This window comes from Tetrapisispora phaffii, chromosome 14, assembly GCF_000236905.1.
Source record: "Tetrapisispora phaffii CBS 4417 chromosome 14, complete genome".
Lineage (NCBI taxonomy): Eukaryota > Fungi > Ascomycota > Saccharomycetes > Saccharomycetales > Saccharomycetaceae > Tetrapisispora > Tetrapisispora phaffii.
This window is the reverse complement of record NC_016533.1, coordinates 109,658-247,053: the sequence shown is the minus strand read 5'-3', so window position 1 is coordinate 247,053 and position 137,396 is coordinate 109,658. Positions and strand designations below refer to the sequence as shown.

At 34.6% G+C, this 137,396-nt stretch overlaps 64 protein-coding genes and 5 non-coding genes across 69 annotated transcripts in view; 30 read left to right on the top strand and 39 right to left on the bottom strand.

Moving 5' to 3' along the window:
• Positions 1-529: 529 nt before the first annotated feature.
• NSA1 (ribosome biosynthesis protein NSA1) lies at positions 530-1,867 on the top strand (the record flags this gene model as incomplete). Its single annotated transcript, XM_003688283.1, has 1 exon — positions 530-1,867. The coding sequence occupies one exon, from the start codon at positions 530-532 to the stop codon at positions 1,865-1,867; it is 1,338 nt and encodes a 445-aa protein (XP_003688331.1).
• A 511-nt stretch (positions 1,868-2,378) lies between these two features.
• On the top strand, positions 2,379-5,696 carry VHC1 (Vhc1p; the record flags this gene model as incomplete). Its single annotated transcript, XM_003688282.1, has 1 exon — positions 2,379-5,696. The coding sequence occupies one exon, from the start codon at positions 2,379-2,381 to the stop codon at positions 5,694-5,696; it is 3,318 nt and encodes a 1,105-aa protein (XP_003688330.1).
• A 69-nt stretch (positions 5,697-5,765) lies between these two features.
• On the bottom strand, positions 5,766-7,043 carry ABD1 (mRNA (guanine-N7)-methyltransferase; the record flags this gene model as incomplete). The annotated part of the gene is made up of 1 exon (XM_003688281.1): positions 5,766-7,043. The coding sequence occupies one exon, from the start codon at positions 7,041-7,043 to the stop codon at positions 5,766-5,768; it is 1,278 nt and encodes a 425-aa protein (XP_003688329.1).
• A 357-nt stretch (positions 7,044-7,400) lies between these two features.
• PRP5 (DEAD-box RNA helicase PRP5) lies at positions 7,401-10,034 on the top strand (the record flags this gene model as incomplete). The annotated part of the gene is made up of 1 exon (XM_003688280.1): positions 7,401-10,034. One exon carries the CDS (start codon positions 7,401-7,403, stop codon positions 10,032-10,034), a length of 2,634 nt encoding a protein of 877 aa, XP_003688328.1.
• A 349-nt stretch (positions 10,035-10,383) lies between these two features.
• On the bottom strand, positions 10,384-12,531 carry TPHA0N01120 (uncharacterized protein; the record flags this gene model as incomplete). Its single annotated transcript, XM_003688279.1, has 1 exon — positions 10,384-12,531. One exon carries the CDS (start codon positions 12,529-12,531, stop codon positions 10,384-10,386), a length of 2,148 nt encoding a protein of 715 aa, XP_003688327.1.
• A 540-nt stretch (positions 12,532-13,071) lies between these two features.
• On the bottom strand, positions 13,072-14,163 carry ERT1 (Ert1p; the record flags this gene model as incomplete). The annotated part of the gene is made up of 1 exon (XM_003688278.1): positions 13,072-14,163. One exon carries the CDS (start codon positions 14,161-14,163, stop codon positions 13,072-13,074), a length of 1,092 nt encoding a protein of 363 aa, XP_003688326.1.
• Positions 14,164-14,552: 389 nt separating this feature from the next.
• THI2 (Thi2p) lies at positions 14,553-15,746 on the bottom strand (the record flags this gene model as incomplete). Its single annotated transcript, XM_003688277.1, has 1 exon — positions 14,553-15,746. One exon carries the CDS (start codon positions 15,744-15,746, stop codon positions 14,553-14,555), a length of 1,194 nt encoding a protein of 397 aa, XP_003688325.1.
• Positions 15,747-17,779: 2,033 nt separating this feature from the next.
• VVS1 (Vvs1p) lies at positions 17,780-19,243 on the bottom strand (the record flags this gene model as incomplete). Its single annotated transcript, XM_003688276.1, has 1 exon — positions 17,780-19,243. One exon carries the CDS (start codon positions 19,241-19,243, stop codon positions 17,780-17,782), a length of 1,464 nt encoding a protein of 487 aa, XP_003688324.1.
• Positions 19,244-19,722: 479 nt separating this feature from the next.
• ALG7 (UDP-N-acetylglucosamine--dolichyl-phosphate N-acetylglucosaminephosphotransferase) lies at positions 19,723-21,072 on the bottom strand (the record flags this gene model as incomplete). The annotated part of the gene is made up of 1 exon (XM_003688275.1): positions 19,723-21,072. One exon carries the CDS (start codon positions 21,070-21,072, stop codon positions 19,723-19,725), a length of 1,350 nt encoding a protein of 449 aa, XP_003688323.1.
• A 456-nt stretch (positions 21,073-21,528) lies between these two features.
• SEH1 (Seh1p) lies at positions 21,529-22,590 on the top strand (the record flags this gene model as incomplete). The annotated part of the gene is made up of 1 exon (XM_003688274.1): positions 21,529-22,590. The coding sequence occupies one exon, from the start codon at positions 21,529-21,531 to the stop codon at positions 22,588-22,590; it is 1,062 nt and encodes a 353-aa protein (XP_003688322.1).
• A 385-nt stretch (positions 22,591-22,975) lies between these two features.
• Positions 22,976-23,500, top strand: TPHA0N01060 (glutathione peroxidase; the record flags this gene model as incomplete). Its single annotated transcript, XM_003688273.1, has 1 exon — positions 22,976-23,500. One exon carries the CDS (start codon positions 22,976-22,978, stop codon positions 23,498-23,500), a length of 525 nt encoding a protein of 174 aa, XP_003688321.1.
• Positions 23,501-24,007: 507 nt separating this feature from the next.
• On the top strand, positions 24,008-24,820 carry USE1 (SNAP receptor USE1; the record flags this gene model as incomplete). Its single annotated transcript, XM_003688272.1, has 1 exon — positions 24,008-24,820. The coding sequence occupies one exon, from the start codon at positions 24,008-24,010 to the stop codon at positions 24,818-24,820; it is 813 nt and encodes a 270-aa protein (XP_003688320.1).
• A 130-nt stretch (positions 24,821-24,950) lies between these two features.
• On the bottom strand, positions 24,951-26,411 carry ENP1 (snoRNA-binding rRNA-processing protein ENP1; the record flags this gene model as incomplete). Its single annotated transcript, XM_003688271.1, has 1 exon — positions 24,951-26,411. The coding sequence occupies one exon, from the start codon at positions 26,409-26,411 to the stop codon at positions 24,951-24,953; it is 1,461 nt and encodes a 486-aa protein (XP_003688319.1).
• A 418-nt stretch (positions 26,412-26,829) lies between these two features.
• Positions 26,830-27,447, bottom strand: RPC25 (DNA-directed RNA polymerase III subunit RPC25; the record flags this gene model as incomplete). Its single annotated transcript, XM_003688270.1, has 1 exon — positions 26,830-27,447. One exon carries the CDS (start codon positions 27,445-27,447, stop codon positions 26,830-26,832), a length of 618 nt encoding a protein of 205 aa, XP_003688318.1.
• A 466-nt stretch (positions 27,448-27,913) lies between these two features.
• On the top strand, positions 27,914-29,359 carry LTV1 (ribosome biogenesis protein LTV1; the record flags this gene model as incomplete). The annotated part of the gene is made up of 1 exon (XM_003688269.1): positions 27,914-29,359. One exon carries the CDS (start codon positions 27,914-27,916, stop codon positions 29,357-29,359), a length of 1,446 nt encoding a protein of 481 aa, XP_003688317.1.
• A 418-nt stretch (positions 29,360-29,777) lies between these two features.
• On the top strand, positions 29,778-30,413 carry MRP8 (Mrp8p; the record flags this gene model as incomplete). Its single annotated transcript, XM_003688268.1, has 1 exon — positions 29,778-30,413. The coding sequence occupies one exon, from the start codon at positions 29,778-29,780 to the stop codon at positions 30,411-30,413; it is 636 nt and encodes a 211-aa protein (XP_003688316.1).
• Positions 30,414-30,643: 230 nt separating this feature from the next.
• On the bottom strand, positions 30,644-32,680 carry NOP9 (RNA-binding RNA processing protein NOP9; the record flags this gene model as incomplete). The annotated part of the gene is made up of 1 exon (XM_003688267.1): positions 30,644-32,680. The coding sequence occupies one exon, from the start codon at positions 32,678-32,680 to the stop codon at positions 30,644-30,646; it is 2,037 nt and encodes a 678-aa protein (XP_003688315.1).
• Positions 32,681-33,126: 446 nt separating this feature from the next.
• Positions 33,127-34,836, bottom strand: CCT8 (chaperonin-containing T-complex subunit CCT8; the record flags this gene model as incomplete). The annotated part of the gene is made up of 1 exon (XM_003688266.1): positions 33,127-34,836. One exon carries the CDS (start codon positions 34,834-34,836, stop codon positions 33,127-33,129), a length of 1,710 nt encoding a protein of 569 aa, XP_003688314.1.
• Positions 34,837-35,189: 353 nt separating this feature from the next.
• TPHA0Ntrna7M lies at positions 35,190-35,262 on the top strand. Its single transcript has one exon. It is a non-coding gene; the product is annotated as a tRNA-Met (tRNA).
• A 382-nt stretch (positions 35,263-35,644) lies between these two features.
• On the top strand, positions 35,645-38,134 carry VPS53 (Vps53p; the record flags this gene model as incomplete). The annotated part of the gene is made up of 1 exon (XM_003688265.1): positions 35,645-38,134. The coding sequence occupies one exon, from the start codon at positions 35,645-35,647 to the stop codon at positions 38,132-38,134; it is 2,490 nt and encodes an 829-aa protein (XP_003688313.1).
• Positions 38,135-38,323: 189 nt separating this feature from the next.
• On the bottom strand, positions 38,324-38,932 carry MAD2 (spindle checkpoint protein MAD2; the record flags this gene model as incomplete). The annotated part of the gene is made up of 1 exon (XM_003688264.1): positions 38,324-38,932. One exon carries the CDS (start codon positions 38,930-38,932, stop codon positions 38,324-38,326), a length of 609 nt encoding a protein of 202 aa, XP_003688312.1.
• Positions 38,933-39,214: 282 nt separating this feature from the next.
• Positions 39,215-40,285, top strand: BET4 (Rab geranylgeranyltransferase BET4; the record flags this gene model as incomplete). The annotated part of the gene is made up of 2 exons (XM_003688263.1): positions 39,215-39,217; positions 39,308-40,285. The coding sequence occupies 2 exons, from the start codon at positions 39,215-39,217 to the stop codon at positions 40,283-40,285; spliced, it is 981 nt and encodes a 326-aa protein (XP_003688311.1).
• Positions 40,286-40,415: 130 nt separating this feature from the next.
• On the bottom strand, positions 40,416-41,399 carry CTK2 (Ctk2p; the record flags this gene model as incomplete). Its single annotated transcript, XM_003688262.1, has 1 exon — positions 40,416-41,399. One exon carries the CDS (start codon positions 41,397-41,399, stop codon positions 40,416-40,418), a length of 984 nt encoding a protein of 327 aa, XP_003688310.1.
• Positions 41,400-41,968: 569 nt separating this feature from the next.
• On the bottom strand, positions 41,969-44,284 carry HCA4 (RNA-dependent ATPase HCA4; the record flags this gene model as incomplete). Its single annotated transcript, XM_003688261.1, has 1 exon — positions 41,969-44,284. The coding sequence occupies one exon, from the start codon at positions 44,282-44,284 to the stop codon at positions 41,969-41,971; it is 2,316 nt and encodes a 771-aa protein (XP_003688309.1).
• Positions 44,285-44,746: 462 nt separating this feature from the next.
• On the top strand, positions 44,747-45,367 carry PML1 (Pml1p; the record flags this gene model as incomplete). Its single annotated transcript, XM_003688260.1, has 1 exon — positions 44,747-45,367. One exon carries the CDS (start codon positions 44,747-44,749, stop codon positions 45,365-45,367), a length of 621 nt encoding a protein of 206 aa, XP_003688308.1.
• Positions 45,368-45,647: 280 nt separating this feature from the next.
• KAR2 (Hsp70 family ATPase KAR2) lies at positions 45,648-47,693 on the bottom strand (the record flags this gene model as incomplete). Its single annotated transcript, XM_003688259.1, has 1 exon — positions 45,648-47,693. One exon carries the CDS (start codon positions 47,691-47,693, stop codon positions 45,648-45,650), a length of 2,046 nt encoding a protein of 681 aa, XP_003688307.1.
• A 428-nt stretch (positions 47,694-48,121) lies between these two features.
• On the bottom strand, positions 48,122-49,651 carry SNX4 (Snx4p; the record flags this gene model as incomplete). The annotated part of the gene is made up of 1 exon (XM_003688258.1): positions 48,122-49,651. One exon carries the CDS (start codon positions 49,649-49,651, stop codon positions 48,122-48,124), a length of 1,530 nt encoding a protein of 509 aa, XP_003688306.1.
• A 348-nt stretch (positions 49,652-49,999) lies between these two features.
• BRE2 (Bre2p) lies at positions 50,000-51,484 on the bottom strand (the record flags this gene model as incomplete). The annotated part of the gene is made up of 1 exon (XM_003688257.1): positions 50,000-51,484. The coding sequence occupies one exon, from the start codon at positions 51,482-51,484 to the stop codon at positions 50,000-50,002; it is 1,485 nt and encodes a 494-aa protein (XP_003688305.1).
• Positions 51,485-51,982: 498 nt separating this feature from the next.
• On the top strand, positions 51,983-52,064 carry TPHA0Ntrna14S. The gene has a single exon. It is a non-coding gene; the product is annotated as a tRNA-Ser (tRNA).
• A 220-nt stretch (positions 52,065-52,284) lies between these two features.
• On the top strand, positions 52,285-52,728 carry TPHA0N00890 (uncharacterized protein; the record flags this gene model as incomplete). Its single annotated transcript, XM_003688256.1, has 1 exon — positions 52,285-52,728. One exon carries the CDS (start codon positions 52,285-52,287, stop codon positions 52,726-52,728), a length of 444 nt encoding a protein of 147 aa, XP_003688304.1.
• Positions 52,729-52,875: 147 nt separating this feature from the next.
• RLP24 (ATPase-activating ribosome biosynthesis protein) lies at positions 52,876-53,448 on the bottom strand (the record flags this gene model as incomplete). The annotated part of the gene is made up of 1 exon (XM_003688255.1): positions 52,876-53,448. The coding sequence occupies one exon, from the start codon at positions 53,446-53,448 to the stop codon at positions 52,876-52,878; it is 573 nt and encodes a 190-aa protein (XP_003688303.1).
• Positions 53,449-53,868: 420 nt separating this feature from the next.
• PAM18 (Pam18p) lies at positions 53,869-54,312 on the top strand (the record flags this gene model as incomplete). The annotated part of the gene is made up of 1 exon (XM_003688254.1): positions 53,869-54,312. One exon carries the CDS (start codon positions 53,869-53,871, stop codon positions 54,310-54,312), a length of 444 nt encoding a protein of 147 aa, XP_003688302.1.
• Positions 54,313-54,375: 63 nt separating this feature from the next.
• Positions 54,376-55,437, bottom strand: NSE1 (Smc5-Smc6 complex subunit NSE1; the record flags this gene model as incomplete). Its single annotated transcript, XM_003688253.1, has 1 exon — positions 54,376-55,437. The coding sequence occupies one exon, from the start codon at positions 55,435-55,437 to the stop codon at positions 54,376-54,378; it is 1,062 nt and encodes a 353-aa protein (XP_003688301.1).
• A 593-nt stretch (positions 55,438-56,030) lies between these two features.
• SSK1 (mitogen-activated protein kinase kinase kinase SSK1) lies at positions 56,031-58,043 on the top strand (the record flags this gene model as incomplete). The annotated part of the gene is made up of 1 exon (XM_003688252.1): positions 56,031-58,043. One exon carries the CDS (start codon positions 56,031-56,033, stop codon positions 58,041-58,043), a length of 2,013 nt encoding a protein of 670 aa, XP_003688300.1.
• A 266-nt stretch (positions 58,044-58,309) lies between these two features.
• On the bottom strand, positions 58,310-59,191 carry CMS1 (Cms1p; the record flags this gene model as incomplete). The annotated part of the gene is made up of 1 exon (XM_003688251.1): positions 58,310-59,191. The coding sequence occupies one exon, from the start codon at positions 59,189-59,191 to the stop codon at positions 58,310-58,312; it is 882 nt and encodes a 293-aa protein (XP_003688299.1).
• A 438-nt stretch (positions 59,192-59,629) lies between these two features.
• THI73 (Thi73p) lies at positions 59,630-61,306 on the bottom strand (the record flags this gene model as incomplete). Its single annotated transcript, XM_003688250.1, has 1 exon — positions 59,630-61,306. One exon carries the CDS (start codon positions 61,304-61,306, stop codon positions 59,630-59,632), a length of 1,677 nt encoding a protein of 558 aa, XP_003688298.1.
• Positions 61,307-63,294: 1,988 nt separating this feature from the next.
• Positions 63,295-65,676, top strand: SAG1 (Sag1p; the record flags this gene model as incomplete). Its single annotated transcript, XM_003688249.1, has 1 exon — positions 63,295-65,676. The coding sequence occupies one exon, from the start codon at positions 63,295-63,297 to the stop codon at positions 65,674-65,676; it is 2,382 nt and encodes a 793-aa protein (XP_003688297.1).
• Positions 65,677-66,116: 440 nt separating this feature from the next.
• MRX12 (Mrx12p) lies at positions 66,117-67,703 on the top strand (the record flags this gene model as incomplete). The annotated part of the gene is made up of 1 exon (XM_003688248.1): positions 66,117-67,703. The coding sequence occupies one exon, from the start codon at positions 66,117-66,119 to the stop codon at positions 67,701-67,703; it is 1,587 nt and encodes a 528-aa protein (XP_003688296.1).
• A 181-nt stretch (positions 67,704-67,884) lies between these two features.
• On the bottom strand, positions 67,885-68,793 carry TPHA0N00800 (uncharacterized protein; the record flags this gene model as incomplete). Its single annotated transcript, XM_003688247.1, has 1 exon — positions 67,885-68,793. The coding sequence occupies one exon, from the start codon at positions 68,791-68,793 to the stop codon at positions 67,885-67,887; it is 909 nt and encodes a 302-aa protein (XP_003688295.1).
• Positions 68,794-69,311: 518 nt separating this feature from the next.
• NOC3 (Noc3p) lies at positions 69,312-71,327 on the top strand (the record flags this gene model as incomplete). Its single annotated transcript, XM_003688246.1, has 1 exon — positions 69,312-71,327. The coding sequence occupies one exon, from the start codon at positions 69,312-69,314 to the stop codon at positions 71,325-71,327; it is 2,016 nt and encodes a 671-aa protein (XP_003688294.1).
• Positions 71,328-71,493: 166 nt separating this feature from the next.
• Positions 71,494-73,266, bottom strand: MPP10 (rRNA-processing protein MPP10; the record flags this gene model as incomplete). The annotated part of the gene is made up of 1 exon (XM_003688245.1): positions 71,494-73,266. One exon carries the CDS (start codon positions 73,264-73,266, stop codon positions 71,494-71,496), a length of 1,773 nt encoding a protein of 590 aa, XP_003688293.1.
• Positions 73,267-73,907: 641 nt separating this feature from the next.
• On the bottom strand, positions 73,908-75,866 carry AVT1 (Avt1p; the record flags this gene model as incomplete). Its single annotated transcript, XM_003688244.1, has 1 exon — positions 73,908-75,866. One exon carries the CDS (start codon positions 75,864-75,866, stop codon positions 73,908-73,910), a length of 1,959 nt encoding a protein of 652 aa, XP_003688292.1.
• An 888-nt stretch (positions 75,867-76,754) lies between these two features.
• Positions 76,755-79,451, top strand: TPHA0N00760 (uncharacterized protein; the record flags this gene model as incomplete). Its single annotated transcript, XM_003688243.1, has 1 exon — positions 76,755-79,451. One exon carries the CDS (start codon positions 76,755-76,757, stop codon positions 79,449-79,451), a length of 2,697 nt encoding a protein of 898 aa, XP_003688291.1.
• A 458-nt stretch (positions 79,452-79,909) lies between these two features.
• RTT109 (H3 histone acetyltransferase RTT109) lies at positions 79,910-81,193 on the bottom strand (the record flags this gene model as incomplete). Its single annotated transcript, XM_003688242.1, has 1 exon — positions 79,910-81,193. The coding sequence occupies one exon, from the start codon at positions 81,191-81,193 to the stop codon at positions 79,910-79,912; it is 1,284 nt and encodes a 427-aa protein (XP_003688290.1).
• Positions 81,194-81,653: 460 nt separating this feature from the next.
• PRE3 (proteasome core particle subunit beta 1) lies at positions 81,654-82,304 on the bottom strand (the record flags this gene model as incomplete). Its single annotated transcript, XM_003688241.1, has 1 exon — positions 81,654-82,304. One exon carries the CDS (start codon positions 82,302-82,304, stop codon positions 81,654-81,656), a length of 651 nt encoding a protein of 216 aa, XP_003688289.1.
• A 509-nt stretch (positions 82,305-82,813) lies between these two features.
• On the top strand, positions 82,814-84,217 carry OST1 (dolichyl-diphosphooligosaccharide--protein glycotransferase subunit OST1; the record flags this gene model as incomplete). The annotated part of the gene is made up of 1 exon (XM_003688240.1): positions 82,814-84,217. The coding sequence occupies one exon, from the start codon at positions 82,814-82,816 to the stop codon at positions 84,215-84,217; it is 1,404 nt and encodes a 467-aa protein (XP_003688288.1).
• A 107-nt stretch (positions 84,218-84,324) lies between these two features.
• ORC3 (origin recognition complex subunit 3) lies at positions 84,325-86,262 on the bottom strand (the record flags this gene model as incomplete). Its single annotated transcript, XM_003688239.1, has 1 exon — positions 84,325-86,262. The coding sequence occupies one exon, from the start codon at positions 86,260-86,262 to the stop codon at positions 84,325-84,327; it is 1,938 nt and encodes a 645-aa protein (XP_003688287.1).
• Positions 86,263-86,807: 545 nt separating this feature from the next.
• Positions 86,808-87,161, bottom strand: COX16 (Cox16p; the record flags this gene model as incomplete). Its single annotated transcript, XM_003688238.1, has 1 exon — positions 86,808-87,161. The coding sequence occupies one exon, from the start codon at positions 87,159-87,161 to the stop codon at positions 86,808-86,810; it is 354 nt and encodes a 117-aa protein (XP_003688286.1).
• A 439-nt stretch (positions 87,162-87,600) lies between these two features.
• DRS1 (putative ATP-dependent RNA helicase) lies at positions 87,601-89,868 on the bottom strand (the record flags this gene model as incomplete). The annotated part of the gene is made up of 1 exon (XM_003688237.1): positions 87,601-89,868. The coding sequence occupies one exon, from the start codon at positions 89,866-89,868 to the stop codon at positions 87,601-87,603; it is 2,268 nt and encodes a 755-aa protein (XP_003688285.1).
• Positions 89,869-90,405: 537 nt separating this feature from the next.
• SYS1 (Sys1p) lies at positions 90,406-90,990 on the top strand (the record flags this gene model as incomplete). Its single annotated transcript, XM_003688236.1, has 1 exon — positions 90,406-90,990. The coding sequence occupies one exon, from the start codon at positions 90,406-90,408 to the stop codon at positions 90,988-90,990; it is 585 nt and encodes a 194-aa protein (XP_003688284.1).
• Positions 90,991-91,227: 237 nt separating this feature from the next.
• Positions 91,228-97,161, bottom strand: CYR1 (adenylate cyclase; the record flags this gene model as incomplete). Its single annotated transcript, XM_003688235.1, has 1 exon — positions 91,228-97,161. One exon carries the CDS (start codon positions 97,159-97,161, stop codon positions 91,228-91,230), a length of 5,934 nt encoding a protein of 1,977 aa, XP_003688283.1.
• A 1,205-nt stretch (positions 97,162-98,366) lies between these two features.
• On the top strand, positions 98,367-99,725 carry TPHA0N00670 (HAD family hydrolase; the record flags this gene model as incomplete). The annotated part of the gene is made up of 1 exon (XM_003688234.1): positions 98,367-99,725. One exon carries the CDS (start codon positions 98,367-98,369, stop codon positions 99,723-99,725), a length of 1,359 nt encoding a protein of 452 aa, XP_003688282.1.
• A 166-nt stretch (positions 99,726-99,891) lies between these two features.
• Positions 99,892-101,454, bottom strand: TPHA0N00660 (uncharacterized protein; the record flags this gene model as incomplete). The annotated part of the gene is made up of 1 exon (XM_003688233.1): positions 99,892-101,454. The coding sequence occupies one exon, from the start codon at positions 101,452-101,454 to the stop codon at positions 99,892-99,894; it is 1,563 nt and encodes a 520-aa protein (XP_003688281.1).
• A 759-nt stretch (positions 101,455-102,213) lies between these two features.
• PUF3 (mRNA-binding protein PUF3) lies at positions 102,214-105,087 on the top strand (the record flags this gene model as incomplete). The annotated part of the gene is made up of 1 exon (XM_003688232.1): positions 102,214-105,087. The coding sequence occupies one exon, from the start codon at positions 102,214-102,216 to the stop codon at positions 105,085-105,087; it is 2,874 nt and encodes a 957-aa protein (XP_003688280.1).
• Positions 105,088-105,493: 406 nt separating this feature from the next.
• Positions 105,494-105,814, bottom strand: EMC6 (Emc6p; the record flags this gene model as incomplete). Its single annotated transcript, XM_003688231.1, has 1 exon — positions 105,494-105,814. One exon carries the CDS (start codon positions 105,812-105,814, stop codon positions 105,494-105,496), a length of 321 nt encoding a protein of 106 aa, XP_003688279.1.
• A 435-nt stretch (positions 105,815-106,249) lies between these two features.
• On the top strand, positions 106,250-107,377 carry HGH1 (Hgh1p; the record flags this gene model as incomplete). Its single annotated transcript, XM_003688230.1, has 1 exon — positions 106,250-107,377. One exon carries the CDS (start codon positions 106,250-106,252, stop codon positions 107,375-107,377), a length of 1,128 nt encoding a protein of 375 aa, XP_003688278.1.
• A 265-nt stretch (positions 107,378-107,642) lies between these two features.
• TFG1 (transcription factor IIF subunit TFG1) lies at positions 107,643-109,946 on the bottom strand (the record flags this gene model as incomplete). Its single annotated transcript, XM_003688229.1, has 1 exon — positions 107,643-109,946. One exon carries the CDS (start codon positions 109,944-109,946, stop codon positions 107,643-107,645), a length of 2,304 nt encoding a protein of 767 aa, XP_003688277.1.
• Positions 109,947-111,288: 1,342 nt separating this feature from the next.
• Positions 111,289-112,491, top strand: TYS1 (tyrosine--tRNA ligase TYS1; the record flags this gene model as incomplete). The annotated part of the gene is made up of 1 exon (XM_003688228.1): positions 111,289-112,491. One exon carries the CDS (start codon positions 111,289-111,291, stop codon positions 112,489-112,491), a length of 1,203 nt encoding a protein of 400 aa, XP_003688276.1.
• Positions 112,492-112,662: 171 nt separating this feature from the next.
• UBR2 (putative ubiquitin-protein ligase UBR2) lies at positions 112,663-118,329 on the bottom strand (the record flags this gene model as incomplete). The annotated part of the gene is made up of 1 exon (XM_003688227.1): positions 112,663-118,329. One exon carries the CDS (start codon positions 118,327-118,329, stop codon positions 112,663-112,665), a length of 5,667 nt encoding a protein of 1,888 aa, XP_003688275.1.
• Positions 118,330-118,920: 591 nt separating this feature from the next.
• Positions 118,921-119,226, bottom strand: TIM13 (protein translocase subunit TIM13; the record flags this gene model as incomplete). The annotated part of the gene is made up of 1 exon (XM_003688226.1): positions 118,921-119,226. The coding sequence occupies one exon, from the start codon at positions 119,224-119,226 to the stop codon at positions 118,921-118,923; it is 306 nt and encodes a 101-aa protein (XP_003688274.1).
• A 1,970-nt stretch (positions 119,227-121,196) lies between these two features.
• Positions 121,197-122,882, top strand: RRN7 (Rrn7p; the record flags this gene model as incomplete). Its single annotated transcript, XM_003688225.1, has 1 exon — positions 121,197-122,882. The coding sequence occupies one exon, from the start codon at positions 121,197-121,199 to the stop codon at positions 122,880-122,882; it is 1,686 nt and encodes a 561-aa protein (XP_003688273.1).
• Positions 122,883-123,033: 151 nt separating this feature from the next.
• Positions 123,034-123,706, bottom strand: APS3 (Aps3p; the record flags this gene model as incomplete). The annotated part of the gene is made up of 2 exons (XM_003688224.1): positions 123,034-123,590; positions 123,685-123,706. 2 exons carry the CDS (start codon positions 123,704-123,706, stop codon positions 123,034-123,036), a joined length of 579 nt encoding a protein of 192 aa, XP_003688272.1.
• A 161-nt stretch (positions 123,707-123,867) lies between these two features.
• TPHA0Ntrna13G lies at positions 123,868-123,938 on the bottom strand. Its single transcript has one exon. It is a non-coding gene; the product is annotated as a tRNA-Gly (tRNA).
• Positions 123,939-125,718: 1,780 nt separating this feature from the next.
• TPHA0Ntrna7P lies at positions 125,719-125,829 on the top strand. The gene is made up of 2 exons: positions 125,719-125,755; positions 125,793-125,829. It is a non-coding gene; the product is annotated as a tRNA-Pro (tRNA).
• A 608-nt stretch (positions 125,830-126,437) lies between these two features.
• TPHA0N00560 (uncharacterized protein) lies at positions 126,438-127,634 on the bottom strand (the record flags this gene model as incomplete). Its single annotated transcript, XM_003688223.1, has 1 exon — positions 126,438-127,634. The coding sequence occupies one exon, from the start codon at positions 127,632-127,634 to the stop codon at positions 126,438-126,440; it is 1,197 nt and encodes a 398-aa protein (XP_003688271.1).
• Positions 127,635-128,399: 765 nt separating this feature from the next.
• Positions 128,400-129,482, bottom strand: TPHA0N00550 (uncharacterized protein; the record flags this gene model as incomplete). Its single annotated transcript, XM_003688222.1, has 1 exon — positions 128,400-129,482. The coding sequence occupies one exon, from the start codon at positions 129,480-129,482 to the stop codon at positions 128,400-128,402; it is 1,083 nt and encodes a 360-aa protein (XP_003688270.1).
• Positions 129,483-130,098: 616 nt separating this feature from the next.
• TPHA0Ntrna12L lies at positions 130,099-130,217 on the bottom strand. Its single transcript has 2 exons — positions 130,179-130,217; positions 130,099-130,143 (listed from the first exon to the last, which is right to left on the bottom strand). It is a non-coding gene; the product is annotated as a tRNA-Leu (tRNA).
• Positions 130,218-131,408: 1,191 nt separating this feature from the next.
• On the top strand, positions 131,409-133,265 carry TPHA0N00545 (uncharacterized protein; the record flags this gene model as incomplete). Its single annotated transcript, XM_003688221.1, has 1 exon — positions 131,409-133,265. One exon carries the CDS (start codon positions 131,409-131,411, stop codon positions 133,263-133,265), a length of 1,857 nt encoding a protein of 618 aa, XP_003688269.1.
• A 2,008-nt stretch (positions 133,266-135,273) lies between these two features.
• The window catches only part of MYO2 (myosin 2), a gene marked incomplete at both ends in the record, with an annotated part of 4,731 nt that continues 2,608 nt past the window's right edge, over positions 135,274-137,396 (top strand). Inside the window, one exon of the mRNA XM_003688220.1 lies at positions 135,274-137,396. This exon is cut by the window's right edge and continues 2,608 nt beyond it. Within this exon, the coding sequence (XP_003688268.1) occupies positions 135,274-137,396 (2,123 nt within the window).

Here is a 137,396-nt window from a genome sequence, read left to right as displayed (position 1 = left end):
ATACATACATACGTACATATACACACTCATATATATCTTTATATCTATGTAGTTTGAAAAGTAATGTATATATATATATTTCACACCATTGAGCCAATACGAGCTACGATCACCAAAGGAAATAGTGATAAAACAAGTGTTCATCCATGACATTATCAATATGAACAACTGAGAACCATACAAGTACGATTGAATTTATAGCATGTATATAAATCTGTAAGATATCTCTTGGATCATTGCACTTTCCATCAAAGCATTCCATTTCTTAACTATGTGTCTCCCGCTTAAAGGATTGAAATTTCAATGCAAAAAATTTTTTCACCTCATCTCATCTCATCTGCAATACAAGAAGATTAAAACAATTATAATCGTTGGTAAAGTATTGGTTATGCACTACAAATTGAATTGATGTCAAGGTAGCCAGGTTAATCCATCGAATCCGTTGTTTGTGTTTGTTTTAATTGTGTTCATTACTAAAGAATTGAGCGATAACAAGTGAGGCTTGTTCATATAATTACGATAAAAAACGATGAGATTGTTAGTTAGTTGTATTGATAATGGTTCCTTGAAGGAAATTGTATGCAATCAGAACACTGATACTTCTGTCCAGACAGGATTACAACCTCTGCATGTGGAGATGCATCTGGCCCAGGGATTAGGGAGTTACGTCGAAAAGATGTGTTTGGTTTCTCCGAAGATCATATTACTTGCAAGAGCAAATGGTGCTATTGAATTAGTTCAGATAGAAACTGTTGCTAAATATAACGACGAAGATAAAAAGAATAGTTCATTGCCTTTACCAGAATTCGAGGTATCGAGTTTTGAAGTAGTTGATAAGTTGGATGGGTTTACTGACAATAGTAGAATAGAACACTTATTCAAAAATTCAAAGAAGAGAACTAGGGTAAATGATGGATTTGTTACGTTATCACCAATGCCTCACTCTGTGGATACGTTTTTTGTTGCAACAAAGTCTGGTTTGATTCATGTCATTAAAGTCGACGAGAAGACAAATAAATTATCGAAGGTATCTTCTTTAGAGGTCAAGGCTCCATTAGAGTTTGCACAATTGTATGATTTAGATATTAATTCTGATAGAATTGTCTTTGGGTATGGTGGTGAGGAAAATATAGTGAAACTTGTGGAGTTGGAGAAAGATTTCTCTAGTTTGAAAGAAATATGGGAAGCTAAAAATGTAAAGAATGACAGACTTGATATGCGAGTCCCTGTTTGGCCTGTTGGTTTGAAGTTTCTATTGCCTTATAATGGCAAAGATAAAGATTCCACCAAGCTAAATTATCAATTCATTATCATAACAAGATACTCGCATTTAGGTAAATATAGAACACAACATGGCCGTAAGCCAATGGAGTATATTGATTTATTACCAAACCGTGAACCACTTACTTCACTAAAATTGATATATGAGAACGTTACAGAACAAGGAAATGCAGAGACTGAAGATTTCAATGATATCGAGGTCGTGACAACCGATACAAAGAAAGATGTCATGAAGTTTGATCATTCTGGTAGATTACTATGCAAATTTGGTAAACAAGACATAGTCGGTGCCTCCAAATTCATTGACGTTGACGACCAAAAATATCTACTGCAAGGTGGGTTTGACAGATATCTAAGAATATTCGATCTTCAATCAAATAAAAGAACAGTCAAGATTTACGTTGGAAGCAAAATTCAAAGTGTTCTTGTTCTTGATGACGAAGAAGTTGAAATACCAGATGATCCAAATAGTCCAGAATATGCTAAAAAGATGAGAAAGCTAAAACGTGAACAACAAACAAAAGAAGATAACGAAGAAGAGTTATGGGATTCATTGGATAAAAGATCAAAGAAGCAGAAAAAATGATAAACTATCTTCATCATGATTGATCTTGAAAACAGATATACTGTCCTACCACCAGCAGTGACAGTTTCAAATATATTTTTTACTCTTATTATATAGAATTGAATAAAAAAGAAAACAAGCATTTGTAATAGGAACAATAAATACTTGCATATGTAATATATAAATCAAAATAATACTCACTTCCATGCTAATTGTACTCACTTCTTACATACTGTTCTTAACAATGGCATCAATACGCAAGGTGTTTGACTCTTTAAACACCCATCGCGCTTCCAACCTCCATCACAATAATAACAACACCTTTAAAGATTGAAGTTCGATTCTATTACTAACTATTTATGAACTAGGATTTGTTCTTTAAGAGAAGCTAAGGTGTCTTTTAGGGAAGAACTAGTTCTGTTTGACTGGAGTGTTACAATATTACTCTATCGAGATCAATTAATTTAATTAGCACTCCCTTCAACTAGGGTTTACAGCATTAACATTTCGATATATTTGTTTCTGTTTCCCCATGTCTAGTAAATTTTACAATATACCAGGGTCTCATGTGCCTAGTGGGAATACCTGTTCCAATGAGTTAACATCATTACTACCTACTAGGAAAGCTAGCATAACTTATTTCAATTATACATCAACTCCTGCTGGTCAGAAAGTGTCATCAAAATATGATCCAAATAATCCAAATAAGGATAAACTAGGAACTTATGATGGTGTTTTTATTCCTACAACTCTGAATGTTTTATCTATTTTAATGTTTTTAAGATTTGGCTTTGTATTGGGCCAACTTGGTATAATTTGCACTTTAGGGTTATTACTATTAAGTTATTTAATTAATTTACTGACAACGTTGAGTATTTCTGCAATTTCTACAAATGGTACTATTAGAGGTGGAGGTGCTTATTATATGATTTCAAGGTGTTTAGGGCCAGAGTTTGGTGGCTCCATAGGTTTAGTATTTTTCTTGGGACAAGTGTTCAATAGTGCAATGAATGCTGTTGGTATCTCTGAACCGCTATTATACAATTTTGGGATTTTTGATGATTCTTCAAAGCATGCTGCATTATTTGAATTGTTACCAGTTGGAAAATGGAATGAATTTATTTACTCATCTACTATACTTTTCCTATGTATTACAATTGCATTAGTGGGATCACAAACAGTTTCTAGAGCTGGTAACTTTTTATTCTTTATTCTAATGAGTTCAATCATTTCTATTCCATTATCATTGATCTTTAAATCTCCATTTAAGGATGTTATCTCATACTCAGGTCCAAGTTGGGACACCTTCAAAGAAAATTTATACCCACATTTGACTAAAGGCGCTGCTGGTTCGATGGCCAAAGGCAAAGAAACATTTAACGATCTATTTGGTGTCTTTTTCCCTGCAACTGCTGGTATTTTTGCAGGGGCTGGTATGTCCAGTGAATTAAGAAAACCTTCCAAGTCAATTCCCAAAGGCACTTTATGGGGACTTTTGTTTACATTTTTATGCTATGCTGTAGTTGTTTTATCTATGGGTTGCTCAATTCCAAGAAAATCATTGTATGAGGATGTTCAAATTATCCAATCAGTTAGTGCTTTACAATCAATAATATTTTTAGGTGAAATGGCAACATCAATCTTTTCCATTACTGTTGGTATGCTGGGTGCTGCATATGTTTTAGAAGCCATCGCCAGAGATAGTATTTTCCCAGGTTTGTCTTTTTTTTGCAAGAATCAAATTTATTCTTTACTGTTTACATGGTTATTAACCCAACTCTGTTTATTTTCCGATGTCAATAAAATAGCAACTTTAATTACAATGACCTTTTTAATGACTTTCGTCGTAATGAATTTAGCATGCTTTTTATTGAGAATTTCTTCTGCACCAAACTTTAGACCATCTTTCAAATATTTTGACAAATATACTGCATTAACTGGCACCATAATATCTTCTGTGGCCATGTTTATAGTAGATGGTATGTCTGCATCTGCGGTTATTCTGGCAATGATTCTTATTTTTGTTTTCATCCATTATGTGTGTCCACCTAAATCTTGGGGTGACGTATCACAAACCTTAATTTATCATCAAGTAAGAAAATATCTACTGAGGTTACGTCAAGATAATATTAAGTATTGGAGACCTCAAATACTACTTTTTGTCGATAACCCAAGAACTAGTTGGAACTTAATAAAATTCTGTAATCATTTGAAGAAAGGTGGTTTATATGTTTTAGGGCATGTAACAATAACAAATGATTTCCAAAACCAGTTCAAAGAAGTTAGGAAACAGCAGGACGCCTGGGTCGAAATTAGAGATATGACAAATATAAAGGCATTTGTCCAAATTGGCACGGGTCCTAACCTACCTTGGAGCATCAGAAATGTATTCATGGGGTGTGGTTTAGGTGGAATGAAACCTAATATAACAATAATAGGTTTTTTTGATTTAGAAAGTTATTACGGTACTGACACTAATAGCATTTCTACTCTGGCAAATATAATTAACCAAGATGTCAATATTAGTAATACATTGCCAACTGATGACTGTAAAAATGAAAATAAAGTTACAGTTCAACAGTGGGTTGAAATTATCGAGGATTTAACCTTAATGAAATCTAATATTGCTATAGCTCGTGGATTTGGAGGGTTACAATTTCCAAGTGATCTTTCAACGTTAAATCAATCGGACAAGTCCAAAAAATACATTGATTTGTACCCCATCCAAATGTTGGCCAAAATGACTCTAAAAAGGGAAGATTTATCTCTTCTAACAACAAATTTTGACACATATACGCTGATTTTACAATTAGGTGCGATATTGGTCACTGTACCCCAGTGGAAGAAAACACATGTCCTTAGAGTCATATTATTTGTTGAAACAGAATCTGAGAGATTGGATGAATTGGATAGAATGAATAAACTGTTAGAGGTACTTCGAATTGATGCAAAAGTATTAATCGTTGCATTAGATCAATTTAGAGTTTATAATACGATTGTTAAGGGTAATCCTATTATGTTTGACTATGTATCAAAGATATTAAAAGATGATCCGTGGTGGAATGACTTAGTAGAATCAAGGAATACATTAAAACCACTAAGACGATTTTCTACTTCCGATTCAATTGATATCAAAAATAATACAGGGAAAGCAAAGAAATACAAAACTGCCCAGTTACAACAGTTAGGGATCTCACTTACTATGTCCTCCAATATGCCTCACAATTACAACGGGAATGATTATCTGGCTACTGAATCCGATGAAGATGAAACCGATTTATCATTAACTGGATCAAACAGTTCATTGTTACCACAAGACCAAAGGTTAAAATATGAATTATTCCGTAGATCACATTACAATAACGGCAAAAAACCATCTTCCATTAAGGGTATTCAATCTACCTTAAATGCATCATCCATTGTGAACCCAGTATTTTCTAGTAACGCATTACCTAGGACAAAAATTATAGAAGAAGGTTCTGGTGATAAACCGACAATTATTCCAGTAGAAAATGATGCGAAGCCAGTTCGAAGTGAAAGTCCGAAACAAGTCGAATTGAATAATATTACTTCTGTCATCTCTAATGGTAGTTTGGTACGGGCAATGCAAAAACTTACTTTTAATGACCTTCCCTGCGCTGCTCAATACTTGATCTTAAATGATCTAATGGTTCAATTATCATCAAATTCTGATCTGATATTCTCAACACTACCATTGCCAGCATTGCAAACTCATAAAGACCATGGAGAAAGTCTTCAGTACGTACGTGATCTAGATTTATGGTTAGAAGGTTTACCACCAACTATGTTAATTAATTCACAGACTATGACCGTGACAACAGCTTTATAATTATTCATTAATATACTAATAGTATATACTATTCAATATTTAGATATTCAATACGTTTCAAAATTACATTCATTCCATGTTTACATCTCTCACCTTTCTAAAGGCAAAAACTGTGTAGAAATATGCGGCAGCTTCCTTTTCAGCACCTTCAATACCAAATCTTCCATCTGATCTTTGCAAACCTTCTCTCATTTTAGGAGAGAATCTGTGCATCCAATTGGGTATTTCATCGACAAAAAATTTATTGAAAGGAGATTGCAATTCTAATTCCATCCCGTATTCATCCGCCAAACTTCTTAAAGTCTCAAAAGGTACCACATACTCAGGCACATTATCAATAGCATCTTCCAACCAAAACGTATACAACTGACCATACGGTGATGGAAACTCGTTATCATTCTTTTGATATTCATTGTTTGCGAATGTGACTTTGTAAATGGAGTTTCCCCAAGAAGGCTTTTCCACATCTTTACTTATTTTATTCAGTTTATAACGAATAAACTCTGAATCAGGGATAGTTCCAAAAAAACAACCTCCAATAGCTAATGATTTAGTAATATTAAGCATTGTGCATCTGGCTTTTTCCTCAGTTTCAAAAGCATAATGTAAGCAAAACTGCGCTGAAACAACATCACAAGGGAACCTACATTGAGGAAATGGTTCAAGTAATTCTCCTAGTGAAACACCGAAACAGTCACCAGTTATCAATATAACTTGATAATCCAAATTTTTCATAGTTTTATATCTTCTTTGTGCTTCTTCAATGGATGCATTTGATATATCAATACCTATGAATTGAGAAATGCTTGCTTGACCATATTTTCTCAAATCACCACCTTTACCACAACCAAGCTCCAGTACAACATTATGTTGTTTCGTAAATTTATCAATTAGCATAAACTTAATTGCATTATTGAAATTACGAAGTTTAATAATAGGTGATAGGTTTCTCTTCGATCTATTAGCAATATACGTCCTCTCATTATAATGGTTAATAACTAATTGATCAACATTTTTTTCCTTTTGACTTGCCAATTCAATCTCATGTCTCTTAAGCTGTTCCTCACGTAATTGCTGAGTTCTAGCCCTCTTTCTTCTTTCTTCTTCATCGTATCTCTGATGTCTTCTTTGGTGGTTTCCCCTATTGTTTTTAGTAGCTTGTTCTTGATAAGAATCTTGAAAGTTCTCACGATTCCTCCCATATTCTTTAGTAGCCTCATGATGAGATTTATCAACCGTACCCTGATTAGCAACAGATTCAGTTACAATATCATCTGTAACACTACCATACTGCTTGTCATAGTCCTCTTGGGACATCCACACTGGTTTATCAGGTCTGGCGGACATTGTATCTCCTAAGTTTAAAGTTGCCTTTATAATTCAATGATAAGTTGAGCAACTTGTCAATAGCATACAGTATGACAAGCCACACGTTTGCGATAATTAAATAATCAACTTAGGTTCTTAAATATTTACATTTCTTTAAATATTGAATTCACAATGTCATAAGGTTTGAAAAATGTGGTACTTGAAAAAAAAATGTTGAAATTTCGAGATGAGATGATTCAACTTCCATAACTTAGTCAAAAGACTTTTAAGTAACTATAGTTCGTTAACAAGTATTCCTATCTTCCCAGAAGTGGTTACATATATAGATCACTAGAGATAGTTGGGAATTCATATCTTGAGCAGTCCAGTTTTTTTATGCGTTATTGTCTTCTGGAATACATAATAATGACTGACACCCCGTATGTACATGAAACTAATACTGAGAAGGAGAGGCTTTTCGAAGAACGAAGAGCCAAACTAGCTAAATGGAGGAAGAAGAAGGATGATGATCACGGTGGCTATGACAAGCCAGTTAAAGAGGCATCTGAGAACGCAACTTCAATGAACAAAGATATTAACCTAACTGAGACAGAGGCAAAACTTTTAGAGAGGCAACTGAAACTACAAGAATGGAAGAAGAAGAAACGGGAAAGAGATCAGTTGAGATTAAAAGAATCAGAACAATCTGTTGGGGAGACGAAATTAAAGAAAGCTAAAAAGCCTAAAAGAAGGAAGATCCAATTTGACGATAGTGATGAAGAGGATAGTGATAAGCAGCTTCCTCTTTATATGCCAGGATCCTCTGAAGTAACAAAAACTAATGAAATTTCAAAAAATATAAATAAGTCTTCTAATGACACGGAGGATGTCGATCCATTGGAAAGTTTTATGAATTCTATTAATACTTCAAAGAATTCTAACGGTACATTAACCGGATCGTTAATTGATGATAATGATACTCTGGATAACGTACTAGTTGAGAACGGCAGTGATGATGATAATGAAGCCTTATTACGATACAAGAAGGTAGCTAAATTAAAAGCTAGTAAAATAGTTCAGCATATGAACTTTAAAAAGGAAGATCTTGTACCTTTTCCAAAATCATTTTATGTAGAACCAGAAGCAGTGCATGAGATGTCGAATGAAGCTGTTGACGAATTAAGATTAAATTTGGGCAATATCAAAATTTCTGGGAAAAATTGCCCAAGACCAATAACTAGATGGTCTCAACTCGGTATTTCATCAGATGTTATGTATTTATTAACAAAAACTTTGCAATATGATACTCCAACTCCAATTCAATCACAAGCTATACCAGCCATAATGACAGGTAGAGATGTAATTGGTATTTCAAAGACCGGATCTGGTAAAACAATATCGTATGCTTTACCTTTAATACGACATGTCAAAGCTCAAAGACCTCTATCAAACTCAGAAACTGGCCCATTAGGATTAATAATAGCCCCAACACGAGAACTGGCAATTCAAATTAATGAAGAAATCCAGAAGTTCATAAAGAGTGATCCTTCAATAAGATCAATATGTTGTACAGGAGGTTCTGAACTAAAAAATCAAATCTATGAATTTAAGAGAGGCATCGAGATAGTCGTAGCTACGCCAGGTAGATTTATTGATCTTTTGACTTTGAATACTGGTAAGTTGTTAAATACTAAAAGAATCACTTCTGTGATATTAGATGAGGCAGATAGATTATTTGATATGGGGTTTGAACCTCAAGTTACTCAGATAATGAAAACTATTAGACCTGATAAGCAGTGTGTATTGTTTAGTGCCACATTCCCTATTAAATTACAAGCTTTCGTTAAGCGTGTGCTGCATAATCCATTAACTATTACCATCGACTCAAAAACAATGGTAAATGAAAATGTCCACCAAGCATTTGAAATACTAAATAATGATAGTGAAAAATTCTTCAAGCTAATTGAGATTCTTGATAATTTCGTCGAGAAAAGAGAATCATCTCAAAGTAAAGGATCAGAGCAAGTAGAAGATGAAATTATCGATAAAAAAATTATCATATTTGTATCAAGTCAACAAACTTGTGATGCCGTTGCAGCTAACTTAGAAAAGTATGACTATGATGTTTTTTCAATACATGCAGGAAGGTCATATCAAGAAAGAGTATCAAACTTAGAGAAGTTTAAGAAAACAAAGAATAGCATTCTATTATGTACTGAAGTTCTTTCAAGAGGTTTAAACGTTCCTGAAGTTTCATTAGTTATAATATATAATGCAGTCAACAAATTTTCTCAATATGTTCATACCACTGGAAGGACTGCTCGTGGTACAAGAAGAGGTAATGCAATTACTTTATTGTTGTCTGATGAACTTGATGCTGCATATATATTGAAAAAGGCCATGAGAGATGAGGAACTGGCAGAAAATAGCCCAGAAAAGATTTCGATATTAGATGAAATGGTAAACAAGTTTGAAGTTGGATTGAAAAGTGGTAAGTTCACTATTTCAAAGGGTCTTGGTGGTAAAGGATTGGATAATTTAGACGCACAAAGGAATAAAAATAACAACAAAGAGAAAGAAGATTTTAAACGTATTTCTAAGGGAACAGTGAATAACGATATTGACGGTGGGACTGTGGATATGGATGACGTCAGTAATGATGTCGTTGCTGATATTGAAGTTCCAAAATTAAAATATGAAATCATTAGAAATGATAATGCCGATAAAGCTTCAACATTCAGTGCACATGTCTATATCAATGACCTCCCCAAATTAATTAGATGGGAAGTCTCAAAAAACACTACCTTATCTAATGTAAAACGTGAGACAGGTTGCAGCATAACGAGTAGAGGACAATATTATCCTGATAATAAAAACCCTAAGTCAGATAAAGACCCACCTAAATTATTTTTACTTATTGAGGGAAAAGAAGAGAAGGATATTATTTTTAGTATTGATTTATTAGAAGGAAGAGTCAAAGAGGGTTTACGTAAAGTTGAAATACAAACCTTGAAGAGTACTAAATATTAATTAACATCAATTGTAAAATTACATATATATAAGAGAAAACTATATAATAAAAAATATGTGTCTTTATAAATGATATGATATATAAAAGAGTGATGTCAAAAAATTGACAAACTGTTTTATGCTTGTTGTAGATATTGCGGTAATGTCTTGAAAGAATATAAATACATAAGAACGTTTTGATGACTTCTAAATCAGGTTGTTTAAGCCGTTCCATTTGTTCCGTAAAACTAATCATATCACATGAACATTTATTCAGTTCTATCATTAACGTTTAGTTAAAACAAAATAAATCTTAATAACATTGATCCTTTTAACATAGTCCAAGTTGCATGCTCCACTTTTTCTATTATCAATTTATCTGCTTAGATTTCAGATGATTTAATTGAGGAATAGAGATCGCCCTAGCATCTAAATTTTGTAATTTGCTTAATGATGCTTGTAGGACAGGATAATGTGCCGCAGTACCAGATGTTAATCTTGATAATTGTCTAGCGTCACGACAGAATATGGAATAGCACTTGACTATTTGCAAATATAATTCAATTCTACTACCTTCAAATTGAAAACCTTCAGAAGTAAGTTTAGTTGGAACTTGAACATCATCATTATGAAATTCATCAAACGCACCAGAAGCGTTAGCAGCTTGTAAAGCTGGATGTGAAAAGTCCAACTCTTCAGAATTATTTACAGATGAAATTGAGTTGTTCTGCGCTGGTGTAGATGTTCTTGTTTGTTCGTTTTTTATTGTTGTTGATTTGACTGCAACGTTGTCGACGTTCTGTTGAGTCCAGGTGATAGTTGCATCCCTTAATGCTGCCCAATCGGCATTTGCAATGAAAGAAGAACCAATTTCATCTGTTTTTTCGATCATTGAGGTCCATCTTTTTAAAATTTCTTCATTAGTTGTGTTGTCGACGGAACCCATTGATTTAAGCAAAATTCTGTATGCAACAATAGTTTTTGGAATATGATATAGAGCATAAGCTTTATCAATATAGTCAATAACACTTCTATCTCTCCAGATAGAACATTTGGTTAAAATAATATTAAAGAATGGTTCATCAATTTGTTTTATATTATTATAGGTTAGAATAACGTTTTGTAATCTTTGGAAACCTTCCATTTTATTGTTTGCAAAATATTTGAAGAAGATATCAAAAAAAGTATCGTTTAAAGAGGATGAAATTCCATGGTTAATATTCTTGCCATAGTGAACGACTGATCTGTACCAAATTTCATAAACTTTATCGAAGTCATTTGTTAACTCCCAGATATTTTTCAAAAATAATTTAACGTATGAAACTTGCAAATCAATCTTATATGGCATCTCATTATTCAATGCCTTGTAAAAAAATGCCGATGCTACATTTAGATCTTTGCATTCACCAATGAATGATAAATGAGTCTCTATTAAGTAACCATATTTTGATTCACTGGACTCTTCACATAATTCTTCAAAAAGTTTCAAAGCGATCTCGTTTTCACCTGCCGATAATGCAGCTCTAATCATACCAACAGATAAATTTGGATGAAAAAAATTGATAATTGAGGATGATTTTTCGTATAAAGATTGAATTTCATTAAATGGTACACCATTGTCATATAATAATGGTAGTATAACACCAACAACTCTTGGGTTTAAAAATGTGTTTGCTAATTCTTTATTTTTGTTTTCATCAAGTGCAGATCTCCAAATTTCAACCGTTTCTTCAAATAACAATAACTCTTTAAATGCAGTTACCAAATGCATAGCACCGTATTCATTTACTTTACTTTTACCTTCCAATATATATTTTGAAATATCTCTCAACGATTGGCAAAGATAATTTGTCATTTCTTTATGGAATGATTGAGAATCATAATCTGGTTTTTTGTTCATTCTAGTTAATTGATTTCTGTTTGCTCTTAAACCATTATGTAATAAATGTATTAGTTTTGAAACTCTGGCAGAATTCATTTCAGGTGCATTATTGTTTGTTAAATCATAGTATAACTTCATGGCTTTATTAATGGAGTCCCAAAATAATGGATTCGCGTTTGGATCAGGATGAGCAGTCCCAACGTTCATGGATTTCCTTCTTGGTGTCTGAGACATATACAAAGTTTGGGAAACACATTCATCGAATGCAATCACTTGATTATACCATGGTGAATCCACACTGACATAGTTGATCTTTGAAGAATTTTTGTTTCTATTATTATTATTATTATTATTATTATTATTACGGTTATTGGTATGAGAATTTGCAGTGCCAGTCCTAGAGCGGTTGCCGCCGGTGGCATTCAGCTGGTTTCGCAAATGCCTTACCCTATCGGTAGCATCATTGACCTTTGAGTTTCCGGTATTCAAGTATTTTGAACTAGGGCCATTCAAATCTTCTTGTCTCTCTAACGAAATAGAACCATTGAAACGAATGGAATGGTTAATAGAATTCCTTGTGGAGGCAGAGACTATTCTCCCCTTGATGATCTGCGACTGTTGAGCTAATCTAAACATAATGTACTCTCAGTTTTCGTCTCCCAAATCTCAGAAATACTTTTCTTTTTCTTAAACTGGATCTTAGCTTGTATATAGCTGCTTGAGAAGTAAATAATGACTTCACGATTTTTCTTTCTAATTTATACCGTTATGATCCTCAAGAAACGCCTGCTCTGTAGTAGTCCGACAATATTATCGAATCACTCTCCTTTAAATATCAAAACAGTTTTATAAATAGTACCATTAGTAAAGAGTACAATATATTTGCCCCCCCAAATAGTCCTGTCTATTTATACAATTTTTGAAAAAGGAAAGTGGAGCGCCTTCTTTTGCCGCCAGGTTTCTGCCGTTGTAAGTGATCACACCATTAAAGGTCGGGTAAGCGCAACATAAGGGCTTCTCAGCTGGAAAGGCCCAAGTTCAATGGTTTTAAGTGCCTATGAGATGTAAGATGCTTGTGTATTATCATTTAATTTCTAATATTTAAGTCTATAAAATGCATGTCAAGTCATATATGGTAAGAGGAGCCCCCCTGTTCTTGTTTTTGGTATATTATTTCTATAACAGAGGCATGAAGTTGGCAACAATCATTAGAGGAAGCCCTGTAAAATCTTCTCTCAGCGTCCAGATGCAGTTGCAATTCATCTTTGCCTCTTTTACGCTGGTAAGAATTTTGCAATTGTACATCACTTCAGACCCTTTGTATTCCTTGTATGCAATCTTTGAAAATGTTTTGAAGTAATCTACCACGCTGTCATCGTCCAATATTTCTACAATAAATGTCATCTTCCCCAATAATTGTTGTCGTTTCCACCCTGTGAGGATCTCAAACTCTTCGTTGATGAACGATATCTGTCCGTTCCTCCTCCAGATGCATGTAGGTGTTCCGGACTTGAAGATCATCTTACTGTACTCAAGTAGCGTTCTCTGGTATCCTTGCTCCATGAAGATTAGATCTTGCTCGGTCAGTTCTATAGAACATTCAAAGAAGATCGGTCTGAACTCACTCAATTCTTTACTGATCTGGATCAATTTGTCACGAGGGAGCCTCTTGCTCAAATAATTGAATAAATGGTGGAACCCCGGGGTGTGTGAAAGAGGTCTGTTCACGAGTTCATAGATATCAATACTTCGTCGATACCGTAACGAATGTTCCCAGAGTGGATTATCGTAATATCTGACTGGTCCATCGACGCTTTCTTCACATTTCAAACTCAATGAGATATCATGACCATCGGATTCCGTATTAATGTTGTCTAGTATATCGGGGAATGTGAACTTCTTGGCTGTCAACTCATATTGGTTCGTTTTATCATCCCTTAGAAAATTGGAATTGACCGTTTTGTTTCTGTATGGAACTAACGGTATATGATTAGAGAATAAATCAATTCCACTGCTTACAATCTCATTGGTTCTTTCACCTAACGCACTTTCAAAATAGGTTGGGACCGGCACTGGAAGCAATATTTGCTTTTCATTTATCCCATGCATATACTTGCTTTTTTTACGAGGTTTATCAATACATGTATCGTCGACACCCCTCATGACACAACGACTACAAGGTCGTTTTTCTTCACATGATGCATGTGCTTTAGAGCAATTTAAACATGCGGTCTTTGAACGCTTTCTTCTTGCACCTTCTGTCATCATCCACGTAACTTAACTCATCATAGAGACACACTATATCTCTTTATATTTTTCCCAACACCACCTTGATTCCTAGCCACAATGACCAAATAAAAATAAAACATGAACCCAAATTACTTTAACCTTTTATATGATGTCGACTTTTGACCCGCGTCAAGCCTCTTGTGGTAGCGTGGTCACTAATGTTGACAACGACACTAATTATCAACTAAGATATCATTTGTTTTAAATGACTATATAGATTTATCAAGATAGATGTTTGAATAGATGCATGTATTTTATAAATGTATTGATATGTAGGGGTGTCTAAGTTTATTACTCATACCTGTGGAACGAAATTGTCCAGTGTGCAGCATAAGCCTAGATTTAATCAATGTGAAAATTTTGATAATCTAAGATCGCAGGTTCTGGCTGTATGCTATGCTGTACTGTGTTTGTAGTTTTGTCTCCCAGTAGTGCATCTGCTCCCAGGAATGTGAGGCATCTTTGAATGAAACCATTTCTTGGAAAACTTTGTCACACCAGCACTGGGTGATACGTTCTGTTACCTGTACTAATAATCGGTTTAGAAGGCTATCGCCATTTAGTGATTGGTTCTTTAATATGTTATAGCAGCGGTCGAGCACCTTCAAATTACTTGTAATTTTAGTTGTCAAGTTGATTAAGGGATAATGATACGGTTCTATTTTATTTGGTAAGTATTGTAATATCCATTTTTCGCACATTACTGATATCAACATCACCTCACTTGGACATCTTATAAGAAGCAGCATCAGAATCACAGGACTCAAATTGTATGTGTCCTTTAAATAGTGATCAAGGTTTTGGATTAGCTCCTTTTGGTTCAACTTGAGCAACTGGAAATATATTTTTGATAGTTTCTTATTGGAAAGCAGCGCCCTTTTAATGTACGACGTGGATGCCATTATTAATATGTTTTTGTTATCTTGTGTGGTATCTTCGAATTGGTCAGCAATCCATGCTGGTACACACTTATCAATGAAATTGATAATGATTTTAGTATCCACATTTGAAGGAGTTTTTTTCGTCACTGAATGTTTGACAATACCATTCGATTTCTTATAGTTGTTTGAAAATACATGAAATGGTCCTTGGTGACCAGAGACATAGCCATCAAGTTCGGAAATGTTCTCTAATTTAAATAACATGTCATCCAAAATTGCTTCCACCGTATCTTGTCTATAATCTCTACCTTCTACAGGTCCATAGACTGAGGGAACAGCATTGTCATAAATTTTCAAACGACGAATACTTATAGTGAACTTCTTATTCTTATATGTTTTAACATGATCAGCCATATTTTTGTCATTTGATATTATGTTTGAGTTATAATATTGTTCAACTGTGTCTGTTTCTTTGATATTATCGCTATGTTCCATTTGACTATTCGTATCCAATTTGTACATATTATTTTCTAACCAAATCAATTTAACGTCGTAAGAACAATGATTCCCATGTTGAATGCATAATGTGCATTGTGGCCGCTGTTCATTACATTTCTTCTTCTTAAATCTACAAGCCCAGCAACCTGTAAACTTTCTTGTATTTGTATTTTTGACTAGCATGCTATATTTAATGACACTTGAGTGAGTTTTGATAGTCGCATATACTCTGTGAATATTTGAATCACAGTAAACTTCAAACCATTAAACAGTCACAGAACAGCACAATAGTCTTTTAAGTCTTGATAGGAGATAAATGAACAAGATTCTCAATTCTTATATATATTGATTACGCAGAAGCAACATCAATAAGAAGCAACAATTAACGGAAATTCCTACAACCCACATGCAGGAGGGCCAAGATTTATGCCTAGATATTATAAAAATACATGCATGGATATGAGATTTAGTGGTAATGAAAGAAATATTAAGTGATATAGATAATGTTTTTTCAAAAACCATTTCTACCTAGTATATAATATACAAAAGCAAGCAGTGATACAGTATATGTATGTATTCAGAAAGCTAGGACCTCTCGTGGTTGAGACTTATAATCCTGCATCCCCAAGTAGCTTAAACATGAACGTTCTGCAGCATATACAATTGTTGCAAATATGTTACATTTCTGTTATTTTTTAGACGCAGCAGAAGTAATCTGATCCAGAGTAGCCAACAAGTATGTAGACAAAGTCTGGTCGTGATCTTTTCTAGTTAGGAAACAAAGTCATCAAAAGTACATACACAAGATGCGTTTGTTATTCCAGAGATGGGTGAATGAATCTGGTAACATCACCAAAAGTACAGAAAGAAAAAATTTTTGAGAAGAGAGAAACAGAGTGTGTGTACGTACATGTATGTCCATCTTCTCCATGCATAACTTCGAAAAAACGTGGACTATATCAAAACAGAAAAACACACAGGTATCTACTAGGCCTTGCGAAGAGTCAGGTGGATGTTTGCATGAGGTTTTTAAGGCCTGTCATTGGGTTTGGCTGTTCAGATGTAAACAGAAAAGCGTTCCTACTACATGCAGCTTTAAAAATATATATCTTACAATTGCGCTGTTTCAAATACTGTTTCTCAAAGTTCATTAACACTAGCCCACCAGTTTGGTTCAAAAACAGAACAGAGAACTGCGGTAAAACACACCGAACATAGAATGGGCGACATACACATTGCTGAGACTGCCCGCTAGTGCATTATTACCTCGGTAAAGTGCTGCTGGTTCTTTGTTTCAAAAGAACCGTATTCCTAGTAATCCATAAACTTCTAGCTCCTTGAGGCTCTTTCTCCATGTGTAATTCTCTCACTGTGCATCTGTCGGCGTTACTCTCCAGCTTCCCACTAGCAGATATGAATCTGAGAGGGAATTGGTTCTCCTAGGCTCTCCCCAGCCCTGCCGAGCGCTTCTACCATTCTACTGCCCAGGTCTCCCGATGCCCTCATGGTATTCCTAGCAGTCCAGCCCAGCTCAGCAAAGGACTTTGCCCACCTTTGTAACTGACTCTGTCCTTCCAGAGAGCAGCAACGATTCCGACACTGACGAGGGTTTGGGTTTTCCATCACGTTTCCTGCGGAGATCTCTGTGCACTTTTCGAAAAATTAAAAATTCAATTTCGAAAAGTCGAGTTCCTGTTGCTTATATAACAGATTAATAACCATCGGTGTATTCTTTCTGGGACCAGAACAGCCAGGATAAGGATGCTGTTGGTTTAGGTGTCGAGTTTTGGGTGTCGAGGGGTTCATTGGACTAAGGGATTTTGAAGATGTTCTAGTGTGTCTGCATGATACAGGGAATCTTGTTGTAGCGATGCGACGACACCATAGCACTGTTGAAGGGTAATTGTGTGCAAGCGCAGTAAGGCTCACCGTCTGCGTCCGGAGGGATACGCAATACGCACTGTTTTGCTTGTTAGTAGGTGAATAGCATTGTAATGGACACTTGGTGAGGTTGTGGGAAATGTGGAATTGCAATAGTTTGTTCTTGTAGTTGAGGTGAACGAAAAACGAAGAAAAAGAAAAAGAAAAAAGACACATGAAATAAAATATAAATATATTATAACAAAGTAAAATCAATCGAAGAACATGAGAGCCTTTCTCTATTATCTTCACAGAGGTTCGCTCCCATTATCCAGTTAGCGGCCATTTTTGAATATTTAGTAATTCGACCATACTTGAGAATAATTGGACTTGCCCTTCGTTTCTGGGACTCTCTTGTAGATATAGTAAGTGAAATATAGCGCAAATAGTGAGAACAATGTGTAAACATACCCTCCGAATAGATCATGAAGGAATGGGAAGCAGAAAGCGATTATGAAAACTGCGATCCAGTTCGAGATCGTACCATAACTTTGAGCAGTCACTGAGTCTGTTGCATTGGATAATTCTGAGATTATTAAAAATGGAATAGGTCCAGCTCCGATGGCAAATGCAGCAATATACGCAAATAATGAGATTATCAACAAAGAAACGAGTTTATGAGTGATACTCACACTTATGAAAAATGAGGTTATCGCCATTATCGATACCGATAGTAATAGCAAAGGTTTACGCCCCTTTTTATCAACTATAGCAGAAGAAGCTATGGTGACAGCTAAATTCATTAATGAAATTCCAAAGTTTATGGAAATAGCCCAGTTTGGAGCTATATTGTTAACAACTTTGACACCATAGAAGATGATCGAGTTGATACCTACAAATTGTTGTCCCATTAGTAGCATTGTAATAACAGTACGTGGCTTAGAGTATTTTTTCTTCGAAATGTATTCCCATAATGTTGGAGAACGACGATCGTGATGGCCATCTAGAGGGTCTGCTGTTGAATCTGCACTGTCATTAGGTTCCAATTCATTTTGGATTTCTTCAATTTCTCTAACAACCACTTCTCTATCTTGACGTAACTTTAACAAGACAAGTTCAGCTCCAAAAACGTCGTCATTAAGACACAACCATTTTGGAGATTCATTAATCTTGAGAACGAGAGCTAAATTCAACAAACCTAGGACAATGCCTACAAAGAGAATCCATCTCCAGTCATATGAGTTTGCATAAAACAACGCAACAAATTGTGTCACCAAGATACCACAATTGACGGATACTTGATTCATCGAACCCATCAACCCTTTCAAACGCAATGGAGTGATTTCGTTAATAAATAGAGGAACGTTGACCATAATAACACCACTAGCAAACCCACTTAAGGTTCTTCCTAGAACTAAAGAACCGTATTTATTGCTGGCAAAAAGTATCCAGGAACTAACGACATTCAATAAATTACCTAGAATAAGTGATTTCTTTCTGCCGTATTTGTTTGAAATAACTCTTGCAAAATAAGAACCTGCTAATCCTCCCACACTGAACATCGAGATCACAGTACCCAATTGAGTGCTATCCAATGGAATACACTGTTCTAAATTGTGTCTACCTAACCAGGTATCAGAATATGGAATTTCATCAAATTTATCACTAAACTCAGAACATGACAAAAATTGTTGAGGAGCGTTCAATTCAGCAAGATGATACCCAAATTGCATTGACCCCAAACATATTACGGCAATAGTAAAAATAAAATGATTAGCAATCAATCGAGACTTCGAATAAGGCATTACAGGTTCATCCATGTTTACCACTATCACTCAGCTAAAAATTCCTTTTATTAATCTATACTTTTAAATATTTATCAATCGTAAAATATCACTTGAAATTGCAAATAAAAAGCTGGAAAAGGGAATAACTTAGCAACTTATTGACAAATAACTCCAATAATCAACTTTAAAACACTTGAACTGTTGTCTTTTTGTCCTTATATCATTCATTTAACTGCATTTTTAGTTATAAACAGTTGTTCTTTCTTATATTGAACGGCCCCATTCCTTTTCAATTTAAGGTCCCTTCATCGATCAAATAGACCACTTATGGTATTAACGAGAACGATAGGTCAAAAGGCTGCTCAAAGACTGGTCTTAATGGGTTATAAGATCAATAGAAACGTAGTGCTTACATTAATTTAGATTATGTAGTTTTGTTATTTAGTGTTTTTATTTATTTCGTCCTGATATGTGTGGGAAGGGAAAGACAGAGAGAGGGAGATGAGCTCTTCTCAATTCGATGTGATAGGATGCAAGTTGTCAGTTCCGAAGAGGATAGTTCCGATTATGTGTCTTATACCAACTGACAACAGTCCAGTTATGAACTGGATGGCTAGGATATTGTTACATAATTTGTCTTCTCGCATTGGACCTAACCACACGAGGGTTAAGTTTATTATTGTCATGTTTGAACATGATTTTATGATTGTTTTGTTATCTTTTGTTTCGAATTCTAAATCAATCAACTTGCAGAAGTGTAGGAAATATAGGACTGGGACGAAGACTTTCTTTGGTGGGTTTTCGATTAGGTCCGCTCTTGAAGGGTACAGTTTTCCATCTTTTTCGTTTAATTTTGGTAGTCTATGTCTTGGACAGAACACTAAACCGAACAGTTGTGGACAGGAGTATATGAAGTTGACGATCTGTGGGATAAATAGTAATAGCATTGTCTTGGAAAAATGGCCCAGTATACCTACCACTGCAAACACCATACCGGCAAAATAACAATATGTGTCGCCGACAAAGACTCTAGCAGGCCAGCGGTTCCATTTGAACAAAGCTAACGAGACCCCAATGAATGGTGTGATTAAGATGATCGATAATCTGTGAGCCTCGTGCGAGACTTCTGGTCCAATAGATAAATATAAAATGTCATTCAGCAATGCAATGACACCCAGCACGATACTTTGGCCCACTTCTAACCCATTGACACCGGCTAAGATGTTAATTGAATTTGGACAGAAAATACTCATTGACGCCATGTACAGGTAGTAAATCGAACCTAAGTCTATATTGGTCTTTCCATTCAACCATTTTCTCATGAATTTAGGAATTAGCACATAAGTGACACCAAAATCAACATAGTATACAACTAGAAGTGGGATTGCAGCCACGGCAGGCAGTAGAAACTTATGTCTCCAACGTAAGTCGAACAAATCATCAGCTATACCAATCAAAGTGGTGGTCTCCAAACAGAGCAGACCACTTAGGAATTCTGAAAGCTTGTTATGTAGAAACAAACCTCCGTTGACATTCTCAGTTTGTGACAAGTCTCTGTGTCCTCCACCCACAGTAGTGACCATTTCTTTAAAGAAAATGAAAGGAATACAAAACATCATAATAAAGATGTATACAGTAGATGCCACTGCACCAATAGTCTCAGGTATAACAGGCTGGGTTGGTTTATTCAAATCCTTACCAAACAATCCAATCTTTACAAAAGAAGGACTCACTCTTGGTATCAAAAAATCAGTAACCACATAACCGATAACACTGAACCCAACCGAAGCTAAAATGGAGGAGTACAGTTTCGAGCAATATAACAGACCCAGTGCACCCAGCAGTAGAAAGTAAGTCGCCATCTTATATCTTCCAATCTTTGTCTCTTGGAACACTTCTCGACTCTTAAACAGTCAATAAATTACAGATTCAGTCGACCACGTTTGAGCCAATAAAAATCTATAAATAAAGCCAAAAAAGAACTTTGTAGTCGTCTTAGTATTTCACAACACTTATATGTCAGTTCATGCCCTCTCTAAATGGTTATAAACACTCCAATTGGCATTCTCTTTAAGACTATTCTCGAAACCAAAACCTTTAAAATTGTGTTTCCAACTGAAATTTCATTGCCGTTAACAAACAAACTTGAAGGAACTGAATGATTAAGTTAATGTCATGGAAATGAAAGGACTACTTCAGTTAAAAAGAGGTTAATGGCAGTCGTTCTATGTTGTGAGTAGCATTTCCAAGACCTCATATAACTAGTTCCGTTGGAACCGTACTCTATTGTTGTTAGTGTTGTTAATATTTGATCAATTATGAGGCCTTTTGATAGTGGTCACGAAGATCTGGTCCATGACGTTGCATACGACTTCTATGGAAGACATCTAGCCACTTGCTCGTCCGATCAACATATCAAGGTGTTCAGACTGGATAAGGAAACCAACGATTGGGTTTTAAGTGATTCTTGGAAGGCTCATGACAGTAGCATTGTGGCTGTAGATTGGGCAAACCCTGAGTATGGCCGTTTGATTGTCAGTGCCTCCTATGACAAGACTATCAAGATATGGGAAGAAGATCCCGATCAAGAAGAGTGTTCTGGCCGTCGTTGGACCAAACTATGTACTTTGAATGACTCCAAAGGCTCTATTTACAGTGTTAAATTTGCTCCATCGCATCTAGGTTTAAGATTGGCTAGTATTGGTAACGATGGTATCATACGTATATATGAGTCATTGGACCCTGCAGACTTGAGATCCTGGAGTCTCACCACAACAGTGAAAGTGCTGAGCGTAGCGCCAGCTAGTCATTTGCAAAGTGACTTCTGTCTGTCATGGTGTCCTTCTAAATTTCAAAGTGAGAAACTAGCAGTATGCGTATTGGACCAAGGAATGATCTATCAACGTAACCCAGCCGACAGCAAGTTGCAAGTAGTTGGAAAACTGGCTGGACACACGGGCCTGATCCGTAGTGTCAGTTGGGCCCCATCTATTGGACGTAATTATCAACTAGTAGCCACGGGATGCAAGGATGGCAAAGTACGTATATACAAAATCACAGAGCCGGAACTAGATGCGTCAGACTCGTCAACATCGGAACCGCTGACTAGAGAGGACACTCCGATCTCCACGAACTCTGGTTCAGCTGCACTGAGAGCCAGCACCACATCTGTCACAACACCAAAAAGCACGTTGCCTGCATTGAAAATCGAACTCATCAGCGAACATGAAGACCACAACGGTGAAGAAGTATGGTCTGTCTCATGGAACTTAACAGGAACCATCCTAAGCAGTGCAGGTGGAGACGGCAAAGTCAGACTCTGGAAGTCCACTTACTCAAACGATTTCAGATGTATGAGCATAATCTCAGCACAACAGTAAAAACCGAAAACATATATAACCAACATAAAAAGATAAGTAAATAAATAAAACTCCAGTTACATCTGTACTTGCACCATGTACCAACACTCGTGAACCATTCGATCGACCGTCTTATAATCCCACACCCTCTGTATCGAAACCTAGCCATTGTTACTTGAACTTAGTAAGCATCGCCATCTCGGAATATGCCAATTGTGAAGTGCTAACACACAATGGTTAGATGAGACTGGTGGTTACTTATATAAAAGGATGGAGGAGTGGGTGGGCAGGTTGCTGGCTGATGGAGTGCAATAGATTAGTAGAGGCAGACCAGTCTTATCAGCATTGTGACGAGCCGCTTGAGTTGTTGAGTGAATATTTTACTTTGAGTAGAAGAGTTTGAATAATGACTACAGATCAAGTTGAAGTGGACTTCTATGGGTTCAAACCATTAGATTCGGAAGGGAAACCCTTTGATTTTGAACAGTTACGTGGGAAAGTGGTTCTGATTGTGAATGTTGCTTCACATTGTGGGTTTACTCCGCAGTACAAAGATTTAGAATATCTGCATCGTAAATATAATCGAAAAGGTTTGGTGATTCTTGGATTCCCATGCAATCAATTTGGCCATCAAGAACCAGGCTCGAATTATGAGATAAGCAAATTCTGTACGTTGAATTTCGGTATCACGTTCCCTATACTGAACAAGATTAATGTCAATGGAGTTTACTCAGATCCTCTTTATAAATATCTAAAAGAGAGAAAGTTGGACTCGGCAGGATTGAAAGGTATCAAATGGAACTTTGAGAAGTTTCTAGTTAGTTCTGAGGGTGAAGTGTATGGAAGATATTCATCTTTGATGTCACCTCTTGAGCTGGAATCCGATATCTCTACACTGATAGAACAAAATCAAACTGCACACGCCACATAGTATGCTCCAGAAGAGCATTTTAAATATAAAAAGACACTCAATAAGACAAACCATTAAACAATGATTCATTTACACCTTGTCTCATTTGGAGATATATAATATACCATTCCACACCGAGAAGTAAGTATCAGTATAATGATATATATATAGTGCAAATATATGTAATATAAAACATAAGACACACTCTCTCGTCTTCTGATCCTGAAGTTTAAGCATAACAACAATAAATTCGATAGGAGCCTCACTTATGTATCTAATGTGTCGTTGTATACCTTCTATCGATGTTCAATTTCGATAACAACTTATTTAAACCATTGTAACAGAACCGTTATTTAAAGTCGTTCTGTTTTTCCAAATAGTCACCTATCTTCTAATAAACTATAAAATTATCAATAAATCATCGATATTGTACTTGGAACTCATTGGTGGACTACACATATAGTGAATATCACCATTGCAAAAGGAGTGTTGCATACAGAGTTTGCTTTTGAATCAGTTTAATTCGCTATGAGTGATAAAATTCAAGAGAGGTTGGTAAACATTGCTTCTGAATTAGACGAACGAATGGAGTCTCAAGAAGACCCATTCTTGATGTATCTGTTGAATAACAAGCAAGATAAGAACATCAGCTTTCTGAGGAGGTCCAAATTGAAAGGTGATGCCATTGTGAACTCAGAGTTGCTTAAGAGTTGGCAATTGAAATTCAGTAAGCTAGAATATGCATCGAAATCGAATAAGTATAAGTATTTGAACAAATTGCAGAAAGAATACAACAAATTACAGGAGGAATCCAAAAGACGTAGGCTGACAGTAGACTTCGACTCCAATGAAGCTGTTGACACAGTGAGGGACATTGCTGAAGACAAGATAGAGAGTATTGCTGATGAAGGAGATGGGTTTACCTCTAGCATTGAACAAGAAGATGAAGGACTTGTTCAGTTAAGGAAAAGGCTATTGGGTGGGTTGAACGATGGAGATGGTACAAATGCAGCAGAAAGCTACAACAAGACTGTTGAAAACCAAATAGAAGAAAACGAAGGTTTGCAAAATGGCTTGATTGAAGACATGACAAAATTAGTCTCAAGCTTGAAAGAAGGTGCCACTGCATTTCAAAATGCTCTTGATGAGGATAAGAATGTACTAGGTGCTGCCGAAATTGGTATGCAGGTGGCATCAAAGAGTTTGACAAATGTTAGCGGTAAATTAAAATCCTATGATAGAAAGAAATTGGGCTATTTATTTTATGTCTGTGTATCAATATTCATGGTACTGGGTCTATTTACAACGTTTATTATTATTAAACTATTTCCTGCATTATAAAGTACACAGTTCCTTTGGTAGGGAATCGTGCCATACATATATATAATTATTGATGTGAGTTTATATGATTCTTCAATTATATATCTTTTTGCAATATATATGGTACATTATATTATTTATAAATATTTACCTAATTGACGTCAATCATCAGATCATCGTTAGTTGGTTCTGTTACGAATTCTCTGGAGTGTCCAGCAAGCAATTCCCTTCTGATTTCAGGTCCTATTTCTTTGTGACCTCTTTGACGAATAGTTTCCATTAGGAAATCTCTTTGATCTTCAGTGATATCATTCTTATAACGTTGGGCAAACAATAAAAAGGCCTTGTGCCATACAACTGGCAATGTTCTTATTGCATCTTCCCCATTACTTCCATCATCTAATATTCTAAATCTCATGAAGTAGTAAACACATTCATCTACAGTTTGGTATGGTAAAGCGTATTTCTTCTCCAGTAAAACTTTAATAAACACTGTGGTAGCTGGCGAGAATGGTAATTTCAACAAATAACTTAATGCAGCGGATGAGTGTAACGCTGGTATAGAGATTTTGGCCAAAACACTACCAGCAATGGTGGCTTCACGGATATTACAACCACCTTCTACGAGTGGGAATAGGAACCCTTTAAAAAATGCACTTGGTTTATATAAAGATTTCTTAATAGCACGGTAGACATGATAGTTCAAACTATGATCTTCTGAGTCTTCGATGTTTGTACGGAATCTTTCCAATAGGATGATATTGATAAATTTTTGAGCTTCTTTAGCTTGCATATTGGAAACAAATAGTTTTGTTGCTTCATATACCACATGAGGGGACCATTCGTCCGGATTTGTCACATACAGCACATCTTGCCAGTTTCTCAATGATGGAATAACCTTGAATAGTTTTGGCAGCTTACCGTGGGTCCAAGTCCTCAAAATCGTACCAATAGTGGTGTAAGCTCTAATAACCTTTTCTGGTAATGCAACACCTTCTCCACTTCTCAAACCGGAAACATTTCTGTTCTCGAAACCAGAATCTTGTTCAGATCCTTTTTGAAAGTCCACTTGCTCTTCTTTTTGCCTGATAGAGGCCATGATCTTGTCTGCTAAATTGTAAGCACCACCATCGGAGGTAAAGTCCTCAGATTTCTTGAAATATTGCTCAAACATTGCAGCGTCTTCTTCATCGATCTCGATCACTTCTTCTTCGTCTGCACCCTCTGCACCGTCGTAATCTTCTGGCTCGAAGTCGGATATATCTTCATTGTTATAGTCCTCCTCATCCTCATCATCGTCGTCGTCAGCGTAATTCAAATGTTTGAACCTAGCTTTTGCATTAGCAGCATCTCTAGCGACAACACCTTCTTCTTCCTTGATCTCATCTTGTTGTTCCTTAGCAAGCTGTAAAATCTTCCTCGAGGCTCTAGCATCAATAAAAGCTTCCCCTTCTCCATTCTCATCATCTCCATCATCCACACCATCTTTGCGTGCACCCTTCTTCCCTTTCTTCTTTTGACGACTATTCAAGATACCTTCTGCAGAATCAATATCTTTTAACAACGGATCGTGTCTTTGCTTACCAGCTCTAGAAGAAGTAGCTCTACCCATCTCGAAGTCTAAAAATCTAAAAACTGGGAAATTGACTAGCCTGGCAATGCTCTTATATGAGAATCACTCCTCTCTGACCAAGCACAAAACAACCGTTCGAACTAATACATTTCATTTATACATCTACATCTTTTATCTAATGTTAGCTTAGCTTTTTCAGCTCATCGCTAAAAATTTTTCAAAAGTCATCGATTCTTAACTATGTGAACATAGTCAATAAAAGGCTACAAGGCAAGACAAACGTATACAGATTTGTGTGTTTAGTTTCAATGATGCTTCTGCTATCTATATATATTTGGTAGTTGCAGACAGTGTTTATATATGTATAAGTGTATATATATATGCTTTTTGATTTCCTTTTATTTTAATTTTTGTGCAAATTATGTGTATATGCGTGCATGGATGTGCCTGTTGATCACTATTCCCACCAGCTTACTAGTCCCATGCCATCTGTTTGACAGCTCCCCAGGATTGCGTATGAGGGAAGCTTTTCAGTAGTTTCAAGCTCGCCATTTTCCTTGGCTTTTTCTTCTTGATCTCTCTCCTTCGGCGATTTGGGTTTGACGTCGATGAACACTTCTTGCTCGACCCTGAACCTAATCTTTTCGTTGATGTCAAAGTACAACTCTGTGTCTTCGTCCATAGGCCATACCCATGCATTCTCATTCACTGAGAAATGACACCCTTCAAACAGCATGTTCTTTGGAATGAATATATCTTCAAACATGCCTGATAACGACACCTTGATCCCGTCCACCGTGCATTTCGTGATCCATCCAGTGACAATTTCCCCAATGAATGGTTTGAATATCAACGCACGAAACCTCACATTAATGTACGAGGACCCGTCCCCAGGCCTCAGCTGTCCTTCATCGACTTCCAACACATCGTAAACCGCCACGCAAAGCCCTAGATGGGCAATGATCTTATTGGCATACTTGCCGTTCAATTGATGAGTGATGGCAGTAACGTTATCCAGATTGAATTGCTCAGGAAGCACCCTCACCAAGTCGCTCATTAACGATAAAATAAACATTTTCACAAATTGTTATAGTCTCACTGTGTTTCCACAAAACACTCAATTCCTCCTCGAATCACGACAAGTTCATCAACTCGTCCCACTGATGGCAACCCTTATATCATGTCAACAAGGTGCATAGATATATAGACCAATACGTTCTAGTCATCAGTACATATATACACACTGATCAGTTGTTACAGAGTGTCACCATAATGGAATAACCTTTATAGCGGTGAGGGCCCCGCTCGTGTGACGTGACTGAAAAATTTTGCGATGAGATGAGCTCTGTTCTGGAGGTGATGAGGTTGATTGAACTGGTTGAAACGGCTGTGTTTCCAGGTGGTTTGCTGATTGTATTAGTTGATTCGACGGGTATATAAGGTTCTCCATTGGGTGCTGTGTTGACATTGATGGTTTTCCAGTTTTTAAACAAGAGAGAAAGAGATAGAGACAAGCGCTGGTGAATTGAGAAGAAGTAAAAATGTCTAAAAAATTCGATAAGAAGAGTTCACAGAGATACGTTGTGGTGCATAGACCCCATGATGACCCCCATTTCTACGACGAGGATGCTAGTAAGCATATTCTGGTTCCTGTTACAAACCCAAATGAGAGACATGGCAAAGGCAAAGGTGTTGACGTATCTGCTTTGCCCAGTTTGATGGGAGCTTCTAAGAAGAAACCGTCCGTTGACCTTGCAAATGACCATGTTGGCGAGGCTGCGTTGTATGGTATCACTTTCGATGATTCCAAGTACGATTACACGCAGCATTTGAAACCTATTGGTCTAGACCCTGCAAACTCAGTGTTTATTCCCTCTAAGGACGAGGCGAAAGAAGTCCCTAAGAAGAACATCGAGGATCTGTTTGTGGAACCCAGTTATAGATCGACGAGTGACGTTGCTCCCGTCGCTGTGTTCCAAAGAGGCGTGGCCACTCAGGAGTACTTGAAACATCAGGAGGATGCGGCGAACGAGATCAGCGGGTTCAGACCAGACCTGGACCCGTCTTTAAGAGAGATCTTGGAAGCATTGGATGACGAAGCATATGTGGTCAATGAGGATGTCGACGTCACAGAAGCTATCAAGAAGAAAGGTGCAGATGCCAAGAAACTGGAACAACAGCTGGCGGTCGAACAAGACGACGACTTCTTTTCAGAACTATTGGCAGGTGGCGAAGCTGAAGACGAGGAAGATGTCGCCAACGAATGGGATATTGATGCAGAAATGAACGCGTATGAGGATGAGCACTACCAGGCAGAGTTAGCCCAGTTCGACGATATCAACAACTTGGAGGACTTGCAAGAAATGCACTACCAGGCAGATGTGATGAGGTTCCAAAAGGATCGCAAGCACAATGAAGACCTGTCCGGCGATGAGCTCTCCCAGGATGACCTGGAAAGCGTAGATCCCCAGGATGAAGTGGAAGAAGAAGATGGAGACTTCGTTGGAGCTCTGCCAGATTTCTCTAAAACCAAAAAAGTATCGGGTAGCAAGAAGAGAAAAGACCGTCACAAAAAGGGTGCCATGTCAGACATCTCTGGGTTCTCCATGAGTTCCAGTGCCATTGCCCGTACAGAAGTGATGACTGTGTTGGACGACCACTACGATACCATTATCACCGGTTACGATAACTACGAAGAAGAGCAAGAACTCGATGAAGAAGAAACAACCCAACCATTCGATATGGAGGCCGAGCGTGGAGATTTCGAGTCCATGTTGGATGATTTCCTAGACAACTACGAGCTAGATAACAGTGGCCGTAAACTGGTCAAGAAGAGTGCCGAAAGAGACCGTCTGAAAGAGGCTGCTGACGAAGTCAGCAAGGGTAAGCTGTCGATGAGAAGAAAACGTGAACAGAAAAAGAACCAGAATCAAAAACCAAACGGTCTCGCCGGCTTGTCCAATAGCTTAAACGGTTTACATTTATGAATCGTAACACTTCTGCAAATACACATTTACATATATATAGATAGATAGATAGCTATATATCCCTCAGCACTGCCTCGTACACTGGAGGCCACAAATAGTAATACCTAGGCATCAGTAATAACCAACAATTGTCCTTCTCCATTTTGCGTCGCCAATCACGTGATGCCCGTATATAAATTTTAAGAGGCTTTAAAGGAGCATGCAACAAGTGATAACCACACTATAAGGTCAAAAGGTAGAGACCTATTCTATAACAGATATTGTTCTTTTAGTTGATTTTTGTGGACTTCCAAACATTGTGAGTGGTTGTAAAGTTATAAGAGAATTGACTGTTTCAACTGGTTATGAACTGCAAGTGCAACAAAGAACTTTACAAGGGAAATTTTAAGAAATATTAATCTGAATTATATCAATAGAAATGTCTGGTGAATTAGAACATTTAAAGAAAGAGGTTGCTAAATTGAATGAGATTGTTAAGAGGCAGAGTATGTTGATCTCCAGAACTGGTCAGAACGTGTTAGAGATGCAAGTCTCGAAACAAAAGCACGATGTCTCGAAGTTTGGCTCATCCAAGGGGGGTTCTAAGGGATACTCAGACTCTGATCTGGCCACTAATGAAGACTTGATTCAACTGGTAGGAGAATTGCAAGGGCAGCTGGACAACATGGAAGATAGATCGATCAGGAGAATCATTAACTCCACTAAAACCGCTCCTGATGATATTGTGGCCCCTATTCCAAACGCCGATTCAGATATTTTGGATGCCAAAGATGGTTTATATCCATCCACTGTCAAAGAATTTGAAGATCTAACTGATTTGAAACTGTTCAAGATTGCAAAGTTCTATGAATTGATCCCACCATCCGCAAAGGAAGAAGAAGAATTCGAAAAATACCTTGAAGGTAAAGTAGAAAATTTCCACATTAATGATATCCCTGATGAGGAATTACAAAAACAATTGTTTAATTATAAGAAGGATCAATTGGATGATCTTTTTAACGATTTAGCAAGGTATTTGGGTTTACGCTCTAGGAGAAATAATGATACATGGTAATCTACTAGTTGTCACAGAGTGTTTTGGAAAAGCTGTCAAAAATAATTAAATATGTATTCAAATATAAAGAAGATAACTTGTTCAGCCGTATTAGCCGGGATATAGTCCCTCCTCATAAATGTGTACAAGTTTTGATTTCCATACATCTATAATAACAATATACAACTCTGTATAAATTAAATATTTTTAAAAATAGTTTACTATTCGACAAATTTCAAATGTCTAACCCCTTACTTTCTGGATCTTTTATATGATGAGTCGTTCTCTCTATTGTTTTCATATGGACGTTTGTTGAAATTATTTCTGTTGTTGTTGCCCTTGAATCCGTTTCCTTTAGGTGTAGGTTGCAAAGGTTTGGAATTTGGGAATAATTCTTCATCTTGCTCTCTAACAATACTTTTCCAATCAAATCTTCTTCTCACAAATAATTCTAAGCTCCAGTTTTTCCACACTTGTCTACCATAGGTACTGTTCTTAACCTTTTCAGATTCAGCTACTAACGCATTTGCAATACGTTCTTTGTATAGTGCCAATTTGGCAGTGAATTCCCATAACTTGTCCATAACATGAGAACCGTAAGCATTACATGACATGTTAACAACATCTTTACAGAGAACGTTTAAGAGCAGTTTTCTCTTGATTATTTCAACTTTTTTTGTAACTAAAATTGATTCCACAACATGTGAAAAAACACCATGGTAACACATTTGTAATAATCTTTCAGCAGGTAATGCCAACATACTATCTACAGTTATATCAAGGAATTTATCATCATATATTATTAACTCTTCTAAAAATAATGATCTTCTTCTTTCTTCTGAAGTTGGCCAGTCATCTTTAGTGTTACCTAAAGTGGACGAGCTTAGCATCAAACAACTTTCTAATATATTTCTGTTTTCTGAATCTTTAGAATAAAATTTCTTCACAAGTTGTTCGATTATTTCTTCCTTTAAATAATGGCCATTCTTATTACTTGCATCGATAATAGCGGTACCAAAATCCATATTTGAATTTAATAGCATGCTTAATTCAGGAACAATTATATCCAAAATTTCTTTGACTTCTTTTGGCTTTAACGTTTTTAAAAGAGCTTGAACAACAAATGCACCTGTAGCGTCTCTTTTGGCTAATTTACCAATACGTTCTTTAATGTAAATATTGTATAATCTCTCAACGTATTTGGTCTTACCAAGACCTATAACGGTTTCAAAGAAGTGAGAACCGACAGCATCAGATAACAAGTATTCAATAAATGATTCTTCTTTTGGGTCTGCCTTGTCATCGGTATTAAAAATTAATCTCCAGAAAGAACGGTCTCTGTCAAAGATACCTTCAATTTGAATAAGTAATTGTATAACAGAAGAGGCAACTTTGTCAATGCATAATTCTCTAAATGATGTTCTAACAGAAGGATTGATTTCTTTACGACTTGGGGCATTGTTGGTATAGTCTTTATACAGTGAAGATAATATTTGACCTAACTCGGCTTTAAAAGAACCAGGAGTTTGGTAAACTTTGTTGAAGTCTTCATTATCTTTAATATCGATCATCTTACGTGCAATTTTTGATCTCCTAGAACGTAAAATGGAATTGTTTTTAGTAGAGCTTGGTAATGTTTTGGATGATAGAATTAATAATAATAATCTGAAAGAATGGGAAGCGTATTGGTTACAAATCATTTCTTTAAAATGAGGTTTCAACTCATTTATCATAAATAAAAACATATTTTCCATAGAACCATATTCACCAGAGTCATCTTGATTGTCATCGAAACTTGGAGTTACTAGTTCTTTTTCAACTAAAGCAGCACTTCTTACAAATAAAGTTTCTAGAACATGAGAAGCATATTTATGACAAGATAGATTATAGAAAAATCCATTAAATGTCTTAAAAATACTTTTCAATTGAGCATCGTCACTTTCCAGGATAACTCTTTCCATTAACTTTGAACAAATTTGAGAAGTAACTAATTTTAATTCTTTACCTTTAGCTTCTTGTAACACATTTGAGACCATATGACTTTTCTCTTCTGGAGATTCAAAAGCATCTAACGCCAGAGTAGATTCAATTTGTTTGAAGTATTCCAATTCTTCTCTATCCAAAACACCAAAAAACATCTGAGGATCAGCTGGACTACCATCTGTTTGCTCATCTTTATATTCTTCATAGTCACGAGTGGATATAGTACTCTTAGATTCTTTACTTGAAGGATCAAATTGATCTTTTTGTTGTTGCTGAATCAACTTTCTACCTCTTGGTTTTGCCATTTCGATTGTTTGTTTTTGTTTTGCTAATGCCAAGATATAAGAGAAGAACTTCGGAAAACGGCAAAGTCATTTATGTAATCATTGTAACATTTACCCAACGACTATCAAGAACTAATGAAAGAATGTCTTAATCATCTCATCTCATCTCATCGCTAAAATTTATTTCAAAATTTTATGGTCACTTTTCACGAATATGAAGATATGTTCAATGACAGTGTAAGTTAACTAAACATGATCCTGTAATGTATTGATGGTCTTGTCAACAACCATGAAACTTGATCATGCCTAACTTCTATACCCATCCTAGTTCCACTTTTCTGATGTTTTTACCTGGAGTTACTGTTATTCAATTTATAGTTTTGTATTTTTATATTACATTAATAGGTAATGATTAAGTACGGTATAAGCAATACGTATGTATGTATTTATCTATATATAAATTATTTTTAATCATCTTGATCCCAGTTGCCTGGCTTTGGACGGCTTGGAGGGGCTGGACCACCTGCTCTCTTTGCCATAATAATTTGATCGATGGACAGCACTGTGTTGGCAGCTTCTGTGGCAACGTTAATGGCAAATTTCTTAGCTGCTAGTGCATCGTAAATGCCTTCTTCTCTAATGTCTGTTACGCCATCTGCTGATTCGCCGTCTAACTGGACACCTTTACATAAATGGTCGATATCATTATGTTCTTCGTCGTTTGTAACGTTGTGTGCAGAATATAAGTTTGGTAGTACTTCGTTCACATCAAGACCGGCAGTCTCAGCCAAAGTACGTGGAATGACTTCGAATGCTAGTGCAAATTGTTTTATAGCTAACTGTAATAAACCTGGGGTTCTCTCACCGTATTTTGTAATTCTTGAAACCAATTCGATTTCAGTGGCACCGGCACCTGGTAATAACTTACCACCATCTGGTTTCATCAAACCTTTAATGACAGCAACACCGTCGTCGATAGCTCTTTCGATATCGTCTAAGTTATTTTGTGTAGCACCTCTTAAGATAATTGTGGCAGTTCTAGTAATTTCACCTGATTCTTGTTGGAAAATAGTAACTCTGTCACCACCAATTTCCATAGTCTTGACTGTCTCAATAATACCAATTTCTTCTGGAGTTGGAGCACCCAGTCTTGGTAATGGAGTAGCCCCACAAACTCTACATATTCTTCTCAGTTCGAATTTACTTGGCACCTTCAAGACCAAAATATTGTATCTATTCAAATAGTGTAAAGCTAATTCACCGACACCTGCACCTGCAACAACACAAGTGACGCCCATATCGGCGATTTCTTTCATCATGTTGTCGATCTGTTTTTCTTCATCTTTTGAGAAATTCAACATTTCCTCCGCATTGTGTAATAGAACGGTGCCTTTTGTCTCTGTGTTTGCAATATCTAGGGGACAAGTGAAAACAGCGACTTTGTGCTTGATACCGGCTGGTAAAGACTTCAGATGACCCTCAGGTTCGCGGTTGAATACCATACCTTTGATGACAGTTGAGTTGTTCAAAGAACCACCCATAATCTTGACCACTCTGACGGAATCAACATTGAAAAAAGGAATTTGGCCACTTGGAACATTCTTTGGAAGAACATGAGCCACAGCATCGGCGACCAAATCACTTAGTAAGTCTTCGGAGCCGTACTGCTTTGAGGCGATGACTGGTTTCAGAATTTTCTTCAACTCTAGTTTATCGTTCCTATCCTCGATTTCATTAACCACCATTGAATCTAGCTCTTTGAAAGTAAAGTTCTTAGCCATATTATAACCCTGGATGATTTCAATTGGAGATAGACCTAGAGAGATCAGTTTTTCAGCAACGTTCAACAACTCAGCAGCAAGAACCATGACGAGATTAGTACAATCACCCATATCAATTTTCTGTTGTTCAGTAGCCATAACCAACACCCTGACAGCAGGATGGATAATATCTAGTTCTCTTAACATGGTGGCAGCGTCGTTAGTAATAATGATTTTGCCCAAATGATTAATAATAACCTTATTTCTACCACACGGACCAATGGAACTCAAACACATCTGGTGAATCTCTCTGATGGCAGCAATAGACTTGTTGATCTGACCATCGGCATTGGAATAACTGTTGTAACCTTGCTTGAACAGCCCAGCGTTTGGATTCTGAGGTAACTTCAAAGACATAGTAAAAAACGTTCGCTTGCGGTTCTGGTACGATTTGATAAACAAAAGAGACACACAAACTCACACACATAACACTCCAGCAACAACCAAACCTACAAGAACCTCACAGATCCCCGTCTTATAGGCCTTCCCAGTCGTTCACATCTTCGACAATTTCCAGTGTTCCAGTGTTCAGTGTTCCATTATTCAATGAGGTCCAAATTCTGTAAACAGTTTTCCAATCTCAAACAAATTTTCAAGAAATCGCCACTAAAAAGTGCCACGTGACCTGCCCAGAGCAACTGGTAGCAGATCACGTGCCTGGCCAGGGCGTGCTGGTGCTGCATCGCGGGCCGAAAACTGGTAAATTTGCGGCTTCAGTAGCTCAGTCGGAAGAGCGTCAGTCTCATAATCTGAAGGTCGAGAGTTCGAACCTCCCCTGGAGCAGCCAATTTTTTTGCTTTTTGGCTATGATGTGCTAATGTATCTGCAACACACCAAAAGACCCACCTTCTGACCCCACCGCATACTCTCACGACCGAATACGATGGGGTCCCTGGGATGCCATTGGGCATTAAAAGAAACACCACTTTAGCCACAGTCACTTTCTTTGCTTTGGGCCATTCGTCTTGCACATAGTTAAGCGACTACATATAAAAAGTGGAAACTTCGTAACTCAAAACAACTCACAACTAGTTTACCCATAAGCACAGTTGTAATCCAAGATAGTGTGCTAGGTAACGCAACTGCATAGGGATAATTGTAACTGGCTGTCCTAAGTGTGTTGTTGCAGCAGTAGATTTTGGGTTTGGGCTCTCGTTAAACACAGATGATTTCAAATACTTTGAATTATAATCCCATTGAGGATATAACGAATATATTGGTTCATAGAGAGGCGTTGGACAATATTGACGAGTTGATTAACACCACAGCGAGTTACAGAGCTTCTTTGATGGATGGCAGCAGCAATGCTGACCCTTTGAGTGCTGAAAGTGCTGCCAGTCCCCATAGTGGACCCCCAGTGCTCGACATTGTCAGTATATTCAATGAGTTTGAAGGGACAAAAGTATTCGCAAAGAAATCACAGGACACCATATCGAATCTGATCAAAGATATCTCCCATTTGGATAATGCAAAGAAGAATATCACTCATTCAATGACTTTTTTACAGCATCTTAAAATACTCATGCAAAGTTACACAGTTTGTTCAATGTGTTTGAAAAATAAATCTTTTGATTTGGAGATGTCTTCGAATTATAAAATCATGTGCTCTTTGGCTGATAGTACTTTCGATAATTATAAATCGGTCGATGAAATTGTGAACTTGTTAAGATTGGTGAAAGTACTGAAAGCAGATATATCCACTGAAATCATCAATGTCTACAAGAAAATATTGGCAAAAAATCCAGGTGCGAAAGATGATTCCTCTAGAATATCCAATAACTTATCTACAGATTTGAAGCAATGTATCTACGAAATATTAGAGACTGATAATGCAACAAAGTCAAAATTAATGGATTTCTGTATCGACAAGTTGTTATACGAAATTAAGGAAATCTTCCAATTGGATGATGAAGCAGGTTCTTTGGATAATTTGCCAAGACGTTACATCTTCTTTAAAAAGATTTTGAACAACTACAAGGAAAACTTAAGTGAATATTTCCCAGATGATTGGGAAATCCAACTCAAGTTGACTGGAACATTCTACTCATGGATATCTACTGACTTGAAAGTCCTGTTGAAAAAGGAGTTTAATGATGCCAATCCATCGATCGATTTATTCATGACTGTTCTGCAGGATACTTTGGAGTTTGAAAGATACATTGACTTAAGATTCTCCAGAAAAGTCAAAGTTAAAAAGATCTCAACTGCTTTCGAACCATATTCGTCTCTATGGATTAAAAACCAAGATAAATTAATGGATGAAAAATTCTTAACATATTTAAGTGAAAATAAGATTCCGGACAATTTGAATAATCAATCACTAGTGATTCAATCTAGTGCTGATCTATTTAGAACATACCGTTCCATCCTCTCACAATCGTTCGAGTTAATGGGAAATGGATCTAACGGTGAAGGAAATAACACAATGAATGATCACATTTTAAAATCATTAGCTATTTTTTTTTCTAAATGGTTGAATGAATACTCAAAGAAACTTTTAACCCCATTGATTTTGCCAGAAAGAGAAGAAATCAAAAATAAAGAGGAAGCAATTAAATACACATTATTAATGATTAATACTACAGATTATTGTTCAAGAACAATTAGTCAATTGGAAGAAAAGTTGTTAGAATTTTCACAAAATAAAAATGAGATTTCAAATATATTTGTTCCTATTAAAAATGTTTATGGTAATTTATTAGCTTCAGGTAATAATACTTTACTAACTAGAATATTACCTTTGGATTTGGTATATGTCTGGAGAGAATTCAACAACACGAATTGGTCAAATATATTGGTAGAAGATTATAGTAGATATATGATCACTTTGAAAAATACGTTGACAACAACTGAAGCTACTTCCACTAATACTGACGATATCGAGTCCTCGGCTCCTGAAAAGACTAAACAAACTACTATTGAATTGATATTAAAATATTTCAATAGAGATGTATATAGTTGGAATTTTCTGGATAGATTAATTGATTCAATAACCAACAGTTTTATTGGATGTATAATTAAGCTTCTACAACCTCAACCTCCATTCATTCAAGGAAACACTATTATAAAAAGAAAACTTGATTCCAGGAAAGTTGTGCTCATTGGTGAACAACTTTTATTAGATTCTCAATTGTTAAAAGATATTTTTAATAATTTAGTTTTAAATATGGAAACTGATTCATTGCAGAATACATCATCTAAAAGAGTGAAAAAGCATATAAATAATAATATAGATCAGATATTAAGTTTTGTCAAACTGATTATGGTACCAATGAATTCTCCAGAAGATTATTGTGATAATTATAATAGATTAACCAATAAAAACACAAATCCAATTGTCTGGGCCTTTTTATTTTGCATAAAGGGAATTGAATGGGATTTGAATGTTTGGAAATCATACTGGAAAGTTTTTACTTTAGACGTAAATGAAAGAGATTCTCAAGAAATCATTGAGGAGAGGGGTGATAAATCTAAGACTGCAACCAAGACACCAGCAAATAACTCTGAATTTATATTTACTTGGCAGCCTGCATTGTTGTCTAATTTCCAAAATAATCTTTACAGAATTGAAGATGAAAAATGGCTTGTTTTTATAAAACAACAAATGAAAATACCAGCTCCAAAGAGATCAATTGCAAGCAGGCACGTTAGGTAGAACATTTAAGAATATATATTATTGTAAATAGTATATTTGCCAAATGAGAGCATTATATGGTTAAGATAAGAATATTCAGGATTGTAAATATATTATTATATATTGCATGCAATGCAGTATATGATTTATGCTATTTTTTTTACATTAATGAGCATCCATGAGATAGATATGCTAAACTATCTGTTTGGATTATTGTTGGTACTTATAACTCACTTGAGCACCAATTTTATGCATCTCTGTGTTAAAACTTCGAAATTCCACCATTTCGCCATCTTCTATCTCTTTACTGCTAGAATCCGACCATTCTAAAGGTACAATTGCATCTGCATCTGTATAAGCTAATACATTGAATGTATAGTTGCCTTCATTTTCTAACTCTGGTAAAAATGTCACACTTGCTGTAATTTGCCTTATGAGAGCTCTAATTTGCTTTTGCGTTTCTTCTTGCGATATTGGAGTAACTTCTTCCGTTATACTTTCTTGTGGCTCTTTGCTTATATGAGTGACGTTAAAGGCCCATCTTTCAACAGTATCCCCTTCATCTCTATCCACTACACATAGCACTAGTTTATTGCATTTACCACTTAATAACCATTTATGAACCTGTGATAGAATCTTTCTAATATATTGTTTTAATTCATCATCATGAGTCCTCATTAGTGTTAAATCATATTTCTTGACTGTTGTAAAATCTTCTGCAGGATAGATTCCTCTTTGGTACAAAATAGAGTTGATGCTATACTCAAAGAATTCAGATATGGTTCTCGTTGAACCTTTTAAATCAATACCCTTTGACATATCGATGGACTCTTTACCTAATCCAACTTGGCGATACCTTCGAATTCTAAACTAGCTATCAAGTTCAAATTGAATGGTGACTGTCTCGACGTTCAAGTCTCACTAATAAATCCCATAATCAATTAATCTTTATCCAAAATATTTTGGTATTTGATTTCAAATATGAACATAAAAAAACAAATCTAGATATTATAAAAGTCGCACTCTTTGAAATGAGTAAAGGTAAAGGTTTTGGTGTTACATAGAGAGCCAATAACACAGTGCCAGATCGATTGTTAAACTATGGTATGTATTTAAATAACTATTTTTGTTTTTGTTTTAGTGTTTACTCATAAACTGTTCTACTAACAACTATGTATTTTATTTGAATTATAGCATGGTGTGAAAAGAAGACAATGGAATCAAGAGCTTCTTGAACAAAAGAAGTTGAATGATGCTAAGAATATTAATAATTACAGGCGGCTGACTTCCACTATCCTTGGGTTAAAGGAGAAGAAAGAGTATTCATTGGATAACTTGCAGAAAAGTAAAGAACTATTGAAGATAAATCCTGAATTCAATGCTGTTTGGAATTTTAGAAGAGATTCTATCATTGCCCTAAAGGAACAACTCGAAGCAAAATTTTGGGAAGAGGAGTTGGATTTTGTTATGGCAGAATTAAAGATATATCCTAAGGTCTATTGGATTTGGGGTCATCGAGTCTGGGTGTTGAATAATTATCCAGGTTCCCCGGTTTCGATTTGGAAGAGGGAATTATTGATTGTCAGTAAACTATTAGAACTTGATGCTAGGAATTATCACGGGTGGCATTATAGAAGGATTGTGATCTCTAGCATTGAGAATAGAACTGGCGAGAGTATGGACAAAGAAGAATTTGAGTATTCATCAAATAAAATTAATAATAACATTTCAAATTTCTCTGCATGGCATCAAAGAGCAAATATGATACCAGCTATGTTTGCCAACAATGAGATAGAAGATAAGAAAAAGTTTATTGATGACGAACTGAAATATATTACGAATGCGATGTATACAGATGCTGAAGATCAATCCGTATGGATATATATCAAATGGTTTTTGAATAGTGATATTGTCTCTAATACTTATACTACGGAAGAATATGTTAAAATGATAGACGATGTAAAGCAAAATATCCTCATCATTAATCAAGATGATCTCGATTTCTCAGGGAAGGAAAACGCCTGGTGTTTAAAGATGTTGATAGTTATAGAAGAAATTTCTAAAAGATTCGGTAGTCAAGAAGAATGTAGGACGCAAGAGTATGTTAAAAAACTAATTGAAATTGATCCTCTCAGAAAAAATAGGTACTTACATTTACGAAACAAAACCTAGTCTAAATATCATTATGTAATAATTAGCTATGACAATGAAGGCTGGAAATGAAGACCTATATTCGTAACTATATAATGGCTTGTGCGTACATACATACATAAATATATTTGTCATTCAATCGTTGTGAGATTCAAAGTTTAAATCGCTTCTCACCTAATGCAGTTTTTTCATCAGAGATAAACTGAGGTAATAAGACATACCTTCTTTCTATTTGAGTGAAATCTCTAGCTGTTGTCAGATATTTGTCAGATTTCCTTATTTGTTCTCCTAGTTCTTTCAATCCCCTATCGTTTCCAGCATTTTTCTTCAATTCTATAAAACTATCCAAGTTAACTGACGGCAGAATGTGTGTTGGTAAATTGTCTTTCAAACTACAATTATCAAATGCATTAATATAATAATTTACAATGGCAAAATATGCTTCATTCACTGAATCAATTTCTGTTTTGAATTCATTAAAGTTATTCATATTTTTCATGTCATTTTTACCCAGTAACTCACATGTTATTTTTAGTATACCTAATGCAATTGCATGTTGAGGTACTATGAGTAAAATATTTAATCTAATAGCATCGTAAGCTATTATCCATGCCAAATAGCATATGTCATGATTTAATTTTAAAGCTTTTCCTAGTTTTACAATATATTCATCAATATGCACACGGCTATTAATTCTATAATCAAACCCACATGTCTCCAAAATGCTTAACTCAATTTGAAATAACCTCTTCTTAAAGCTTTCGATTGCATCCTGTTTATAATTATTCATATTTCTTAACTTAAAGGACATGATACATAGTTCATTTGCCTTCTTGAACGTTTCTACTTGTTTGCAACTCAGTAATAGACAACTAGTGGCCACTGTATGACATAGTTCACTCTCAAACTTATTAAATATATAGTATCTTTGATAGTAGTACATCGCTGTCTCTAACGTTTTCCTAGGGAACTGGAAATGGACACATAGTTCACTTAGAAAGCCAAAGATCACATTTTTCCTTTGCAAATACGTACGCACATCTGAGACAGTATTATTCTGTGCTTCTTGAAGTTCTAGTCTTGTTAGGTATGGCCTTGACAGAGATAATTGGCTTTCAAATTTTGTCGCCATCATGGAATAGCAATTGCAGGTATATTTTATGCTTATGCAACTCGAGATCTGGGAAGTCTATTTGTATCAATGCTGGAATTCCTCACCGTAGCAGGACTAAAGAAATCCTCTCGAGGCAATGATGCCCATAAATATTAACATGTTGGACCTTTAAAACTAACAAATAAATCTATAAAACTCATCATCAATCTGCTCATAACCTACTTATCACGAAAAAATTTCGAAGCTCTTTCATCAAAAGTGAAAAATCCATCACGTGATCTGGGTCACCGTTTCAAAGACCATGTCATCGATATTTTAAGACACGTTACTGAGTGAGCAACGATCATTATAACCTCAATGAGTCTGTTAACTTGTGTCAAGCATCATTGCATCTATGTTGCTTATATTTTACCTCTCTTTTAGTGGTTTCTTGAGGCCACTTTGACAGGCTCTTCTCAAACGTCGACTGAGATTAAAATTTTAGTACAAAAATCTGTATTATTGTATATATTTTATATATCTATACGTCTATTCATATGTATATATACCTCTGCGTGTGCATGCTTCTTAAATTACTTTGATAATGCAAATTAGTCGATCAACCTTGCTGTCAACGACTCTAAATCTTCTAGTGTTTCAGGTTCCTCTATTTCAATAACGCCGTTGTTGTTAATATTATCGTCTTCATCACTTGAATCGTCATTGTTTTTGCTGTATCGAGACTTCTTTCTTTCTGGCTCTCCTTCCTCCGCAGAGCTATAGTCGTTGCCCATATCATCACTTAAGTTGCCTGTGCCTAGATATGCAACTGGCTCTTCTTCATCACTACCAAATTCTTCATCATATGCGGCTTCCATTTCTTTCTTCATGTTTTCTAGTCTTTTTCTCTTCTTTTCCTGTTTCTTTTCTTTAGCTACTTGTTTATCTTCTATATCCACTTCCTTCAATATCTTTTGTTCTTTATCAATAAACTCTTGTTTTTGAGTTTCAGCACTACCAGCCTTTTCAAAATCTTCCTCACCTTGTAGTTCATAAACAGGATGGGCCTCACCATCATCATCGAATATAACTTTGGTAGCATTGCCCTTTGTGGATAATGAAGCCTTCTTTGACAAAGCTCTCTTTTGTCCTCTCTTTGAAGAATGCAATAATAATTCTGGTAGTTCCTCCTCCTTCAAGTCATGGTCTGTACGCTTTATGGTCATGAAGTCATCATCTTCGTCTTCATTAGCTTGTGATTTAGTGATATTCAAATAATGTTCACTTAACACTGTTTGATTCTTACGTTCAAACATCTTATCGTATTTCGTTCTAACTCCGTCTTGTTTATCTTTCTTCTCTATTTCACCGTCATCATTGGTCTTCGACAATGATAATAAGGATCTGGAAGCATTTTTCAACAGTTTTGATTGCTGTACAGACTTCATACCCTTCATCTTAATCTTTGGAGCACCAGGTAATCCTAAAGAGGCTGCAAACTCTTCAGTTGGAATTTCATCGAATTTGAAAACTTCTTTATCCTTTTGGATGTATATGGAACGAATATAGGAAATAAATGCTTTTTGTCCCAGGTACTTCAATTCGGGGTCTATAAAAAGTAACGATTGCAATTGAGCCTTAATTGATCTCTTCTTTGATTGTTTAATGTTTAATTTGCTTGGTTCTATCTTTCTCATTTGCAGTCTCTTCAAGAAAGCATCTTGTTCTTGAGGAGTAAGCATGATCAAAGACTTACCTTGTTTACCATAACGGGCAGATCTACCTACTCTGTGGATGTACGTGTCAACATCCTCAGGACAATCTAATTGAACAACCCAATCCACAGATGGGAAATCAATGCCTCTTGCAACGACATCAGTAGCAAACAAACAAACTTGTTGTGCTCTGCTAAACTTATCTAATGTTTCAGTTCTTGCTCTTTGCTTTTGTCTACCATGCAAATGCATCAAAGAAATACCAGGTTGCATTTTTCTAAACGTCTCGTAAACGAAATGGACTTGTTTTGAACTTGATAAAAATACAATCATTTTCGACTTCAAATGAGATTTAATGAAACTAAATAAAATATCCAATTTGTCTGGTAATTCGACAGTGATGTAGGATTGTTGCAACGTTTCTGGAGTACTTGCCGCAGTGCCATTTTTCTCATTTATAACCTCTTGTGTGCCGACAGTTTTGTAGTCAGTTAACGATAATCTTGCCAGATCAGTTAGGGATTGGGATTGCGTGGCTGAGAACAACAGGGTTTGTCTTGTAGGTGGCAAATTGCTAACGATTGCATCGAGTGTCTTTTGGAAACCCATATCCAAACATCTATCAGCCTCATCCAATACCAGCATTTGTAAGTTCGATGTACTCAAACCAACAGCTTGGTCCATATGCTGTAAAATTCTGCCTGGGGTCCCAATCAAGATATTGATCTTTGATATTCTTGCCGATTCGAACTTCACATCTTTACCACCGATAACCAAACCAGCAGAAAAAGAAGTATGTGTACCAATTTTAGTCAGAACTTCGTACGTCTGCATTGCCAGTTCTCTTGTTGGTGAAATAATCAAAGCCCCTAGACCATCGAATTCAGACCACTTTTCACGGTACAGTTTCTCCAGCACAGGGATCAAGAAAGCCAGAGTCTTACCGGACCCAGTCTTCGCAGCACCCAATATATCATGGCCTTTCAAGGAGATAGGAATGGAATCTCTCTGGATCTCAGTGACCTTCACGAACGAAGCCTCATTCAAACCTTTAACAGTGGCAGAACTCAGCGGCAGATCCTTAAAGAACTTAGCCTTGCTAACCTTTGGATCATACTCCTCGATTTTATTTTGCAACTCTTTCAAATACGCCTCCTCCTTCTGACGCTGATCTTTACGTTGAACTGTCGTCAATTTCTGCTTTCTAGCCATTGTTTAATTACTATATCTGAATCTAATTAGCAGTTGTCTTGTTGTACAGAAAATATCTGAAACCAAATCAAAATAAAAAAAATCACAACTCTCGACGTGCTATCCACCGTCTTCTGAATAACCCAACCAACGTGTTATGAGCTCTTATATAAGCAACACCATCCATCAAGACAACCTTTCATTGTTTAATAACGTATCTTGAACTTGTTTGAACCTTTGCGATGAGCATCGCATTTTGCAAATTTTGAAAATTTTTTAGAATCAGCGATGAGATGCCCTCTTTCGTTATTTGCGATGGTCAACCAAGGTTCAACGAACCATGCAACGTAGAGACAAGACAAGAACCGTCCTGTAAGGTGGTATCTCAAGTGTATAAATCGATGAAGGATATGTTCCCATATATGCTAAAGTATGTGGCTGTTCTGTGGAAGGCTAAGGTGTGCTTGAGTGATTTGGTGAAAGATGCGAAGAGATCAAGGAACGTTTTGTGGGTTTGCGAGAGACAATGATAGAAAGAGGGTCAAAGTAAGTAGGTTTGAAGGGTTTAAAAAGAAAATACTGCCTATATTTGAACCTTCTGGACTATTGGAACTGGAGTCTAATAGTAGAGATGGTGTGCAGTTGAAACATGTTGAACCCGACGATGCTGTTGTTCTTGATGAATTTTGGAAGAAGCATCATGTTGAACTGAAGGACCAATATATCGAGAAGTTGATTATATACAGGAAAGGAAGTAAGGATGCGGCGGCTGAGTACGATTTGAGTGAAAAGAGTAGTTTTACGGTTGGAAGAGATATGAAAACAGATGCCAATGAGGAGGGAGACGATGATGATGAAGTTGTTGTTGCAGATATCGGTGTGCGGGAAGAGACATGTTCAAAGCAGCATTGCGTGATACAGCATCGTCTCGTGAGCGGAATTGTTAAATGTTATGTGATGGATTTAGAATCCTCGAATGGGACAGTGTTGAATGGGATACCGTTGCCCTCAGCAAGGTACATTGAATTAAAGAGTGGGGACGTGATTACTCTATCGGAACATGATGAAGATGTCGATTATGAGTTGGTCTATGTACGCAGTTGATGTTCAGGGTGTGTATCTTTTGAATTGCATTGGGGAGATGAGGGGAACAGTTTATATTTGAGATTACTGTGTGATTGTTTTATAAGAGGGCATTTGATTACTTGATGTTTTATAATTTTTTATTCAAATTACATAATAATGACGTCTATTTACCTGCTTGTCATTCGGTCATGAGCAACAAATATGATTAGTATATATATATAATGAGTATTCCTTTTTCTTGGTACATTGGTGGTTAAATGTGAGAGAAGTATGAGAGACCTTGGTAATTCGATTAGAATTACAATTCATCATGTTCGAAGTAGTCACCGTCGTCTTCCTCGTCGTCATCGAATTCATCAGCATATTCATCGGAAGCAGCACCGCCAGCACCAGCACCTTGGTATAATTTAGAGGTGATTGGGTAAGCAATCTTGGATAGGGCTTCGTACTTTTCGTCGAATTCTTCAGCCATTGCGGAATCGAAGTTATCATCTAACCAATCTAAAGCGTCACTGACGGCATCTAGAATGGTTTCTTTGTCTTCTTCGGAAATCTTGTCGGCTAAATCACCTTCAACAGTGTTCTTCAAGTTGTGAGCGTAATTTTCTAATTTATTTCTAGATTCGATCTTCTCCTTGATGACAGCATCTTCGGAAGCAAACTTTTCAGCATCGTCCACCATTCTGTCAATATCTTCCTTTGATAGTCTACCTTCATCGTTTGAGATGGTGATGGATTCACTCTTACCGGTACCTTTATCGGTGGCGGTAACTTGTAGGATACCATTAGCATCTAAGGCAAAAGTGACTTCAATTTGTGGAACACCTCTTGGAGCAGGTGGGATACCAGTCAATTCGAATCTGCCTAACAAGTTATTGTCCTTGCACATAGCTCTCTCACCTTCGAAAATTTGGATGGTGACAGTTGGTTGGTTATCAGCAGCAGTAGTGAAAATTTGAGATTTCTTGGTTGGAATAGCAGTATTTCTCTTGATTAATGGAGTCATGACACCACCAGCGGTTTCGATACCTAACGTTAAAGCATTAACATCTAATAAGACAATGTCGTCAACACCTTCTTCACCAGATAAGATACCAGCTTGAACAGCAGCACCGAAGGCAACAGCTTCATCTGGGTTGATACCCTTTGATGCTTTCTTGCCGTTAAAGAAGGATTCTAATAATTGTTGAACCTTTGGAATTCTTGTGGAACCACCGACCAAGACAATGTCATCAATATCTTTCTTGTCCAAACCTGCATCAGCCAAAACTTTTTCAACTGGTTTCAAAGTCTTTTTGAATAGATCAATGTTCATTTCTTCGAATTTAGCTCTAGTTAAAGTTTCACTTAAGTCAATACCATCAACGAAGGAGTCGATTTCAATTCTAGTAGACATCTGAGATGAAAGAGCTCTTTTAGCCTTCTCGGCTTCTCTCTTCAACTTAGCCAAAGCCTTACTGTTGTCGGAGACGTCAATACCATGCTTCTTCTTGAAGGATTTGATCAATTGTCTAACGATCTTATAATCGAAATCTTCACCACCCAAATGAGTGTCACCAGCGGTAGCTTGAACCTCGAAGACACCATTTTCGATAGATAATAAAGAGACATCGAAAGTACCACCACCTAAATCGTAGACAATAATTTGATGCTCGTCATTAGTCTTGTCTAGACCGTAAGCAATAGCTGCGGCAGTTGGTTCGTTAACGATTCTCAAGACGTTCAAACCGGCAATAGTACCGGCATCCTTCGTGGCCTGTCTTTGGGCATCGTTGAAATAAGCAGGAACGGTGACGACAGCGTGAGTCACTTTAGTGCCCAGATAATCTTCGGCAATCTGTTTCATTTTACCTAAGATCATACCGGAAACTTCCTCTGCAGTGAATATTTTTTTTTCGCCTTTAACAGAAACCTGCACAACAGGTTTACCGCCTTGGTTGATGACATCGAATGGCAGATGTTTAATATCTTTTTGGACCGATCTGTCATCGAACTTCATACCGATCAGTCTCTTGATGTCGAAGATGGTGTTGGCTGGATTGGCAGCGACCTGGTTCTTGGCGGCATCACCAATTAGTCTTTCGGAGTCCGTAAAAGCCACATAAGAAGGCGTGATTCTGTTACCTTGCTCGTTAGCCAAAATCTCAGTCTTACCGTTTTTCATGACAGCAACACAAGAATAAGTAGTACCCAAATCAATACCAATAACAGTACCGTAATTGTTGGAGTCATCACCTTTGACAAGGAAATTGCCACTGTTAACAGGTAGCACCAACAATAGCAGCGTATACAAAATAACAGTCAATGGCACAAACCATTGCTTACCGACCTTGTTTACAAACATGATTGATACCGAGATATGTCGTAATATTTACAATTATGCTTCTTTAACCTAATATAGAATAACCAATCTGTTACCACAACAAGTACAGAGACCGACAAACCGAGGTTTAAGTAAAAGAAGTTACAACCGTTCAAACCTTACCGTTTATATAATGGTAAATTTATTTCTGGTCGGCTAAATTTGCCACTTGTTCATAAAGCGCAATTTGGGGGACGCCTGCGTTGTCGTGATGTACGAGCAGAGACGCCGTGGACCGCCGTCGTCGTCCTTCTGGAAGCTGCTGGAACGTGCGGGTAACAGCGGCGGGTAACAGCAACGACGACAGCGGCAGAGACGTCAGAGACGTCAGAGACGGACGGGGGAGGTCGGTCCGATGGTGACACAAAAGCAGCTCAGCAGACAGGCCCATCGGCGGTGTGGAGGTGGGGTTAGGAGTGGCTTTGCAAGGAGCTGTTGATGGTGGACCATGTCTTGTGCATATCCTCGTAGAACTGGAGGTTGTGGTCGACCAGGTTGTTCAATGATTGTCGCAGTTCATTGTTTTTGATCTTCTCGAATAGCTTGATCTCTTCAAGGCATTCGGCTTCGAATTCTTCGGTGACGATTTTGCTGGTGCGCACCTCCGCCGTCAGACTCTCGATTTTTGTCTCGAGGCTCTTCAGCTTGTCACGTTTGATTTGTTCTTGGTTGAATCCCGCTATCTCTTCTAGTTTGTTCGTGATGAAATTGTTCGTTGTCGACAGTAGGTACTTGCTCCTTGTTTTGGTAGTGGAGCCGCGGTGGCTGGCGTGGGCGTCCTCGTCGTCGGTGGTGGTAGAGATGGCGGCGGCGGCACCGCCGCCGCCGCCACTGCCATTGGTGTGACCACCAATGGCGCCAGCCATGTCGCCACCACCGGATCCGTGCGAATACGTCCGTAGCAACGTGTCGCGCTCGTGCAAGGATTTAGATAAGTACTCGCTGAGCTCCTCGTAGTCGATTTGTTTTTGGTCTTTCAGTTTGATCAGCGACTTCAAACTGTTGATGTATTGCTCGAGGTTGCGCATGTCAGTTAGAAACTCGAAGGAGTAAAACTTGTTCAAATCGTTCAGACTGTACGACAACTTGATCACACCGCTGTTGAAGGTCTTGATCTTCTCGGGCAGTGAGTTGCCCTCTGGCTCCTCCCCTGTCATCACCTCTTGCAAGTCCTTGAAGTTCGAGTGAACTTTGAAATAGTCGTCGATTATCAGCTCATTTTTCTTCACTATCTTCGAAAACGTCTTGTCGATCTTGGAAATGTTGCTCTCGAACTTCTCAGTGTTCTTCTTGATCTCAACGAACATTTCATTCTGGCTGTGTACAGACTTGAACGCATTCATGATCACTTCAGTCATCTCCTCCTTGTTGTTATTATGGATCACGTTGGAAAACGTTCCATTCAGTTTCTTCTTGTACACTTCCCAGTCACTGCTAATCAAGAAAAACTCTAGCATATTGGACTGGCTCAGCATCGGGTGTTTGGAAATCCTTCTCAGGAAGTTTTGAAGACTATGGCATCTCTTCTGCGTAAAACTGTTACTGAAGCGATCGCCGGCGATGTATTGGAATATCTTCTTGTTAGGTAGAGGAGGTATAATGCATGTAGGATAGTCGTTCAGTAAGACATGGTAAAGCAGCTCAAAGTCACTGAACCGTCTGTGGACAACAACTAATACCTCCTCTGCTCCTCCTTCTTCCTCATCACCGCCAGATGATTGATGGTTCCTGATATATGATGGTCTATTCGTTTTTGTGGACACCTGGTACGTGACATATGACGAAGAACCATTATCGGGACTCCGTTTCTGTGGATCTGAAACAATTATATCCAACATGTACTTCGACTCTTCCCTATTTCCCTTCACAATGATCTCCCCATCACGCTTCTCTCCATCACGGCTCTCTCCAGCACTGGTTTCATTTCCAGAATTAGACATTATTTTTTTTCTTAATAAAAACGCCGTTTATAATCTTCTTGTTCTTTTGATAGTACTAGCACCTGGAGGTTATTCTACTATCTCACCTATAACCTTGTAACCCCCCTCTTTATATACCATTCCAAATAAAATATTGATCTTCATCTTCCCAGTTTCCCTAATTCCTTTATACTTCACAGTGCGAATCCATTGGGTTTCGATGTGTAGTGCGGGTAACGACAGCATCTAAGGGCAAGCAACGCCCAACTGTAAGTACAAGCCTGTTTGAGCAGCTGCATTGAATGAATGAATGGATGGTATATATATTGACTATTTCACATGTATTCTATGTAGAGTATATAAGTGATATCAACGGCTTGCTGTTTCTTCCACCTCATCGATTATATCCCATACTATATCCTCGGCGACTTGTTCCATGAACAGTGTGTCCAGAGTATTCACGTCGGTTTCTTTTAATGTGTCATAGTACTTCAGATCTTCTTTATGCGTGACTATCTTTGCGGTACCTCCATTGAAGCAGCTCACTGTCGGGTAGTACCCAAGACTGTTGTTGTTGACGTACTTATTTCTCAGTATCAGACCTTTCTTCTTGTTGACTGCTTTGTTGACGTTCTCAATAGTATCATAGTTTCTGGTGTCGTTCTCGTTTACTACCTCTCCGTTCTTCCAGTATCCAAAATAAAACTTCTCATTGTACTGTAACTCGCTGAATGGTGGTAGGAATGGTTTTAGATCTTTGAACGCATCTCCGAGAGGTTTGCCATTCAAATACACTCCCAACGATGAGTTTTCCAATGCATATTCTTCGCTAGCATGTTCGTCTGTTTCATTTGATGCATAGTATTCAGGTTTTATGGTCTTCACGTAATCGGTTGATTCGAAAAAAAGTTGGTTTTTATATCTGATTGGGATTTTATCTCTGATCACATTGGAGTGATCAATATCTTCCAATAGAGCTTTCTCAAAATCGTTGAACGTTGGGGCAGCTTTTGCCTTCTTTCTTTGTGTAGAACCGCTTTCATTTTCCATGTTTTTTTCGTTTGTATGACCATTAGATTCTTTAATCAATTTCTCTATTTTTCTAGCAGTGTACTCTTGTGCCTGTTTGATCTGTGTCTCCACAGGTGGCAGTTTCAATAAAAATCCAATTCTATCTCCTGCTTTCAGCTCCTTTGTTTGCGCTAGAACTTGCATTATTTTTCCCTCATGGATCGATTCAAACGAGATATCTCTGACACCGTACCCGTAACAATCCGTACCAATTGGTGACTCCAGGCTGGCTTCTCTCCTCGAGACACCAAACCGCAAATGAGAAGTCATGTTAATCAGGTCTCTCTTGTGTCGTTTATGTTGTTTCTTATTTGCATCGCTCAGGTCTGGAGAAACAGTATCCTCAGCTCCTCCCAACAACGCTTCATCTAGCCCACCTTTGCACACTTCCACTTCCCAGTAGCAAACACCTTCCTTAATGCAAACATCGGCTCTGCTGGTTCTCCAACCTTCTCCTTCACCCACACTCACTGTATCGTTGGAATTCGATCTTAAACAAATGACGTTCGATCGGTCCATCATGTTAAAGCCTGCTTTCTTAAACGGATACTCCGTACAAGCATACCCCAGTTCAGTGAACAACGTATTGGGAGCACACGTCCTATATACAAAATGACGTTTGTTCAATGGTACATCCTCTGGTCTAACGAATTGCACCGCTTCCCCATCGATTTCATAAGTGTGCATCTTGTCGAAAACTGGCCAGTTCGGTTTAGCTGTGGAGTTGTTGTCATTGTAAACAAAGTCTGTCTCCTTCTGGTACGGTATGATGCCTAACTTCATCCTCAGTGCTCACTCTCCCGTTGAACTGACTTGTATAGTTCTATATGTGTCAATGCACACTGGCTTATATAGTTTGCTGCTGTTGTCTTATAATAGTTTTTTAAATTCAAAGCATGCGATGAGCATGCAATTGTTGTGGTGACCATGAGATAGATGGATGAGCGAAAGGTCATTGGGCATGTTCATGTGCACCGGACGGTTGCAGCTTTGGTAACCACTTTAGTTTAGGTCAGAGTACTTTGTTTTTATGTTTTTGCTGGGAACTGCCTGTCCTGATGATCAAAACTATACCGTAACCGTACCGTTAATACTACCTGGTGGATTTCTTTATGGCTCAGTCTTTTGCAAACCGGTGAGCTTCAATGAATTGAACTTGGCTGTTCCAAGTAAAGATCTCACTGAGGCATTGAGGCATTCTACTCTCACAAGCTATTGATGTCATTCGTCCAAATCGGTCAGTGTTTTAGCTCCTGTAACGTCCAACACTGCAATTCTAACGGCAACTTGGCCGAGTGGTTAAGGCGAAAGATTAGAAATCTTTTGGGCTCTGCCCGCGCAGGTTCAAATCCTGCAGTTGTCGAATTTTCTTTTTACTTTTGATGAGGTCTTAAAGCACTTTTTGTAAACACTAAACACCAACATCGAACACACCCCCTCCACTCCCCAACTGAACTTGCCTTCCCTTGGTCTACTTTATATCTAGACACGATCGTATGGTTATCCCATATAAGCGTCCATTGGTTGCCCCAGCCAAGCGTGCTTGCATCAGAGAGTGCACTATAGCTGTTGGTTTGATCTCAATGGATTCGATATACTATGATCTCAAGAAACTACAGAGGTTGGTGAGTGATTTGACTGACACTGGGAGCTGGTTTCCCTCTGTACGTGTGCGGGCATTTGCTCAAGTGGTCGATTTCCGTGCTGGTACTGATGGGAGTTTCAGTCAAATTTGTTTGAACACATTACCTGATTTTGGGCAGGGGTGCACATTGATATTGGATGTCAGTGAACCGGTGTTCGAGAATAGGTTTGGTTCTGCAGAAGACAATGCAGTGAGACTGTTTGATCCTGTGGACGTGCGAGCATCGATCTGGTGCAAGAAAGACGTTGATGAATCTATGATTTGTACTCTTGAGGTGTTGGACATCTGTTCCATCTCGACACAAGAGATTGATACGTTTAAACAGTTTTTGCATAGTACTGAAGGTGGAGAGTTCATGTCATTGTCACAAATGAATAAGTAATTATAGGTAATATATGTATATATATTATGATTTTATATAGTGTACAAAATGATTATATTGCTCGGTTGAAATAGAACGGAACGATTCGGTTATGATTTAGTCCTGATTTCGATTGTATTCCCTTGTATATATAGTCTGCAAAAATGCTTAGAATGCGATCTTCTTTGAATTTCTCTTCTTGTTCTTCAACAAGATCTTTTGCTTTTCTCTTTGTTCTTCCTCCTCTTCCTCTGAATCGACTTCCATCTCTTCTTCCTCCTCTTCTTCGCTTGCTTGTTCCTTGGCTAACTTAGTTGCGATTTCAACTTCTCTGAGTCTCAGCAATTCAGGGTTGGACTCCACCAGCTTCATATCTCTCTGGAAGTCTCTCTCCTTGTTGCCCTTCATTCTATTCTTGTAGAAGGCTCTTTCACGCTTCTGTCTGATCTCTTCTATTCTGGCCATGGCCTTCAAAGTGGTGGCCACTAGTTCTCTATTGTACCTAACAGGCACATTTCTCCTCTGTGCAAAAGTCAAAGTCGAATCCACAGCCAACTCCTTGCCGGCAGCTTTTCTGAAAGCTTTCGTCCATTTCAACTTACGTGGATTACGACGCTGTTTGAAATTCTTATGACACTTGGAACGACAGAATCTGAATTCCTTAGCATCATTACGGACAAACATGATCCCATGACCTGGATACACAGGAGATGAACAGAAGTGACATTGGTAGATTCTCATCGTGAACTTATTTTACTCGACTGTCGTGCGCTGGGGGGCAGGTCTCTAATCAATCAGATACTTGGCTATAACAACAAACACCAAACAAGAGAGCCTCTATTCGAAATACTATAGAATCCTACTTATATATTGCAAATATGTCCAACAACCTCACTACTTTGTAGAGTCGAAGTTATGTAAAAGTGAGATGAGATGAAAATTTTTTTGTTTTTTGCAGAGGCGATGAGATTCTGAACTTCAAAAATTGGAAGTTCAGATGATAACAACGATAAATGAGAAAGGAAAGCTGATGATAGTTCAGATAATTGGTGTTTTTGGGTGTCTGCACATGCATATTTATACGTTGGGAGACATGTATGCATGCCTTAGAGTGTGTCTCGTTTGATGGACAAGAGCATTAAAAAGCGTTAGTGAGTCCTTATGTCGCAGAATTCTGGTGAAGATAGGGTTAATGGGCCCCAGTTGGACATGGGTGTCCACGGTCAGGGGAAGAAGTCTGGGATGGATTTGTATTTTGATAGGATGGTTACCTACATGGGCGATCATCCTGTAATTAGTAGTGTTGGTGGGTTTTTTGCTGTTTACATGCTTGCCGGGGCTTACAAGTCCGTACGAGTGAGAATTAATGGAGGTAAGCATGGTTCTGGACAATTCTTAAAAGGTGGTTTCGATCCAAAGATGAATATGGGAGAAGCTTTGCAGATCTTGAATCTCAAGGAATCCAACTTAAATAAGAAGACTCTGAAAGACGTGCATAGGAAGATCATGTTGGCTAATCATCCCGATAAAGGTGGCTCGCCTTATGTTGCTACAAAGATCAATGAAGCAAAAGATTTCATCGAGAAGAAAGGTGTAAGGAAATAAGGGATGTTTCAATCTTGCTTGTAAATAATAGTGGCATGTATCTGTGTATGTACTCTGTGTATACTATAATATGTACGTTAAATTTTCTAGGAGGTTGTTCCCACAAGTTTCGCATTGCTGGCTTATATGTGTTATGTAATGGTGAAAGCAATCGATATGCCAAGAATTGCATTTAGCAGTCGTCGGCTTGTCTGGCGCCAAGGAAGTGTTGTCATTGCACAATATCCCTTGCAGCACTATTTGCTTGCAAACGGAGCACAGCTGTAACTCATATGTATCCCTGAGGTATTCTTGTAATTCAAATGCACCTTTCAGATCAAGTCCATAGCGACCATTACGAGTCCTATAAAACCATTTGTCGGCGCATAAAGTATTCAGAAACACCTGAGTCTCAGTGGAGGTCATCACCATGTTGCTGGCAGCCTCGGTGGAACCGATTTGGTAACTAATATACGAAGTCCACATCGGAACATTGACTTCCTCCTCTGTGTCGCCTCCTCTATCCCGCTCGTATCTCGACAACATATTCTTTATCTCTTTGAATACAGGGTTCGCACGCACTGTGGTGTCCACCTCCCGTGGTCGTGTGGAGTTGTTCACCATCATCTTGATCAACCTCTTCATGCATTCGATTTCTTTCACAGTATACGTAGTCGCCAGTTCTGTCTCTTTGTCCGATTCTAGATTCACATATACGTAATACTTGTTACTCGCCTGTACCTGGCTAGCAAACTCCAGTATGACATCCTTCGACAGAGTGTCTTCGTCCGAATCATCATTGATTGCAAGCAGCAATTTCTCGATATCGTCTTTCGTGTAGCTCGACACTTCATCTTTACCCAGTGGATGGCTCACTTTGCAGATTTTGAATTTTAATTTATCTAGCTTGACATTCACCAGGTCAATGATCGCATCCAACTCTGCGTTCAATTCGACCATATTCAATCTATAGAAATCATCCGATGAACTGCCATCAGTCAAATGCAATCTCATTAAGGCAAGCAACATAAATGACTCGTTACAGATACCTTGGCAGAATAACAAATACTGTAAAAGATACCTCCCCAATTCATCTCTCACCAATTCAACACCTCGTGAACGATTTTCCATGCCAACGTCGCTCATACTACTATAAACCTCTGGTGCAGTATAATCAAAACCGAATCTGTTCTTACTTTCGCTATCTCTCTTTCTGTCCCCTAGTTCATGGTCTTTGATAAAGAAAATAATACGGACAGAAGCACCAGATCTCACACAGCTTCACCACACAATTCAGATCTCACTTATGTGATTAATTAACTGTCCTTTTGACTAATGAACTTGTTCAATCATCAATATATCATCATACAAGCTCAAATGTTTGACCTTCTGCCTCATCGCAATCCACGAACTGCGTTTCGCTCAACTTTCAAGAAACTTCAAACATGAAATTGGGCATTAAGAGGCACGAATAACTATTAAAAGATGAATATGTAGTTCTAATTGTATTATAACCACCATCAGGCTCCTGTCAACAAGATTTAATACCCGTGTGTTGCATTGAGAGCCTTCCATATTTCTTTTAAGGTTTCTATTTAGATAGAACCGAGGCATTGCTAGAACAGTTTATTTTACATTATAGTGAAAAGATTATTTGAAAGGAAAGTTCCCAATTCCACGTTTAGATAGAACAATTGCCTAGTGGTTTGTGGTTTGTTTGTGGTTTTTAGATATACAGCATGCAAAGTGATATTGTTGAGAGACGTAAGCCGCTTTCACCTTTATTTTTGGATACAATACCTTTTAATTCTGTTATGGGCTGGAAAATTTGGGTTAAATTGGATGATAGGAGAAATCAAAATATTTATAGTCAACCTACCGCAATTGTATTTTCAGATTCCGATACAATTGATGATCTGAAGACTAAGATTCTGCTCAAATTGAGTAGTTTGGAATGGGCTTCCTGTAATGATAATACTACGTTTTCGTTAGGGGTTATTGATTTTGACTTTAAATCTAACATAGGGGATACTTTATCGCCGTTACCAAAAAATAACTTGGGACCTAAAATTATCACTGCTGGCAATGGTGATTCTTCTGCAGGTTATAGTAAGTTTCTCACTCCTTTAGAGCTGAAAAAACAAAATGACGCTGGGAAATCGGAAAATATAATACAACTTAATGATTCCACCTGTAATAATCGAGATAAGTTCAGCGACGTTTTTTCGAGTAATGCTCGATTATCTCCATCTTCCATAATAGCAAGTTCTTCGAACTTGAATCTGCATAATCTACAACATCGTTCGAATAATCTATCCCAATACATGGAGAGATCATTCACATCTCCCGAAACAGTGGAAAAACGGTTGAAATTCACTACTGAGTTAATAGATGAAAATCTTTACGGCATTATATTTTCACCAGATGAAATGGTGAGAAACGTTTACACAGGACTTTTCGGCCCTCTTGGTTCACAAAGTGTTGCAGAACCCTTACTGATATTTCATAATTCCGACATACAACAATTGGAAAATGAGGGTACATCTAAAGAGCAATCAGCACAAGTAAACGTAGATCCGAAAAAGTTTAATGAACAGAATTACCCAACAGCTGCTGGAGAAAATATCGATAATGGATATCTGCAATCACTAATCGTAGAAGATAAACTGAATACCGATCTTTATAATGAAAATCCGTATAATGTGGATAAAGATGGACAGTATGAAATAATACCAAATTATGACGAAAATGGCAATAATTTAACTACGCCGACACAAGAACAAGAACAGCTCGAGAATGGTTATCCTACTCGGGGTGTCTTATTGTTACCAGAAAACTTTCAAGATATAGAGGATACAGAATTCATCAAAGCACATACAAGAGACAAGTCAGGGACTTCGGATTCTACAATTAATAAAGCAACTAATGACATGGTTCAGTCAGAACAAGATATTATATCCAACAATATTGAGAATGTTTATGAAACCAATGAAAATATAAATCAACAACCTGGGGATCAAACTTTGAAAAATCGAACCAATTCATCTTCAAATTTTAAAGATCCATCTTTTAACTCATTAAGTTATTCAACTGATAAGATGATTTCACCTATTGAATTTAAATTCAACAGTGAAAAAGTTTTTCCAAATATTACTGTGTTGATCGTGGAAGATAACGTTATCAATCAAACCATTCTTGCTTCATTCCTGAGAAAACATAAGATTTCTTATAGAATTGCAAAAAATGGTCGTGAAGCAGTTGAAAAATGGAAAGAAGGTGGTATACATCTAATCTTCATGGATTTGCAATTGCCAGTAATGTCAGGTATCGATGCAGCAAAGGAAATTAGGGAATGTGAAAAGCTAAAAGGAATTGGAATACGAAACCCAATGGCATCGTCTTCATCATTGTCAATTGTAGAATCAGTGGAAAAACCTGTTCTAGGGGCACCAGTAATTATGGTTGCATTCACTGCTTCGAACTCTCTTACGGATAAAAGAGAGGCATTGGTATCAGGTTGTAACGATTATTTGACAAAACCGGTCAATTTACATTGGTTAAGCAAAAAAATTACTGAATGGGGCTGCATGCAAGCCTTGATCGACTTTGATAATTGGAAACAAGGACAACGTAGAATGACAGATAGGGTCATAGTAAAACAAACTCCCAAGTTAACTACTAGAAGGAATTCTGAGAATACAGTATCAAGGAGCGGCTCCATTAAAAGCACTTCTAGAACCACTACAAGCTAAGATAAGTAAGATTGAGGTAAATTTAAGTTGAAATAAATTAATATTACCCAAAGAAAGGTTTTTATGGACTTTGAATGAAGTCGCAAATAATTATACACACTTGGACTTTTATTTGCATTACTATATATGGACGTATTTACTAGAGAGAGATTAAGTACTGAACTTATAGATAACATATATGGTTGGTTATATAATATTCTGTTTTAACATTTTGCATTTTAATAATTATTCTAATAGACGGTATAATCTAAACGTAGGTTCTATAATTAATATAGTAGTATCTTGACAGAACTCTTCTTATCTAAAATAGTTTTTAACACTTTGATCAATAGTGCCGAATTTTCTGAAGACAATAACGAATTGTTCTTTGCATCTAAGTATGATGCATCTAGAATTATATCCAATTTATCTTTACCTTGGAAAAATAGATCAGTTGTTTCCAATAATTTATCCATTCTAGTTGGTGTAGCAATAAAATATTTCGTATTCTTAAATCTTTTATTTTTTCCTTCAAATACCTCGTTGACAGTTTGTACATCTTCTTTAAGTTTGTTCTTAGCAAATAATTTTATACAATTGTTATCAGAATTTAAACTTCTTGACACATCAGCTACTCTCATATTAGACATGGAAAATATAATTGCTTTGGGAGATTTTGAGAATTGAGCCATAAAGTCTGGGAAGTTAGCCAAATCACGATCATTCTCGAATTTTTCAGTAGTAATGAAATTACTCTTGTTGATATATAGTTCTTCTAACTCTAGAGCACTCAAATCAGGGTTTTTCTCTCTAATGATTTTAGTAAAATAGTCAGCAATTCCGCTAGTATCAGATTTTGGGAGTTGTTTCTTAAAATTTACTTCATATGCTTGCTCCTCTTTCCTCTTTTGATGCAATTTAGAATTTTTCAGTTTCTTTTGTCTCCTCGATAGATGTTCTTCATCGTTTGATGGAATTTCTTCAGTATCTTTAGCAATTTCTGTTATGTCATCTTCTTCTACCTTTCTCTTTGTTGATACCTCAGTGGCTTCTTCAACATCACTAGCTCCGTCAACATCGTTGAGTAGGTTATCTACTTGTTGAGCATCATTAGAATCAGACTCGAGGTCGTAAACTAATCCATCGTCTAAGTCATCAGCGTTTGACATCTTTTGGTTTGTGTTGTTTTTTGTGTTGGGTATTATCAAACTTATTGGCTGCCTTCTCTAAAATTTGTAATAACAAAGGTATATCAACAAAAAACAATAATATATCAAATATGATACTAAGTCTTTGATGAATGACCCTTCAATGAATGTGTTTTAACTAGAATATCAGGTTCTAGTAACAAGCTTTTAAAACTCTCATCATTTGAAAGTTGCGATGAGCTTTAAAAAATTTTATGGTGACAAAAGTTTCACAGGCGACCTTAATTAAAGAAAACCGTCATCTCTTTAAACCTATGGACAAGTTTGAAATGTCACAATATTGAAATATATAAGTGATCGTTGATATGTTATTTTAATTGTACGTTTATATATTAGTCTGTATATATATTAATTAAGGATGTGCCACAGTCGGCTGCTTTATTTGATGTGAAAGAATATTTAATAAATGTATCTAAAACTTCTATTTTGGATATCTGTAAGATCTAAGAACTCATATTTAGGTTTTGGACCACCTTCTTGCTCTTTATCTCTCTTTTCATTCTCTTTTTTACAGAGGTATCCAATAAAAAATTGTAGGGGAATGCATACACATTGGGTTACTAGTAATGCAATTTTTGCTGGTGTATAATGTGGGTAATCACTAACTCTGAACATTTGTGGTGCAACAATACATGCAACGTTATAGACTATTAATGTAGCTGCGTTTCTGAATATCCTCTTGCAGTAACCAGAAGTGTTCCAAGTGTTCCAAATGTATATGTTTGTGATTGTACAAGATCCACTGTAGACCAAGTACAATCCAAGTAAGTTACCTACTTTGTTTGAAAGAGGTAAGGATAACATTACAATACAACCAACAATTGCAGGCACATACATCGATGCAGTAATTAGAGTAATGTTTCCCCAACGTGCCAACATTTGTGTCGTTATGATGATGATCAATGCAACAATAGCACCGATTGGTAATTGCAGAAGAGCTGTGACATAATTATCAAATCCAAATGTACCTGTGATAGTGACGGAGAATGTACCAATGGCACCAGTAGATATTTGGGAACAGCCTGTCAGCAATAACATTGGCCATGTCAATTTGTCGTGAAAGAATAACTCTTTAACTTGATCAAGTTTGAATTTTTTGTTTTCTAGACCAGTTTGATTGCTTCTAATGTGTTCGATCACTTCGACTTTTTCGTTTTGATCCAAGAACCATGCATTAGTGATGTTATCTGGTAAATAGAAATAAGTCAAGATACCAAAAGCTATAGTCACTAAGCCGACAACTAAAAACATTATTTGCCATGAATAGAATTCTGTACCATGATAATGCTGGAAACCAAAAGAAATTAAGCCACCAATCACATAACCAGTGCCTGCTTGAGTAGCCCAGTAACCTATTCTTGCACTTTGTTCAGACTTTGTGTAGTACATACCGCTGATTGCTATACAACCTGCAGCACTAGAAGATTCAAACATGCCTAATAGTAGACGTACAATCATCAGTGAGGCATAAGTTTTGCATGCAGAATGACATGCAAGAACTATACCCCAACATAAAATAAACGAACTCAGAATTTTAGATAATGGATATTTTTGGAATAAGTATGTAGTAAATGGTTCCATGAAAATATAGCCAGCACCAAAAATCGTACCTAAATTTGAGAAGTCGTCGCCTTTCAAATTCTTTTTAATACCCATAGCAGCAGCATAATTTAATAAGACTTTATCCAAGAACATAAGGAAGTAAGTACAACATAGAAAAGTCAGTATAACGAGATCTAGTTTCCTCATTGTCTTTTTGGACAGATCTTTTGAACCTTTCAACACCACATGTCCCTCTGTTAAATCTATCTCCGATTGGTCCTCTAGATCAGCAGCATCCTTCTCATCACTACCAGCAGAATTACCTTTAATACCAGCATCTTGTAGAAACTTCAATGCAACATCAACCTCTGTATCTGAGAATTTGGAAGACACCTGAGTAGTGGAGACCTCGAAATTATGTTTAGCCAAACTGTCACTTGAATTGCAATCATCAAAACTTTCAGAATTCACAGCAGCAACCTCCTTTGAGGAATCACTAATAGCATCTGTTTTCTCGTAATCCACTTCAGACATATCACGAATATTTGCGTTACTATATACCTCTCTCTCTCTCAAAAGCAAACCTGAACACTTTTCACCACACCAAACTTAAGATAAAAAAAAGAATAGTTAAGGCTGGAAGGTGACAACCAAGTTTCAGCTTCCCTCAATTGATACTTATATATGAATTTGGTTAAATAGGTTTTACGAGAACCACCCATCCAGCATCAACTAGTTACTATTTTAAATAGCTTCAAGACATGCAATTAAAGTAACATCTAGAATATAACGCGATACAAGTATCTAAAAGTCTATATGTGACTCAAAATAGAAAGTCAGCCCTATAAGTTCAATTCACCGGAATGAACTGATTCACAGAATGTTTAAAGGCTTTCCCTTTGTCTTTCTCCCAATCGCAATCAAACCATAAATATTCGAATATGTCTTTTAACCAAATATTCAAACTAAAATCGATGAGATGAGATGAGTAGATTTCGAAATTGTGTTTTTTGTACCGTTCGATGAAAGATTTCTCGGCCGAGAGAGCAAAACTGAGCGAAAATGGTGCGAACAATGTAAATAATTACCTCAAGATCTCTGGATCTGGAGTATCAGCATCATATCGGTTTCGAGGATGGGCAGTTTGGTGATATCTGGCTAAAGGTAGTTGTATCTCATTCAGTTAAAAAACGACAATGGCTCGATGGTGCAAGAAGTGGAGTGCTTGTGGTGTGTATGGGTGTGCAAACGCACCAGTGCTATACTGCTTTCTTAACTATGCTTTGTGGATACAACTAGTATATATATATATATACTAGTCATGTTCAAGTTGTTGTTTCTTGTGTATCCCATTACTGTCCACATTAGGTAACTGTTTGATGTCGTTAGATTTGCAAGCATTTATGGTTTACATTAGAACACCCTCTCGAATCGTTTTCTATGCTGGTGGCACTATGTTTACATTTGTATTTCATTGGTGAAACGGGAGATAGAGGTCATTGGAAACATATTTACAGAATGATTAGACCGGAAACATGTTCCAAGTGAACGATGGCTTCGTGCTATTTTAAACGTCAATAGAGGTATGGGAATTTTGAGGTTTCAGATCCCATAACATATCTCTTGCGAGTAATAGCATTTGTCCACACCGGACATGTAAGGACACTCCTAGTTCTGGTTGAACAGATCTCTGAACTTGATGGTCCTATACCTCTCTTGAGGATCTCAGTATAGGTGTTCCGTTTGTATTGCTGTCTTATTAATAATGGCTTCTTCTACTAAAGTGTAAATGTCGTACAACTCTGCTCGACTACGACGCTAATGCGCGAAGCTCTTGATTCATTGGTGGCCGAATCAGGAAAGCGATGAGTTGCCAGTTGACACAGGTGGAAGTAGTTACTATAATTAAAGATACAAACCAAGTGTCACAAATTATTACATGGTTGATACAACTGCAGTTGGGGTTCCCTGGTTTTGTTGGTGGTTATACCTATGGGTAGGAGTGTTTTACCAAAAAAGTTTAATGATATCCAAATTTGGAACGAAACTGTTCAATGTTAAAATTTTTCGAAAGCAAAGTTCTAATAAGATGTGGTGTCAATGGAGGTAGAGAATATATGTTACTTTGCTGGTATTGATACTTCTCGATACCTCACAATTGAATTCATTATTTGAGAATTACCTCTTCTGGTGATCAGATGTTCCATTATGTTAAAAATTACATCAATTACAGGATACAATAGTAAAATAGATGCATAGGTTTTGAAAAAAAACCTCATAAACCAAAGACCCATTGCAATGGTTAAATAATTACTATTAATGTATCAACCTCAAACTTCTCCATCTCAAATAGAAAAAAGAAAATTTAGATATGTATATAAATGGGCCATCTATTGGAGATATCTCAATTAAAAAATAAGTTATCAAATAGCTTAATTGGAAAGCCGTTATTATATTATTCTATCCTAGAGTAATAACTACAAAATAAATTATATTCATTCATTTCAAATTTGAAAAGAACAATGACGGCTAAATATTTTAAGTTTCTACTGTCTTTATTTCTACTGTCGGTTGCCTTCGCTGCTGAATTAACAAACGTCACATATTCCGGGCTTGAATTTACTCCAGAAACATCAGATCACACGCCTAACAATGGGTGGGTTGCTTCCTTCAACTTCGATTTAGATTCAGCAACAATAGTGGAACCTGGTGACTATTTTGACCTTAAGTTCCCTTATATTTATCGTGTTAAATTCAATGGCCAATCAACTGAATTGCCTATTACGCTTCAAGATGGTACTGAAGTGTTTACATGTAACGTTTTACAACAAGGTGCATCTCAATATTTGGAATCTATTGTGAGGTGTACGTCAAAAGTCGCTTTATCTGATCAAGAAACATTATCTGGGTCTATCTCATTTTCTGTAAGTTTTAATGCTGGTGGTTCTGCATCAGAAGTTGATATAGAAGGTGCACAATATTTTAAAAGTGGTACTAATGAAGTTACTGCTTTAGGTGGTATTACAGCAGAAATTTCATTCAATGCTGTTGATTTCAACTATGATTTATATTATGCTATTCGTTCGATTCCAAGCGAAAGTTTTGGAAGTTACTATCTGTCTATGGTATGCCCTAATGGTTATCTACTTGGGGGTACTCAAGATATAAATTACGATTTTGGAAATGATGGATTCACGTTAGACTGCGCTACGCCAGAAGTCTTTTTATCGGATAACTTTAATGATTTTTGGTTCTTAAAGGCTTATGAGAGCGCTGACGCCAATGTCATATGTATGGGTAATGATTTAAACATAGAGATGAGTCAAGCAGATGCAGGTTACGGTTTATGGATAGATGCCCAGCAATCCTTTCCAAGCGATGCTACTGCTGTTACACATTTCGTTAGCGCTAAATATAGTTGTACAGATACACTTGCCAGTACCAAATATACCAATAAAATTCAAACAACTATTGTGTACGAAATTTATGGAGGTACTGCAAATGCTGTTGCTTTGTTAGATACTATCGACATACCCGTTACAGTGACATCGTCGACTACCACTGGCTGGACTGGCACCTACACCACCACTTACTCTACCGAGACTACTGTCACCACTGGCACCGATGGTTTAACTACCACTGAAATCATCTACCATGTTGAAACCCCATCGACCATCATCACATCCACCACCACCACTGGCTGGACTGGCACCTACACCACCACCTACTCTACCGAGACAACAGTCACCACTGGCACTGATGGCTTAACTACCACTGAAATCATCTACCATGTTGAAACCCCATCGACCATCATCACATCCACCACCACCACTGGCTGGACTGGCACCTACACCACCACCTACTCTACCGAGACAACAGTCACCACTGGCACTGATGGCTTAACTACCACTGAAATCATCTACCATGTTGAAACCCCATCGACCATCATCACATCCACCACCACCACTGGCTGGACTGGCACCTACACCACCACATACTCTACCGAGACTACTGTCACCACTGGCACTGATGGCTTAACTACCACTGAAATCATCTACCATGTTGAAACCCCATCGACCATCATCACATCCACCACCACCACCACCACTGGCTGGACTGGCACCTACACCACCACCTACTCTACCGAGACAACAGTCACCACTGGCACTGATGGCTTAATTACCACTGAAATCATCTACCATGTTGAAACCCCATCGACCATCATCACATCCACCACCACCACCACCACTGGCTGGACTGGCACCTACACCACCACCTACTCTACCGAGACAACAGTCACCACTGGCACTGATGGCTTAATTACCACTGAAATCATCTACCATGTTGAAACCCCATCTAATACTTATGATAAAAACTTACCACCTGCTTTGGCTTCTACGACTACCTCAACATTACACAATTTGGTATTCTTAACCACAACGTTTTGTCCTGAGAGTTCCAGTGACAGTCTTTCTTTCGGCAATAAATTTAACTCTGGTAACATCGGTAATAGTAGTAATAAAGTGACCAACTTGACCACCTCTGCTACCTCCACTGTTTCTACAATCTCAACCATTTCTACTGCTTCAACTATTTCTACCAGTTCAACAGCCACCACTACTTCTATGACCTCTTCTTCAACTATTTCAAATATTTTGGTCACTAAAAACACCTCAACCCTTTCAATTGAAACATATGTTCCACATATTACAACACAAACATTGTATACACAGGAATCTTCAGAAACTAGCCTGGTCACTTCTTACCCTTCATTAGAAGTATATTCCGAATCATCGACGACAACAAGCTATTCCCTTTCTATTTTCGAAGATATGGCTTTACAAACTAAGACAAATCTAGGTTCAATAGTCATTGCATTACTGTCCTTCTTGTTATTAGTTTAAACATTTACATCTAAAATTAAAGGCAATCTTTGCTTCGCTAATTCAGCAGAACCGTAGATATATTTTAAGTTCGTCACTTGCTCATATCAATATCGTCATTATTCTCACCATTACAAAACGAGATTATAATAGCTTTTATATCAGCTACATTTTATTAATTTACATAGACACTATAATACCAAACTCTTTTTAATATAAAAACTTTTAGATTATTTTAATTAATGTGATTAACTTTTGAGTCGCCAATGTTTTCTTTTAGAAAAATCGATGCTTTCATGGCTCGCTGACATCTGAAAAAAAATATTGACTAAGCTATCTTAGTCATAACTATAGATTATAAATTTCTATATAGAAGATAAGCATTATTCTTTTATAGAGATCGGATAAAAAAGCATTCATGTAAGGCTAACAGTGTCTGGGGACACTAGGGTAATAAGAATATGTTGCGTTTCAAAAGAACGTTTTCAATTGGGTTCCCTATATTAGGACCTACATTGAAAGCAGAATTGTTAAAAGTAATAAATCATGATCAGTTGCTTCCAATAAGGAACCAGATTACTCAAGAACTTTTAAAAGGCGAAGATTCTGATATCAATTCAGAATTATTGAAGTTGATCGGTAAGTCTGAGGTTTCTTTACAGAAAAAAATTGAGATGAATAATTATTTAATTGAAAAGTTAACCAAATTCGATTATAGTATTGCTACAAGACATTCGAAGAATGTGATTTATCACAAAATGAAGTTTAGCAACAATGCATTTATTGAAATGTTGAAGTATAACCCTGGAAGAAATGTTAATTCATGGCAATTATTTTTAGAAAACCGTAACTCTATTAAAGTGAACGATGAAATTATTTTAAACATATTAAGAAAAGTTATTTACTTTGATCAAGCAGATCTTGATGATTCAAAGACTAATATGAATGAGCAAGATCTCGCTAGAAGTGTTGTATTGATTAATATGCTTAAGGATAAATCTTTAATAGACGAAGATACGACAAAAAGATTAGGCGAGCAGATAGTGTTGAATGACATGAGCTTTGTTTTGTCATTTTTGAAAGGTATTAATATTCCAATTCATACAGTTTTGGAAAATTTAGACCTTACAAAAATTACTGGTTATAATTTAATTGGAATATTCGAATTTTATAATTTTAACATAATAAAAGAGCATCCAGAATTACTTGAAGCTATTCTTTCATTGTTAGGTAAAAATGATACAGTAATCCCTCCAAATGATTTGGTTCAAAAAATAAAGGATTTTGAAACAGAGCTTATGAATCCTGTAAATAAAAATTTAATTGGTGAAAATATAAGTTTTGCATGTCCAAAATCATATGCTACATCAGATTATTTTAAAAAAATTTATCACGATATCGTGGAGGCAGGTGTTGACAAAACAAATATTCAAATAGCAGTTGAACTGCTAAGGATAGTTGGACGCTATAAAAATGATATCGAACATGCAACAACTTTGTTAAAAAAATATATGGAAAATATAAGAGATTTCAAGGATTATAACGAAAAGATGGAAACTGAATTATTCCATCAGATGTTTTTAAATAATGCATACTTAGCTTTGAATAACCCCGATAAAATGGATCAATGTATGCAAAATATGTTACATTACTCAAAAAAAATAACTTCTAAGGATCATGTCTCTACAGAAATGACAGATGTCCAGAAAAGCGTGTTACTTTTGGTCTATTCTAAAGTTGATCCATCGAAGGCATTGAATTACTTCAATGACAATATTGAAACTACTTCTAAGGAACAAAATTCGATTACTAATATATCACCAAGTGCAAGACTAATAGAATCCTTTATACTTGTGCAACTTGCAGAGAAAGATATTCATTTAGCTAGAGTGATTTTTGAAAGAGCACATATAGAAGGAATTATAAAGACAGCATCTGAAAAAAAAATGATAAAGAAAATACTATCAGAATATGGGGAAGCTATGGAAAATGGTAATGTTGATCTTATGGTTAAGCATATTATTAATGAATTAATCAGAAAGTATTAGATTTAATCTCAAAAGAATATGCATGTGTGTGAACAAAACTGCCATAGTTTTGGTACTTATTTTGTATATTTATATGTATGTAACCATCCCATCATATAATTATGCCTTTTTTCTATTTCTTAACCTTAAATTTTATTGTAGAAAAATGTGAATACATGCTCTTACGAGACGTTACGTTTTGCTATTTTTTTTCAGAATGTCGTATCTTTGTTTTAATAGCTGGTGTTTCACTTCGAAATACATTCATAATAAGTCTATCAGCTTGGTTCGTATTAGAGTTATCTTTATCTGTTGCAACGTTTTCCTTCGTCAAGCTTTCTTCGTTGAACGTCTCTTTTTCATTAACTGTTGAATATATTTTAAGCATATCGATATTCATATTTTTTGTCTTAAATAAAAATTGATCACCTAATTGATTACGCAAGTTGTCATTTTTAAAAGGAATATTTGTTCCATGAAAGGTTATATTTTGATTAATTTCATCTAAACTCCTAGCATGGGAAACCTTTATCGATTTAGAATTGCTGCTAAAATGGGGAGCTGTATTTACTGATTTGTAGTCATAAATGTTACTATTATTGAAAATATGTTTCTTAGCAATTGAAAATTGATTCGTTATAAAAATATCATTAGGCTGTGTCGAAATTTTATTATTTGAATGATGTTTTTTCAGTTTTTTCTGTAATTTATCATAGTTTGAAGTCAAATTTAAATTCAAGTCTATAGACTGAATCCCATCTAATTCCATTATAGGCGTCTTATTATTTTTATTTACGTGCTCATTCTCATAATTGTTAGAGTATTTAAATTTATAGGACTTTGCACTTTTCTGTGCACTATGCTTAGTGTTCAAATGTTTCATTTCCGGTTTATCCTCCTTATCGATGAAACGAATAGTATTTTTATAAGTAATTGTATGATCGGACCTTAAAAGTGTTGGTATCTTATCCGACTTTGAAATCATCATATCCTTTACAAATTTTGACTCGTGAGTACCATTCCATTTTTCAAAATTATTACTAGAATAGTAAAGGTTATTATTATTAGGTGATTTTTTACCATATTCACTATTCATCATTATATTTTTCATTATTGACTCATTCTGATTGCTTCCTTGTAATTTTTTATTAATCTAGTTAAGTTTCTAAAGCTTCAACAGAGCGTAATCCTTTTGACAAAAATAATCTTCTTGTTAAATTTTACTCATTTCCTCAATAGATACTAAATGATTTTATGAATACAATTGATAATTGTAAAATATAATGAACATTCTATTCATCCATTTATCATCATGATGGCTAACAAAACATGATATCCTTAGATAAACTTCCCTTCGCCGCGAGCTTAATTTCTGAAAAGTTTCAAAAAATGAAACTTTTCAGAAAAAATGAATATTGAAAAATTTTAGAGCTCATCTCATCTCAACTCATCTCATCTTAACTTAAGTTTATGGATTATTCTTATAGATATAGAAATCTATGAGATATTCTATAATAGTTAGTTAAGGTCTTAAACTTCTATTTGTAACATTAGATATTTTGTCGTTTTAGAAGTTTTTTAATTATTTACAAATTCATTTAGAATACCATACAAAATCTAGGTAGAACCATGGCTAGACAGAAGAGAACTAAATTTGCTATTCAGGAGAGAACTGCTAAAAGAAGGAAGGAGGAAGATAATATTTTAGAGCATGGTTCTTTCTTCAATGGGGAATATCACTCTTTGAGTGACGACGGTGAGCATGATTCTGTAAAAGACAGATGGGATGATGAAGAACAAGATTACGAATTAGCACCGAGAAAACTTAACGGTTACGATGAAAGAGATATGGTTGAAGGATTGCCTATAAAAGTTGATGGTAAAGTGGAAAGAAGATTGCATCAATCCAGAACTGTTAAGAAGGTGAAGGAAGATGAAAGTGAAAGTGAGATTGAAGAAGATCAAAAAGATGAGTTTGATAATATCAATGATTCAGATTACAAGAAAGAAGAGGAGGAGGAGGAATATGATACAGAAGAAAAAATTATCTTATTACAAGAAGAGATTGCAGAATTAGTAAGTAAAGTGATGGAAGAACCAGAAGAAAACGTAGCTGCATTAAAACGTCTTTACACAATGACAACATCTAAAAACCCAAATACTTGCAAGTTTTCAATGTTAGCATTAGTCACTGTATTTAACAGTATTATCCCTGGTTATAGAATTAGGCCTTTAACTGAAACAGAAAAGAAGGAAAAAGTCACCAAGGATGTTGCCAAATTAAGAAACTTTGAACAGAATTTAGTTATAATTTACAAAAGATATTTAGAAAATTTGGAACAGTTAGCAAAAATACCAAATAACTCTGATAGTTTTATTAAGACAAATCTAGGTAATTTGGCCATAAGTGCATTAAACAATTTAATATCCACTGCATCGAACTTTAATTTTAGAGCTCATTTTTTGACTATTCTAATTCGTAGAATATGTAAACCAAATTTGAAAAATGATCCAATGGCTGTTGAAACTATTAAAAATTTAGAATCATTATTAGATGATGACACTGAAGGTAACATATCTTTAGACGTTGTTAGAATTTTCAGCAAAACGATAAAAGTTAGAAAATATAATATTGAAGAATCAGCTTTAAATATTCTATTATCTTTGGATGTCTTACAAGATTACGATCCAAACACTAAAGATGATGATGCTATCAATCAGAACTATACAAAGCTTAAGAAGAAGGATAGAGTTCATTTATCAAAGAAGCAAAGAAAAGCTAGAAAGGAATTAAAACAAATCGAAGAAGAGATGAGAAAAGCTGAAGAAACAGTTTCTGCAGAAGAAAGGGAGAAAAATCAAGCAGAAATATTAAAGCTGGTATTAGCCATGTATTTGAATATATTAAGAGAAGCTTCTCATACTTTAGTCGGTTCGGTGTTGGAAGGTTTGGCCAAGTTTGGTAACATGGCCAATTTTGATTTGTTAGGTGACTTTTTAGAAGTTATGAAAGAACTTATTTCAGACTTATTAGCAGAAGATTTATCACCACCAAGTCTAAGAAAAATATTGCTTTGTATTGTCAGTGCATTTTCATTAATTAGAAATCATAACCAAATGAAAATTAGCATGGATTTATCAAAATTCATTGATGCTCTATATACAATTTTGCCAATACTGTCTATGGACTCTGATATTGAATTATCTTATAAATCCTTAAGATTATCAGACCCTTTAAATAACGAAATTCTGAAACCTACAGTTAATGTTTCAACTAAAGCTGAGTTATTACTAAGAGCATTAGACCATGTTTTTTTCAAATCAAGATCTGGTACAAGACAAAGAGCTGCAGCTTTTACAAAAAGAGTATACATGTGTTTATTACACACTCCAGAAAGAACTTCAATCGCTTTATTGAAATTTATTGACAAACTGATGAATAAGTATCCTGATATCGCTGGTTTATATTCTACAGAAGATAGAATTGGTAATGGTAAATTTTATATGGAAATGAACTCGCTTTCTAGAAGTAACCCAGAAGCTGCTACCATTTGGGAAAATACGTTACTGACAAAGCACTTTAACCCAAGTGTAGTAAAAGGTGTACGTTCTATTGCCAAGCGTTCGGTAGAAGCAAATAAATAAGTTTAATTAATATCATCTAAATACATAATTATACTATATTTATATTAATTAATAGATTAATTGTAAGTACAATATATATATATTAGGATATTGAATAATATTATGGTGTAAAACAAAGTTAGTTACTTAAGTTTAGTTACTTATTTGACTATTGATTTAATGCTATCTATAATTTCAGGTTTTGGTTAGATTGGCCTGAGGATTTTACGTTACCTCTAACGTCATGATGCTCACCCTTCTTGTTAATAACGGTAATATTCTTTGCTTTAGATAAGGTTTCAATAACACTATCCTTTTTACTTTGCTTCTTTTTCTTCTGGTCTCCATTTGACAGAGCTTTTGATCTCTTACGCTTAGCAGCTCTACGTAATCTTGTTTTATCTTCTCTTGTCAATTCATCTCTGGACATAACGGTACCATTATTTAATCTGATTTCATTGGCATTGTCTGATTTCCCAGGTTTATATATTTCTTGTGGTGCCAAAGTTGATGCATTAGACATTGTTAAAGGTTGGGCATCTTCCATGGCTATAGCAGCAGTCTCTACTCTAACTTCAAATTTCTGTTTAATAGGTTTTGGAATGAAATGAGCAGAAGATAGCGCATCAAGTTTAAAGAAAAGATCGTTAAACAATTCTGTTATCTCGTTATGTGATTTTTGCATTTCTTCAGAAATTTCATCATCAGCTTTGATACCTTGCGCATCAGCTTCATATATTTCAGCTAAGGATTTAGAAGATTTTGTGTCACTTAATTCGAATTCAGGTCTTCTTGGCTTCAATGACATGTCGGTAATTATACGTCTCTGTAGGTCATCGAATTCACCCACTTGAATTCTTTTTCTAATCATATCTTCCAACGTTTCTGTAACTTCACTTGTTATCACTGGAACAGGTTTGGCAGTTCTATCAAATTCTAAGTCTTCGGTTAACAGAGCATCTTCTGGACGGTTTTGAGCATTTACTTCACCCTTTAGTGTCCACTTCTTTTCAGCTACTGCTTCATCTTCTAAAACTAAAATTTGTTTCTGAATCTCTAACTGTTGCTTTTCGAACGTTGAGAGCTTTTCTTCATTGTCATCAACTTCTTCTTCTTCTTCCTCAGCAAATAAATCTAACTTGGCTGCATCGACAGCTTCCTCATAGTCACTCTCGTTAAATATCATGTCATCTTCAGCTTCCTTTCCTGCTTTCCTCTTATTCTTATTATGAGTTGGCTTTCCCTTTTGATTTGGCTTATCAAAGAAATCATCATAGTAAATGGCTTCTTCTTCTTCTTCGGATGGAATATCACCAAAATAATCTATATCTTCTTCGTCCTCGCCTTCTTCGAGTTCAGCATCTAGATTATTCTCAGCATTTAAAGTTTGTCTATTGAATTCTTCTAAATTGAAAAATCTGTCATTTAAGCCATGACTTTCAGCTTCAAATTCTTCTGAATCCTCTTTATCGCTTTTAATATCATTCATTTCTTTGTTGGTATTGGTTTTATCTTCAGTAACATCGACAGCCCCCTTAACTTTGACATCTTCTTCTTTCTCTTCTTCTTCTTCTTCTTCTTCTTCTTCTTCTTCTTTTTCATCATCATCATCATCATCATCATCATCATTATCTTCATCTTGAATACTTTGTTCTAAATCATCTTCGGAGCTGCTAATTGGATCATCTTTTAAGTTGATGATATCCTTTAATTCCTGGATTCTTTCCATCAAATCACCTTCAACTTTGTCCAAAACCAATTTTGTTTGCCACCAAACTTGGTTGGCATCTAGACCTTCAATAACGACTTCATCGATGTCAGATTTAGCAGAGGCGTTTTCAGATTTATAGAGCTGGATAACATTATCTAAATAAGACTTGACTAACGGTAATGGTGCACTTGCATGTTTTGAAAATATGTCAGTAGGTTCTTCTTTAATTGTATCAATAAAGTCGGTCATTTTACAGAACAATAATTTTTATATTTTTAAAACGTCCACTTCACTTTTGATCTATAACTTCTCCAGTTGATATAGCAGTACAGGTTCTAAATTATATATATATTAGATATTTACTTAAATGTCTGAAACAGTCAAATTTTAGTTGTAGTTGGGTGTGTCTTAACGCAATGATTGAATAAAAATTATCATCTTGATTTGATTGTACATAATGAAAAGCTCATCTCTCATTTTATCTCATCGCATCTCATCTGAATTTTCCAATAAAAAATTTTTTCAATTTCGCATTATAAGACCTCTTGACATTTTACAATTTATATTATCACGAGCGCAGTGAGGGTTACCAGTTAGTAAATGACACAAAGGATATCATGACTACTAATTGTTATTGTAAATTACTACTTATTTTAAAATATAATCTTGAATGAATTCTAACTATTTATATATTTAAGGTTCAAATAAAGCCATCATGTAATATTTAATAAATTCTAATACACGATAATTGATTTAACTACGTACAGGTATTTTTCAATGCACCACATTTGATGAGTGTTACTGAAAGATAAAATAAAACGAAAAAAAAAAGAATAAACTTGAATATAAGTTTTTGGTATAATGTTTGATAATTCCTATTCCTATTTTTATTATGACATGATTGCAGCGCCAATACCAAAGGAACCAAAAATGATACTTACTACTATAGTAATCTTGCATGCTATTCTTTCCCATGGTCTAATGGTATTCTTGCAGATTCTTAAGTAAAATAAACAAGGTAAAATTAAACAAATTGTAAAACATAAACCTGCTCCCAAGAATGCAATTAATTTGTCAAATTTTGGGAATAAAATAGCGATAATGACAAATAGGACATTAATGAAAATTCTGTTTCCAAATTTTTGTAATTTAGCAAAATATAATCTCCTACCTTTATAGTCAGATTCTACATTTTGCACACCAAAAGCAAAATCTAATATTGAAATAATGGGTCTTGCATTCAAAGGTGTCTTTGCAATAGGAATAATTGCCATTAATGCTGATAATAATAAATAAACTGAATTTGGATAACCATTTTGAAGCATAATATTTGTAGTAATTTCACCAAGAACTAAATCACCAAACATTAAAAACCCAATGATTGCAGTGCCAAAATCAGTAATAAAAGTAATTTTATAAGTTGTCTTTAAACAGTCTTTAAATTTTTCAGGATGTCTCATATCAGTTTTTAAATTTGGGAAAACTGCGTGACCACCCCAACAAGCACTAAGCAACCCAATAGATAAACATAAATTTTGAAAGTTTTCAGGCCATAAATTAGTTGGCATGGGGTCAACTAAGGAACCTGGTTGATCGTGTTTCAAAATACCACATATGATTAAAGTGACAAGAGTACCGATAGTCGCCAAAATACCCAATAATGAGATATTTGATAGAATACTTAATGGCAAAAATACTGGTGGAGTAACAATGAAAAATCCAATAATTTTGAAAAATGTCACTGAATATCTTGGGAACAGAGCATTCAAAGAATCACCAAATAAAATAATTAAAGAAACACCGCAACCTAAGAGATCAGTTGTAAAAAGGCATGAAATTAATAAACGTCCTTTTGATCCAAACGCAGCATAACCTAAATCAGCATATGACATCAACGTCGGATCTGTGTCTAAACATCTAGATAGTAATTCAGCACTACAAAAAGTACCCGTTGCAAAAACTGTTAGTAATGTTAAGCCAAAAATCCAGCCAGCATGCCTTAAGCCTAGTGGCAAAGCTAATAAACCTAATCCTATTAAAACATTAATAGAATTAAAGATAGTTTGTGGAGCTGTTGATTGACCCGCAAGAACATGTATGACTTTACCGTCTTTATCTTGGACTTGTCTAACGATCATTGCATCGTTATTAGTAGTAGTATCATTTTCTAATTCATTTAGATTATTTGTAGTCCTAATAGAGTTTGCAATTGATATGGAATGACGTAATAAAGAATGTTGACTAGTTTGTCTTGATATACTCCCATAATCTACAGAATTATTTATATCTGAATGGTTGAATGTATCGTCAACATTAGTAACATTAGGTCTCGCAGATATACCATTTAAATTTGAATTATTTGCAACATTTCTCAAATTTACCTTATTTAATGTAGATGATAATCTTCTACCTAATTTTGATGGAGCTAAAGTGACTGGATCATATAATTGATCGTTTGAATCTTTGAAAAAAGATCTTTCAACATTATGATGCATATCAATTGTTTTAAAGGAGTGAGCTCTATTTAGTGAACTTGCAAATCTACCAATGGAATTAACACCTTTGAAAGAACCTATAGGGTAATCTAATATAGATTTCCTTCTCTGTTTGCTTAAATTACCGTTATTCTCTATATCATTTCTATCTTGTGACGGATTAGCAGCTGAATTGATTGATGAAGAAGAAGAAAATACAGAGGTTGAATCATTTAATAAAAGTTCACTATCATTTCTCCTTGAATCATTAGTAACATTTCTGTTTACTGGAATCGAAATATATTGAACGTTTGATCTTGGACTAATTTCAGTTCTTGTCAAATCAGAATCTGTATTTCTATTTTTATTAGACATTTATCAAAAACGAATGTAATTCACTTCGTTTAGCTAGTGTAAAGTTAACACAATTAGAATATTGTTCGGTTACTGATATATATATGTCTATATCTATGTCTATATCTATATCCATCTATAACTGTTAAAACTAGATCATATCAAAAATGATCCTTATAACTTTTGATGTGTATGCTGATTTCAAATAAAACCGAACAAATGATGAAGAAAAACTAAGTAAAAGCGATTATATAAATAGAACAACCGATCTCTCTTTAGTGTTAGAGTTTATAATTTTAAAAAGTTGTTCGATATTTGATCTTGAGAGAGGTCAATATTATTGGTATTAATATATTTTTAGGATTGCATTATTATTAAGAAGATGATTTAAATATAATTGAATCATAGCAAATAATCAGAGATTGAATTACTTTATTTTTTTATTTAAATTAACATTTTGTTTGAGTCAACAAGACTTTAACACCAAAACGTTAAATCTTCGTTGAAACCAGAAACAGTTTTTTTTAGATGAATTGTTTTGATCATTCTTCAATAATATAAACTTATTAAAAACTATAAGAAGCAGTTATACAAGTATTCTTTAAATATTGTATACTCTTCTTTAATTAAAATCTAATTGTTCAATAGTATCGCAAATTACGAGTTTAATCATCTTATAGTGGTTGCTCTTGTAAGCTGATTCCATCATCTTTAACTGGAGGCCCTTCCTAAGAGCGATTTTGAAAATTTGATATCCAAAAAATATTAAAATTAAGGATATATATATTTATATATAAAATCAGTTTGAATTAATTGTTTGTATTTAATATACAAATGTAAACAAGCATAAGGTGAGGGAGATTAATATATGTGCTAATTAAATTTTAATAATAAAAAATCATAAAATAGATGACGAAACACTTTGGTTCAAAATTAGTAAATTATATCCTCATATTTCTCTTTTTGCTATCGACTGCTGTAACATCAACAACTAATGATGGATCAGAATTGTCTTTTACTACTGTCATAGATATATTATCACAGAATGCTGAATTTTCAACATTTCTGCTATTAATTCAAAAAACTGGTAACGTGCCATATCTTAATGATATAAGTGATTTTACTTTATTTGCTCCAATAAATTCTGCTTTTACAGATTTACAAATTAATTACATTGAGCAGTTAAATGATAAATCAAATACTGTAGACGTTTTAAAAGAAAAATTAAATTTCGATATTGAAAATTATTTGTTGCATAATTTTCTTTTGAATACAAATAATTTAGATAAAAAAAATAACAATATTTTCAAATATATTAACGTATTCGATAATTTAAACTATTCAAATAAATTTCCATATTTATTCAAGAAAAATGCTAATGAGGAACCTGCTTACAGTATTAATGATATTAAAATTGTAGACCAAAACCTAAAACCAAATTTTCAAAATGCAATTATTCAAGGTATCACAAGTACCATAAATATACCACTTAATGTAACAGAAACTATAGAGGGGTTAAAGGAAAAAAATGTGGATAAAGAAAAATCTTTAAAAAGTTTTGAATATGATTCAATGTTACAATTTTTCCAACAAAAAATAGATGAACCAAAATTATTGAATATTATCGAAAATAATACCTTGCTAATTCCCAGTGATAAAAATTTTTTAAAGACTTTCAACTCAATCGAAACTAATTACTTACTTGATAAATTTCAGAAATTATCTAATAACTCGAAATTGAATTCAATGATAAAGAAAAATTGGTTGAGTGATAGAGAAATGTTTATTAAGAATTTAGTCCTAAGGGGAATAATTGGAGGAAATAATTTATATTCAAGGTTAAAAGAATTTAAAAACTCACATCATTTGACTGAAAATCTGAATCATGCAAAATTTAACCTCACTAGTAATGAATATGGTTCGATTATTAATATTAATAATTCATCGTCTTATAAATCAAATATATTGTTTAATAATGGTATTTTGCATACGTATAATGACCTAGATTTTATTGGTGATAATGTTACTTTCAATACCGAGAAATATTTACATGGTTTGAATAAAACTGAATTTGTTGAAGAATTATACCTAAGAAATTTACAGCATCTCATATTAGATGAAAATAATAACAATAACATGACAATTTTTATTCCAGAATCCAATATGTTTGGTTTTACAAAATCAAGTATACTTTATCATTTTTCTGAAAATGCAATATGGCTAGAGGAAGAGTTTAATGAGTCCAATTCTTTTTTGAATACAATTTTATTTAATTCATCCTTCTGCTCATCAAATAAGAAATTAGGATCAAATTGTCAAAGATTTAAAATATCAAAAAGTGAAAGAGGCTATTATATTAATGAAAGATATAGAATACTACATTCAAAGCCGTACCAGATAGGAAATCATTTGATATACATTATATCAAATGATTTACAATTACCTGGTGATTTTATATTATCAATTAATCCATTTTATCGTTGTTCAACATCATTAAAATTTTTACGAGAATTAGATTTATTAGAATTTGATACTAATAAAAAAGGATACTCAGTGCTTTTACCATGTTTTGATGCCTGGGATAAATTTGAATTAAATTTCGACTATATAAATGATAATATCACAGCTCAGGAATTAGTTATGAAAAATCTAATAGTGAATGATCTGATTTATAGTGATAGTAGGAATGAAACGGTTTATAATTCTACAAATATTTTAGGAGAAGATATATCCATTAGTGTATCAAATTCTCCAAAGGATTTGAATATAAATCTAAACTTTTCAAGTTTTGAAAGATCAATCAATGTGGAAAAAAATATGGATATATTTTTTAACCAAGGGGTTATTCATCCTATCGATGACATCTATTTGCCCTCCTCGATAGAAATATCAGTCAGAGATTTGATAAAATTAACCAAGACCAGTGAGTTTATTGAATATCTTGATAAATTTAAGGAAAAAATTCCTATGTTGATTAACGGGACATCATTTTCGTTGCTAGTACCGACCTCAGCAAGCTTAGAATTTAATGGCATCTTTGCAAATTATACTAAGTTAGAAGATTTTTTAAATCTGCATATAATCAATGGAAATTCTACTCAGAACATCTTGAATTGTGATGGTGAAATTAGTACATCATATGGTGTTAATTTACTCTGCGAAAAGGTTTCACCAAAGGATTATATTTTGAAAATACAGAATGATGATGATAATGTTATTCGGATCATAAAGAAAGGATGCTCAACTTCAGACAGCAACTCATGTGTATTTTTGGTCGATCGTCCCATCTCATTGAGCCGGCTAAATAGGAACAAATACCATTTATCTCTTCCTGCCGTTGCAATAGGCTTAGGGATCGTTGTAGGCGTCTTCTTCATATTATCGTTACTTGGCTGTATAATAGTTATAGTTATGGGCAAGAACAATAGAGGACCGGAGATTTATAGTAATGTACCTGATGTTGAAGCAGATGTTGATGAACCATTGTTAGGAAGGAACGATTTATCAAATCTAGACAGTGCGAACCATGGAACAATTTCCAACAACCATAATACAGCTAATGTATCCCCCCCACCAATTCATATAATTCCACAAAGACATATGTAACATTTATCTAATAGTTATACAGGTTATATAAAAAAAGTAAAGAATTCATTTGCATTAAAATTTAACGAAATGAAAAAATATGTTCGGAAAACTTATAAATGCTAACAAAAAGCGCATGTGATTATATTTTAAATTATTTATTTTAAATTAATTATTTTCTAATTACTTTAATTTTTAAGTTTTTCTTAATTAAAATACAAATATAATACTATATTTTTATTATAAATATAGATATTTAAAAATAATGTATAGATCCGAAAGTATTTAAATGGTTGAAATATATTATTTAATTGTCACAGAGCGGTAATGAAGGTATAGTGTTCTCATAATTCATGCTTCCAATTATATATTTGTTATATAGAATGGCTTTAATTATAAATTATTTGTGTCTCAAGTAGCGGACATTGCATTTGAGACATTGCTTGACAAAAACATTCCGTGGATTTATTTGACTGCAATCATTTTGCTCGTCTGGGTTGCAAAGTTGTTATTGTGAATTTCTGAACTGAAGGTTTGATTTTGGGTTTAAATTGGTAAGTTCCTGAAACAGTTAAAAGATCTTTATGCATTCTAGATACAACATATTCTTTTATATTTGAGTACGATTCCAGAGCACCTTCTTCTGTATCAAATTCTTCACCGGTAATATATGATTTTAGATGTTTGAAGCTGCTTTTGGAAGGTGTCTTTATAATTTCACCATCCATAGGAATATTTTTTGATATTGATCTTAAATGACCTGAAATACCTATAACAGATACTGTAATCCCTGCTTTGAATTCTTGACGCTCTTGAAGCTCTATCCAAAAGGTCTCCATATCAGTTTTATAAATTCTGTTTTCTTCAACTAATTGATGCAGGAAACGTGATTTTGGATCATCTGGAAATAAGGGAATATTGAAAACAGCTAACGAATTTGCAGATCCGCCAAAAATATCACCTATATTCCAACTTGAATACTTTAAATTTCTAAAATATTTTCGTATTCTAACATTTTCTTCTCCTGGAATATTTAATTTAGCCTCCGTTCCACTTTCATATTCTTCAATCAACAAGTCGTCCATAATTGAGATCCACCATAAAAGAAGACCTTCGCCTGTTAAAACATGTTTTTTGGCATTTTTAGATGAATCTGCAAACAAGTATTGATCTGCTGGTCTTGTGAATAAACAAATCTTTGTCACAATATTTTGTTCACATTTAAGGTGTAAAAAAAGATCATTTGGAGGATAGAGTTGTTTCTGGTGTGCACTTTTTCTTTTAGATAATAATTTTAATGCCTTTACAGTTGAAGTACTTTTCGATATATAATTGGAAAATTTTCCTACATAGTTCCTCTTTAAAGGTTTTACTTTTTGCAAATAATAATTTGGATCAATTGATAGCAAATAGTGAATAATTGATTTAGTGATTAATTTAATATTTATTCTTTTATTATTATACCCAGTGGTGTCTGCCTTTGAAATAAATATCAACCTTTCTGCATCTAGTACGTCATTATTTGTATCTAATTTAGCTTTCTTGATTAAAGTAATATAAACATAAATTTCTAGGCCAAACACTGTCTTCGAGTTTTGAAATAGTGTAAAAAAATGTTGAGTCTTAACAGTTATTAATTCGTTATCTTGACCTAGCTTTTTAGTTACGATTGGATAATTTTCAGTGGGTACACTTTGCAAATGTAATACTTCAAATCTATCATCAGAAGGTAAACAATCTGAGAGTATTTTTTCTAATCTCATCTCTTTAATAAAGGTAAACTTGGTTACTCAATCTAAAACGAATAGTGAGCTGCCCAAAAACAAATTGAAATTGGCAAATAACTAAACTTAATAGGCAATTAATTACGATTATACTTTTATAACTTAGCTAACTGAGAACAATTGAGTTGTATAGGACCATTCATATTATATATTTTGTAAAATATTTATTGAAAGAGAGCTTAAAATAACATTAGTTCTTATGAACGTTACGCGAAATTTATTTAACTTCTATTGTAATATAGTAGTATATCTTCGAATTGCAATTGATGTTATCAATAGCTTTAAGAATATGGTAATACACAAAAAATGATGTACGTTACATAAATATCTGGCATGCTATTCACCTACTTAAATATATAATTTAATATAAATTAAAGTTATGTGTATACATGTATGCTTTAAACCATTAAATGTGATGTCGATTTTTTCCGATTTCCGTCTATAGATTCTCATATTCATCTGGGTAGAATATCAGACGTTCAACACCATCTTTGGTCAGAACTACCATTCTAATTACACCACCAGATGAACCGTCCCATTTGATTGCTTGGGATAAAGAATGTTTCATGAAATTTACAGTTTCATCTTTTGTCATGTCATCTTTGAAGTTCTTATCACAATAACCGTAAATGAATGCGGAGCCAGAACCAGCTATAGCGTACTTTTGCTTATGTAAAGAGCCACCTAGTGGAATACTGTATACTTCACCTTTATTTTCCTTATCATCAAACCCAGCAACAATTATACCTGCACTTAGATTATCTTTATTATCGTAACACATTGTTTTGAAGATCGAAGCAGCAACTTTTGTAGAAGGTTCACCGAATTGGGCAGTATATAACTCCAATTGGTATTGAACAATATCAGCAACAGCTTGAGTGTCTGCAGCAGAACCTGATCTACAACACCATATTTTGTCCTGAACCCTGGTCAACTTGTCAGTAACACGATTTGCAATGTAAGAACCGGTAGTGGTACGAGAATCAGCCCCCAGAATGACACCATCTTTAAAAGTAACAGCCATAATTGAGGTACCCAAACTAACCTCACCTTTTTTGAGTCTATTTATGTCAACTTGAATTCCGTTCATCTTGCGTGTGTATGCATGAGTTCTTCTATCTCTATAGTGGACCAAAATCAAAAAAATAATAATCTACCACACCTCAATAATATTCACTGCAGTCTACAGAGCTTCAACAACTCCATATAAATTGTTAGACTGACTCTCGTATATATATATGCATTATTTAAACTTGGGATAAGTTAACTACTGGTATAAGGTTTTGCCACAACTATTAAATCTTATAAAGTTATCATTGTAACGGCGGGTAACTGAGTTCTAACAAATTTGAAATTTCAAAATTAACGAACTCTCATTTCTTTAGAAACCACAATCATGCCAATTTCAATAATCAATTAATTGATTACTTGATTAAATGATTAATGAACATGATATTAAGAGATTTAGACAACTGTCAAGTCAATTGAGTCGTTGCAAAGCCAAACAGTGAAACAAAGGATCTCTTTGAAAGCCAGGAATAACTGATACAAGAATTGGCATAGTTTACCTAATCTTCCTTAGTTTTATTCGAATTAAAAATGATGAAACTGAGTATTTTATGGCTTACCCTTTTAGCTTTTTTGCTAGCTCAGGTTACTGCAGAAGGATTTGAAGTCCCACAAGTTTGGGAAAATCTTAATTTCACAAGACAAGTCGATGTCAGCAGGGTATACGGAAGAGAAAAAATCCTTTTAGATGTTAAGAATGTTGGTAAGGAGGATGCTACTGAGTATTTTATGGCATTACCAATTGATTTGCTGAACAAGATTTCAGTGGTTACATCTATCATCAAAGATAGGGAAACGTTCCCAGATACTTTGTTAACTAAAAATATTACTATTTTGGATGATGGTTCTAAGATCGGTTATGTCAAAATGGTATTACCTGAACCTGCCGCTGCAAAAGAAGAAATTTCCATTATTGTCACTTTAGAGTACAATGCTCGTGGTGTTCCATACCCAGAGAGTATTGGTCTAAATGAAGAACAACATTTATTACTAACCACAAACAAACTACCCTTATCTGCTTATTTGACAAAGGAATCCACTTTATTATTCATCGGCAGTTCTTCATTCGAAGAAATTAATGGCCCTTCTGATGAATCTTTAAAGGGCGAAGAAGGTGAAAACAGTATTTCTTTTGGTCCATTTAAAAACACCAAAGCTTACACAAATGATAACAAAGTAAAGCTAAAATATTTACATAATGTTCCATTAAATGTTGTCACTACATTGAAGAGAGATCTTTGGATTTCTCATTGGGGTTCCGTTGTACAATTCCAAGAATATTACGAATTAACAAACCGTGCTGCTAAATTGAATAAAGGATTCTCAAGATTAGAACATATGAAACAGATGCAACAAACATTAAATGGCCATTACAGAGGTATTCTTGATAACATATTACCAACAGGTGCTACCGATCACTATTATACTGATTTAGTCGGTATGGTTTCAACTTCTCAAATTAAAGGTGCTCATTTTTATTTAAAGCCAAGATATCCAATTTATGGTGGTTGGAAATACAACTATACCATTGGTTGGACTAATGAGTTATCTGACTTTGTTCACTCAATTGACAACAATTCTTTTATCCTTTCTGCACCTTTGCTAAATGGTCCAGTTGACACTGCCTATGACACAGTAGAATTATCTCTGTATTTACCAGAGGGTGCTATTGTTGAAGAAATTGACTCTCCATTACCATATGAAAAAGTAAGTATTGATACTGAAAAATCTTACTTTGATTTAAATAAAGGTCATGTAAAAGTGACTTTTACTTTCAACAATTTAATTGATGAATTACGTGGCGGTAAAGTCCTAATTAAATACCAATACGATAATGTTGCATTTTATAAAAAGCCATTATCAATCGCTACTTACATTTTTGTTGCATTATTGAGTATTTTTACTTTAAACCAAATAAACATAAGAGTCAATTAAATTAATAAGTTAACTATACTATTACAACTTTGTCAATTATTTTTTATAAAATGTATACATACATATATAAAAATAGAATCTCCTATTAAAATTCATTTATATTTAAACTAAACACCTCTCCAGACAGCTTTTTCAATTGTATCATAACTTTTTTGATTTGGTGCCCTTATGAAACCCATTTGATCTAATTCAAACACACCTTGCATAAATAATATCAATGTAATCTTATCTATTAAATCTTCTTCATCCGCTTCATGCTTATTTACAATAGAAGCCAGTGCGGTGTTCGTGCTTGAAATGATTTTTGTATAGTTTAATAATGCATCTTTTGGAATATGCTCTTTAAACGCAGTATAAAAATCGAACACATTAATTTGTGGGTCTGCTTCTCTGTATAATACAAATAATCTACCTAAGATCGGTCCAATGGTGTATGCTAATTTATCTTCTTCCTTTACTTCTCCTTCACTAAATATATTGGCCGAAGGTAATATACGTTCCCAATTCAATAAATTATCTTCCATATTTGATTTATAACTTGGGAATAATGCTTGAGATAATAAACTACTATTATTATCTAAAGTAAATAATTCTTGAAAGATTGTATCAATAGATTCGAATTTTAATTTTTCGATGTGTTCATGACAAGATGGCCATCTTTTTAAATATGTCTCAAGGTTGCCACTTAATAAATTATCATAAAGTTCAATAAGGTTGAAGTTCGTAATGGTTTGTTCATTTTTCAAGAAATCTGCTACAAATATAGCATGTTTATTTATTGGGTTTTCCCTAACCAAAAACTCAACAAAAAAATCACCAAGTGCATTTTCTTTATTTGTCATTAAATTTTCTACCTCTTCTAATGTTGTACTTTGTTCAAGTAGACCTTCAATGAAAAACATAAATGTTGGACATCTTCTTAGTAATCGTAAGTATGAATCGTCAAGCACATCGACGTTAGCTGGATCGATGAAGATAGAAAATGGGTTCTCAAAAAAATACGTCATTAATGCGTAGTCTAGTATTTTGATTAACAGTTCTAGATTGTGGTTCGCATTATTTGCCATCTTCTCCAAAATGAATTTTACAAATCCATGTGATAAATTCAATTTACCATCAACTGTATCCAAGAAACTTTGGAAAATAAGGTTCACATATTTGAAACCACTATTCCTAGATACATCTAAACTGTGTAAATTCTTTTTCAGAGTCCTGATTGTACTCTGTTTTAAATTTTTTTCAATGTTTGATAAATTTGTGTTAACATTGAACACCAAACTGACGGAAACATGCTCATATTTCAATGCAGATTTTAGTAAGACCACAAAATCATTTAAAGTAACAAAATTTATGGAATCAACATCTTTAAAGTTGAATACTAGATTTAAGTTTTTGCCAAAAATATCTTTAAAATTTTCGACCAAAGCCAAGTCATAAGAAACGTCACTTGTTCCTTCTGAATCGTTATCATCTCCATCCTCAATGTTTATAAAATCTGATTTTTGATTATCATTCTCTTCTTCTTTCAACGAAAGCTCTTCGTCTTCTATGTCTTCTGTTTTAATATCTTTACAACTTTGTTTTTGAGCATCAGCAATAACAATCAATTTAAACATTGATCTTTTCAACATCATTCTCACATTTGGAGATTCCTTTGGAGTTAACTCTATTAATGCATTTAAAGTATCATTTGATTCCTTTGGTAACTCAATTTTCGTACTACTATCTGAACCTAATAGAAATAAAGTCTTGAAAGTATCCTTTCTGTCCTTTTCCGTATCATTGAATAGGATATTATAAATTTCCGTCTTTAAGTCAGTTTCAATACTTGCAATAATATCTCCAACCTGTGAATGGAAATGGGAATACAACTGATTGAATAATTCAATTCTCCTATTAACATTATCATCCAATTCATTACCATCTAATAACTTAACAAAATAAGAAGAGTTTAAATTTGCTTTGTCATCAACTTTTCTCTTTTTCAGTGGAGGAGTATATGTGTAATGCCCTCTCTGAACCTCAGCAAACTTACTCGTATTCATAGTCAATTTGCTAAACCCAGATAAAGTTACTTGTCTTCTTAATGTCTTGATGACAAGTGAAATATTTGATAGTATAATTTACCAGTTGAAATGTACCGATTTCGAGCAAAATATTATCTTTTTAACTGGTACTACACTTTAATCCAGTCGACACTCAACAGTATACAATTTATTAATGCTTTATACTTAATATTTGAACTATATACAGATATATATTAAAACTTTAAACAACTGTCTTAAGTGTGATAAATTTGGTGATGAGTTACTAATTTGATGCGTAAAGTAGCGGATTGAGCTTTCGAGAAAATGCATCTTCGGGTAAAAATTATAGCGATAACTTGAGTAAAGTCGTCAGATTAAAACTAACGAGATAGATGAACAGAAGATAAAGGGCTCCAGGTATACAGAGTCTAGGATGGCAATCCAATGACTTTTCTTCCACTGATGAGCAACCTAAGTTCTTTATATAAAGAGAGTCTAAGTGAGGAGAGGGTCACAATGTTCAGCGAATACTTGAGTTATAAGATGATGAAGAATTGTTATCATTACCAGACGTTTTCAGATTCATCTTTCAGTCTTTGTACTCTAACTGGTTCCCAGTCTTGTTCTCGAATACCTTGCAGACGATAATACTCTTCTTTGATATCAAATTTGTGATTATTACTTTTCAACTTCAAAAGATCGCTCTCTGTGACTTCTTGAACCTTACGATCCCTTTGTTCATATTTAATTGCTGTGAAATCTGATAACCAATAAGAACCCAAAACAATCAAACTACAGAAGGGCAACCCAAAGTATAAAAACGAGTTCTTTTTGACTAATTTCTGGTACCTGCCAGCAATCGAAGCATCAAAAACCTTTTGTTGTTTCTTCGATCTAAAGACTTTATCTCCCAACATTTCGTCAACTGAAAAAAAAATAATTTGTGTTAAAACAAGTGCCTATCTTAATTTAAATTAATAATAAAAGCACAATGCAATGCACTTATGGACTGAGATTCTACTTACTCAAGTGATAAACTTAGTTTCAATCATACTTTACATGAAAAGGGGATCTTGACACTACAACTTTTATACATATTGTTCAAACGTTATTTTTCTGCCTTTCAATTTTCGTCGTTGCACAATCTAAGTTCTTGAAGGTGACTTTATTAAATAATGTATGGAATCAAACCAAATACTTTTAAAAGGTTAGTAACATTTAAGGATGTTAACTATCAAGTGGGAATGGGAGTGGGAGCAAGAGTGTGGGACACACATGCTCTATACATAGTTTTTTTCGAAAATTTAGACTTAGATAGAGATCTTTCGTTGGATTTATATTACATGTTAGAACTATTTAAGATTTTAAGGTTATACAGAATTTTTGGTTATAAAACTTAACACCACAGAAACTATTTCTTGCCCTTTCTACCTTTATTTTTCTTACCTGATGCAGCTTTTGTTTTTTCATGGCTCTTTCTTGATCAATCTTACGATCAGATTGTGTCTTTTTATATGAACGAGGCTTGTCTTCTAGAGCTTCTTGTCTCTTTCTCTTTTTGCTATTTATTGTCTTCTTGTTCTTTGACAAAGTTCCCATAATCTTGGCATTCTTCTTCTCATCTTCAGTTTGGAACCAGGTTCTCCTTGGTCTCGCTTGAATCTCTGTCTTGTGTTTCATTAGATTCTCACCTTTACGCAGCTCCATCTCAGCTCTTAAAATTTCTTTTTCCTGCTTTTCTTCATCTAAAATGTCATCAATGGTTTCTCCATTAGAATCAATTAGCTTGCTAACTTCATCAACTTTATTCCATTCGACATTTCTACCTAATACTTGGTTTTGATTTTCGCCTTCTTCAGCACTCTTGATAGCACTTCTGACAATACTTCTGTCTTGAGAAGATTCACCAACAAACGTAACAGAACGACCTTCCCTGCCTGCTCTTGCAGTACGACCAACTCTATGCAAGTAAATTTCATATGATTTTGGCATATCATAGTTGATAACAACTTCAATTTTTGGAATATCTAAACCTCTTGATGCTAAATCGGTACAGATCAGGACTGGCACTTCTAAGGATTTAAATTGGTTGACAGATTGCAGACGTTGTTCTTGAGTTAAAGAACCATGCAATTCTGCAACTTTCATACCTAATAAACCCATAATAATTCTTAATCTATGTGCCATTTCCTTTCTGGAGACGAATACGACTATACGTTTTTGACTTGAAGAATCCAATTTCCTGATTAAATAATATAACAACGCTGGTTTCAACAGATCTCTCTTACGAATACGAACAAATTCTTGAGTCAAACGAGCTGCTGCTTGTTTTGGAGGATTAATCATAATTCTAACCGGTCTTCTCAACGACAAAGATATAAGTTGCTTGATCTTGGAATTCATAGTAGCAGAGAATAGTAATGTTTGTCTCTTAGTTGGCAATAGACTCATGATCTCATTTAATTCCTCTTGGAAACCATCTTCCAACATTCTATCGGCTTCATCTATGACTAAAACTTCTACCGAATCGACGTTGAAACTAGCAGAATTCCTAATATGGTCAATAAATCTACCTGGAGTAGCAATAACAACATCTGGTCTTGTTTTCAATTCTTGTTCTTGTTGTCTTAAATTCAAACCACCAACAGCTAAACCGAAAGTCAATCCGTTGACGTACTTACCGATTCTTTTACCGACATCACTAACTTGGATAGCCAATTCACGAGTTGGAGTTAAAACGATAACTCTTGTGGAGGCAATATTTGCAGGTTTATATAATAAACGTTCGATGATAGGAATCATGAATGCAGCTGTTTTACCAGAACCTGTGACGGCACCTGCAATGATATCCTTACCCAACAAACCGATTGGAATAGTGGCACTTTGAATTGGGGAAGGTTTAGTATAGCCCAAATCACTCAAACCCTTCAAAACAGGACGTGATAACGATAATGTGTTGAAGTTAGTGTGCACTTGCTTCTTAGCTTCTTTACTTTCTTCCTCGGGAGCATAGAAATCCGCCATAGCTTCTACTGAATCTTCTTGTTCTTCAACATCAGCTAGACCTTTGTTTGAGACATTAAAACCTTTCGTAGTCTCAGGTTCTTTTTCATTGCTCTCTTCTTCTTCATCGTCTTCCTGCTCAACTTCTGCGTTTATACCCATTCCAAAACCATCCATGGCTAGCTCTTCATCATCTTCATTATTTCCAGCTTCTTCTTCTTCCTCATCTTCTTCTTCATTGTCACTGGCAATGTGAACTTGGTTGATCAAACCACCTTTTCTCTTGATGATTCCATCCAGATCGACATCCTTCTTAACATCATCCTTATTTTCATCATCACCAGCAAAGTCCCAGCCTTGGAAATTAGTTGTTAATTCTTCACCATCAAGATTGAAATTGAACTCTGGATTTAGATCTTTAGATTCTTCAGTCTCTTCTACAACATTCTGCTTCTTCCCTTTCTTCTTCTTACCGGTAACCTTAGCGGTTGGCTGGACAACAACTTCATCCTCGGAATCTAGATCAGGCACATCTTCCTCACTATCACTTATAGTTGGAATGAAATCCATTGTCCTGAAGTTACCTTCAAACGCATTTTTCTTACCCTTGACAGAAACCATATTTCCTGGCAACACTTTATAATTCAGAAATTCTCGGAGGAGAGGGTATATATAAAACAGGCAATGCTCTTACTCAGTGTAAGAATTAAAAAGTCATAATATGCAGCTCAAATATACAAAATATCAATTAAATAATATCAGATTTTATAATCTGTCTTCATTCTTATAGGTACAAGATCAAGAGCTCATCGCTTCACAAAATTTTTCACTTAGTGAAACCTACCAAATGCATCACTAAACACGAAGCAATTTTAGAATGAAATTCTGTGTGATACATAAGAGACAGGTCAACTTTCATAATAGTTTATTCAAATCTAATTTGATTTTTAAAGGATGGTACTAGGAAACTGGACCTAGTATACTTTATAATATCTGTGGTCATTAGATATTGATAGAAATTGCCATTTGTTTTATTCCCCCCTCCCTCCGTTTTATTTTCGTTGAGATTTGATTCAAAGAAAAGCATAATTTTAAGGTACTAACATTAGAATTAATTATAGACATATATCTGTAAAATATTGATTATTATTATTAAAAATGATAATGACTAGAAGGTTTCTGCATTTACTGAGAGATTTAAGACCTTCAAGTGTCTTTAAAGAGGACTCCATGTCGCCTAGAAAGATCACAGTTCAAATTATACTACTTCAACTATTTTATTATTTCACAGCTGCTGTTTTATTTTATCTTTGGGGTACTGTCTATGGGTTTAAATTAGAGATTAAAGAATGGTTATTTTCTTGGACTGCAATTGATTATGCAAACTCTGTAGGATTGTCTATCATTATGCTATGGCTAGTTGATGCGCTGATCTGTGTTATGTTTTTGACTATCATTGTTGGTAGATCAAAACTGGCTTGGGATTTTGCGATTACTATTCATGCAATTAATTTGATTGTGGTTTATTTTTATAGTGGCAGTTGGCCATCCTTTCAATGGGTAATATTACAGATTTTGTCCTCATTGATATTAATCTTCTTGGGGACTTGGTTTACCAGATGGAAGGAATTGAGAGAAACATTTTTTGACGGTTTGTTAGACTCATCAATAGATACAAGTGATAACATACGACAGAGTGATAATAATGCTATTGAAATGAAGGATCTAGAAGCACAACGTTAGATAAGTATCTCTTGCATAAATACAATTTAAAATGAAAACAAACAAACCAACAAACTATTAGAAGTAAATAGAAATCAATATATTTAATATCAAATTCATTATTTTGTTACAATCATTATTAATTCATTATTACTTATCATATATATATATAATAAAAATTGTTGTTAAAATATGCAAAAATAGTTTAATATTAATAAATATTTAGAAACATATGCGTATTTGTTAAAACCAACGTACTTATTTGTTCTCAATTCCTGCAGCTGCGAATATTTCATCCAATAGTTCAAATATACTGGCACAGGCTGCATTAGCACCTTCTTGAGTAATGTTTAGATTCTTTTGGACCCTTTGGCGTAATTGCAACATGGCTACACATGTTTCCAATCTGGTAACTAACTGTTCAAAGAAAGGCATAAATCCAATGTCAGCGATGATGCTCATTATTGAAGCTTCATTTGCATCAGAAACATTGGATAAATAGCTACCAGATTCTTCAACCTCTTTATCAATATGACCTTGATTTACTGCGGAAGAGATGAAGTCTAATTTATTATTAACTACCAATAAACGGAATAACAAATCACCATCAACTAGTCCTTTTTCATCTGATTCTGTTAATGAATAATCATGTCTTGTTTCAAGAATTTTAGGATAGGCAATTGTGATATATTCCTTGGATTCCAGCCCTTTTAACTTCTGTTCACCAAATTCAAAAAAGCTCCAGCCAATACTAACCAATTGTGCTACTTCTTTTTCTAAAATTTCACCAATAAGCTTCTCCCCGTATGCTTCTTCTAATGATTTATTTTTGTTAACAACCATATCATGGTAAGATAAAATCTTGTTAAACTCAACGCAAAATGTGTTACTCAATGCAATTTGACCACCGTCAGCAATGCCGGAGACTCTAGCGGCTTTATTAACTACAGGTCCCAAATAATCCATTCTTTGTGTAACCATATCTAATTCAGGCACTGGGTAACCCCAATGAATACCCATTCTAACTGATAACCCTTGATAAATTTTATTATCAAATTTATCTAACACTAAGGAACCATCTTGAATTGATGTTATCTCCTCAGGCCATTCCGCATCCAATAATTTTAGCTGAACACTTAAACACCAAACAAGCGCACTTGTTGGTGTTGGGAAGGCAACCATAAAAGAATCGCCTTCAGTCTTAACCTCATAACCACCGTAAATACGCAATTGACGACGCATGATATCATTATGTGTTTTCATAACAGATCTCATTGCATTTGGAAATAATTCCCACAAGAAAGTAGAATTCTTAATATCCGTAAATATAATGGCAACGTTACCGGTTGGTGGCGCAATTTCTGGTTGTAATCTTCTTAGAGTAGTATCTTCAAACGTAGTACGTCTAGATATCAATGAGTTTCTATTAAAGGAATAATTACCTTGTTGTTGTGCATCCTTTTGTAGAGATAAACACAAAATGGTTATATTATCAGAACAACCGTATGCAATAGCATGATCTTTCATTTCTTCAGCAGCCAGCAATGGATGTCCTGAATGTTCCCTTGTAATATCACAAGCCGTCTCGTAATCCATATACTCCCAAAGTTTGTGGGTTGCGACAACCAGCATATCATCAGAGCTCGTCAATGTTGTAACAGAGATATCTGGAGATGCATGAATATGTGGTAATAAATCAAAGAACCCAATGGCTCTCGAAACATCAACAGCACCATCTAATTTGGAATTACTGACATAACCACCAGCGATTTTAATTCTTTCGTATTCTTCTCTTTTATAAGGAACATGATGAGTAGTTAATACATTACAATCACCATTATTCTTTGACAATATGGACATACAATCACCTACGTTTGCAGTATAAACTTTGCTACCTTTCATGTAAATGACGGTAGAACAGGTACCACTTAATAAATCCACAAATGATAAATTTGGAACTTTTTCTCCATTATCGACAGCATTTAGCATTATATTAATTTCTTTGTTTAATTGTAAAAAACTGAAACGCAATGCATTCTTAATACCTTCATCATCTTCGGTATATTTATCCAATTGTCTCTTCAATATTTTATCATAAATATCTCTTACTATTTCAGTCACATTATGTCCATAACGCACACCTTGTGTTTTACTATCATGCAAGCAAATTAAACATTCATCATCCTTACCACGGAATTTTTCAAATGTAACATCACGAGAAGATACGTAATCTTTTTGACCTAACGTATCAGCAACACCATATGCCATTCCATTGACAGTAGAGTTACTTGTTCTCAGACGGAAATTGATATTTTCATCTTGAACTTTATTTGTGTTTAATGTAACATCCATTAAACCAAGAATTTTCAACTGAGGTAGAATTGTTAAATCTGATAAGTCAACATCAATGTCATAATTAATCGAAGATTTAATTTCAAAACGTCTGTTACCAGAAAAGTTTAAATATCTCAATTCCTTATTTTCCCTCCAATTCCAATCGTAATGATAGTTTGAAATATTATACTTTAATTTATTAGAACCGACATCAAAAATAGTCAATTGGGATAATTGAGATAATTCGGTTGGTAACGATAGTAAATTGTTACCATTTAACATTAATGTTCTCACGGACTGCCACTTTAATACAGTGTCACTTGCTAAATTAGATATCTTGTTACCTGACAAGTATAATTCATTTAAATTAGCTAATTTCATCCCGGATAAATCAGTTAAATTATTGTATGATAAGTTTAAAATTTTTAAGTTGGCAAAAGAGTTTAGTACTGACCAAACAGAATCATCAAATTGATTATCTGCACCAATAAAAAACATTAAACTTTTCGAAATTTTAGTATTAGGATTGAGATCTGCAGACAAACTTTCTTTGAAATTATTAGTGTTGAACGCATTAGAAGAAATATTTAAATATGTTATTTCAATATCATAACATCCAGGTACAAGTTCTCTAATATTGTTGGAATGCAAATCAAGAGTTCTCAAATTTTTCAATTGTGAAAATTCTGCTGGAAGACCTTCTAATTTATTTCTTGCAACAGATAAATAAATCAATTTGTTCAAGTTAGAAATTTCTGAAGGTAGTTTAGTTAAGTTATTTTGACTTAAGTCTAACTTTTCTAGTCTAGATAACTTAGAAAACAGCTCACCAGGAATGCTAGCCAGCTTTGCTTTACTTAAAGTTAAACTCGTCATATTCATTGGATAAAAGTCCTTATATGGAATAGAAGTAATAGGATTTTCTTGGATATCTAAAGCTCTTAGTTTAGGTAAAGTATCGTCAAAAGTAGATATTCTATTATCAGAAAGCATCAAATTTTGTAAATTAGATGCATTAGTTTTAATTACTGTTATTCTATTATTCGATAAGTTTAATGTTCTTAAACATTTCATTCCTGAAAGATCACCTACAGCTGTTAATTTATTATGAGAAAAATTTATTTTAGCTATCTTTATCAATTGGTTCATGGAATTAGGCAATGAGTACATTTTGTTGTAAGACATATCCATTTGTAACAAATTAGTACACCCATTAACTACTTCTGGATACTCAACAAAATTATTAGATGATAAATCTAACAGTTGTAAATTCTTTAACTTTGTAAATCCTTTTGGAAGTTTCTCTAGGCTATTACATTGAAGATTTAAAATAGTCAAATTAATTAAATTTGAAATTGAGGTTGGAACTTTCTTTATGAAATTTCTTTGTAATTCTAGGGAGACTAATTTATATGCTTCAGTGACATTAGCGGGAAACTTTGAAGCTCTCAAGTTAACCATTCTCAAACTTGATAAATTTAACGCACTTTCAATAAACTCCAGAGGCAAAAATATATTTGAATTATTAGAGACATCTAGACTTTCAATTTCTGATGTGTGTTGATAGAAAATAATTGGTGGTGTTGTCAAATTAATTCTTCTCAAATCAACGTGAACAAAATCACTTCTCATCAACCTCTGTTCCTGTTCTGCATTTAAATGAGATGGTGCAACTGGATGAATATGGAATTTAAAAACAAAACTTAAATCTTCTATACCAATAATATGCAATGGATCAGTCTTCCTATAACCGATTAATAAAAGAAGTTTACGTTCAATAATAATAGGCCTAGATGTAGGCTTTAGAATTTTTGATAATTTACCAACTTTTAATGATAATTGGAAGTTGCCTTGTGAGGCTATATTAAATTTTTTTCTTAAAATTGGTAAAACTTCCTGTACTGTAGTATCAGGAGTTAACGACAATGTTGTGAATGTTTTATCAACATTAAAGAAACGAATAGCATAATGCTTTTTTGGATCTAAATCGGTAACATCTTTGTAGTACTTCTGTAAATCACGCTCTGCTTGATCACGCTTTTCATCCTCTGCTGTTAGAATAATTGGTAAAGAGCTGACGTTGTTTGAATTAACACTATTCTCTCTCGTAGCTAAGATTGCTAACTTAGCAACATTCGAAGAACTTAATGTGAAAGGTAAGCCTGCTTCACTTCCAGATGTACTTTCATCTTCATCACTATCGTCATCGTCATCATCTTCTCCATAATCTTCCAAATCAGTATGCATTGGTGAGTTTGCTGATGAAATATCAGGATTTTCAGATGCATTTGATGGAACATCTAAACTCATAGTATTGGAAGGTGTCATCAATAGCTTATTATGCATTTGATTTAATTTCCTAGAACTTACTTTAGCTATTGGTGTTGTTGAATCATTAACTTCTTTTCCATTAACTAAAGAAATGTCATTTCCCTCGCTATTTTGAATATATTTTGTATTGCTGTCATTGTCGTTGTCATCACTAGAATACCTACTGATAGACTCCGAACTGTTGGATAGTTTGTTTGGCTTGTTTTGATCTCCTGGGAGAACCAGTGAGTTATTACGGAACTTATTACCACGATTAACAACCAAGTTGACAGTGCTTGATCTGTTTGAATTTACCTTTTTATTCTTAGAAGTAAGGTTTGACCCCTCTACATCCCAATTCTCTGGCGCTGACCAACGTTGGACAGTGGTATTAGATGCTATTGGATTCCCATAGGTAGCAGAATCAACATTATGAGAGCTTATATCGGTTGGAGACAAATCCAGTGAAAGATCATTGTATGTTTGGTTCCTGTCCTGAGTAACTGATTTGTTCAAAAAATCAAAATTTCCATTCTCTGGTTTATTTACCTCATTCCAAAACACAGAATCAGAATTTTGAGTAGTCAATGATAAAGGATTAGTATTAACATCATTATGAGAAGAGGTAGATACAGTGTTAGCGACGCTTTTCGACGGCTCCTCACCACTCTTGCGAGAGCGAGCACCTACACTGCTATATATATCCTCTTTACTACTTTGTGACCTTCTTGCACTGTTGTTGTCGAATTTGTTGTATATCATGCTTGTCTTTGGTGAACTGTTTCCCGATCTATCTCTATTGTTTTTGTTCCCAGTTATTGGGGAGGCAGCTGGAGTGGAGACAGTTGATAGTTTTCTGAATAGACCACCGGCAAAGGAGAATTTTCTACTCGAGTTATTGAGATTACTAGTAGTCGGACTCTTATATGTGTATTGTCCTTCGTCTATGGATGCGCCTGGGCTGTTGTCAGCAGCATTGTTGTGGGAAGGAGCTGGGCTCATTGCAGAGAAAGAGTTCCTGAACATAGACATTGATATGTTACTCAAGGTCTTCTTTAACGCATTTGGTTGTTTTTTTCGACGGTCATGATTGCCTTTACCGTGTCCCTGGCTTTGACCTGGTCTCACTGATGACACAGCCGAATTTGCGGAATACAAAGAGAAGTTATCATTGCTCCCATTCTGAGTGGAGTAGTTGGTGTTCATTGTCTTACTCTTCTTTATATTATTTATGATCTTTTGTGAACCATTTGTCCTTGTCTTAAAATATAAGTTACTATTATTACTTAACACAGTTGCAGCTATTGAATTTCTTCTAATAGGAAGTCTAGAATCAGAATTTGAATTCGAACCTAAACTCAGATTAGAATTAACATCAGAAAAAGCATTCATTGCACTATCTGGACTGACTATTGAGCTTGAGGTAGTTGTAGTTTTTGTAAGTGTATTTGGAATATTTTTATTATTAGTTTCTTTAGGATTGGAATTATTACCATTGCCAGTATTATTATTTCCTCCCTTTGGTCGTCCATCATCAAGACTTTGCATTATTTTTGCTTTTCGATGGTCTTACCTCAAAAGGGTTTTGTTTTTTTTTTATTTTTATTTCGAACTGTGTCGAATATACAGTAAGATATCGTTATGAAAAAAATGTTATAACTGAAGGCAATTTTAAAATGCACGCAAAGAAAGAAGAAGGAAAGGTGAAGTATCGATATCTTTTAACGTTAAACACTAGGGGAACAATGGAATAAGTTGTTCAGCTTTAATTTAATAAAACTAAAAAATAAAAAAGTAAAACCTAGGCTGAAGAAGAAGTTCCAGAATAAGGTATATTGAAATTATTATAAACGTATAGAAATCAAGGGTACAGTAATTATAAGTTGATGCCCACAATATAATAATCAAAACTGGTTAGGTTAATAACTGTAATTACAAATGCATTAAACATGAATGAAACCTCGAATAGAATGTTCTCTTAATTGTTTACTCGTTGGGTTTGATGTTAGTTAGGTAGGTTATAGTTAGTTCATCACTGTTAGTTTTCCATTATGCATTTTTCGGTTTCCAGTTTCCAGTTTGTCAGAATTTGAAAAAAAAAATGGAAAATGGAAAACTATTCCTAATTTTTTAGTTCCCTTTGAAAAACAACAAAAAACGGAACGACGCGAAATCACTGCGTCACAAATTGATTTGTGACGCCTGGTGGCAGGGTAAACGGTAGTTGATCATTTGCGACGAACTGAACCGGGTAAATATGTCGTATATTGTGACTTTGTGTTTCGTGATAGATGATAAAAACTCAATGTTCGTACACGGTGACTTACATTTTACCAAGAGAGAAAAATGAAAAATGCGAAAACAATAAAGAATAATTTTTGATTGAAGGACAGATAACCTAACGTTCTTAGAGAGACAGGAGAAGTTTCTGATTGCTTTTAAGTAAAATATTTAGAAATTAATGAACGTGAAATTATGGATTTGCTTTCTATTGGGATTCACGTTAGTCAATTCTATTGTAGTTGTAATCTTGCGCATTATTTGAAGCTTCATTTTCTTTGCCCTTTCCGAATAGTAGTTTGTGAAGCTCTAGGATAACGACATCAGCAAACGAGCAGTCGGTGCAACCCTAATAATACACATACTTCCGTACTAGAACGTCAGAGGCACATAGTAAGAGAGGATCCTTACAAGAAGAGTGATAGAAGAGACGCATACATAAATACATAAACCCAGTGGTGCATACAGAGAGAATGAGTTTTGTATTTTCGCTGCTTTGCTGTCTGGACAATGACACGCATAAACCAGAGTCGCAGTCCACGATTCGAGAGCGTAAGGCTATCCAGAAAGAACTTGCAGGGATACAAAAGGCACAGACGCACAATCGTCATCGATCCGGATCTCCTGCCGGTAAGCTTCATGATGGATATAATGGGCTCAAAACCGCGAAGAGAGCAGAGATAGATGAGGAGGACGACGACGAAGTAAAGGATAATGAAACAGAGGTCAACGTCAATGTGCATAGAGAGAGTGATGGAAATAATGATAGTGAGGATGACAGAAATAAAAACAGCGTTGATACTGCATTCACAGCTTCGAATGAAGAAGACAATAATAAAACGGCAGAGGATAACAAGAATAGTAATGACCATGATAATAGTAATGATAATAATACCAGTAACAATAATAACAACCATAACAATGATAAACATACCAGCACTAAGGAGAGTAGGGGGACTAACATGGCAACAGGCAGTGATGAAGATGTAAACTACATAGGAAACACAACAGATGAGGAGAAAATATCTAGCGAGAAAACAAGAACCCATAATTTACCTGATATTGCTGCCATTGATTCCCGCACGTCAGAAGAAACAAACGGACTTACAAAAAACGCATCTAAGAGGACCACAACCAATGAGGATTCAACTTCAGATAATGATTCACTTTCATATAACGCAGACGAATATTCCCAAGGTTACGAACAGAACGATAACACAGAACATTTTATAGATTTAACATTATTGCAAGAAGGTCAAAGCCATGCACCGGGATTTGATACACTACTGCCTCCAATTGAGAAAAAATTTGCAGACAGAAAATGTCTAGTACTGGATTTGGATGAAACTTTAGTTCATTCTTCATTTAAATATTTGAATATCGCTGATTTTGTTTTACCAGTAGATATTGATAACCAAGTTCAAAACGTTTATGTTAGTAAAAGACCTGGTGTTGATGAATTTCTAAAAATTGTCGGAGATCTCTACGAAGTGATTGTTTTCACAGCGAGTGTCTCGAGATACGGCAATCCACTAATGGACATTTTAGATCCTCATAAATATATTCACCATAGACTATTCAGAGACTCATGTTATGTTTATGAAGGCAATTATGTGAAAAATCTATCACAGATAGGCAGGCCGTTGGGTGATATAATTATTTTAGATAATTCACCAGCATCTTATATTTTCCACCCCCAACATGCCATTCCCATTTCATCGTGGTTTTCTGATTCACATGATAGTGAATTATTAAATATCATTCCTTTGTTAGAGGATCTTTCCAAAAAGTCTGTCCTTGATGTAGGAAAGATTTTAGACGTGGCAATATAACAGTATAAGTTGTTACATATCTAATACTTTTTTCACTTTAATTTCACAAAAAAGGACAATTTATCAGTACATACATATTCTGCATACATAATTACATACATTCATGAATTAGATAAAAATAATAATTTTTTTACCAAACCTATATAATTATTAGCATTATTATAATTTACAATCCCAACCTTAAAGATTCGACTAAAGGAACACCAATTCTTTCGATCACATCTTCTGCCCATAAAGTATCAAGATGTGAATATTCATCGATGTACCAAATTTTATACATTTTTGCATTTTCATATTCTATAAAATGATTGATTAATTTTTTACCATCAACTAATCTATCTTGTTTTGGAACAAACAATAAAATTTTTGGATAATATGGTTCAGCTTTATCTATTTTTTCAATTTCATTTACATCTATATCATCAGAAGTTGGGAACCATTGGCGATCTGTTTGAAATATCGATCTGTAACCATTAGCGAATGACAATGCATTTGGATCTGGTGAGAGCCACCATTGCATTAATTTAACTGAGATATGAACTGGTGAAAATAAGAAATGTCTATTCCTTAAACTTGGATCCCAAAGTAGATCATTCCAATCGAACAAAAAATTAAACATAACGAATGATAAGAAGGAAAAGATTTTTGTACCGACCAATAAGTTTCTCATATCCATCATAATGGGCATAAACGATTTTTTACCAAATACCAAAGGACTATCGATTGTTTTTCTCATTAATCTAACGAAGACTTTCTCTTTAAACAATGGACCTGGGTAAATTGCGGGAGCCAAAGCAACGAAATTATGTAACTTTTCAGACAATTTAAAATCATTAAATTCGTTATGATTAATTAAACTATAAAAAGTTTGTGTTGTACCTTGTGAATGACCAATCAATGTCAATTTCTCCGCTCCAGTGTTAGACAATACGTTTGTTACCAAACATTTCAAATCCAGGAATGCCATGTGCTTGATGTCCCAATCCCATAATTTATCACTGCTTATTTTTTTTCTATTATATTTTTTCTCTAAGCCACATCTATTATTTCCTAGCCAGACGTCAAAACCTTGTTCATAAAAGAAATACGCCAATGATCTTTTGCCCCCTGATGCGAAAGACCCACAACTCTGTAGTAAGCCATGGAGAAGAAGTATCACTGGACGAGTTCCTGTATTAGCCTCGATGTCGTGGTCCCCGGAACATCCTTCCATGTGCCATAGATCTAGGATGAACCCATCGTCTGTTTCCACTTCCAACTCTCTTATCTTTATGTTAACTTGATTGTAGTAGTAATTCAAACTTGCAACCAGTCTAAGATCCTCGTTTCCGTTAACGAACGGGTTTGCAGCCATATTTGTAACTGTGTGGTCATATTCGATGTTGTTGTCCAAGTCCTCCTCGATGACGTTTGGATTTGGATTCAAAGGCGAGGTTGTGGAGGTGGATGCGTTTCTAGTGTGCCTAGAGGCACCGTGCCTCATACCATCATCCTGGCCATCTGCGATGTCTTCTTTGATAGTAGTATCTGAACCTCGGACGTCTCTTGGACCTGCAAAGAACTTCCCTATATAGTGATGGTATAACGAGCAAATGAACAGCACCATCAACGAAAAGTTGATGACGATGGTGGAAATAATCCAGATACCAATATCGCTGACAGTGTCCCACATGCTTGCCTTGCCTGTGAGCGGGGGGGGCCACAACCACATATATATAAACGCATACATATGCGTTTATATATATGTGGTTGTGTGGAAGATTTCGAGATACCTGCACTCATCGATGGCATCTCCTAAACCGGACACACTTCCTAAACGGGACATATATCCCAAACAGGAAATGATATTTCGTTCCAATAAAAAGAAACGCGGGCCCTAAACACAGCCAGAGCCCTAACCACCCAATTCGCCAGGGTTCCCGCACACAACAAACCCTATACATCACGTGCGACGAATCCAGCAAGAACACCCACACCCACACCCCGCACTACCAGTAGCCGCCGACCTCTGCCGGTTACCCGGCCTACGACACCCAACCAAAAGAGCGCCCGCGCAGAGCGCGGGCATGCGTCACGATGCACGGCCCGCGTTTTTGTGTCCGTTCTTTTTTTTCTTTTCTGATTTTTTTTGCCGATGGACGGGCGGCAGTTCCCTCCCAGAAGATAGACTTCATATATAAACAGCTGAAGATACAAAAATGTGCAAACGTGCAGATATGCCCATATAGACACATATATATAAAGCAGTCAAGACTTCTACATACTACTAGGTTGTGAAACTTCATCGACGTGCTTTTCTCTATATCGTGTACTTTCGATACGGCGTGTGTGTTATTCTGCTTTGTTTTATTATATGGGCGCTAGTTTTGGACTGTAAATCATATCTCAGGACCACAACAAAACCAAAAGTCTGTTTTATACAAAACTATTGGTAAGTGCACAACTTAGGAAAAAGAGTGTAATAATTATATTGAAGGAGAAGAGGATTATGTCTATTAATGACCCTTGGTCCTACTCAGAGATGTCGCCTCCTTCCAGAGCGACATCTCCGATTTTTTTGCAATCCGATAACGTGAACGCTGCTGCTACTGCTACCGCTACTCCCAATACCACTGCTGCTGCTAATAACAATCTTCCAGGGTCGAAGTCGGCTATGGATTCGGAACTGGCCTCTATTGTGTCGTCTTTGAGTGCGTTGTCGAATCCCGTTATAGGGAACGCAAATGCGGCGTTTGTAAATAATTTAAACAACAACAATAATCAGATCGGGTCGTTTAGAGGTACTGGGAGTGATATTGGTGACAACACGGGTTCCATCAACAACTATTTGGATGTTTTGAAGTCAAATACTCCTCATAGCAGGAAATCGCCTCTCTCTGTAGGAACCGCACCTCCTGGCTTCAGTGCGGCTACGTTTTTCAATAGCATTAATACTAAAAACAGTGTCAATGTCTCTAATAACAACGGTTCTGTTCAAAACGCACATTCTGTAAATAATAATCATCATGCAGGCAGTTTGGATCAAAGAATGGACATTCTAAAACATTATTCCGCAAGCGTAAATGGACCAATTCTATTCAATGATAGTATCAACAATACCATGGGTAATAACGTCACCGCTGCTTCCGTCGGTGTCGGCGGTACTCAAACAATCTCCGATGTCAACAATATTGCAAGCGACGATGCTAGTAACAACGAGAGTGCTGGGTTTTTTGAAACATTTGGTAAATCATTAGTAGACGGTACTAGGGAAATCGAAAATGGTTCTAAAGGTAATTTGATGGCTAGTTTATCAGCAGGTAATTCTTTGACTAATGTGCAAGATTTACTGATGAGACATTCGACAAATAACTCTAGCAGCATCGATCAACAAAGAGTAAATAATATCGATGCTTCAAGATCAACTAATGTCAACACCAATTTATCAGTCAAGGGAAGAAAACCTTCGATTACTTCTTCAATGGCAACAGATCTCACTGCAATCACTTCTGCAACAGAGTCAAGTACTTCTTCCTATCATGAAATGAGTTCATCAAATAATGCAAGTTTAAGCACAAATAGAAATAGTAATATTCCAAACCCATATGGTGATGCAAATAATCAATATGATATGCAGAATGTAAGAAGAAATATTTGGAACATGCAAAATTTCTCAACTTTGCCTGTCTTCAAACCAAATGCAATTCAAGGTGTAAATAATTATAATAACCATGTAAATGATGCTCCTCCAATAGATCCACAAAATTCTTTGATTAATCCTAACATGTTCATGTTTCCATCAGCTATGGGCATGCCACCAACTGCAACTCAACCTGTTAATCCAATGTCCATGCAAATAGATAATCCATATTTTTACGTTGATCAATCAAATTCTGGTAACAATGGTAATCAAATGAAATCTAATAATAACATGGAAAATGCTAAAAATATTCTTGAAGAAAATTCATCCAAGAGTAAAATGAAAAATAATAATGCTATCAACAATAACAACAGTAGAAATAGAAACAACAACAATAACAATGGAACTCATAAACCAAATAAACAAGCTAATCCATATTTGGATAATAATATACCTGCACATGTTTTGAATTCGAGTGCTACTAATCAAATAAAATTTCCAAAGAAATCTGGTAATAATAACAATAATAACAGCGGTAATGCCTACAACAATGCCACTCAAGGAAGAAATAATACTAAGATGGCTAACTCAACTCAACAAGCTAACAAAATTATTTCCTCACAGCAATACCATAGATCAGCTCTGTTGGAAGAGTTTAGAAATAATACTACGAACAAACAATATACTTTGAAAGATATTCATGGTCATACCTTAGAATTTTGTAAAGATCAACATGGTTCAAGATTTATTCAACATGAATTAGCTGTTGTAAAACCTTCAGAAAAGGAAATTATCTTTAATAAAATTAGAGATCATATTTTAGAATTATCTGATGACGTGTTTGGGAACTATGTTATTCAGAAATTTTTTGAATTTGGATCGGAAACTCAAAGAAAAGTCTTAGTTGAAAATTTTAGAGGTAAAATGATTAAACTTTCAATGCAAATGTATGCATGTCGTGTAATTCAAAGAGCTCTAGAATTTATTGAACCTGATCAAAAAATTGAATTGGTATTAGAATTAAAGGATTGTGTATTGCCAATGATTAAAGATCAAAACGGTAATCATGTTATTCAAAAGGCAATTGAACATATACCGATTTCAGAAATATCATTCATTCTACAATCTTTAACTGGACAAATTTATCATTTGTCTACACATGCATATGGGTGTAGAGTTATTCAAAGATTATTAGAATTTGGTTCAAAGGAAAATCAAACTGCCATTTTGGAGGAATTATTCGATTTCATTCCTTATTTGATTCAAGATCAATATGGTAATTATGTCATTCAATATTTATTGCAACAAAAAGAAGAAGACTTGGAACAAGAAAATTTTTCTCCTCGTATTAAGAAAGCTAAACAAGAAATTATTAATATTGTTTCAGAAAATGTTGTTGATTTTTCAAAACATAAATTTGCCTCCAATGTTGTTGAAAAGACAATTTTATATGGAAATAAAGAACAGAGAAAAACTATTTTATCTCAAATCTTGCCTCATGATTTGAAGCATGCATCCTCATTAAATGATGATGATCCAATGATTTTAATGATGAGAGATCAATTTGCCAACTATGTGGTCCAAAAATTAGTTGGTGTCACAGAAGGTGAAGAAAAGAAGTTGATTGTTGTTGCGATTAGATCTTATTTGGAAAAATTGAATTCATCAAATTCGCTAGGTAATAGACATTTAGCTAGTGTTGAAAAACTAGCTGCTTTAGTTGAAAATGTTCGTATTGATTAAATTTGTTATCAAGAAGAATTTCCTTTTGAATCTATTTTGAGATAACTGTTTGATATTAACTCTATAATCAGATTTAATAATTCTTCAAAATAAGTCATGTTGATGTATAAATAGTGTATTAATTTTTGTATATAACGCCATATGTGGTTTTCAATACCACCACAGTTCTGCTATTCGTCTAGAATCTACTTTTGTACATATGATATATAAATTATATATATATTAGAAATAAAATTACCATTGTATAATTTATCTTAAAACGATATATCATTATTGTATTTATAAATTAGCATTAACTAGTAAATATTCCATCTGTTATATTTGGAATAGTATTAGGGTTGGTCGTTCAACAGACAATAAAGCAATGATGCATCAACACGATGGGACAATTGTGTATCCAGTACATTTACCCAACAATAGCATATGAAAATGTCCAAGCCATTACATATCCTGTCAACTCTCTAAACAGAGATTCAAAATATATTTCATATAGCGGATTCAAATAGTATTTGGATGGATTAGATTGACAGATCCAAGTACTATACAGAAACGAGACACTGAAGTAACAAATGAGGAAAAATCCAAACCCATTTAACGATTCCAATTGAATGATACCCGCTCCAAGACCAAATACTAATGATGTGCTATCTTGAACATAAAGTAGAGACTTTTTATTCTTTATTATGTTACCGGAAAAGTTTATGTCTGAATAACCATCTGAACTCATTCTTTCAAAATTAAGTCTTTGGACTGCTAGCCTTGCAAAATGGGAAGTATTTCATCCTTTTAAATGATGGTAAGTTTATATATTCATACCTTTCTTTATCATAAATGGTCTTTCACTCTGGTGGTTCCATCTTTATTGTTACGGTAACTTGGGCGTCCTTCGAATTTCAGTATCTTTCTTTCTTCCGTCTCTGGAAAAAAATGTTTAATTACGAGAAGTTTTAAAGTCATCGCCATATCATCTCATCGTTAAAAACTTCATCAAATTTTGATATGCAAGTATAAATGAGAACTATTCTTAAAAAAAGATATATAGATATAATGATATTCCAGGAAATATTTTCTTCAGTATTCCAATATCTCATTTGTTTTCAAATATAATTAATTTTTGCTCACGAAATAGATAATCCATTCGCTAATATTTATTGAATCAACCATGCCTACTCAATTGGAAGAATTAGTATCTTTTCTGCACTCTCCACAACCTGCTGTCAGACAAATAGCTTTGGATAACCTGGTTGGTTTCAGTACTGGTACTAATGCTGCTATTTTTAAATATGACAACTATAGAGCTATTGAAGATTTAAAAGATTTATCCAAGGAAAAATCAAAACCTCTAGTTCAACAGTCAGTTACCATTCTAGCTAATTTATGTGACGATGTTGTCGCCAGAAGATTAATCATAAAGGATGAGAAGTATTTGAAGTACTTGTCGTTGAAAATTTGTGATTTGAATAACAGTAGTGCCGATATTATGTGCATATTACTAAGCAATCTAGCGAAGGAAGATGGTATCACAGCTGTTTTGAACTTTGTTACAGGTAAAGATGATGATGAACTTCCAACTTTGGATGCTTCAACTTTCAAAAGTCAATACGTCATGGACTGTCTAATAGACTGTTTTGTCAAGGGCTACGATAGAAAATTGAATAAATTCGCTACTTTTGACTATTTAGCTTATTTCTTTGCTGATATCTCAAGATTTAGAAAGGGTAGGGAATATTTCATTACCGCCCAAGAATATGATAATGTCGTTCCAATCTCCAAATTATTAGTTTTCACTGAAAAATATGATTCTAAAACTAGAAGAGAAGGTGTCGCTTCCACTATCAAAAATTCTTTGTTTGATTCAGAAAGTCATGAAAAAATTTTAAACGATGAGGATATCAATTTATTACCATATATTTTATTACCAATCACCAATGCCAAGGATTCTGAAATTGATGAAGAAGATATGTTTAATTTACCTGATGAATTGCAATTACTGCCAGAAGATAAAGTAAGAGATCCAGTCCCAGAAATTATCTGCGTTCACTTGGAAAGTATATTATTATTATGCACCACTTCTGCCGGTAGAGAATACATGAGAAGTAAATCTGTCTATCCATTAGTCAGAGAATTGCATAAAAATATTGATAATGAAGAAATCGATGAATTGTGTAACAGAATTGTCAACATGTTGATGAGAGGTGAACCAGCCCAAAATAGTAACATTGAAGAAATGCCAGTTAAGAATGCTGAAGATTCTGCCGATGCTATTCTTGAAACGGTAAAATGGATCTAGACGAAGATGAAGAGGATAGTGACGATGATGCTATTGTTGAAGTTGCATGATTTAAGAAGAAGAAGATAGAATGGAGTATCTAAAATAATTTAATAAGTTGCTATGTATACTTTTTATATATTAAATTTCTATTGATTTCTTAGTATTATTATTATCATATTCTAGTTTAAAGTACATATCGCTTAAAAAATTGATATCTAGTAATTTTAAATTATCTATTCTTATGGGCAACTAATGGCCATGCAACGAAATAAGATTGGTACTATTAATTTCCAGCTGGCTTATTTTTTAATTCCATATGTTCATTATCCACTTTTCTGCACAATTTTTTTACGATAGCAAACATCAACTTTTTGTTAGCAGAACCTGGATATTTCTTTCTAATAGATTTACCAAAGTCCTTGACATTTACCTTACCATCACCAATAGCATCCATTATATCTTGTTCAGTAATAATTGGTACATCACTTGAATCTTCTGTCTTGATTTTTTTAGCAGCTGGTAATTCAGATTCATCATTTTCAAGATTTCCATTACTGTCAACAGCATCTCTGTTTAATTCCATCTCTTCTCTCTTACGCTTTGAGACTTCAGGATTCCATTCACCTGGGGCAAAATTTTCTAATACTTTCTTGTTAGCTTTTAAGACAATGACACAATCTTTGATACTCTTGATTATAATTTGTGGTTCATTAGACTCCTTATTTGTCTTTCTACTCTTTTTAGGAGATGCTCTCTTTGAAATCTTACTTTCTTCACTATTTTCCTTCTTAACAGGTGATCCTTCATTACTTCCCTTTTCATTTTCCTTTTCTTTATCTTTTTCATTTTCCTTATCTTGTTTCTCTATGTCTGATTCGGACAAATAAGGATTAATCTCACCATCATCATCTGAGTACAATGCGGCCAGTTCTGTCTTTTGTAATGCTTTTTTCATTCTTTCACCTTCTTCATCCATTTTCTTTTCTGTAAACAAATCATCCTCTTTGTTTAATTCATCTGGGACTTCTTCGGTATCACGTAGGCCCATTGCATTGGCTTGTAACATTTCTTTTTTTATTCTTTTTTCAGATTCTTTATTCTCTTGCTCATTACCGTCAATAATTGGAGCTTCTTCATCATCAGCAAATTCTTCATCATAATCTAATTCAACTTCAGAATTGTCGTCGTGTTCACTTTCACTTCCTTCAATACTTCTACGTTGATCGGCAACTGCTTTCAGTCTTCTCTTTGTTCTATCGTATCTTGTTGTTGTTGTACCAATATTATCCAAATGCTTCATTAACCAACGTGGAACTTCACCACTTTTTTTATCCATTCTCTTCTCAGCTTCTTCAATTGTTAAAGTAGCATATTTATTTCTTGCAGTAAATTTGTAAACTTTATCAGCTGGGATCATGGTAAAACTACCATCATCTTCAACACTTAATAAAACATATGAATCAGAGTTACCAGCCTCATAAGAACCTACCCATGTATTGTAACCGTCGAAATCTTCCATGACCCAAGGGTAAAATTCTTCAAATCTTAACTTCTTAGCATTTTCGTCTAAAACCTTAATTTGTCTTGTTTTTCTTCTCAAATTACCTCTCTTGGCACGGCCACCACCATCTGGGGCAATATCAGCTAATGGATCGACGGTACCTTCTTCGAATTGATCTTTTTCTTGTACTCTCTCTTCACCGTCATATCTCACCATTCCTACTTTCGTTGGATCTTCTGCAATACCAGCTTCTTCCAATTTAGTAATCATCTTGGTAGTACTGCCGTTAATGTCTACTGAAGTTGGTGTCGAATCTTGTACTTTGCCTTGAGCGTCATTTTGAAGATTGTTCAATTCAGTTGTTGGTTCTTGTTTAACATCTGAATTTTCAATCAATGGTTTTACATCATCTGCCAAATTAGTGGTTGTCTGTGGTTCAGTTTTAATAGTTGAATCTGCTACAGGAGTAGATGCATCATAAGTCTTCGTATTGTTACTTTTGTTTGCAACAGAATCTTGAACTCCACTACCGTGTTTATTTTTAGTTGAATATGACTTTGCATTAAAGTTTTGGTTTGCATTGGTATTGCCACCGGCTTGCTGTGTCTTTTTGTATTCCATGATTTCTTTTTGTCTTTGAACAATTTCTGCTCTTGTCAATTGAAATTGTAAATTCCTTGTATCTTTTCTATGCAATCTAATTGGCAAATGAAAATCATTTAATGGTTTAATCACTTTTTTACTTTGAAACTTCAATAAATGGGTTCTCATATTTTCTAAATTTTCTTTTGAAATTGCTCTTAATGGAAATTCGTTGTATACTTCGTTGTCTTCACCTTTAACTTTGATATTTATTTTATTGGTTCTATTCTCGACACCTTTTAATAAGTCATGGTCTCTCTTTTCTTGTAAGTCTGGGTCTTCTTTCTTAACAATGCTTCCATTACTAACATCTTTATTCGATAGCTTTGCTCTTAAAAAGTTTCTTCTGTTTCTATCATGTTTGATAAATGGAGAAGCATTAGTAGAACCAGTGGATCCAGTTCCACCGTTTCTTCCTGTTGGGGTACCTCTACTAGAAGACATTGGTGAGAATACTTAAGAGTAATATTTTTGTTTTGTTTGTTTTCTTATTAAGTTCCGATTAAAGATATTACTCTGTAGAAAAGTCACTAGTTTTGATATACTTTCTAGCTCAACCTATTCAGCAACTGACACAGTTCTTTCCAATTTTTATAGTTGAAACTAATGAAATTATTTGTTTAAAAATGACAACAACTTTTAATCCTTCCTTATCCTTCTTCTCATTCTTTTCTTTCATGTTTTCTTGCTTTAAACTATATTCTAAAACAAATCACTATAATTATTAAACCACACAAACTAGAAAACTGCCTGGGGCTCGTTGCATGTGATCAATAATTTTTTCGTACACGTGATATGTATTTTCTCAAAATGTACCACGTGACCTCACACCTCGGGTAATAGGGCGCTACCTTCTTCTCTTTTTTTTTTGGCTTCACAGGAAAAACATGTAAGCTTCAGACCTCAGCGGCTAAAAAAGCTCTGAATATTATTTAGTTGCTCCTTGGAATTAAACATAATAACCAATTTTTTCCTTTACGACCACATACCAATAAACACAGCGAACACCCCACCATCGTCCAGTTTCATTTATTTTAAAAATGCCAGTAGTATCTCCTAGAGTTTCTCATCTTGTAGATGCCAAAATCGATAGCAAATTTACATCGTTTTTTATGCGACTAACCACGAAATAAAAAACTTGCCAAATCGCATCCAAATAACTGCCACTGCACAATAATGAACACCACCTTTGATGTGCTGGTTTGCCTAAAAAAAGGTCATCCAATCAATGAAACAGAAAATCTGTGAAGCTGGATATCTCACTTCTCACTTCTTCCTTAAATAGGAAGAACAGGAACTGTTGTTTTGTTCTTTTAGAACATGAAACTTCCTGTCTTTTTTTATAAACTTTACAGAATTGCCACAAAATCAAAAATCAAAAAAAAACATTAGCCGCCCATCTTTTGTGTCCGGGTATCCCAGCATAACGGCGCTAGCATGCCTTGAATTTCAAAACGTTTCTTTTTTCTTAACATTTGTGAAAAAAAAGAAAGCAAAAAACTGAAAAACTGAAAAAAAAATAATGGTTGTTCGAACAGTAATGAAGTTGAAGCCATCACTTGTAAATTGGTCATCGACAATACTTTTCAATAGTGTTCGATTACGAACTAATTGTCATGCTTATGACTTGGAAGGCTTGTCGTTACTTTCCCTTGCCTTTTAAATTATTTTCTTTTTTAAATAAATAGTTGTTGAATATATAAAAAAAAATTTAATATACTTCAATTGAACTTTTTGTTTCATTGAGATTCAGTAGAAAAGACTATAAAACAAGAACCTGACCAAGATGACTGAAACACATGTGGACCCTCAAGTTGCATACGAATTGATCACCAAGAACTTACAAGAAGTTTTAAATGCCCCAATTATTAAGAACATTTTAGAGGTTGAGAAGAGACCAATCAAGTTATACTGGGGTACTGCTCCAACTGGTAAGCCACATTGTGGTTACTTTGTTCCAATGACTAAGCTAGCTCATTTCTTGAAGGCTGGTTGTGAAGTCACAGTTTTAGTTGCTGATCTACATGCTTATTTAGATAACATGAAGGCTACTTTGGATACTGTCACTTACAGAGCTAAATACTACGAATGTACTGTTAAGGCAATTTTAAAATCTATCAATGTTCCGATTGAGAAATTAAAATTTGTTGTTGGTTCTTCTTACCAAACCTCTAGTGAATATACTATGGATTTGTTTAAATTATCCAATGTTGTCTCACAAAATGATGCTAAGAGAGCTGGTGCCGACGTTGTTAAACAAGTTGCTAATCCTTTATTGAGTGGTTTGATCTATCCATTGATGCAAGCTTTGGATGAACAATATTTAGATGTTGATGTCCAATTTGGTGGTGTTGATCAAAGAAAAATCTTCGTCTTAGCTGAAGAATTTTTACCCAACATTGGTTACAAAAAGAGGGCACATTTAATGAATCCAATGGTTCCAGGTTTAGGTCAAGGTGGTAAAATGAGTGCTTCGGATCCAAATTCAAAAATTGATTTATTGGAAGAATCAAAAATTGTCAAGAAGAAGATTAACAGTGCATTCTGTTCTCCTGGTAACGTTGAAGAGAATGGTTTGTTATCCTTTGTTGAGTTTGTTTTACAGCCAATTCAAGAATTAAAAGCTGATACAGTTGGTCATTTTGAATTCTTTATTGATAGACCGGAAAAATTTGGTGGTCCAATAAATTACACATCTTTTGAACAATTAAAGGAAGATTTCAGAACTGAAAAATTATCTCCACCTGATCTAAAGATTGGTGTTGCTGATGCCATTAATGGTTTATTAGAACCAATTAGAAAAGAATATGAACAAAACAAAGAATATCAAGAAGCTGAACTTAAGGGTTATCCAACTCCTGTAGTAGAAAAGACCAAGAAAGCTAAGAAACCAAAGAACAAGGGTTCCAAATACCCTGGTGCTGCTAAGGCTGATGAGACAAAAGACGTTCAAAAAACTGCTGAACAACTAGAAAAAGCTGCTTTATAATGTTAAAAAGAGATATGCAATTAAAATAACAAATCTTATATATGTATAAACTATTGAAAATAATAGAAAATTACTTTATAACCTAGGAATACTAAATTTTTCACTTTTATTAAACAAGTATCTTATAAAAAACAGTCTTGAGCTTGGAAATTAATATTTTAGCGTTTCCATTTACATCGATTCCCAACCCCCGATATCTGAATTACCTGAGCTGAACCTAAATATAATGTGCGGGATTGTATTGCCTAAAATAACTTCATTCAGTAAATATAGATATCTATTTTTATCAAAATACACTAGTGTATCATTTTTTACATCCTTATTTGGTTCGCCATGTTCATTCAAATATGGAGCAGGTAAAAATGACCCTCTTAAACCATAGGAAATGTATATTGTATTACTTTTGATTAAAATAAATGCACCGTATACTGAATTTATTTTACATTCATTTTTGAGATGGTTGGTGCATTCTCCAATCTGGTATTCATGTAATGATGATAATTTTTGTATAATGACCTTAGTGCCACAAAATAAACAAAATCCAAGTTCTTCATTAAGAGCATGATGTAATAACTCTTCCTCTTCATTAGTCGGATAATCTGATAAGCAATATGGCAAAGTAATTAAATTTGGAGGAATGAATGAAGTAAAAATATTTATTTTTTTAGAACTGTTCATTTTTGTGATTAAGTTATAATTGTCACCTTTATCAATATTGTTCACTTTTTCTCCATGATTTTCTATTTTGAGTATATTATTACCCAATAAATATTCTTGAGATAAATCAATAAAATCTGCCATGTCATGAAAGCAATAACGAGACAAAAAAGTTTCTAGTTTATTCAGCTTGAATTGAGACAGTAAAATATCTATTTCTCTAGCTTTATAATCTCCACAATCTATAACACCTTTGTAATCAATGTTCCAGGTTGAAAAAAATGCCATAAATATAATGGCTAATCTCCTCAAGAATAAAGCCAATGAATTAATTATAATGTGATGTATATGAAAGTTAATTTTATCAAACTTAGTCAATTCTTGTGATAATACACTTGGATGACATAAAGTAACATATTCCTTGAATATTTTTATAGTTATATCAACTTCCTTCATATAGTTACTTCCCGTATCATAAGCACTATTTATTGGAATAAATGATAAATTTGTTAAATCTTCTATTATTACGTTAGAGAGTAAAATTTCTCTAGTAAGTGTTAGAAATTCTTTGTGTAATTGTCTTTTAAGCAACTCTTTTATTTGATTAGAGTGATCACTATTGTAAAGCCTAACTGTACCTGAGCAAAGTTTAGCACCATAAATTAACAAATCGTCATCAATGTTTCTTTTTGAGAAATCTTTCCTATCATGAATGGTAAAATTTTCTGAAATACTATATTGATTTCCTTTTAAGATAGCCAGTTTCAAATCTGCAAGTAAATGTAATGCTAATAATTTCTGGTCATTAATAATACCTCGTAAGTTGTAATTCTGATTATTGAATACCTTATGTCTAATTGTCAATTCTAAATTTGATGTGTTATTAACAATTAGAGTATCGATCATGTCAGTAAGTGAAAGTTCTCCTGATGAATAATTACAAAGATCAAGCAATAAGTGTGCAGATTTAATACTTGTAAAAATTAATCCTGATGATAAGTTAGGTAAATTTTTGATGAGACCATTGAATTTACCCTCTAAAAACTCTTCATGATTTCTATTATTTGAAGACCATGTCATTGGAATAAAAGAATTACAGAGACTGTTGCACAATGGACAGTTCAATAAGCCAAACCCAAAAGAAGACGGAATGTTTCTGGTAGTTTGGTTGTGTGATGAGCAGATTATTTTCATGTGATTTCCTAAACATGTTACATGAGATGCATGACTACAAGTTCTCAAAACCGCACCAAGTTGAGCGATTGAAATTGAAGGCAGTCCTACCTTGTTATGCGAACCGTTGGTTTTATCCTGTTTCCCTGCAGTGAATAATTCATTTACACCCTGTTTATTCGCAAAATTTATTCCAATATTATGAATATTTTCCTCTTGATAACATAAATATACTAAAATATCTTCTTCTTTATCCATTTTACAGAATACACAAGTATCATCCGGATACTCCCATCTATAGCCGCTAGAATCTTCAATTAATGTGTTTTTACTTTCTGTTTTACTTGATTCTACAGATTCGTTATTCTCGATAAATTTTTTTTGTTGCTTAGCTAGCCTTTTAAGTAACTTTTTTTGTCTTAGTTTAGCCCTTTCTTTTTTCTTTGCTTTTTCTGACATTGTAGCTACGTTACCTTTATCAAGTTTCCATAAAATTTCTTCCTTAAATGACGGTGTTTGTTCTTGTAAGTATCCATATATATTAATGTGTGGAGCAGCTTTCGAAATATATCTAAAAATTTCTCTAATTTCACCTTGACTGTTGGAAAAGAACTCCTGAGAAAGAAAATAATACAGATTTGATCCAATACTGTGATAATGACATGATTCGGGATTAACTATGGCGTACTCCCTCCAGAATATTCTCATGAACGCTTCGATATTATTTACAACACACACATGTATCAAGTGAATAATTACCTGTAGTAGATGCTCATGTTTGTTCTTAATAATGTAATCTAATGTGTTTTTTAAGAACATTCCAAATACATTAGTGCTAGTAATAGCATATAAATTCGAGAACTGTGAACCTTTTAATAAATGGCTAACATTTTTAGCTGCGATAAAGGTAGATTTATAATCATTGTTCCCATCATTACTAGTGTTTAAGCTTTTTAATTTTTCAGCTTCGTACCTCTTTCCTTGAGCTAAACCGATGTAATAAGGATCTACATCAGCAATATATTCTTCTTTTAATGTAAAGATCCCCTCATCGTGTAACCCCGAAGGTGGAGAATAGGTTGTAAATTCTTTCAAATATAAATCAAATGATGGATGTTTGGTTATATAATCAGCAATTGAATTTAGAATGTCGTTGTAGGTGCAAGGTTGAAAACATACAGCATGTATAATCTCGTTTTTCATTGTCTTGTCAAACCCATCCATGGAGGATGACATGATTAATGCCCTTACATCAGTCAATAATTGTATTAATAACAATGTAGATTGATAGACTATTTGTACTGTCGTCTCATATTCAGGATAATCTCCTATTGGAATTCCATTCGACCAATTTTTCAAACCCCATCTCATTAAGTATGTTACCATAAAATCAGATGCATCTGCGTAACACATACTGAATTGTATATTGAATAAGTCAGAGAAATAAGTAAATTCCCTTAAGTTATTTTTGGTATATATTTTCATCTGGTGTAAAATTGGAGCACCGTTTCTTACCCAAAAACCAACATTAATTTGACCAACCAATACCATTGTACAGAGTGCTGATTCTGAAATATAAAGACATTTTTGTTTATCAGCAAAAAGTTCGCCAAGATTAATAGATTCTTTGATGTGTGGTTCTAATTCGGTGTATCTACCACATATGCTCCATTGAATGATAAATTTAAATAAATATGACATAGGGTTTAGAAAATGTTGAGTATCAACACCAACTTTGAAGTTTATTACATCAGAATAATGACCGCAGATATTTTCCTTAATTAATATAGATGACAATTTTTCCATAATATTGCCATTACTATAGGTTACTGGCGATGGTGATAAAATCATTTTTCTTGAATCATACAGGTTTTTCAGCTCCATATCCATAACTAAAGTTGTGAAGTTCTTTATCAGTTTTTGTCTCACTTCAATATCAGTTATAGATGTGAAAGATCTTATAAAGTTTTCAGCTAACATAGAAATAGCCAAATATATAAAATAAAATGACGAATAGTCAAAATTTTCATATTGAACATGTTGAGAAGTTTCTCTTTTAAGCGGTAAAATATTATTAAATTGTGAAATGCAGTCAAATATAGTTTTGACGCTAGTCTCATCTTCGAGGAGTTCTCTTCCAATTGTATTTATTTGTAATAAAATACATAAATCCTTAAAAAAATAGATGATCTTATTATTTTTCAAGGAATCTTTTGGTAGTCTTATTTCTTTTGGTAAAACTACAGGTAAATTCTCTAATAAATCCTCTGGATTAAAATCCATAATCATGTAAATGTACCTTAAAGTACGATTTATGAACCCTGATCTTAATATCATGTTTGCCATCTCTGGGTCTTGATAAGTATATTGGGAAAGTAAAGTCATTAAATTTAATGTAAATCCTGTGGAATCTGCTGAGACTAAGTGATAAGTAAGTGTCAAGTATATATCAATATATTGAGCGCATAAGCAAGTTCTAATGTGATCTATTGTGGAAAGGGCAAAGGAAATATTTTTTAGAAGGTGACTTCTCTCTACTTTTGAAAATAATCGCGTGCAGTTCGTTAGTAGGTGTTGAAATCTAGATCCATGTAAAACTTTTCGTCCAATTGCACCAGCAATTGATTGCGAATTAGCTAATCTCATATCATATATCCACATGATATTTGTTACTTCTAGATCATTCTCAAATTTGAAATTCCAATTTGCAAAATGAGAATTCTTATCAGAATTTGAAACTAGAAATCCTCCTAATAATTTTATTCCAGAGGTATCCAAAGTTAAGTTTGATATATCATCATTAATTGATAAACTATATTGATTAAAAGCTCCGATTAATGATAACCTGTATGCATTGATGAGATCATGATCTGTTTTTCGACTTTTGAGTAAATTATACAAATAATGGTTTAGATCTTCCATTAAGTCAAGTTTAAAAATGTCAACTGACTTTTTCAAATCTAAGTTTAAATTTTGACTTCTGAAGTTATCTTGTAATTCGAGTAATTTATTTAGATCATCTGAAACTAATAGTGTTACTGATTTTTTACCAATCCCTAGTTCATTTGCAATACTTATTGCATATTTGATCGGCTTCCTCAATAGAGAAGAAAGTTTTCTAGCTAAGTCTGCATATGTCATGTTACATGATTCTTGATCAAGTTGTAAAGACCATAATTCCCTTTTGGAATTATTCTGATTCGCTCTCTTCGTTGATTCGGTATCAGTAACTGTATTTTCACAATCTATTCCTTTTATATAATCTTCGACATTGTATCGTACTTTTGTATTATAATTAGCTTTTTCTCTGCTATTCTCTTTATTGTCACGGTTAGCGGGAGACTTAGAGTTAATTTTTTCTTTACCCTTAGAATATGTGTCATTATTTAACGAATTTTTATGATCTATTGTTACGTTAATCATAAAATCCAAAATTTCATTAAATACTGCAACCAAATATTTATTGTATTGTGCTTTATCTTTTGTCGTCTTTTGTGTATTGTTCATTTTGTTTTTACAATAATATGCATATTCTGGTTTCTTGAAGACTCTATAATTACCACAATGACAAATTTTACCTTCTGGTCTTGTCACCACTCTTTTTGTAAATCTATGACCTACATGCAAAGATTCATCAAAGCAAGCTTCACAAATCTCATAAATGGGATTCAACGTACATGTTAAACAGTAATATACAACTTTATTTGGGTAATTAAAATTCATACAGCATGTTCCAATGTGATAATTCTCCGTGGGTGTCTCTGTTGTCGTCTTCCAATCATTTTTGGTTAAAACTGATGAGTATTTACCATTGATCCAATTTTTTGATCCTAACAACTTTGAATAATAATCCCAGTCAATATCTCTTCCATTCTGTTTAGAGTCCAAACATTCAGATAAAACTTTCCAGACTAGATAACTTACAGGTTCATTGTATTCACAATTTAGAGTGGTTGGAAGTGATATCAAAAACTTTCTTAAGTTCAAAAGAGATTGAGTTTCCTCCATTTCTGTACGAATTATTAGTGAACCACTTGCAAAAACAATTATTCCTCCTTGTTTAGAAGGTGTAAAGAAGGTAATCCAACCTCTGTATTACAATTATTTCTATAGAACCTTGTATATTCTATCGTAACCTTCCAAGCAACTCACACGGTATTGACCTGAAATATCTTGTTAACCTCTTTGAATAAACAATAATCCTAGATAGAATGTAATTAGTACCTTAAACTCACCTTAAGGCAATAGCGTAATAGTATCAGATATATTAATAAATCAGTTTAATATGATTTAAAAGATAATAGTACTTATTTAATTTAACATCTGTTATATACAAAAATGATATTAAGCCTTAAAAATAAAAGTGTGTATGGTAGCGCCTTGACGGTTTTACCATTCAAAAGGACAATGTATAACGAGATGCATCTATTTGCCTTGGTATTTAAGGTGTTGTTATGAATACAATGTCTAATACAGTATTATTAATCGTTTTATATTTAGCTAATTAAGTATTTACAGGCTCCAGAAAGTTATGTAGAGGCATAAAACGAAACTAATTTTGTGAACTGAGCAGAGGGCAATGAAAGTCCCGTGGTTTAATTAAATCTCTCCTGAAGTAGAGGCTTGTTGGATTCTAGCTATGTAAGCTTTTGAAACGGTATTCCAACTTTTCATGTACTTTGCCAAACATTGGTCGACACAGTTCTCATTTCCACTATTATACGGACTTGTAAGACACTTCTCAAAACAGTTTTCTGTAGTCTTATTAACTAATTCTGTAGCATTTGCGATGGCAAGTTCTTGAGATATTTGCTCTTTGAGCTTCTGTGAAACGCCACCAGTTGTATTAGGGATAGTCTTTCTATCAGATGTAGAACCACCGCCAAAGATAGATGAGATAGCCATTGATATATACTTCGCTTATTCTTTTGAATATCTTTCTATGGAATTGATCACCAAGTACCAAGGATATGTGTTACAAAGGGTAAACTACACACACAATTATAAGCCCCCACATCATCTTAGTTAGAATACTAACTAACCTTTATTTATTAAATAGAAGAGCAGCTTGTTAACGGTTTAACAGCTCAATAGTACAAGAGAGAGCAAGAGGACCTTCTACATTGGAACTCGATGATATTATCACAGTTCGTACTCGGTGATGTATGGACCACAATCGGCACCAGGCGTCACAAATTCCAGATGACAGTTATTTTGAACATGACATGCTTCGATTCAGACGCTACTGATAAACAGATAATAGCGTCGTATACCAGAATGTCTGCTTTTATCTTTTTAAAGTTGGGACGAAATTTGTCAGGAATCTTAGATTTACAACAGAAGTTATGGTATCTATGATACCTTAGTTGTAAAGACAAATTGCAAGTAGTAGAGTTAGACGAGGTTCGAGATTAATAAACGTTTGTTCAGTTAATTCGGTCTATAATCGTTTAACTCGTACAATCTACTTGTCATTTAACCCGTTTGTTTGACATGTCGTTTGATAAATGAATTCAAATAAATCGAGATATAAAAGGAACAGAATCTGACAATACTCAAGTCTCAAATGCAACAGTGTATAATAGTATTCCATGTGGAGAAACAAGCTAATGTTGGTTAGTACCAACAGCTAAGTTAGTGCCGTTAGTCACGTTAGTTGCTTCAGAGTAGTCCATCTTCTTACTAGTTAAATAATCGATTGGTCCTTTTATTAATATATTTAGTACAAATCTATATAGAGTTAGATGTCCTCTTAATATATAAATTATCTCATGCTTGAGTGAACACATTACGTGTTCAGTCATTCTCCTGAGATCTTTAGTGCTGTATTGTACATCTGTGTATATCACGTAGCCATTTACATTGTAGTGAGAAATTTGCACCTACCACTTGGAAGATTGTTCTAGACCTTCTTTCCATTAGTAAGTGATCAATTAGTTCTGGACTTAAAGTGTCATAAGCACTTAGTTCTGTCACATACATTACAATAATTCTGACAAAATCTGCTCAATAGATGAATTCATTGTTTTAATATATTAAAATGTGGTTAAATTATATACTATATAATCTAACAACTATTAATATATTAAGTAATGAATTCATCTATTGAGCAGGTTCATTTATAATTTTCTTAATTACTAAAAAGTTGCACCAACATCTGCATGAATAGTAAAATTTTATTTCTACATAACACGAAATATTTTTAATATTTATGTCATATATAAATGCAACACTAAATGAAGCTATCGATGAATTTCTAGAAATTCCTTAATAGAATTGTAATGCAATGCTTGATGAACTTTACTGAAACCATGACCTATAACATAACTCAATCTGTTGCGAATGCAAAATTCTTGGATATATCTATCATTCAGCACTAAATAATAGCACGCTTTTAGCACACATTTTTAATCAAAAGAATAGGAGTAAAATAAAAAAGGCATGCGAATACTTTGATAATCAATAACTCATAGGAACCTATTTCACTCGGGGTTCAGAGAACACCACGCAAACCAAACCGCTTTTACAGTCTTTATAAACTTAGCATAACACTCTATGAATGAAGGATCCACTACTGAATACTCATCAGTGCCTCCGCTCTCTAGTCACGGTTATATTGAATGGTCTTAAATCATTTTAGATCTTGTATTTGTAACATGAATCTTCCCAACTGATGAGCTGTAAACAAAATCTGATCTCTCACGTGACTTAAATATTGAAATTTGATAAAAATTGCGATGAGATGAATATTGAATACTATCTACTGACTATAAAATAATAATATTATTCCTATTTTATAGCTTATTCTATCCGATTGTTTTCGAATTAAAGCAATTGGCTAAGTAGCTCTAACACATTCGTACGGCATTGAACGCATGCTTTCCTTTCTTCGCGGGCCAGTCTGTGGGACGGATAATTGTCCTTCCAGATTATGGAGGATTATTGCCGGTAGAAGAACATGTCAATATGGGCATGTGATGGAAGGTGATATCGAAGTTAATAATGATGATGATGACTATGCTGCAGGTGGGATAGTTACAAGGAGATTGAATTTAACTACTAATGCAACCGGTACCTTTCAGTCGAGTTTGAATGCCTCGCAACAGCTTGCTTCAAAATATCGCGTTAAAGATAAGAGGATATATGGTTACGATGCAAATATTCTATTTCTTAAATCATTTCAATATATATTAAAGAAACAATGCGGATGGCTTATAAGGAAGCAAGGGTTCAGTGATAACTTTTCTCAGGTTGTTAAGTTGCTATGGACAAAATATCTGAAAAAAGTTAACGATAACGATAAAAATATTATAGATGAAGGAATTAATAGTTTTTCAAATCCTGTTAGTTTTAGGAAAAATGGACGTGGAAAACATTTGCAATCACTAAATATACACATTTCTACTTCATTAGCATTTTTATACATTGCATCGATGCATATTGGAATTCCAGTTTACGCATCTGATTTCATCACTTGGATTGGTATATCCGAGCTTCCTTATTACAAGTCATACTCACTTCTTCCAAAACAATGGGTAGAAGGACTGCCGAATTTTTATTTAGGTTTACTTGAAGGTGGAGCACCACCTCATGAAGGTCAGTTTTATAGAGTTTTGATTAAGTTAGCCTATAGAATTGAATTAAATGGATTTTTAGATACACACTTTTACTTTGAAGGACTATTATTGAAATTAATAATGTCGTTTTCACTCCCACCATCTGTATTCCTCATTGCAGTAGAAATGATCAAGAGTTTAGATATCGCTGATAATTTTATATTACCAGAACTACGTAGCGCAAACTTCTTAGGATATCATGTTATTCCTGAAGTTAGAACATTGTCATATTTTATTGTCGCATTAAGATGGATTTTATTAAGTAATATTGATGATGCTTTTCCGGATACATATTTAATGGCATTATTAAATGATGTGAAGATCGAATCAGAAAGTGAATATACGATTGAAAACAGAATTTCGAAACTGATATACAATAAAGAAACCAACAATGTTTTTACATGGGATGATAAGCAAAGTCTAGAATATTTAAACTGGGTTGAGAAAAAATTTTTACCAAACCAAAAGGCAGTTGTAGATAGAGAAAATAATATTGATAAAAAAATTGCAAGAAGAAAACTTATGGAGCTATTCCCATTAACTGAAAAGGTACAAACTAAGAAGCCTTGGTCGAACTTAGAAAAGAGTAATGAAATCACAAGTGATCAGATAGCAACTAATTCAGAAAATGGAAACTTTGAAAATGACGTTAGCAATGACATAAACATGGAAATGAATTCTAAGACGCACTTACAGGATAATAAGGTATCCTTCATTAATGAATTACAAGAAAAATTTATTAGTTTAAGAAACAGTCTCGAGTTTCCTCCGTATCAAGGAACTGAGCAATCCGCTGCTCTACCTTCTCGTATCCAATTGATTAATAAACTCGAAGATAAAATAATTGAAAAATTGGTAACAGATTTTGCACTCTCAAAAGTACAACTCGAGGCAAGTGTGAAACAAGTAGAGAAATTTTGCATCAAAAGATTAACTAAAACTTAATCTTTTTTAATTATTACACAATAACTATCATATATAATTCACTATAAAATTATAATCAGCATATTACTTTGGAAAAATATTTTTTTCATTATGATACCACATTTATTTATTCTTAAAATTTTTAAAAAGTTGATATATATATGTAATTAATTCATTGACTAGAGGCCCATTGAGAGAATTTTCCATTAGTTAAAGCTTGGAAAGCATTACCAATTGCCGTACCTCCAAACATACCGGCACCTGATTCAGATTCCTCAGATGCATTATTCAGATCATCCACACAATTAACGATCTTCGCCACACTTGTTTCAATGACCATTCCACCTTGTATTATTTCTTCCAACACACTTTCCAAAGTTTGCCAATTAAATATCAAATCCAATTCACTCACTTCAGTGAAGCAACGATCTAGAGCTTCCACAAACGTTTGTATCAGATCTAAAATCACCAACTCAGACTCTTGCTCATCAACAATGAACGCAAAATACAAGGTAGCATAATTTTTATAGATTATTTGAATATTATCATCATCAGTAACACTACCTCTTGAATCAGAGAGTACAGAAGAGGGAGCAACCATAAATGAGCATTGCAGTTCTGTATTTCTTTGAGATATATATGAATAAACTTGCTCCAATAATAATTTTTGTTTAGGTAACTCAACAGGAGTGTAAAATTTCCTCAGTCTTGGTTGACATTTCTTATTAACTGTTCAAATACCATTTTTTTTTAAAATAAGGGTCTGTTAGTAATTGCAAAAATAGGATGAGAAACAGAGCAAAGCAAAAAAAATTAGACATACATATTAAAACACCATGAATCATACTGAGAATCGCAAGTATCCTTGGCTTCTTAAGTAACCTCTTAGGAACCAATTACTTAATTATAAAATGGTAGTCTCTTATAGATTTAATATTTAAATTTTTCATTTTGATATGAGCATCGCAAGAAGCATTTCGAGAATTGAAATTTCAAAAAATACAAATGCGCAAGCCCGGAATCGAACCGGGGGCCCAACGATGGCAACGTTGGATTTTACCACTAAACCACTTGCGCTATTAATTATTGAACGTGTAAGGATATCATGCGGACTTATGTAACTAATCGAAACGATGACGGAATCTTAGTGAGAGACTCCAACAAGATTTTGTTGGAAATGTCACTGGTCGTATAAGTGACTATACGATACCAGATATTACCTCTTTAGGAGATTATTGTTGCAAACCTGAAACAATAGTGCCTGCAAGAATGTAATAGCAGAATTCCTAATGCAATAAATAGTACTGTAGAACCATCAGCCTGCCGTACGTGTTCAACTCGACGACGTCGTCTCGTTGGACAGAACGGCAGATTGAAATATTATGTATATATAAACCCGGTAATCAATAGTTAACAATTCATTGATCCAGGTCCAAGAGACCAGAGAGATTAATCTAATTATAGAGTATATAATTTAACCACATTTTAGTATATTAAGGCAATGAACACAACTATTGAGCATCGTCTCGTTGGACAGAACGGTAGATTGAAATATGATCTATATATAAACCCCGGTAATCAATAGTAAATAATTCATTGATCCAGGTCCAAGAGACCAGAGAGATTAATTTAGATATAAAGTATATAATCTAACAACATTTTAATATATTAAAGCAATGAACACAACTATTGAGCACAGAGAGATTAATCTAATTATATAGTATATGATTTAACCACATTTTAATATATTAAAACAATGAATTCATCTATTGAGCAAAATTCTCCTATTACATTCTGTCAGAATTATTGTAGTGTATGTGACAGAACTAAGTGTTTATGACACTTTGAGTCCAGAACCAATAGATCACTTACTAATGGAAAGAAGGTCCAGAACAATCTTCCAAGTGGTAGGTGAAAATTTCTCACTACAATGTAAATGGCTACATGATAAACACAGATGTACAATACAGCACTAAAGAGCCTAGGAGGATGAATGAACACGTACACATGTTCATTCAACTGTCAGATTAACTCATATATAAGAGGGCGATCTAACTCTATATAGAATAGTTTAATTACACTATAAAAGATCAATCGATATTTAACTATAAAGAAGATGGACTATACTAGAGCAACTGAAGTGGCTAATGACACTAACTTAGATGTTGGAACTACCCAACATAAGCTTGTTACTCCACACATTCTCGTGAGCACTATTACTTCAGGTTTGCAGCAATATTCTCCTAAAGAGGTAATATCTGGTATCGTTGCTCAGTTTGTGGAGAAACAAGCTCATGTTGGGTAGTTCCAACATCTAAGTTAGTGTCATTAGCCACTTCAGTTGCTCTAGTATAGTCCATCTTCTTTATAGTTAAATAATCGATTGATCTTTTATTAGTGTAATTAAACTATTCTATATAGAGTTAGATGCCCTCCTTATATATGAGTTAATCTGACAGTTGAATGAACATGTGTACGTGTTCATTCATCCTCCTAAGATCTTTAGTGCTGTATTGTACATCTGTGTTTATCGCGTAGCCATTTACATTGTAGTGAGAAATTTTCACCTACCACTTGGAAGATTGTTCTGGACCTTCTTTCCATTAGTAAGTGATCTATTGGTTCTGGACTCAAAGTGTCATAAACACTTAGTTCTGTCACATACACTACAATAATTCTGACACAGTTATACGACCGATGTCATTTCCAACAGTTTACAAACCCAGCGACCTCTGCATATTTTGGAAATATCGATTAAACAGAAACAGTGAAGTTGTTACAGAATTTAGCTAATAAAAATAACAACATTATTTTATGTGTATGGTAATCATAATGTTAAAAAATTAATAATTATTGAGGGCGTGTGGTCTAGTGGTATGATTCTCGCTTTGGGAAGTGCTTCCAGTACAAATGGAAAGCACTATTTTGAATATGCGAGAGGCCCTGAGTTCAATTCCCAGCTCTCTCCCATTTTTTTTTGATATTTTAATAAAGTAAATGAACTTATAACCCATATTACAGTATATACATTTTTGAAGCATGTCACTTTAGCATTCTGTCAATACATTGCAAGTGTATGCAAATCATAATCAGATTAAAATCTATAAACCTTGCATCAACATGAGCACTGATGTATTTTACTGTGCTCCAATTGACAACGATAATATTGATCTAGTTCCTAATCTGAGCTTGTATTTCTACGACTTTGAATACTAAAATTATTGTCTTCTTCTAAGTTAAAGGCAATTTTATACGGTTATTCAAAAAGTTATCATGAATTTACTTTTATATGATGCGCTATAGATTTTGTTCGACGTTGAAACTAAGAACATATTTTAATACACTAAGTGATGAAATAAACATAAATTTAATGACAATATTTATTAGTTGACATAAAAAGAACGTCAGTTCATATTTTTGATATCAAATGATAATCAACAGTGGTAGCTCAATTATTTATTAGCGACTTCAGGTTACTATCTTGATATATTTCAGCAAGTTTGTTAAATAATCTATAAACTGTTCTATCCAATTATCTAAACTGTATATATATCATTAAGGGATAGTTTTTCATAACTAAAAATTTTCATTCATGGCAAATGCACCCTCATCAGCTTCTGTGTTGCTAGATTTCGAAATAACACCTGCTTTTTGGTAATCTGAAACTCTCTTTTCAAAGAAATTAGTTTTACCAGCTAACGATATATTTTCCATAAAGTCGAATGGGTTCTCAACCTTATAGTACTTCTCATTCCCAAACGCAACTAATAATCTGTCAGCAACAAATTCAACATATTGTGTCATCAATTTTGCATTCATACCTAGTAGAGCGACAGGTAAAGCATCTAAGAAGTATCTTTTTTCAATCCCCACTGCTTCAGTGACAATTTTTTCTACAATTGCTGGATCTGGTTTGTTCTTCAAATGGGCAAACAGGATACATGCAAAATCTGTATGTAAACCTTCATCTCTGCAAATTAATTCATTTGAAAATGTCAAGCCTGGCATTAAACCTCTTTTCTTTAACCAAAAGATAGAGGCAAAGGAACCGGAAAAGAAAACACCTTCAATTGAAGCAAAGGCTACCAATCTTTCTCCAAATAATGCTTCGTCATCATTGATCCATCTTAATGCCCATTCTGCCTTTTCTTTAATCTGTGGAATATAATCGATTGCATTGAACAAAAATGAACTCTCCTTCGGATCCTTAATGTATGTATCAATTAATAACGAATAAGTCTCAGAATGAATATTTTCAATCATTATTTGGAAACCATAAAAATATCTAGCTTCAGGTACTTGGATTTCAACAGAGAAATTTTCTGTCAAGTTCTCATTAACAATACCATCTGATGCTGCGAAAAAAGCTAAAACTCTCGAAATAAAAAATCTTTCATTGGAGTTCATTCTTTCGTTCCAATCGTATAGATCTTTTGATAAATCAATTTCTTCAGCAGTCCAAAATGAAGCTTCTGCTCTCTTATAGGTCTCATAAATATCAGGATACTTAATAGGATGGACTAAATGTCTTTTTTTATCCTTATTTAATAACGGTTCCAACTTTTCTAACTTCTTCAATTCATGACGACGTACTCTATGGCTGTACATGAATTGCTTATGATCCTCTGCCGCTTTACTCAATCTCAAATCCAATTCTTCATCGTCAGATTTATTTTCTTTTAAAGCTTCTAGCTTTTTATCTAAATTCTCTTCTTTCAGTTCTAAGTCAGACAAAGCTGAAGCTGCAACTTTTGAGGGGGTTGCCTTTGCCATTTTTAATGTCATAATGTTTATAGGTGTGAAAGATAATATTCCAAAGTGATCAGTATGAGTTTATGTTTAATAATCATTCAAATATCAAATACTATTAACTAAAAAGTTACTATTATGAATAAATATTTCGTTAATGTCGCAAATTATGAGTCTTATATATGGTTACAATACCTCTAAACATAAAACTGGAAAAATTTTCGAGATGTTGCTCTGTTTATATTTATATTTGAATATACTTACAATATTTTAAAAATTAATAACAATAAAGTTCAACAATTGTAGAATTAATTTAAAATCGCGACAACATTCTATATATATCTTCCTGCTTCGAAGTGGTTCTCCATTGTAACGTACAGACAGCAACCGAATTGGTTATCGTACAAATGATTATTTTGATCTTTAATACTGAAGACGGAAAACTTAAACAACTTTTCTTTATCGTATACATTTCTGTTAAAACTTTTTATTATTATTATTATTATTACTATTATTTATCTGTAGTTGAGTTGCGACGCCCTCTTGTTATTAAAAAATGTCAACAAACAAAAACGCGACACCAGTTTAAAGGTACACAATGGAAACAAAACATTTCGAAATAAAGTCATCATTAAGTAAACGGGATTTCAGCATCATAACCTTGTACTTATTGCCTTTCTTAAGTAAATGTTCAGTGAATAATTTTTAAATAATTTAAATAGTCATAGCATTGTTAAAAAAATAGTCTAAACAAAAAATATAGCGAAATAAAAATTAGTTACGATAGGACTAAAAATCGTCATTGAATGAGAAGTTACTTATGTCGGTATTTGGTTCATCGATTGTTGGTTTGTTCATATGTGCAATCTTTTTTTGGAAGGAATAACAAGCATTTGGGAAACTGTCTGTATCGATAAAGTCGTATGGATTTGATGTTTTATGGAATTTATCATTTCCAAAACCTTCTAAAATGATATCGGCGACATATTCAATTAGTTCCTCCATTAGTTTAATATCTAAACCTAGCTGTTTGAAACTCATTGAATTTTTTCTTAGTGCACGTTTTTCAATGTTGACTGCTTCAATTACAATCCTCTGAACGATTTCTTTATTAATTTTATTTTTTAGATGATTGAACATCAAAAATTGAAACTCTGTACGGATAGAGTGATCCTTAAACATCGTTACGTTTGCCTTACTCAAACCTGGTAAAAGTCTCCTTTTTTGCATTGAGAACAGAGAAGCATATGAATTCAGAGAAAACAAACTTTGAATTGCAGCAAATGCTACTAATTTTTCACCGAATAACGCATTGCTAACATCGAACCACCTTTTGGCAAATGCAATCTTTTCCTGACTAATTTCATCTTCCTCGATTCCATCAAACATCACTTCCAATTCGTCTTTATTTGTGACAAAGGAATCAATAACTAAAGAGTATACTTCTTCATGAACGTTATCAACCATGATTTGAAAGCCATAAAAACATTTAGCTTCCGGTGTTTGAACTTCTGCAGAAAGTGTTTCAGTTAACTTAAGTTCTGATAAGACCGATGCAGCAAATACGGCAAGAACTCTCTTCATAGAATGTTTCTCTTTATCACCTAACTTATCTTCCCAGTCGACGCAATCTTGTTTCAGGTCAATCTCTTCGGCAGTCCAGAAGAGGGCTTCACGTTTCTTGTATGCATCAAATATTTCATGGAACCTAATTGGAAATAGGACGAATCTACGTTTATTCTCAAACAATATAGTTTCATCTTTTTGTCTTTCCAATATTTCATGACGATGTTCTGAGTGCTTGTTAAGAAATTCACGATGTTTTGCTTCTAGCTCTTTTAAGACCGTTTCAAAGTTTTTATCACCAGTCATTATTGTTTATATAGTGCGTAAAGTTAGTTTAATTGTATGTTTAATTTTCTGTGATGCAAGGTCCAAGAATTCAATTCCAATTCGACATCAATATCGATGAAACTACTGTTCTTTATATATCAATAAATTGATAATCCATTCGTTATCTTACATGTTTAATACCCAACGCACCCATGGTATTGTTATACAGGGTTCCAAGTCTTATAATTTAACTGATTAACCAAAATAAGTTATACCTTTAGTCTGACGAACCTATAAACGACAGACCTCATCGCCGTGTATACCCGCGTCTGCTTTATTTACATTTTTGTCGTCACAATGGAAATGTCAATATTTACATGCATGCGTAACGTAACTTTGTTTAATAAACAGTCAAACGAACAACGTAACACTAACGAGACAGGACAGCGGGAACAGACGTGCTTCCACTGTTACTTCAGACAGTAGAATCACCCCTCTGGAACGTAAAAAATTGATGAAACCATTGATGGGACTCCAAGAAAATTGAAGCTGGGTATTGACAATGCAACTGTACTTTAAACTAACTAAGGTGTAGTTCATCTTGATTGACTTATATCACAAGTAGCTGTTTAGAGTAAAAACAAAAAATAATTAATGGTTGCTAAGAGATTCGAACTCTTGCATCTTACGATACCTGAGTATTCCCACAGTGTAACTGTAGCCAAATAAACCAATACTTGAATCAGGCGCCTTAGACCGCTCGGCCAAACAACCGCTAATTGTTATGGAAGATGCTGAAAGAGAGTGTACAAAACTACTCAAGATAAAGAAACGACAGCAGCTGCGATACCAAGTTGAATATGTTGGAAATGTCACTGGTCGTATAAGTGACTATACGATACCAGATATTACCTCTTTAGGAGACTATTGTTGTAAAACTGAAACAATAGTGCCTGCAAGAATGTAATAGCAGAATTTCTAATGCATAAATAGTACTGTAGAGCCATCAGCCTGCCGTACGTGTTCAACTCGACGACGTCGTCTCGTTGGACAGAACGGCAGATTGAAATATTATGTATATATAAACCCGGTAATCAATAGTTAACAATTCATTGATCCAGGTCCAAGAGACCAGAGAGATTAATCTAATTATAGAGTATATAATTTAACCACATTTTAATATATTAAAGCAATGAATTCATCTATTGAGTAACATCAGCCTTTTGTTTATATATTAAAGGGATAATATCAACAAAAAGAAGCAACAAGAATATATCTGTGAATTTAGGAATTGTGTTTTTCAGTTTAACTTTACCTCCATTAAGCTATCCTTTTGACGCTGCAATATGTGTCTGTCGTTGTTTTTTGTAATAATCAGATTTCACAAAATTAACATGTACAGCTGCCATCAATTATTACCATACTAAATAGGTCTAGACTCATAAGCTATTTAAAGTGTGTTCTAAAAGGTGAGACTATATTCCACATGTTATTGTGTCCTTACCTTCACTATATATTAACCATAGAATCTTTTGACATCAACTGGATAAAAGGATGCCGTCAAACTATCTGTCACATAAAACGCCACAAGGTAAGTTGGAAGCACAATTACTGTGAGAACTCATTTTGTGGATACCAATACTATCAGGTAACTTGATCAAGAACGGTTCTCTTGATCTAGTTTTGAATGAAAATAGTTTGTGGCATTCAAGTGTCATTAAAACCAGATTAGAAAAATATTTGGTATAAAAAGGGATGTCAATTGACTTTATTTGATTTATACTTTTGTTACTAATTCACTACATTTCCTGTATTGTTTATTTATTATGTGTATTTTATTAAATTTATTTTATTTATTATAGTTCTTCTACATAAAAAATTATAGATATAAAAAATACTTTACGTAGTCAACATTTATATTTATAAACCTTTCGAAAAAACCTCAAACAATAAGCACTATCAATCATGACAGTTCTTATTCAAACTTCAAGTGCTGCCATGTCATCAAACTGGGATAATTATTCCTATGACAACAACTCCGATAACTCTTCTTCAAATAATTACGCAAAGTTGGAGTTATCCCAATATATTGATAATCTTACTAACAATCGTTGTGGTTCAAACCTAGAAGCTATACAATCTAGAAGTGCATTCAATAATAATATTGTCTTAACGAACAACTCCGACGCTTCGAGCGTCACAAATTCATGGAGCGCCAGGTTTAAAAATATGTTCGAAAAAAATATTAACGTGGACGATAGCTATGATAGCTTTGATAGTTCGCTATATACGGATAAATCTTCCATAACAAAGCCATCTCCATGGTTCACTAGACTATTTGATAAGAGAAGTGGAAAGGAACAGTCTCAGAATTCTTCTCACCAAACAGAATCTTTCCACGCCACTGTACTTCCTGAGTCAATTTGTAACAGAAAATACGAAGAAACTCCTAAATCTAAAATTATTGAAGTAGAATACACAAGATATAGCCAGGGTAAAGTCGAGAAAACAGCAAGCACAGGAAATGGTTCGTTGAGAAATACTAGATCCAAAAACTGGTTCAAAACTGTCTTTAAAGGTAAGAGCGAGGCATCTGAAGTGTCGGAATATCCAGGCCTAGTGCAACCCGAGCCTGAAGTTTTAGAAAACACATACAGTGACGATTCAATATATGAATCTGAAAAATTAGAATATCTTCCTATAAAAATTGACATTGTTGACGTTGGCTCTTTATCCGTCAGTGATTGTCTAACACCTATAAACGACGGAAATCACAACATTCCGTCACCTCCTTGGGACTATAGACATGAGTATAAAAGGCTTGATGATAATTATAGGAAAAATAGTGGTGAGAATTATGACTACAATAATGAGCATGTGGAAACTAGTACTGTTTATAGCAGTTACTATTCGAGTAATAATGTTCAAGAATTAGAAGCAGAACTTAGCGTAAGACAAGCATCAATTGATACATGTCTATTCCAAGAGCAACCAATACTAACTACAGCCAGCGAAACTCACTCGTACCCAGTTGTGTCTAAACATATTTCAGGGTTCTGTGACGACTCCGTATATGAGAGTCGAGTAAAAAATGACAGCTCAGAAAGAAAAGCTGGAAGCCATCGTGACTATACAAACTGTATAAATCCATATACACCCATATTAAGAGCCAGAATAAGAGAGGAAAAAATCGCATTACTTAATAACAAGAGTAAAATCAACGATAATGCATTCACTGAACCAGAACACATGAGAATTTTTCAAAAAGATACTTATGATGAAGAATATTGTGAACCTAAAGGAGCGTTTAGTAGACATTCATCTGGTAGTGATATCCTTGAGTCAGAGCAAACGAAGAAACAAACAACTACTTTAGTAGATGTTCAAGAAAAACAGGTATTGGATCCAGTTCAACCTGTTAATTCAGAAAACTTAAATAACAAGAAGTCTAAAAATAAAAATCGTGAAGTGGAAAACAGAGCTACCACTAATTATTGCTGCCCAAAATGCTGCTATTGTGATGAGTCTGAAGTGGATATGTCATATTACTATAGAAATATAGAACCTATAACTATACATGAAAGATTTATTCAAATAATTAAAAGAACAAAATATAATTTTAGAAAATTCATTAAAAGAAATAACAAAAAAGAGTGGATATTATATCAACTCCAAAAAACAACCGATGAGGTTTTAGATAACGGTTTATTAGTATGCGAATTAATTGGTGATATGTTAACAGACGTTATAGAAAAGGTGGAACCATTTCCAAAGTTGCTTCAATGTGCTGTTGGCCATGTATGTATGAAGCTAGCACATTAATTGTTGTAGATTCGCATTAAATCACATTGATTGACTCAATTAGCCTGATCAACTAAATGATTCAATCAATGTTATTTAAAGGGAATCAAAAGAAAAGGATCGTTCCACATTCGTTCTAAAGAATATTGACTGAACCAAGAAGTTGTTCAGGTTAATTGGGTCAGTCAATGTTATCTTTACTACGACAGGTCACGATATTTTTTTAACAATATATGATGCTAATAAGAATACCCATTCCATTTTTCTATCAAACTCTGTTTATGCACCTTAACATACCAGCAATTAAATTCAATACCAAACAACCCTTCAATTAAATCCGTTATTAATATTTTTCCTCATTGAGTCTATACCATTTGCAAAACAATATTATTATAGTGGTTATAAAATAAAATAAAATAAAATAAAACAAAATAAATTAAAATAAATTAAAATAAAATAAAATAACAAAATTCATTCCCTTTAAATCACATTGATTGACTCAAGTAGTCTGAGCAACTAACTGGCTCAATCAATATTACTTAGAATGAAGTGAATAGAAAAGGATTTTTACCTTTAAAGTCAGACGTCACAAAAAAATAAGTAAAAATATAGAAACAATTGCTCAATAATTATTAAAACTAATTAAAAAACATCTCTGTAGATCATAACTTTGTACATACCAATAACCTTTTGCATACATTTAATTGAATTTATATCTGTTTATTAAGTAATAAATTTCGGCTACAGTTTATTAAAGGTTAACGTGTAGTAACTAAAATACTGTCAGTGTCAGAATTATTGTAGTGTATGTGACAGACTAAGTGTTTATGACACCTTGAGTCCAGAACCAATTGATGACTTACTAATTGGATAGAAGGTTCTGGAACAATTTTTCAAATGGTAGATGAAAACTTTATACTACAATGTAAATAACTACGTGGTAAACACAGATGTACAATACAACACCTAAGACCTTAGGAGAACGACTGAACACGTACTGTGTTTATTCAAGTATGAGATAATTTATATATTAAGAGGACATCTAACTCTATATAGATTTGTACTAAATATATTAATAAAGAAACCAATCGATTATTTAACTATTACGAAGATGGACTATACTAGAGCAACTAACGTGTCTAACGGCACTAGCTTAGATGTTGGTACTAACCAACATAAGCTTGTTTCTCCATACGTTGAACTAGTACTGGCCGAGTCTAAAGATACATTTACTACAACAGCAACATTCATTGGGCGCTGTGATACGGACTAGCTCATGGAGTCGCATACATAAAGAGACTTCCTCAACTGAGATCCCATTATGTGTACTGTAGTTACTATCTTTATATAATAAAAAATAATCAGTTTCACAACCAAAACTAGCACTAAAAAGTACACCATACGCCTATACCCCCAGTGTAAGCGGCACTATTAGGACACTACTATACATTGTTGTTACCGTTAAGACTTAACAGTCGTAAGATTCTATTCCTGTATATATCCGCTCGCCACAGGCGACTTCCCATCTTGAACCTTGTTAAAGCCTGCTGCTTGCAATCTGTCTTCACAACTGGTAGCATCCCAGGTGCTGACACTGACTCCTGGCCTCAGTATCTATGCTCGCTGGTGCCGCAAACAGCTGCCGCAAACAGCTGCAAACGGCTGCAAACGGCCTCACGTTGACATACGGCGACACAATTGCTGGTTTTGTGTCGCCTGATCGAGCGAGGAGCTGCGCGGTGTGACCCGGACACGAGCCTGCGCGTGGCCGAACGCGTCCGTGTCCGTTCGTGTTTGGGGAGCGGGTTTGCGCTGTTCTTAAAATTTGTGTTTCATTGTTTTTGTGGCTTTTGGCGATTTCTAAACAAGTCGATTCTGAAATAACTATCACTGGTTCAGATCTTTGGAACTCTGAGGTGCGACTTGCTGTTGTGGGGTATATAAGAGAAGGGCGGTGCGGTGACTACATACAGCTGTACACTCCACCATACACACACACACACACACACACACACACACACACCTCACCATGTCTTATGAAGTCGGCACTCGTTGCTGGTACCCGAACGAGACGCTTGGGTGGATCGGCGGTGAGATCACTAAGAATGATCTGGCGGATGGAAAGTACCATCTCGAATTGCAATTGGAGGACGGCGAGACTGTCCAGATCGTGACTGACTCTCTCACCAGGGAGGACGCAGATGCCAGCGACGCCAGCGCCAGGGACAATCGCGCAAGCAGCCTGCCTCTATTAAGAAACCCTCCGATCTTGGAATCCACAGAGGATCTGACTTCTCTTTCCTACTTGAACGAGCCAGCAGTGCTACATGCAATCAAACAGAGATACTCCCAATTGAACATATACACGTACTCGGGTATAGTTCTGATCGCAACCAACCCATTCGATAGGGTCGACCAACTGTACTCTCAAGAGATGATCCAGGCGTATGCAGGAAAGAGAAGAGGTGAACTAGAACCACATCTGTTTGCAATCGCAGAAGAGGCATACAGACTGATGAAAAACGATAAACAGAACCAGACTATAGTCGTCTCAGGTGAATCGGGTGCAGGGAAAACAGTTTCTGCAAAATATATCATGAGATATTTTGCCTCCGTAGAGGAAGAACATTCAGCAATGAATGATGATATAAAACATCAAATTGGAATGTCGGAAACCGAAGAAAGAATATTGGCGACTAACCCAATTATGGAAGCCTTTGGTAATGCAAAGACAACAAGAAATGACAATTCATCAAGATTTGGTAAATATTTGGAAATCTTGTTCGATGATGAGACTTCCATCATTGGTGCAAGAATGAGAACTTATCTATTAGAACGTTCAAGATTGGTCTACCAACCGAAAACGGAAAGGAATTATCATATTTTTTACCAAATGTTAGGTGGATTATCACAAGAGACTAAAAAGAGTTTCAGTTTAACTGATGCAAGTGATTTCTTTTATTTGAACCAAGGTGGTGACACTACGATTCAAGGTATCGACGATGCCGAAGAATATAAAATAACGGTGGACGCTTTAACTTTAGTTGGTATAACACCAGATATTCAACAAGAACTTTTCAAAATTTTGGCCTCTCTTCTACATATAGGTAATATCGAAGTTAAAAAGACAAGAACAGACGCTTCTTTATCCTCAGATGAACCTAGTTTACAAATAGCTTGTAATCTATTAGGCATTGATGCATTCAATTTCGCTAAATGGATAACTAAAAAACAAATTACCACAAGATCTGAAAAAATTATTTCAAACTTAAACTATGCTCAAGCTGTTGTTGCCAAAGATTCTGTAGCAAAATTTATTTATTCCGCTTTATTCGATTGGCTTGTTGAAAATATTAATGAAGTTTTATGTAACCCAAATGTTACTGATAAAATTAAATCATTTATTGGTGTTTTGGATATATATGGTTTTGAACATTTTGAAAAAAATTCTTTTGAACAATTTTGTATTAATTATGCAAATGAAAAATTACAACAAGAATTTAACCAGCATGTCTTCAAATTGGAACAAGAAGAGTACGTTAAAGAAGAAATCGAATGGTCATTCATCGAATTCAACGATAATCAACCTTGCATTGACTTAATCGAAAACAAGTTAGGTATATTATCACTTTTAGATGAAGAAAGTAGACTACCAGCCGGTTCAGATGAATCGTGGACACAGAAATTATATCAAACTTTAGATAAACCACCGACTGATAAAGTATTTTCTAAACCAAGATTTGGACAAACTAAATTCGTTGTTTCTCATTACGCTTTAGATGTTTCCTATGATGTCGAAGGTTTTATTGAAAAAAATAGAGATACTGTCTCAGATGGTCATCTAGAGGTATTAAAAGCCACTAAAAATGAAACTTTATTAAAAATTTTACAATCATTAGACAAAAATGCTGAGAAAGTGGAAGAAGCTAAAAAAGATCAAAAACCTGCTAAAGTTGCTGGTAGAGCCGTTCAGAAAAAACCAACTTTAGGTTCAATGTTTAAATTATCACTGATTGAATTAATGGCTACTATCAATTCAACAAATGTTCATTACATTCGTTGTATTAAACCTAATAATGAAAAAGAAGCTTGGAAGTTTGATAATTTAATGGTTTTATCACAATTAAGAGCTTGTGGTGTATTAGAGACAAT